The sequence below is a fragment of the Anabrus simplex genome, chromosome 3 (genome assembly GCF_040414725.1).
Source record: "Anabrus simplex isolate iqAnaSimp1 chromosome 3, ASM4041472v1, whole genome shotgun sequence".
NCBI lineage: Eukaryota > Metazoa > Arthropoda > Insecta > Orthoptera > Tettigoniidae > Anabrus > Anabrus simplex.
The window spans coordinates 244,579,472-244,723,650 of NC_090267.1; the positions used below are offsets into that span (position 1 = coordinate 244,579,472).

Here is a 144,179-nt window from a genome sequence, read left to right on the forward strand (position 1 = left end):
GCAGATGTGGTACGGTACAATATTGGGTGCCATGTAGGAAAAGAATAGGTAAGTGTACATCATATATTGTTCTGTGATCACCTTCAAACGCATTTTTAAAGTATAGATCAGTCTCATAATTTCACCACCTAACGTTATTTAAGCCAGCCTGGAGTCTTGAACCCATTCCGGGGATTTATCAGCCTATTGCGTCTCAGCCTGACTGTGCAAAGCTATCAACTGCAACTTGGCGAATGCCAGTTTCCTTGACGAAAGGAATATTATGGAATCAATTCTTCGCGATCGGCTTTCGTTCTTAGGTACTTTTGTTAGAAAAAGGAAATCCACACCTTGCTATACGGTACTTTAAATTATAGTTACACTAACAGAAGAACTTGGTCTCTGCACTGACAAACGTTATAGCAGAGCTAGCCAGAGTTGTTCAGTTCACTTAAATTGAATGTGAAATTCTGACAGCTGTATTATTTTAGGAATTAGGAAGGTGGTAAAAAATCCAGACAAGTTTAATTCCCATAACCACAATTATATTTGCAACCTCAATATACCTTTCACGTTACATTGTTTTCAGATACCAGTTCTCTGCGTTATCCAATCTCTGAAGTAAGCCACGTTTGTGAACACAGTCGGTCTAAGGGTCCTTTTGCAAGATCCACCAAACGAGGTAACGCCAACCACCACATCATCAAGGAACAAAGGACCACCGGAATCTCCCTGAAAGGAAAATATTAACAGTACAGTATACTACTCCAATATCTTCATTGCACGGAGTCTAAATCACATACTCTACCCTTATTCTCATTCTAGTGCGTGGTGTTGTTTGGATTGATTTGAGAATCGTGATAATGCCAACAAGAAAAAAATGCGGCATAGGATGGACAACTGCTCGAAATGCCAAGCGAATTTAATTAAAACTCAACACCAGCATGTTTATAAACTGTGGTTTGTTGAGAGTATTGTTGTTGTTGTATGCTTCTTGCAGGTACTCACCTGTCACTATACGCACACTCTCTGTTACACAATGGGTCGTAGTAGTTTCTTAGTCTCTACAACTGAGGTATACTAACGAACTCAGCATTATGCAGAAGATGTTGATTCTCTACGCCACATCCTCCCAGATATTCCTCTGTCTTGCGGAACACATTTGAATTATCCCTTGGCACTGCATCCAAGTGCTATCCAAGTGCTATATTTCTCAGAGCCCAATGAGTCTACTCTACATTAGCAAGTTCATGAAGGACAACAACAAACTGAAATATAGATGATCAAGAAGCCTGAAAATAATGGGGTATGGCCTTGGGAGGGGGGGGGGGGGCGGGGTGCAGGTCTTTCAATTTGACGCCGTATAGGCGATCAGCACGTCTGTGAGGATGGGGCCCTACCTATGATGAATTCTAATGTTGAAGACGGCACACACATCCTCAGCCCTGAGCCATTGGAATTAGCCAATTAAGGTTAAAATCCCCGACCCGGCAAGGAATCGAACCTGGGACCTTCTGGACCGAACGCCAGCCACGCTAATCATTTAGCCATAGAGCCGGCTATCAAGAAGCCTAAGAAATGAGGATTCCATTTTGTCATCTACCCACCTTACTTCTCTTTATACACTGTGCATAAATTTTGAAGAGTTGCAGAGACAACAGGATAGAAAATAGGCATCCAAAACTGATGCGCCTATACACATGGAAGCCCTTATAGTTCATCGTGAACTCTGATCGTAATAGGTAGAAACTACTACAGACGTTTCTGTAACGCGCTGTCGGAATCTTTTTTATTCTCTTGTAGTTTGAAGTGCATATTCTTTAAGAGCCTGTATTACATTCGTAATTTGTTCTTGTTTCCTGTAAAATGTTCGTGTGGGTCACGCTACGGATGTCTTAAGTGTAGAAGAACTTTGCTTGTGACAAAGCAGTTGTTCTTCCAGTCCTTTGCGAATCTCTTTTCTCAGTGGATGATAGGGAAGCATACATCGAACGTACCCCATGCTTGTTGTAAGTAGCAACTAAAAGGGGTGACTGGCTACTTACTCTGAGCGTTAGAGTGTGAATTGGGAAAAGGGAGGTTCTAGTTCAGACTGATATTGCTTCACGTTCATTCCTCAATTTTACCTTTACCCTCTCACTTTATTTATCAAGCCTCAGCCTCCTAGGACCCAAATGGCGTTGAGTTTACGACGCCAAGGAAGTTTTTCTCTTTCAAACCGTGGTTTTCACATTTCATTTTCCGCTGCCTTCACACTTTAAGTGACCGGTCTTCCTATTATTTGTATTTGATTAGGGTATGTGGTGATTAGTGTCTGGTTGTACTTTCCCTTAAAATATTTATTACCATCCTCAAATAAGACCGTACTGTTGTTGGTGGTTCAAGGAATTGGATACCACTCTGTTCTTTATACCACAAAAAACATTTAAGATCACCACTATAATCACAGCCAAGAAACAAACATTACATGGCCCTGATTCTCCACTGTGTATTTGGACAGCAGAACTCAGTCTCCTGTAGGCCTACTACGACTCTCACTGCTCAACGAGCACTTCATGGTCATGAAAGTCCTACAATGATTGGTTTTCTTAATCTCGTAACAATATTAACTTCTCGTTATTTATTTGTTTGTAAACACTAATTTCAATTGGTCTATGTCTACAATTAGAATGAACTAGTATTGGATATTAAATTTTCATACTAGAAACTACATCAGCTTTCACAAAATGTTAGATCTGGTCCTAATGACACAAGGGTTAAGCTCTCCCTAAGGCATGCAACTTTAAAGAAGTGGTAGTTCAAGAACTAAGTATGCAATGGATAAGCTCTCTGTAGGATTAACAGCTTTTACAACATGTAAGAACTGGTCCTAATGGTACATTGGATAAGCTCTCACTAAGACATGCAGCTTTAATGATATGGAAAGTCTAGAAATAATGTTGCACTGGATAAGCTCTCTGTAGGATTAACAGCTTTTACAAAATGTAAGATCTGCCCCTAATGATTCACTGGATTAGCTCTCCCTAAGACATGCAGTTTTAATTAAATGGAAGTTCTAGACCAAGTTATGCACTGGATAAGCTCCCCCTAAGAACTGCAGCTTTAATGAAATGGAAGTTCTGGATCGCGCATGCAATGGATAAGCTCTCTGTAGGACTGACAGCTTCCACAAAATGAAACCTCTGGCCCTAATGATACAATGGATAAGCTCTGCCGAAGACATGCAGCTTTAATAAAATGGAAGTTCTAGACCTAAGGATACATTGCATAAGCTCTCTCCTAGTAGGACTAACAGCTTTTACAAAATGTAACATCTGGTCCTAATGATACACTGGATAATATCTCCCTAAGAAATGCAGCTTTAATTAAATGGCAGTTGTAGACTTAATTATGCACTGCATAAGCTTTCTGTAGGACTAGCAGATTTTACAAAATGTAAGATCTGGTCCGAATGATACACCGGATAAGTTCTCCCTGAGACATGCAGCTTTAATGAAATGGAAGTTCTAGAACTAATTTTGCACTGGATAACCTCTCTTAGGACAAAGAGCTTTAACAAAATGTAATATATGGTCATAATTATACAATGAATAAGCTCTCCCTAAGACATGCAACTTTAATGAAATGGTAGTTCTAGACCTAATTATGCACTCGATAAACTCTCTGTTGGAATAACAGGTTTTACAAAAAATGTAAGATCTGTTCCTAATGGTACACTGGATAAGCCCTCCCTAAGACATGCACTTTTAATTAAATGGATGTTCTAGACCTAATGGTACACTGGATAACCTCTCTCTAAGACATGCAGATTTCATGAAATGGAAGTTCTGGACCTACATATGCAATGGATAAGCTCTATCTAGGACTAACAGATTTTACAAAATGAAAGGTCTGGTTCTAATGATACACAGGATAATCTCTGCCCAAGACATCAGCTTTAATGAAATGGAAATTCTAGAACTAAGAATACATTCCATAAGCTCTATGTTAGTAGCACTTACAGCATATACAAAATGTAAGATCTGGTCCTAACGATACACTGGATAAGGTCTCTCTAAGACATGCAACTTTAATTAAATGGAAATTGTAGACTTAATGATACACTGCATAAGCTCTGTGTAGGACTAATAGCTTTTACAAAATGAAAGCTCTGGTCTTAATGATGGACTGGATAAGCTCTGCCTAATGCATGCAGCTTTAATGAAATGGAAGTTCTGACCTAAGGATACATTGTATAAGCTCTCTCTTAGTAGGACTTACAGCTTTTAAAAATGTAAGATCTAGTCCTAATTATGCACTGGATAAGCTCCCCCTATGTCATGCAAATTTAATGAAATGGACGTTCTAGACCTACTTATGCAATGGATAAGCTCTCTGTAGGACTAAGAGATTTTACAAAAAAAGGTCTGGTCCTAATGATACAGTGGATAATCTCTGCCCAAGACATGCAACTTTAGAGAAATGGAATTTATAGACCTAATTATCCACTCGATGAGCTCTCTGAAGGACTAACAGCTTTTACAAATTGTAAGGTCTGGTCCTAATGATACGCAGGACAAGCTCACCCTAAGACATTCAGCTTTAATGAAATGGAAGTTCTAGACCTAATTATGCACTGGATTAGCTCTCCATAAGACCTGCAGCCTTAATGAAATGGAAGTTCTAGACCTAAGGATACATAGCAAAAGCTCTCTGTTATTAGGACTGACAGCTTTTACAAGACGTAAGATCTGGCCCAATGATACATTGGATAAGCTCGCCATAAGACAACAGCTTTAATTAAATGGAAGTTCTAGACCTAATTATGCACTGGAAAAGCTCTCTGTATGAGTAACACCTTTCACAAAATGTTAGAACCGGTCCTAATGATACAAGGGTTAAGCTCTCCCTAAGGCATGCAGCTTTAAAGAAACGGTAGTTCTAGACGTAAGTATGCACAGGATAAGCTCTCTGTAGGACTAACAGCTTTTACAACATGTAAGATCTGGTCCCAGTGGTGCATTGGATAAGCTCTCCCTAAGACATTAAATTTTAATTAAATGGAAGTTCTAGACCAAGTTACGCACTGGATGAGTTCCCCCAAGACCTGCAGCTTTAATAAAATGGAAGTTATGGAACTACGCATGCAATGGATAAGCTCCATGTAGGACTGACAGCTTCCTCAAAATGAAATCTCCGGTCCTAATGATACAACGGATAAGCTCGGCCGAGGACATGCAGCTTTAATCAAATGGAAGTTCTAGACCTAAGGATACACTGCATAAACTCTCTCCGAGTAGGACTAACAGCTTTTACACAATGTAAAATCTGGTCCTAATGATACACTGGATAATCTCTCCCTAAGACATGCAGCTTTAATGAAATGGAAGTTGTAGACACTGCATAAGCTCTCTCCGAGTAGGACTAACATCTTTTACAAAATGTAATATCTGGTCCTAATGATACACTGGATGAGATCTCAGTAAGAAATGCAGCTTTAATGAAGTGGAAGTTCTAGACCTACTTATGCAATGGATAAGCTCTGTGTAGGACTAACAGATTTTACAAAATTAAAGGTCTGGTCCTAATGATACACTGGATAAGCTCTCACTAAGGCATGCAGCTTTAATGAAATGGAAGTTCTAGAACTAATTTTGCACTGGATAAGCTCTCTTAGGACTAAGAGCTTTAACAAAATGTAATAACTGGTCTTAATTATACACTGGATAAGCTCTCCCTAAGATATGCAGCTTTAATGAAATGGAAGTTCTAGACCTAATTATGCACTCAATAAGCTCTCTGTATGAAAAAATGTAAAATCTGTTCCTAATGGTACACTGGATAAGCTATCGCTAAGTCATGCACTTTTAATTAAATGGAAGTTCTAGGCGTAATGATACACTGGATAACCTCTCCCTAAGACATGCAGATTTCATGAAATGGTAGTTGTAGACCTACATATGCAATGGATAAGCTCTCTGTAGGACTAACATATTATAAAAATTGAAAGGTCTGGTTCTAATGATACACTGGATAATCTCTGCCTAAGACATCAGCTTTACTGAAATGGAAATTCTAGAACTAAAAATACATTCCATAAGCTCTTTGTTATTATTACTTAGAGCTTTTACAAAATGTAAGATCTGGTCCTAACGATACACTGGATAAGGTCTCTCTAAGACATGCAGCTTTAATTAAATGGAAATTGTAGACCTAATGGTACACTGCATAACGTCTGTGCAGGACTAACAGCTTTTACAAACTGAAAGCTCTGATCTTAATGATACACTGGATACGTTCTGCCTAGGACATGCATCTTTAATGTAATGGAAGTTCTGACCTAGGATACATTCTATAAGCTCTCTCTTAGTAGGACTTACAGCTTTTAAAAATGTAAGACCTGGTCCTAAAGATGCACTGGATAAGCTCTCCCTAAGACATGCAGCTTTAATGAAATGGAAGTTCTAGACCTACTTATGCAATGGATAGGCTCTCTGTAGGACTAACATCCTTTTCATAATGTAAGATCTGGTTCTAATGATACACTGGTTAATGTCTCCCTAAGACATGCATCTTAAATTAAATGGAAGTTCTAGAACTAAAGTCTCTTAGGACTAACAGGTTCAACAAAATGTAAGACCCGGTCCTGATGACACACTGGATAATCTCTCCCTAAGACATGCAGCTTTAATGAAATGGAAGTTCTATACCTTATATGCACTGGATAAGCTCTCTGTAGGACTAACAACTTTTACAAATTCGAAAATCTGGTCCTAATGATACACTGGATAAGCTCTCCAGAAGACATGCAGCTTTAATGAAGTGGAAGTTCTAGACTTAATGACACACGGGATAAACTCTCACTAAGACATGCAGCTTTATTGCAATAGAAGTTCTAGACCTAATTGCTCTGTATAAGCCCTAGGTAGGACTGACCGCTTTTACAAAATGTAGCATCTGGTCTTAATGATGCACTGCATAAGATCCCCCAAAGACATGCAGTTTAAATGTAATGGAAGTTCTAGACCTACTTATGCAATGGACAAGCTCTCTGTAGGACTAAGAGATTTTACAAAATGAAAGGCGTGGTCCTAATGATACAGTGGATAATCTCCGCCTAAAATAAGCAGATTTAATGAAATGAAAGTTGTAGACTTAATTATGCACTGGATAAGCTCTCTGTAGGACTAACAGCTTTTACAAAATGTAAGATTTGGTCCTAATGAAAGACTGGATAAGCTCTCCCTAAGACATGCAGCTTTAATGAAATGGAAATTCTAGACCTACTTATGCAATGGATAGGCTCTCTGTAGGACTAACATCCTTTTCATAATGTAAGGTCTGGTTCTAATGATACACTGGTTAATGTCTCCCTAAGACATGCACCTTAAATTAAATGGAAGTTCTAGAACTAAAGTCTCTTAGGACTAACAGGTTCAACAAAATGTAAGACCCGGTCCTGATGACACACTGGATAATCTCTCCCTAAGACATGCAGCTTTAATGAAATGGAAGTTCTGTACCTTATATGCACTGGATAAGCTCTCTGTAGGACTAACAACTTTTACAAATTCGAAAATCTGGTCCTAATGATACACTGGATAAGCTCTCCAGAAGACATGCAGCTTTAATGAAGTGGAAGTTCTAGACTTAATGACACACGGGATAAACTCTCACTAAGACATGCAGCTTTATTGCAATAGAAGTTCTAGACCTAATTGCTCTGTATAAGCCCTAGGTAGGAATGACCGCTTTTACAAAATGTAGCATCTGGTCTTAATGATGCACTGCATAAGATCCCCCAAAGACATGCAGTTTAAATGTAATGGAAGTTCTAGACCTACTTATACAATGGACAAGCTCTCTGTAGGACTAAGAGATTTTACAAAACGAAAGGCGTGGTCCTAATGATACAGTGGATAATCTCCGCCTAAAATAAGCAGATTTAATGAAATGAAAGTTGTAGACTTAATTATGCACTGGATAAGCTCCCTGTAGGACTAACAGCTTTTACAAAATGTAAGATCTGGTCCTAATGAAACACTGGATAAGCTCTCCCTATGACATGCAGCTTTAATTAAATGGAAGTTGTAGACTTAATTATGCACGGGATAAGCTCTCTGTAGGACTAACAGCTTCTAAAAATGTAAGATCTGGTCCTAATGATACACTGGATAAGATCTCCCTAAGAAATGCAGCTTTAATGAAATGGAATTTCTAGACCTACTTATGCAATGGATAAGCTCTTTGTAGGACTAACAGATTTTACAAAATGAAAGGTCTGGTCCTAATGATACTCTGGATAAGTTCTCCCGAAGACATGCAGCTTTAATGAAATGGAAGTCCTAGAACTAATTTTGCACTGGAAAAGCTCTCTTAGGTCTAAGAGCATTTAAATTGTAATATCTGGTCTTAATTATACACTGGATAAGCTCTCCCTAAGACATGCAGCTTTAATGAAATGGAAATTCTAGACCTAAATATGCACTCGGTAATCTCTCTGTTTGAATAACAGCTTTTACAAAAATGTAAGATCTGTTCCTAATGGTACACTGGATAAGCTATCCCTAAGACATGCACATTTAGTTAAATGGAAGTTCTAGACCTAATGATACACTGGTTAACCTCTCCCTAAGACATGCAGATTTCATGAAATGGAAGTTCTAGACCTACATATGCAATGGAAAAGCTCCCTGTAGGACTAGCAGATTTTACAAAATGAAAGGTCTGGTTCAAATGATAAACAGGATAACCTCTGCCTAAGACATCAGCTTTAATTAAATGGAAATTCTAGAATTAAGAATACATTCCATAAGCTCTATGTTAGTAGGACTTACAGCTTTTACAAAATGTAAGATCTGGTCCTAACAATACACTGGATAAGGTATTTCTAAGACATGCAGATTTAAAGAAATGGAAATTGTAGACCTAATGATACACTCCTTACCTCTGCGTAGGACTAACTGCTTTTACAAAATGAAAGCTCTGGTCTTAATGATGCACTGGATAAGCTCTGCCTAAGACATGCAGCTTTAATCAAATGGAAGTTCTGACCTAAGGATACATTTTATAAGCTCTCTCTTAGTAGGACTTACAGCTTTTACAAAATGTAACATCTGGTCCTAAAGACACACTGGATAAGCTCTCCCTAAGAAATGCAGCTTTAATGAAATGGAAGTTCTAGACCTAATTATGCACTGGATAAGCTCTCTGTAGGACTAAAAGGTTTTACATTATTTAAGACCTGGTCCTAATGATGCACTGGATAATCTCTCCCTAAGGCATGCATCTTTAATTAAATGGAAGTTCTAGACCTAAGGTCTCCTAGGACTAACAGCTTTTACAAAATGTATATATGGTCTTAATGACACACTGGATAATCTCTCCCTAAGACTTGCAGCTTTAATGAAAAGGAAGTCGTAGACCTAATGATACACTGCATGAGCTCTCTGTAGGACTAACAGCTTTAAAAAAATGTAATATCTGGTCTTAATGATACACTGGATAAGCTCTCCCTGAGACTAGCAGCTTTAATGAAATGGAAATTCTAGACCTAATTATGCAATGGATAAGCTCTCTGTAGGACTAATAGCTTTTACAAAATGTAAGAACTGGTCCTAATGATACAATGGATAAGCTCTCCCTAAGACATCAGCTTTAATTAAATGGAAGTTCTAGACCCAATTATGCACTGGAGAAACTCTGCCTAAGACATGCAGCTTTAATGAAATGAAAGTTCTAGACCTAAGGATACATTCCATAAGCTCTCTCTTAGTAGGACTAACAGCTTTTACAAAATATAAGATCTGGCTCTAATGATACACTGGATAAGCTCTTCCTAAAACATGCAGCTTTAATGAAATGGAGGTTCTAGACCTAATTATGCACTGGATAATCTCTCTGTAGGTCTAACAGCTTTTACAAAATGTATGATCTGGTCCTAATGATACACTGGACAAGCTCTCCGTAAGACATGTAGCTTTAATTAAATTTATGTTCTAGGCCTAATTATGCACTGGATAAGCTCTCTGTAGGACTGACCCATTTTACAATATGTAACATCTGGTCCTAATGATACACTGGATGTGATCTCCCTAAAACATGCAGTTTTAATGAATTGGTAATTCTAGACCTATTTATGCAATGGATAAGCTCTCTGTATTACTGACCACTTTTACAAAATGTAACATCTGGTCCTATTGATACACTAGATAAGCCCTCCCTCAGACATGCAGCTGTAATGAAATGGAAGTTCTAGACCTAATTATGCGCTGGATAAGCTCTGTGTAGGACTGACCACTTTTACAAAATGTCACATCTGGTCCTAATGATTCACTGGATGAGCTCTCCCTAAGACATGCAGCTTTAATGAAATAAAAGTTCTAGACCTAATTATGCACTGGATAAGCTCTCTGTAGGACTAACCGCTTTTACAAAATGTAACATCTGGTCCTAATGATACACTGGATGCGCTCTCCTTAAGACATGCAGCTTTAATTAAATGGAATTCTAGACCTAATTTTGCACTGGATAAGCTCTCTGTAGGACTAACAGCTTTTACAAAATATGATATCTGGTCTTAATTATACACTGAATAAACTCTACCTAAGACCTGCAGCTTAATGAAATTAAATTCTAGACCTAATTATGCACTGGATAATCTCTCTGTTAGTAGGAATAATAGCTTTTACAAAATGTAAGGTCTGGTCCTAATGATACACTGGTTAAGCTCTCCCTAAGACATGCAGCTTTAATTAAAAGGAAGTTGTAGACCTAATGATACACTGCATAAGCTCTCTGTAGGACTAACAGCTTTTAAAAAATGTAATATATGATTTAATTATACACTGGATAAGCTTTCCCCAAGTCATGCAGCTTTAATGAAATGGAAGTTGTAGACCTAATGATACACTGCATAAGCTCTCTGTAGGACTAACAGCTTTTACAAAATGTAAGATCTGGTCCTAATGATGCACTGGATAAGCTCTCCCTAAGATATAAAACTTTAAATAAGTGGAACTTCTAAACCTAATTATGCCTTGGATAAACTCTTCAACGTTTACTTTTCCTTTTATTGTGACGTTCATTGATAATTTACGTACTTTTCTTACAGTTTGTTCTTCGTCGCGCCGATACAGCTATGTGTTATGGCGATGAAGTGATCGGAATGCAGTAGGTGGGGCGACAAAGCGATAGTGGCCTAAATTACGGTAGAGCTGCAGCATTTGCCTGGTGCGGAAATGGGAAACCGCTGAAAACCTCCTTCAGAGGTGCCTACAGTTTGGTTCGACCCCACTATCTCCCGAATGCAAGCTGCCAGCTGTACGAGTCAAACCACGCAGCCACTCGCTGCGTAATGAGCTATTTTTTGGTTTTAAAGATTTTGTTGTGTGTTTAATTTAAATATTTTATTTTAGGCTGCTTTTATTCACGTGGAACTTTGTTCTTGTGGCTGCCCAGATTAGGGCTATCGGTGATGTAACTGATACTTTGAAGTAGTAAAAATAATGCATGATAACTTTATGTATTTACACATCGTGCTATAGATATGATATATACACCATTCCAATTGTTATTGGAACTGTCACCAATCAGCCTATAGAACCCCAAAACTATGTATTCAGTACTGACCTCGGTCATTTTTTATGTTTTCTTTCACACCGCTTATGATCCTCATGCCTGTAGAGGCTGAAATTGGATATAAAATGCCTCCATAGTGTCACAGTTTATCTCAGTGACCTCGAAGGGTATGGATTAGAAATTAATATTGGTCGTTTCCGATTATTTTTACATGTCATTCCCTCCCAACGCAACCAGTAAGAGTCCTGGTTATGGACATTTCCCTTTTCACTCATTTTTTCCTCATCTCCATGCCGATGGTTGCTGAACTTGGTCTTAAATATCATCCAGAGTGTCACTATTCATCTCAATGACCCAGAAAACTATTGATTCAGCACTAATATATAGGTCGTTTTCGATTATTTTTACATGTCCCCACTCCTCTCCTAGGAGTGCTAGGTGTGACTTACTTTCACGGCATTCCTCTCCAGATAGTATAAGTCATGTGTGTACCAAGTCGAATTGAAACTGCAGGTTTTCCTTTAGTCGCCGTCATTTGTACTCGTTTAGCTTCGCCGAGACATTTACGTAAAGATATTGCTCCTTAACTGTATGCAACTCGTTAGGTACAGAATGTATCGCGGGTTAGGCTATGCCTCCGCCTGCAATTATTGGAGTGATCATTTTATGATTTGATTTTAGGATTACTCAAAGTGGACTGAATTTAGAGTCCTATCAATGCCTGACGATTCATTGGCAGATAATTCTGGAGGGAATAAAATAAAATTGAGCAAATAATTCCAGTAGAACGGACGGTCGGGCTGGACAAAACTGCTCTTTTAATATGTAGATTGTTACGGGACTCATTGTTATTCCTGCATTTTATTCATTCTCTTAAGTTTTGTTTAATAAACAATTGCGGAAGCCTTTCCAGAAAGACTCTTTGAGAGCTACAGTAGGTGCATCACCATCATGTTCGTCTGATACATTTACCTGTCATATATAATGTACTATTTCGTGTGGCTCTTTATAGCCGAATGCAGCCTTTGTAAGGCAGACCCTCCAATGAGGGTGGGCCGCATCTGCCTAAGATGTGGAGGATAGTGCTATGTGTGGTGTGTGATTTGCAGGGATGTTGGCGACAGCACAAACAGCCAGCCCCTGGGTCAATGGAATTAACCAGTGAAGGTTAAAATCCCCGACCCGGCCGTGAATCGAACCCGGGTCCTTCTGAACGGAAAGCCAGTACGATGACCATTCAGCTAACGAGTCGGACATTTGCCTGTGATGGACGTAATATCATTCGAAATTACAATGATAATGGCATGGACAACATACACGGAGATTTTTCCAGCCGATCGATCAGATACCGGAAACCCGTACGAAACTACTACTTCCATTGTATGGAGTCTTGTGATATCTTCGAAGTTTAGCTAGGCATACACTAGAAATGGTTATAAAGTGATATTTGAATACTTACTCTACAGGTGTGCCTTCCTTGTTGTGGATCTACGGCGCACACGTTTCTTCTGTCAATGGACTTTCTTGGGTCGTAACTCTTCTTACATTGCTTTGTGTTCATGATGACCATGTTAGCCTTCTTTAGATAGTCCGTAGTGGTATACTCCTGGAACAGAGAATTTCTACCATGGCTACAATAATCTTACCAATTGAGATACTCGTGCAGTGAGGTTTGCACAGCTGTGAGCATGCATTCGGGAAATAGTGGGTTCGAATCTTACCGTTGACAGCCCTGAAGATGGTTTCTCATTTTCATACTAGGAAGATGTTGGGGCTGTTTCTTAATTAAGGCCACAAGTGATACCTTACCTTACCCATCCTTCCATCGCTGAAGAGTTTCGATGTATTAGCGCGCCGTTAAACAAGTAGCAATAATAATAATAATAATTTTGTTATTACATATAATATCAGGTCATGACGGTGCTAGAAACAAGATAAGTAAATATTAACGCAGGAAACTAAATATTCCTTGGTATCACTTTAAAGTCACACCAATTCAGACAGGATTCTTGGACACCATGTGTAAGGAAAAGACTCGAACGGGAAAGAAAACGACCGAAGACCAGTCCTATCATTTTCTTAGTTTGAAAAAGGTGAAACAATGGGAAACAATTTTCAAGGCTGCCAAAAATGGTGACAGAACCCTCCAACATTCGAATGAGAGCTAGCAGCTACACGTACCGATCCTAACAGCCAACTCGCTGGGTGGAATTCGTACGAAATTATTAAAAAAATGTTTCAAAAAAAATAAATGCGTCATTATAAGGATCACATTACTTTGGCCTAAAATATAAAATCTCCCATTTTATTGATGTACTCCATCAAATGATTTACACCGAGCTCTATAGCTACAGTCGCTTAAGTGCGGCCAGTATCCAGTATTCGGGAGAGAGTAGGTTCGAACCCCACTGTCGGCAGCCCTGAAGATTGTTTTCCGTGGTTTCCCATTTCCACACCAGGCAAATGCTGGGGCTGTACCGCTGTGCCGCTTCCTTCCCACTCCTAACCCTTCCCTGGCCCATCGTCGCCGTAAGACCTATCTGTGTTGGTGCGACGTAAAGCAACTAGCAAAAAGGAATAGCAAGTGATTTACGAACACCATTAAATAGCTCAAGAGTACAGCGTTCTACCTAGTGAAAAAAAAAAGCGAAACTCACCCCGAGTATTCCCCATCCAGCAGCGGTCACAGGGATTCCTGAAGGAATGGTTTCATCTTGAGATGCCAGTGTAGCTGCCTTAACAGTGACATCGTTCAACGGGAAAGGTTCTTTGACCTGCTCGTTTCGGAATAAACAAAACAACAAACAGAGCTACATTAGAAATTATTTCCAGAGGACAAATACAATTAAGGGATGTTTTATATACGTAGGTAATGACGAGGCAAATCATTATCAACAAAACCACTTATCTAATGATTATTTGTTTCTATGGAAAATAAACTATAACGGACTTGTCCGTCGCTGAGTTCCACATGAAATTTCATGGAGATGTATGCGAATGGCACTTGGATCCGGGAAAATCGCCACTATCGAATCCAAATGTTGTGTCCACCTCCGTTGCGTAACTACAAGCAGTATTATCTGACGTTCTCCGATGTCGGGGTTCGATTTCCAGTACTGCCCGAAATTAAGAATGTCAGGAGTGTTGGTATGTTATTAAATTGGCAAGTGAAGCTCGTCACCACTGAGGGTGTGTCTGGAAACAGCTGCACCATCTCGGGATGAGAACTGGACTCGGCCCACGTGAGATAAAGAGGACGCACACACACCGCGAGAACCGACCAACCGGGAACTAGAATACTACTTACTACATTTGCCTTATGAGCTGCAACAACTCAGTGTAACGCCCTACTTTCCCTTCAAAGAGTCCTTGCAACTGTCTGAAAATTTAATTAAAAGAAGAGGAAAACAGAAAAGAATTTACGAGGAAAATACATAAGCGATATACACTGCCTGACAAAAAAACTTGAAGCACAAATAAGGGGAAGAGGAAACGTTATGAAAATTAACGCGTTGAGAGCGTGTGATGTTATTTCATTGATTACAAAATCGAGCAAAATTTACAAAGAACTTGGCAGCACGAGCGCACTTATCAGTATAACGTTGCACCTCCTCTGGACTGGACGCATGCAGTGATTCGGATGGGGAGGGTGTCATAAAACCTCTGCTGAGACTCGCTGGTGTAAATGGTCCTTGATATCCCGGATATATTCACTGGGACGGAGTTGACATCCGAGCTGGTCCCACATATGGGAAATTGCTTGAAAACGGGAGTACTTCAACATGATGTGGACAGTTCATAGAAACACGTGCCTTGCATGGACGAGCATTATTCTGTTTAAAAAATGGTATCACGACACAGTTGCATAAGAGGTAACACGCGAGAACGCAAAGATGTTCGTGACGTAACGTTGTGTCGTCGGAATTCCCTCAATCACTGCCAGCCGTAACCTGAAAGCATACCCAATGGCTCACCACACCATGACGCCAGAAGTAACACCGCTGTGCCTCTCCAACGCATTCGTAGAATGGGATGTCTCCCGAGGTCGCCGGCATACTCGCAGACGATGGTCATCCGGGGTGTGCAGAACCGCGATCCACCGCAGAACACCTTGCAATACCAAGATTCGCGGTCATGGCACCACTCCAAACGCAGACATCTGTGTTGTGGTGCTAACGGCAGCACACTCGTGGGACCTAGTTCCCTATTGGAGTCCCACAGTGAGGCCCCTTTAAAACTTCGTCAGGTGTTGATAACGCTGTCTCACACGTGTACGCGGTATTTCAATGTCCTCCGCAGTGATCACTCAACATCTGATGCTGTTCATGCCCTTTGTACAGCCTACCGGCCCTAGTAACAACACTAAACACGAACAACACTAATGCACTCTGCGTTCTACCTGTCACAAAGAATTGCAACTCTAAACGTTTACGTATATGCCGATGGTGTGTACAGTACGTGTACAAAGTTACATTGACGCCCGATCACTTCTTCTAGGCGCTTCATTTTAATGTTACTTTTGTCAAGTAGTTGCCAACACATTTTGGCTTTTCGTATGTGAGGAATGGTTACGACAATCATCCAAAGTAAATGATAATTGAGTAAAAGGGTCGGACATCGGAGACGAAGCAGATGAAGTTCATTGGAGTTAAAGTGAACAAGTATACGCCTGTTTAATGGGAAGCTCAGTAAATTTTGGCATGTGTGTGTTTAAAAATTAAGATGTAAACTAGCAAATGTACCCATGCTTCGCTACGGTATTCTGCATTGTATACGAATATTGAAGTAAATACTGTACTTGCAGTAAATAAGATTGTTTTAAAATAGCATGTCTCTTAGCGTTATCCGAGAAACAGCATGGAGAGGTCCCCATACGTGGTTTCCAATGTAAAGTGCTTGTTACGGATTTGTGATGATAACGACAGGCTCACTTGCCTACTGCCATTCACAATCGAGTTGGGAAGTTTACATTTTAATTGCAGGTCCCATTGCCTACTGCGCGGTCACAATCGATCATCAGTGAAAATATATAGTTCAACATACGAAAGTATGTGCTTCTTTACAAATTGCAGACCTTCATTTACAGATTAACTGCTGCTAAACGGTACATCATATCGAGAAAGGATTGTACCATAAGACGCCGGATTTAGCGGCCTAAATTGCTGGTCTTATGATATGTCATCTATTCATGGCTCAGATTGAGTTAGAAACATGGAATAGGGTAAAATTTGTGTAATATTATCTCACATTGCATTGCTTTTCGGATAATTAAGTGACAGCTACATACATAGCATTCTGCTCACATATGGCTACTGAGTGGACCAAGTTTCGTGTAGAGTTTGATGATTCTATCTTTCCTATAAGTGATGAAAGGTATGAATTATGTATGTGAAAAGTCCAAATTTACTTAACATCGAGAAATAGAGAAAAATCAAACGTAAAAGGGATAGAAATACGACAAAAAGTCGTAAGACCAAAGTTGTAGATCACTCCAAATTGAACGGGGATTATGCCATCCGTTATGTGATAATACTTCCCGAAGGTCTGCACCATCATTAAAATTGCCTCCATATTTCGATATTCTTTGGGATAAAAAGGGAAAAATTTAAAGATCTTGGAAGTTTTCCGTCCGTTACAGGATAAAACGTATAATTTTGCCAAATTTCAATATCCTTCTTCGACTGGCAGATTATGCTGCAATCTGGGTTTCGGTGAGGAGTGTAAAAATTAGGACTTTTAAGAAAATAAACCAAAAAATATGCAGATGGTCATTATTACCCGTTCGACGTATAGCTGTACCAAAATTTCGCCAAAATAGTCAATTTACAGGCACACAGTCGTTACGACTTTATTTACATAGATAGATAAGGAACCTGCTCCATGTACAACACCTTTTGGGCTATTTCCGCTGGACTTAACCTGAAAAACGGACGTTTATGATATATACATTTGCATAGCTTAGAATATTTTCTCAAAGTAAAGAGTGTCCAGCATTCGGGATTAGCACCCGCATACATACGTGGTAATTAAGGAAGAAAATAATACAGTTTAGTAAGTTGAAATTAATAGAAAATGGATTATAACTGAGGACATCCGAATGACGACAAATATGTAAATACCAAGTGAATGTATTGGAAAATAAAATGCTCCTCAATAAATTATGCCGGTGTGAGTTATGGATATAAGAAAGCGGTAATAGGAGAGAAATTTTGGCGTAGGGATTCTTAGGTAATCAAATAAGAAGATGAATATATATGTTATTACTTAAGCTATTCGAGGACAGTTATAACCTCCAATGATATTCCGCCAATATCCCGCAGAATGGCCGATTGACGACTCTCTTGCTTTCTACCCAAGGAACAACCACGAATTTAAAGGAATGATGAGGAAAATGGCAATACGTTACTTCCCTGCTGGCAAGCAGTCACAGACGTTGCCATGGTAACCCATATATTCGTTGTCGGTCTGTCGGTCACTCAATGCAGAGCATGGTATCGACAGAAAATAGTAAATTTCTCCGTCATTTGAAGAGTAAGGTAAATTATGAACATAACAAAAGTTGTTTATAATGAAGTGACCTTTCACATACGGTCCACAGAGTTTACAGAAAATCAATAGTATAAGAGAAAATGGAGGAAAACCGTTGTGGTTTCCCTATAAAACGCCCGTCTTTTCAAAGATTTTAAAATGATATGCATATCGAAACCTTCCCCGGGATAAGTATACTCTAAATATGAAGTTTCGACGTGATGGTGGAACAGACAAACAGACAAAGAAACAGGCAGACAAACAGACAAACAGACACTAAAAGTAAAAACCACCGATTCGGTCTTGAGTTGACATAAAACAGATAAATATTTGAAAATTTGGCAGAACAAAAGGAATTACAGACAGCGGACCCCCTGCAACTTTATTTATAAGATGATCCTCAAAATTCATAAACGGCATATTATTAAGAACAAAAGCAGGTCTAACGTCGCATAATTTCGGAGACAAATTGTAAATAAGGAGACAAAACCAAGAATATTAGAAGAATCTTGAAGAAAATTCGTGACGTATTAGTGGTAAACCAGTATTTGATGCCCAATTAAGAGTTTTAGAATTCATTTTTGATGTTAAATAAAATCGTTTTGGACTATTTATAAATTATGATGGAATCTACACTGCACTGAACGTTTCTGCGAATCAAGAATCAAGCATCCCAATTATAATAATTTGGTGGGACGTAAATGAGGGCATGTCGCGGACAGATTACTTTTTAGACGAAAACAAAGGAGGAAACATAATTATTTTACTAGAGAACGTTTTGGAAGATCAAGAATGTTGTTACTCGGCCAATATTAGGGTGTCTATGAGGACAACAAATCAGGCTTGTAAAAAGTGATATATTTCTGAGATTAATTCGTGAAGTGAAATGGATGATGGACGCATGTTCATAGTCATGTGGTTACAGTAGCGTACCAAAGTGGGGGGGAGGCTAGTATATACGTTTTTTGGGTCAAATTTTCTTCATTACTTCGTTAAATACTGCAGTAATATTATTTAGAAATGAAATGAACGTTTCGTTTTAAACTATTTATAGACGATACGAGATAGTTCGTGGGCGCCGAGCACACAGGAAAGGTTTGGTGTACGGGCGAACAGAGCGCCTGAGCCGGAATCAGAGCATTGATGGAGAGGGGATGCGTGGTTGATGACTGTGCCGGCCGGCGCGGGTTGGGGACATCAAGTCACAACAGAATTAGCGATTGCTAGTTTGCTAGTCTTGAAGTGTATTCCTTAACCTTAATCCTTGGTTTACTTTACTCATTTGTGGACTTGAGTTGCGTTCATTCCGAAGTCGTTGTGTATCAATGAATTGTGAATATACAATTTGTTTACACGTTTAGCTGAAAGGTACGAGTAATTCTAGTTCATTCACAACTATAAAACAAATATGTGCAATTAGCACTAGCAAAAAATATCAGGTGAAATTCTCTAAAACAATTTAAAACTGAAAAAATTACAGTGTTTCCGCTGTATTTCGTTTGCTACTGGATGAAGAAATTTTAACCTAGAATCATTATTGATCAACACCAAGAATCATAATTGATAATAGTAAAAGTAACGTGATAGTAACAGGTAATTTGTCTCATTGTATTTCAGTTTCCATCATGAAACTACAGAGGACAAGTGGGGCTCAAAATAGACAACTGAAACAGCAACGTACCAAAGCATTTGAGAGTTCGAAATCGTTTATGACGGCTTTTGTAAAGGGATCACTGAACTCTGAAAACAACGATACTCAGAAGGAATGTGAATTTGACAGTATCAACAGCAACTTAAGCCTTGAGATTAATGAATCAAATATTGCAGTAGTTAATAAATTGGCTAAACACGATGATCTTGATGGTAACTGTCTTAAAGCAGACGATTCAAATCTCTCAATCCAACTCTTGGGATCAAGTGTAATTGGCACTGGACCTTCATCGAGTTCAAATAACGAAAATGAGCCAAAGGAAACTTTGATTCAACATGACGATGACAATTTTAATAAAATGTGGTTAAGTGATATTGGATCGTAGCCTCTGGAGATTTCACAAAACTTTCGTGATAAAGTTGTAATGCAAGGCTCTTATTTGTTACAAGATAAATATTCTAGTTTTCCTTCGGATGAATCAGGTCGTTCTCTACATAAAAACTGATTTGAAAATTTTGAAAAAACGGTGGAAATGTTAACAGATCACGGATGTGCTTTTCTACGCTCAAAAAAGCTGTGTTTCTTTCCGTCAAAGAAACATGAAATCTAGCTTTAACAATGAGACAGGATATGCAGTGTGGAGAAAATTAAATCCGCTCATTCAAGATCATGAAAACAGCTCTGCCAATAGGATTGCCTTTATGGAGTTAAATTGCTTAGAACGAAGATAGAAACAAGGCTCAGTAATTGACAACACTCTTTAGCAACAAATATAAGAACGAAGCAGAATTTGGAGAGACGTTCTGGAACGCATATTTGATACGATACAGACATTGGCTCAACAGCACATAGCCCTAAGAGGCCACAGAGAATCAGTTTTAGAAGAAACTACATATAGTTCGAGGAATTTTCTTGCTCTATTGCAATATTTGGCCTAATTTGATCCTGTTATGAGGGCCCATTTTCAATCAGTGACCAATAACCTCAATATTTATCATATATTTCACCTAGAATACAGTTTGAAAATATAAACCCTTTAGCGCACCACGTTCGTAGCAATACTATTACTTCAAGCAAGCGTGCTAAGTACTTCAGTATTATATTTGATAGCACTCCTGACACGTCACATGACGAACAAATGTCACTAGTATTGAGTCCCTGCTGGCGCGCTCATAAAAAGATAGATTTATAGATATTGAGATATGTGAGGAGAATAATTGTAGAAGATACGTGCTGTGATTGATAGTTATAAGACCCAATGACTTAGAAGGGCCAGGCTAGTGAGGGTCAACGGTAGAAAGTTGAAGCTTTGTTGGACATTGACAATGTAGCTATAAAACTGTAGGGTCAGTGCAAGACTTCTTTAGAAAACGCCAAGACAATGGAAATGCAACGTTTACTCGAGCAGAGGAGACAATGTTTTAGAAATTCAAAGAAAGAGGGAGTTCTTGAAGAGAGTGTTGTGTCAAGAAGGGTTTCTTTAAGAGATTTAAGCCGGGCTGGATAAAGATTGTAAAACTGCACTATGAGGAAAATTAAGCTGTTTGACACACACAACCCATGACTGAATGGAGGCGGTAAATCTTGGAAAATATATGGTACAAGCGGAACTAATGTGGAGAGTTGAACTCGAAGATGGATGGGGATACCATCGCCAGAGTAATCAACCAATAAGATGGGATAAACACAACGAGTGTGGATGTGATTGGAGTACGCATAGAAGCCGGTTAGAGGGGAATTTATGAGTATGACGGCTGAGAGAGTTATTAAAAAGGACAGAACCTAAGTATGGAGGACAGTCATTCATTTGTGTTCGTGTGAGAAGAGACTTTCAGTTCGTATTGGCAGAGAGAATCAGTTCGTATCAGTGGAAACGTCCTGTTAGTACTCTGAGGCATTCTAAATGTAATCACAGAGAAATTCTGATTGTCAATCTCATTTTCTTAAGAGCTGCAATGTTAATTCATGCGTGCGTCGCGTCCGCCGAAGACAGTTACTGACTCAGGCTTAATCGAGTTTTGAACTTATTCTCGAACTTAATTTCAGAAGCAAACGTAGAATTATTTTATGTTGGACGGAGAGTGTCATCTTAAGATCAGTCAAATATGAAAACAATGTTGAAGTATACGCGCAGCTCGTGTAAAGGTAATTCAGAAGGGACACGGTGTAATTGCGAGGTATTAGAAGCAGTAAAAAGGTGTGCAGGATATATCAGTATGATTGACATGAGTGAGGCATATTACGTGTGCGTCCGAGTATCGAAGGCCGCCGTTGCACAGAAACGAAACTGAAGTTAGGGAGTTTCTGACGGGCATCCACGAACGGTGTTCGCTAGTGAAGAAAGAAACATTAGAAAGACAGTAGGAAGTAGTGGTAGAAACACAATCCACCAAGATAAAGTAGATCACTATAGCCATTCTTAATGATTAATAACTCCTTTAGTCAAAGGATAATAATAATAAATAAGGTCCGAGTGACATTACAGACTGTCACGAGGTTACCAGCTATTCGTGACACCAGTACGAGTCCAGTCATATCAGCGAGGGACAACAGCAGTAGCAGTGTCGTATCCAGAACAGGCGACGTCATGATCCAGCCCAGCATCCAAGGAGCCGTTGATCCAATGGGACCCAGCGATGGCATCATGATGGAGTAGGAGCAGTAGGGAATGATACCCTACGCTGGAGGAAAGATGACTGCCGAAGTATGAGTAGAACAAGTTCTTTTAACATGTAAAAACTCACGTAGATGTTTTATTTATTTATTTATTTATTTATTTATTTATTTATTTATTTATTTATTTATTTATTTATTTATTTATTTATTTATTGACTCGTGGCGTGGCTCAGGCTATGAAGCCTGCTCTTATGCCAAACCATCTCATACGTACTACATTGTACAAACTACAGAGTATTAGGATTTCTAGTTACATATAATTAATTATAAAATTAAACTTAAATAATAGTTATAAACAAAAGGTAAATTTCTGAGAGTCGCTATTTAAAAAAACATTAAATACTAATTTCTTAAGTCTATGTACCATTTATAACATGTTTTTTAAAATACACTTCTACTTTGTATGTCTTTAATTACAGCCGTAATGGAATTCCAAGAGCGTTTGGTTGCAGGTATGAATGAGTTGCCGTACCCGGTCGTGCGGTAAATTGGGAAGCTCAGCAGGGGAGAGGTTTCTGACCTTGTAGGTATACTGTTTGGAGATGACAAGTATTTAAGATCCATTCTCAGATAACTTGGTGTGTCTGTACGGAGAATGTTGTGAACAAGCGAAACAGAGTGAAGGTTTCTTCTCTCCGCCAAATATAACCACGACAGCTGTTCAAGACAAGGTGATATATGACAATACTTGGGAATATTTAATACAAAACGGATGCATGTATTATAAGCCCGCTGAAGTTTAGCGTTAAGTGTGGTGTTTAGGTTGTTGTATATTACGTCACCATAATCGAAGATGGGTAGAATTAAGCTTTGAACAAGTAACTTTCTCGTATTTAGAGGAAGGAGATCCCGTAAACGTTGAAGAGAGTGCAAAGGAAAGAATACTCGTTGGCATATTTTCGTCGTGTGTTCCGTCCAGTTTAAGTACTTATGTAAAATGAGGCCAAGGTTTTTTACGGTTTCGTTTATTTGTATTGGTGTTGCGTGGAATAGGATTGGGGGAATTTTAACACTTTTCAGTTTGGTATGATTACTTTTGGATCCAATTATGATTGCTTGCGATTTGAATGGATTGACTTTAAGAGAATCATTTTTAGTCCAGTCTTTTATATTTTCCAGGTCGTCGTTTAGTTTGTTAATGTCTAGTTGGATTTCGTTCGGGTTTGTTTGTATATAAAGTTGAATATCGTCTGCGTAGAAATGGTATTTACACGTTTTTATATGTTCTGGTAGGTCATTTAAGTACAGTGAAAATAGCAGTGGCGCTCGAACACTGCCCTGAACTACGCCAACTTCAGTTTGTTACCAGTGTGATACTTTCGTACCTGCTGAAACGCACTGCTGCCGCCCAATTAAATAATAGTGCAGCCACGTCAGTGCGCTTGAAGAAAATTTTTGTGCTTGTAGCTTAGCTAATATTATTTCCCTGTCCACACAGTCAAATGCTTTACTTAGGTCTAAAAGTACAAGGATAGTCATTTGTCCGTTGTCCATGCCTGCTTGAATGTCATTTGTAACTTTTAGTAATGCTGTTGTTGTGCTGTGGTTAGGTCTAAATCCTGACTGGTGTTTGTCGAGTAAATTGTGTTTGTTAAGGTAATTTGTTATCTGCTTGTGAATGACCTTTTCTAATACTTTACCAAGACGAGGAAGTATGCAAATTGGTCGAACGTCTTCGGGTTTTGTTGGATTATCGATTTTTCTTATCGGTCGTATTATGGCACTTTTCCATATATTGGGAAAGATTCCTGTCATGAGTGAGGTATTTAGTATGTGTGTAATTGTTGGGAGAACAATTTCAGTGAGTCTTTTAATTAATGTCAAATTTATTCCGTCACATCCTGTAGCCTCTGACTTTATTTCATGAATTGCGTCTCTGGCGTCATTAAGAGTTACATGTGAAAAATAAAATTCTTCTTCATCGTGTTTTGTTTTCGTATGTAGTCTGTCGATTGTTTCCCTTTTAGTTCGTTCGTCTGTATGTGAATGTTGTGAGCAAAATATTTGATTTAATTTGTCTAATGGCAAGTCAGTGTTGTTTTCGTCGGTTTTATTTTTTGTCAAACCAATGTTCCGAAGAATTTTCCAAACATTGCCAGAACTGTTATTTTTTAAGATTTCATGTGTGTGGCGTATCTTAGCATTCCTGATGGTCTGAGTTGTTGTGTTACGCAATTTTTTGTACTTTTCGAAATTTCTGCGGTTGGATTTTTTCTATAATATTTGTAAGCTGCATTTCTTTCCTCCATTTTTAACCGTATGTCTTGCGTCAGCCAAGTTGATGGTTTTCGTTTCACTCGTGCAGTCCGTATGGGGGCGTGTTTGTCATACAATCCTAAAAGTAGTTTGTTAAACAAGGTTATTTTGTCGTTAATGTCACGTACGAGCTGCATGTTGTGCCACGGTGTTTTGAGTGCGTCCTCAATGAACGCCTCTTCGTTTAGGCTTTTGAAGTCTCGAGAGGAAATTAATTTAGGCTCATATTTCGGACATTTCAGTGAGTAAGTTGAGTAAATAAAGTCATGTTGGGAAAGTCCGGGAGCTGGCTGTTGTCCGTAAGTCTGCATTCTATCAGTATTGTTTGTAATAATTAAATCCAGTAGTATATGGGAAGAAGCTGTGTGGTGTGTAGGATTTAGGGGAAGGATCGTCATATTGAGTGAGGTAAGCATGCTTTTGAGTTGTCTAGATTCAGCAGAGTCACATTTTATCATGTCAGAATTAAAGTCGCCCATTAAAATAGCATGCTCATTACCTGGATAATAGAAATAGAAATATATTAATTTAAAGTTAATTACAAGTAGGACCAGAGGTCCCTTTGGCTGTAACTAACTGCCACTTTAACTTAAATGTATCACCCAACATACAAAATCTAATAAAATAATACAAAAAAGCGTAAGATACATTTTCCTACTGAGGATATAAGAATAAGATTAAAAACTAAACACCTAGGAGATTACAATAATACTTTTAACATTTCATAAACATACACTATACTAACAAGGAAGAGAAGACGAAAGAGAAACCTAAGAATGTTAAAGCCGAGGGTGAACTGAGAGTAAAACTGAGCATCTAAAATGTATCTAGGGGGTTATAATATTTCGTACTATTTTATTAATTTGGTGAAAAATTCATTTACATGGCATAATAAGTGGAAAGGTAGCGGTATTTAAGAGATTCTTTCTGAGTTCCCACACTACTTTGGTGAATTTCATATAGTTTAAGATCGTTGTATAATTGAGAGGCAGTGACAATGAACGACTTACTGCACTTTACCGTACGATGCTGTGGAACCTGAAGGGTGTTAGCTGTAAACCTATTGTCCCGATCATGCACTTGACTCATCTGAACAAAGGACTTGGTCAAATATGAGGGAGTATTAGATTTTAAAATTCTCAGAATTAAACAAGCAGCTGAGTATGATCGTCCATCCCTGAGTTTCAACCACTCTGCGGCTTTGTAGTAAGATGTTACGTGACAGTCTTTACGAATATTGAAGACGAATCGAACACAGGCATTCTGAATACGCTTGAGTTTGCTATTATATTTCTCTGAGATATCGCTGTAAATTACAGCGCCGTAATCTAAAATAGGAAATACCATAGTTTGGATCAACATCTTTCTCACCGAGAAAGGAAGATACGGCAAGTTTCGTCGAAACTGATGCAATATGCCAGACACTTTCTTGACCAAGTGCTTGGCATGACAGGTCCAGGACAGAGTGTTATCCATTAGAATACCTAAATTCTTAACACATTCCTGATACTTGACTACAGAACCGTTAACAATTACTGGAGGAATGTCCCTGTTGAAAAGATTTGATAAGTTTCTTCGATATCCTAGAAAAATAGCTAAGGTTTTGTTTTCATTTAATAGTAAATTATGTCTTAGTGTATATTGATGTAGCCTTTCTATATTTAGATTTACTTTACTAATACTTTCGACAACATGATTTACAGGAAAATGGTAATAGATCTGTAAATCATCGGCATACATATGATGTCTCGTGTGGCGTAAAACTCCAGGCAGATCGTTTATATACAGCGAAAACAAAACGGGACCCAACACGGACCCCTGAGGGACGCCAAAATGTACACTAGACCACTTAGAAAAATTTTGTTTGTCAAATACTGCGCGCTGAGATCTCCCTTTCAAGAACGATTCAAACCAAGAGAGAGCTGATAGAGATATGCCCATTGTATCTAATTTAGTCAGAAGGAGGTCATGATGAACTCTATCAAATGCCTTGCTTAAATCGAATAGAACCAGAAGTGTTAGTTCCTTTGTGTCCATTGCAAACTTGATATCATCTGTGACTTTGATAAGTGCCGTCGTAGTACTATGGCCTGTTCGAATACCAGACTGAAATGTGTTAAGAATAGAATTAGTATTTAAATACGAAGTGAGTTGTTGGTAAACAATCCTTTCTAATCCTTTACCTAATATTGACAAAATACTGATTGGCCTGAAATCATCAATTTTTTGAGGAGAAGGAACTTTAGGAACAGGTCTGATATTGGCCATTTTCCATACAGCTGGAAAGACTCCTGATTGTAAACAGAAATTATACAGGTGAGCTATAACCGGAGTGATTATATCCAAACAGTTCATTAGGAGGGGATGTGAGATACCATCTGGTCCAACAGCCTTGGTATTCATGCTCTTAAATACTTTGACTACATCCTCTGGGTAAATGTACGAAAAGTGAAAGAGATCATGTTGAGGTACATTTGTGTTCATGTAACTATGAATAATTTTGGATATTCTGTGAGAATTGTTCACTGGTGAAATTTTTAAGAAATAATCATTTTGCAATTCTGCAGATATGAATGAGGAAGTATGTTGCGAATTTTTCTTAGCAATACCTAGTGATTTTATAGTTCCCCAGAGAGCAGACGTAGTTGATCTCTTACTTAACAAAGAATGCATGTGTTTGACTTTAGCATCACGGATCGCGAGTTTGGTTTTATTACGCAAGATGCGAAAGGTTTCAAAGTCTTCAGGTTTCCTGGTTTTGATGTGCTTTCTTCTTGCCTTGTCCCGCGCAGTGATTAATTTCTTAATTGTAGACGTTATCCACGGGTTAGGTGGGTGTTTGGCTCGAATTAGTTTTAATGGAGCATGCTTGTCGTACAACGCGGAAATTAAACTATTAAATTTGATGATTTTATCATCGATATTACGCTGAGAAAATACTTCATACCAGGGAGCAGAAATTACGTCTTTTCAAAAATCTTCAGGATTAAAACTGCGAAAATCCCTTTCATATTTGGGTGTTGATATCGAGAAGACAGCATATAGCATATCGTGTCCAGAAAATCCACCCGCTGGGGTCTACCCAAATTTAAGAAGGGTATCATTTCAATTTGAAGCTATGGTATCGAGATAAGAATGACAATATGCAGTGTGGTATGTGTCATCAAATAGTATTCTAGTCAAATTGCATGATTCAAGTGCATCATCGATTACTACACTTTCCGAGGACGCTGAGCCAAAATGCCCATTCATATCACCTGCAAGTATAACATATTTATAATGAAAAACATAATTATACATCGCCTCTACAAACGACTCCATGGAACCAATTTGGGGAGGTCGGTAGATGCATGAAAATAATACTTTTCCCATAGGTAATTCAAGTTCTAGGAAAATATACTCTGGCTTACGACAATATTCTGGAGGGGAGGTGTGAACTATTTTACATTTGATGTTGCTCTTCACGTACACAGCCACCCCTCCTCCTCTCTTGCCTAATCTGTCGTTTCTATATAAATTAAAGCCTGGAATGTTAATCTCTGAGTCCGGAATGGACTCCTTGAAAAATGTCTCAGTTACAGCAATAACATTAATATTTGAATCAACAAAGCAGTAAAAAAACTCATCGAAATATACCTTATCAACTAATGACTGTGCATTAAAGTGAATTATATTCAAATCAGAGGGATAGATTTCTGATAGATCTTCAATGAATTTGTGAATGTCAGAAGACTTAAGTTTAGAAGACATGCATGAATTTGGATGGTTAAAAAATTCCAGAAAATTAATATTCAGTTATAGGTCCTAATAAAATGACATACCGGTACAGTTTTAGATTACGTGAAGCAAAGCAGAGAAGAGAATACTGAATAGAACATACTAATTTAACTTCAACGAGGAGAGATCTTTTTAAGTCCTCTAGTGCTTCCTCCAGGTCTTCGATATATCTCGTCTTCGGTGCACGATACACAACACCCAGTAAACACTTAACACTGCAAATTTGTAATTCAATAAATAGGAACTCCGGCCCGTTGTGAAATTCACTTGGTGTTTTGAGTAATTCCTTGAATTTCATATCTTTGCGCAGGTATATCCCTACGCCTCCCCCGCCTTTTCCTACTCTATCGTTTCTTATCAGCGTGTAACCCTCCATATGTACTAGTGAAGACGGGATACTTGGTTTCAACCACGACTCGGCCAGGTGTATGTGCAGGCCAGTGCCCTGCGATGTGAACACATTTGAATTCCCGTCCTGGGAGATGTGTGGTATTGGTAATCGCTGTCAGCTGATGTTATATGCCAGCTGGACCGCGAAGGTATTTATATGGATCCCAAGGAGTGTCAGAGTTGCAGAGGCCTATGTGATAATAATATTAGCATCGCACTACTCACGAGTATTGATTATTGATTTCCGTAAACGAGTATCTTAGACCGGGAAACAACTGCAAGAACTTCAAATTGAAGTAGGTTGTTTAGCTTCTGCCATGATTATCAATTTTTACCGGCATGAATGGAGTTCTGCTTAGTGTTGAATGAGAGAGTACGTGAGAGTGTATTCGCTATAACGGAGTGACATTATATTCTTAAGTGTCTGTGTGTGTTGAGTTGTTTTAAGTTGTGTTGTGATTCATTGCTTTGTAAATAATTGTGTGTGGTATATGACATCCACGCGAGGGTTATAATTCATGTTTATTTGATGCTGTGTGTGTAGTTGATAAGCTAACGATTCACTCAGAATGTACAGTATTGTAGACTAGGTTAAATTGTAGTGTTCTCCTAAAATATCTGCGCGAGGTGGATAGGGACTCATCAAGGATAGGCACATCGTGATGAGAAATAAGCAAATCCTTCGGCTAAGTGATCAAATATTTGACGGTTACTTATGTTCGTAGTTTTGAGTGCACATATATGTTGCATTCCAGACATTTGGGAGATGAATTTGAGTGCAATTCTATTCGTTTTATGTCATGAGTTTTGGTCGCAATTATAGTATGTTTTGTCTAATTAACTGCTTTGACTTTCTTTTGAATAAATTAGAATAAATTTACCAAATGTTGCCATTATTTTAGCATAGTTTCAACCTTATTCATGTCTGTCAGTGGAAGTATATGTTCCTCGAAATCTTAGCCTAGTACAATTAGATAGACGTTCGCGAGAGGGCGTGAACCGGTCACCCCAGAGATACTGAGCAAAGGTCGGAGCAAAACCAGATTTTGGTGACATATGGGGACAGTATTAAGATTTGTGTAAGTAAAGCAACGTTCAGTTGAAATCAAGGAATGTGTAACATTACTAAGGATCTTGGAGTCTTTGGCAAATAATTTGAAATCCGCGTCACATAATTAATTACAGTTACAAAGGAACGTAGCTGATGTGCATCGCAGCGCTGTCTGTTGGCGTAACTAGTTCATAAAGCCTCATCCAGTTGGTGGCGCTCCTGGCGGCTGCCAGCCTAAACTGCGACAATGAAGTAAAGAATTCAGACGGACAAGTGATGAATGTTTTTTGTAGTCGACGCTATGTTGAGTCGGCATCAAATGGAATGTGGTGTTCCCCACCAAATGGATGGCAAGAACAGTGAAATATGATCCTGGTTAAGGATCGTTTCTGGATTAAGGGTTGAAGACCCTCATTTTTACCGGCGCCAGCCACCGAATTGTTTTTCTTCAGTTATTTAATGTTGGGCTAATTTTTTCCTACACCAATTTAGGCCTAGTACTGTTTATATTTCATGTGATTCTGCTGTATTTATTCCGGAACCTCTAACTAAATGTTGTAATTCAATTATTATTATTATTATTATCATTATTATTATTATTATTATTATTATGTATGGATAAATTTGGTGTCAATATTATCGACAGTGAACTATATCTGATAGACTATTAAGGTGTTATTCAACTCGAAATCAGTGATATTCGCTAAAATCACAGTTTCACTTCTGTTACCATCATTACTAGTAATATTCAAATGTTGTTCCATTATTTAATCTTGGGTATGGTTTATTCAAGGGCTATTGATGTCCTTGTATATGTGAGGTTAGGCCTAATAATGAATGATATTGTATATCGTCACATTCATTTCTTCTAATGTAATTGAAACCTCAAAATTATTATGGTAACTGACTTTAGCCTTTTTTCGGTACGTTACATTTGGCCTTTGCTGTTGTTCTGGTTGTTGCCAGCTTCTACCATTTAGTTGATGATGATTTGTTTTCTTACACATTCCCTTGTTTTTTTAAACAATGAGTGACTTCATATGTTACCGATTGAAATGAAGTATGCTTACCGGATAACTATTTCGTGTGGTCCTTAAGCTGGTGACTTCGTGGTAGAATCCTAAATGATTATCCATTTAATTCTGTCTCAAACTTAAACTATTTTCACTTGTATTCTTGAACCTTAAAAGTTGGCATATTGTTTCTTTAATTCAGATATTACATTAATGATCTCACCGAACAGAAATAATTTTGCTCTATTTAGGAATAATCTATTTTCTTCTAGAGATAATTTAAGTAAATGGTTTTTTTGATCGTGGTACCTCACTTAAGGTTTAAATTTTGATTATCAGCAAACTTTAATATTCCAAGTTAATAATTTAAGGATACTATTTTTTTAATTATCAGCAAACCTTAGCAGTTAACTTTGTTCTTCAAACTATATATGTGATACTTGTTAATTTCAGATAGATTTATTAAATTATTTTACTGCATGCAGTGTTGCTCATTTCACGAGTCATAGGTAAGACAGCTGAAGCTTTAATACTAATTCCAGGCCTTTTGCTTTGGGATGGGTTGCTCAGCTTCCACACATAATTATTGTCATTTGTAAGTACTATTTGTTCTGTGACAGAATGTTTTATAGAGTTTATTTCAATCAAAGACAAAACTGCCAATGGAATTGCTTAGGTAATAAAAAACGAACTGTGGGAAGAAGGCTTGAATGCAACCGTAGAGGTTAGTCCTACGATAATCAGGCGACAATGCCTGGAATTCACAATGGTTCCAACAACGTTTAAGAGAATTGATCCATCAAGCCGTGTTTGTTCCCTGTGACGACCACTCACTCAGTTTGGCTGATGGTCATGCTGCTCATGTCAACGTTTGTGCAGTGACGTTTTTTGGAACAGTTCAACATGTGTATGCATTTTTCTCTAGTTCGACTCACAGATGTAGTGCCCTGAAGGAACATTTCAGCTTATTGGTCAAGGGCCACTCAGATACAAAATGGAGTTCTAAAGTAGAAGCCGTGAAAGCCTTATAATCTCAGTTAGATGGAGTGCTCATTGCTCTAAGAAAACTGAGAGAGACAGCAACTGAAACCGTCGATACCAGACAGAGTGCAGCGCTGTTAATTAATGAAATACAAAGATTTGACTTTGTAACTGCTATTTTTCTGTGCTGAGGTACTTCCAAATATTGAATATGCAGGAAACTTTGCAAATAGAAGGCATTTCGTTCACTTATGTAATAGCTTGTCTACAAGCTCTCCAAGATAAGCTTAATATTTGGAGATAAACTCTTCCAGTTGACGTTATATCAAAAACTACTAAGAAGTGTGAAGAATGGGGAGAACTCACGGAATGGAGACAAAGAGTGAAGCGGAAAATGCCAGAGGAAACCACTGATGATTTTGGACTTTCCTGGAAAGATGAAGTAAAGCGGAGCACAAAAGAGATCTTAGATAAACATATTTTAAAATAAGTTGTCATTGTAAAGAAGTGTAATATAGTAATAATTAGCAGGGCGGACATATGTTCCTAGCCGTGTGGCTATTGAATGTTTATCTTATGAACGAAACTGGCCAGTGTAGAAAAGTGTAATATTGTAATCTTTAAGGTGTAATCTATTTGTTATAAATAGTGGGTGATATAATACAGGTATAGTCGATAAGTCAAGTATTGACCTGTAATGTAGGGAACGTACGATCAAGAATGTTTCTAACTCCAGATTTTAAGCTCCAGGTGACGGACTTCAGGGACAATGGAGGTAAGTTATTGAAAAGGTAAGTACTGAACAATATCATGCAAAAGTAAAAAGGGTGTAGTGTGGAAGTTATAATGGCTAGAGGTGAATAGCCCGATTTCAACCATGTAAAGGGCAGAATTGGCGAACGTTCAGTACACATTATTTTTCTTATTATTATGTAGTTGTTATTTTGTGCGATGATTCCGCTTGTTTTGAGATTTATTTAGTTTTAATATAGATTATTAATTAATTATAATGACAAAATATCAAAGCCACTTCTCACTAAGAGTAAATATGCAGTTATTTTATTATTACAATGATTGTTATTATTATTATCATCATTATTATTATTAATCATATACAGTCGTATCAATACATTCTTTCTTTAAAACATAACCGATTTTCGGACAATAAGATACATCATCAATGTTAGAATTTAAATTTAACTTCACATGAGTGTGTCGTCAAAATCAGTTAAAATGAGTTTAAAACGTAGCCCTATTGGCATTAACTGTAAAGTAAGAGAAGGAAAAAACAAGTGTAAAAGTACGTAGATAAGACATAAAAACTTAAAACTATTCAGGTCCAGAACGACATTAAATGTCATGGGGCGAAAGCGAGCAGTATCGGGCTAAAATACAGGCAAGCTAAGGGGAAGATTTGAACACACACGCCCCAGAATGCGATGCTAGATGGGGCGTGTAAAAAATTTCAACATTAGCACTAGACGATAGTGCGAATCCTGCAAGGGACGAGCAAGTGGAGAGATGGACTATCGTTTATTTTGATAGCTGGATCATTCAACCTGAAGACCTGGTTGACGTTCCAATTAAAGTAAATTCTAAGTCTATCGAGGAACTGCCCGTAAATTATGTCAGAATAAACGATCTTCGTATTCGTACTCTGGTAGACACAGACGTGACTATATGTTCGGCTTCCCAGAAAATTCTCAGACAACTACAGTCTAGACTTCAAATTCCGGTCATACCCATATCAAAATTGAAAGTCAGAGGAGTAATCCCCGATAGGACTACGGTACGTAAAGAACAAATCTTGTGGGACGTTGAGATAGGAAAGTCAATAATGTCATATCGATGCGTGATTTTACCCTAGATGGAATAAAATATAATTCTAGGCCCAGATTTTTTCATTGACAAGGGAACCAATAGTATTATAATTTGGACAAGCGATATTCATGCAGAGATGACATTAAACCAGTTGGAAAATGATACTGGAGGAGAAAGAATTTGGATTGCTACAGCAGAGCATGGAGAAAACGAGTCGATCGATTTTCCGCACGATTGTATCAAAAATTACACTGAACTCCGTCAAAATGTTGAGACAATTATCGCAAATCTCGAAGACCACAATGCGGAAGAGAAATTCAGAAATCTGTTACCGGAAATGATAGCTAAAGCCCAGATAAAACGACAAAAACCGTAACAAACTCACGAGCATTTAGAGAAGCATAAATCTGTTTTCGGATCGAAACCAGGCAAGATTCCCAACTATACAGTCGATACAGGATTATAGTAAACAGCTGAGAACCGTTTAAGCAAAAAATTACCCGATACCGGGAAAGCTACTACCGAAGGTAACACGAGTAATTGAAGAAATGGAGAAAGTCATATTATCACCAAGTCCGCAATACATTTTCTTAATCCGATATTAGTGTATCGAAACGAAATTATTGTATTCGAGTATGCTTGCATACGTTGGCAATTAACAAACGTTTGGTATTCGAATGAAGGAATGAAGGAAATACTTAAATAATTTGCAGGAATGAAATTTTTCGGTACGGTACATTTAAACCCGTCGTTTCATCACGTTATATTACATCGTGGATCAAGTAATTTGGAGAATGAAATTTTTCGGTACGGTACATATAAACCCGTCGTTTCATTACATAGTTTTACATCGTGGGTCAAGTATGCTCACTGGATTTGTGTTCGACAATCAGATTTATATTTTCTAAGAATTCCCTTTCGGTCTTATGAACTAAAGCGCAGCATTTATTCGAGCCCCGGAAAGAAACCTCTGCCAAAACATAAAGGGTTTTACTATAAGCTCCGTAGACGATGTTATAATAAGTTCGAGTCGCTATAAGACCTATCTGTGTCGGTGCGACTTAAAGCAAATAGCAGTACAGTAATAAGTTCGTGACCTTTAAAAGAGCACCTCAGAAAGATTGATTGTCCCTCCTGTCTTCCGAATTGATCTGATTTGGCTAGGACAACACAAGACTGGACACGGTGGTGTTGATAAGGTGACAGCTGCACTACAGGAAACATTTACATGGCCAAGGATGGGAAGAACGGTGTAGTAGGTACTCAAAATGTGTAAAACTTGCCAGCGCAACAAACCAAAAAATAAACCTATGTAATTTTAAGGTGAATATGAAAAAAATCACATTTTGGACAGAGGAGTACGCTAATTTTAGGTCACGTGATTGATGGAAGTGCGATTAGGCCTAAACCAGTCAAAACTGCTGCTATTCTAAATTTTCCCACGCCCAGCAGGGTGAAGAATATCAGCTAATTTGTAGGTTTATGTTAAATTTTAGCGAATCACTGTCCCGCATACACAGGAAGTTAAAGGATAACAACAGGTGGCGTTGGATGTCTAGCCACGAGAAAGCCTTTCACCAAACAAAACAGCTGTTAGCTAATTCACTCAAGCTGAGATATCCTTCTTTCGACAGGAGATTCGTCATCCAGACGGATGCATCTTACGTGGGCACAAGTACTTTTCTGTACCAAGAGACACTTAATGTGAAAACAAGATCACTTATCTAGCTTTCATGAACAGGAAATTACGACCTCACTAGATCAAACACACAACAGCGCATTTCGAGATGTTGTCTATTGTTGCGACAATGAGTCAGTGGAGAAAGTAAATTTATGGTTTTCCAACCACCATCAAGACAGACAACAAGGAACTGACATTTATTCTCAACAATGTAGGAAGCGATCGAGTTTGCTGGTGGGCACTTTTCGTGCAGAAATTTGATTTGACCATGGTACATTGCCCAGGAAAATTGAATGTGGCAGCTGATACTCTCAGTAGGAACCATAAACCGGAAGAAGTAACTATTAACATGGCCGTGTTAGATGATGAAGATCAGAACATGATTGGAAAAATACAATATATCAGCCAAGAACAGGCCCACTATCCCCAACTCTTTTAGATTGAGTATTTTAAGAGGAAGGTCAAACTCGGCACTCCACGTTTCAATGTTATGCAGAAGAAGGCAAGGTAGTTTCATTATTTTATCAACCTACTCCACAAGTTCGTAGACGACGAACACACTAGATTCCGGGTTATCATCCCACCTGTCTTCCGAATTTATCTGACTTGGCTAGGACATCATACGACTGGACATGCTGGCATTCACTGATAAAGTGATAGCCGTATTACAGGAAACGATTACAGGGCCAAGGATGAGGAGAATGGTACAACAGGTACTTAAAATATGCGATGATTTTCAGTGCATCAATCCAAATACCTTTTTGTTGAAACAAGCACCTAAATCTCTCCCACCCAGCAACAAAGCGAACTCTTCACTATATACTTCTTTGGTGAATTACCTGTCACCCGTAGAGGTTTAACATTCGTTCTGGTATGCATGGGTGTATTTTCTAACTTTGTAACTTTGTGTCTAGTCCAGAAAGCTAACACTGGTTCCATCGTGATCCAGATAAAGAATAAAATTATCCCTAGGATGGGCAGGCCTGAGAGTATATGAAACGACTACGGTTTTCAACTCACATCTGCGATATTCAAACGCGAGATGCAGAAGCTTGAAATTAAGCATGTTTTGAGTAGGGTACGCCACACAGAAACGAACCCTAGTGAACGCATTATGCGTGAGTTAGCGAAGTTCTGCCGCGTATTCATACCACGAGAACACTGGAAGTGTCAAGGCGTCGTCCTTATCATCACGTATTGCATCATTTCCAAAAGCCATGAATCGACAGGACAGATATCCTCGGTGGTATACTGCAAGGAGTATCCGAGAAGTCCATGGCATGGAGTGATAAGGTAAATCCGGGCAGATGCCGCCCAGGTAGAGATGCCGCATACACTGTAGCTAAAGGTTCCCATCGTTACAGCTAGATGGCAATATGTGTGGTTTTTCAGTTTCTAAGGAAGAACTACTGTCTGCGAGTGTGACGAAATTTGCTCTATATTACGCCAATTATAGCCGATCCTGACAAAGTTTTTGCGTGTGTTAATTTATGTATTAAGTTGGCTTCAAATGCTTAAATCAGACGTTTTTAGTACAGTAGACGTCAGAAACATAACTGAAGTTGAGAGTAAGCTAATTTTGGGCCATGATAGCCTTGAGGTATGAAAACAGGAGGGTGCGGCGTCTCTCCCTGATAGTTGGCCTTCGAGCTGAGCAGCGGTCGCTGTGCAGGCCAGAGCCATTTCAAGGGTGTTAAGTGCCGTGGTGTTTTATATAACACAGTGAAGAATCCATTGCACATGCACATTTATAGTAAATCGAAATTAAAATATGATTTTAATGTTGTAAATTATCAGATAAATTTTTTCCATTGAATGATTATATTATGTGGATATAATTGTCTTGTAGTACGTTCTAGTGTTCGGTTATATTAAAGTTGAAGAAATTGCCTTAAATTTGATTTTGTCATTAATTATTTTACTCGCGGCATCTCTCCCGAGCAAAGTCGGCATCTATACCGGAATCCAGGGAGAGACGCCGCAGATGCAACAATTCCTTTGTTCACTCCTTTCTCCCATTTACTTTCAATTGCCAATATTTTGTTCATCCCTGATCAAGTGTAGATGTTTTCAAATTATGCTCGATGAATTTGCAACAATTTTTAAATTAAACATACCGAGATATGACAAAAGACATAAAAAGTGCGGCAACTCCCCCGGAATTACCCTATCTTGTCCAATTGATCTCAGACCTTCTCCGACGAAAGTGTTCTCTACGTGATAAGCTCTCATGTATCAGCTTGTTTACATGCTGTTGTACAGAGGGCCTGGAAACGATTCATAGAAATTTTAGGAGATCAGGCCAGGGTAGGAAGCGAAAATCTGAGAGAGAACCGGTACCAGTATCTGGTCAATTGTGCAATTCTACGGCGTACTGGTACGGCTCGCGAGCAGTAAAGTAATATGTAGGTAGCAACTGCCAGTGACCAAACCGTTCGCAACCGACTGAGAGACGGGCTCATGTTCACGAAGGAAAAGTAAACGTCTGCGATAAGCGCCTCGTCACGGGAGAGTTCGACTGAGATTTGCGCATGCATGGGGAAACAGGCAGCTCCGACACTGGCGCAATGTGATATTCACTTATGAATCGCGCTTTCACCTAACGTGGTGTGATGGACGTCTGCTGGTGTATACGTCGCCGTGGAGATAGGTATAGAGAGTCAGCAGTCCAGGAAGTGTGCTGCAACGAGAGATTGCAAGGGCGCATGTAGCAGCCGCTACCAAGGCTGCCCTTGTAGAATTTCAGATTCAACCCATGGAATAACCCGTTATGAGTCCCGACGTCAGTCCCACCGAGCATTCATGGGACAAGCTAGATCAAGTCCGACAGCATCCAAGAGTCCTTCAGACGCTTCAAGGACTTACAGACGCTCTGGTCGAAGAATGGGAGAACATCCTCCAGGAGAAGGTTTATCGACTGCTCAGAAGTATGCCTCGTAGATATGCGACAATCGTGCAGGCTAACAGAAGCCATAGACGGACCTTGCAGTGATCAGACATAGACTTATGGCTTCCAGGTACATAGCGGGTATTGTGACCGATCATTTTATATCCATTCCAGCGGTTATGGTTTCCCCGTTTTTGTTGCAACGAGACATTGCAAGGGCGCAAGCAGAAGCCCCTACCAAGGCTTTTGGAACTCCAGGTTTAAACCATGAAATAACCCGTTATGAGTCCCGACGTCAGTCCCACCGAGCACTTATGGGACAAGATAGATCAAGTCCGATAGCGTCGAAGAGTCCCTCAGACACTTGAAGAACTTACAGATGCTCTGGTCGAAGAATCCAGGCGAAAGTGCATCGAGTGACCAGAAGTATGCCTCATAGATGTGCGACAATCGTGGAGGCAAATTGAGGCCACAGAGGGTCTCTGTATTACTTTATGTGGCAGTAATAGATGGCTATTACACAGGTTTATGACAGTGTTCAATTTCAGAGTGCCGCATCCTATTGTACAATACGATATAAACAAGCTGAGCATTCTACATTTTTAACCATTTTAGTTGCCTGTTAACTGGACTTACAGACTGGCAGCAGCATAGCCCTTTAAATAATTCATGTTAAAGCTACATCCTGTACACAAGAATAGAAATATTCTTGAGAGAATAAAACGAACAAAGGCTGTGCCCGTCGTCTACACGGCCACATGCGCTTACGTGTGACAACGTCCATGGGCTATGTGAGAAATTATGTTGATGGCGACGTGGAGTGATGTGTGTATAGACTGCAGGATCCCAGTGTCCTAATACTATTAAAAATGCCAAGGAATCACTCTAAATTATGTGGCAAAGTTCTCATTGGAACACAGTGGCTCGTAAAACATTGTAGATCGGTTATAGTATGCACACTAACGACTCAGTGGAATTATTGAACAAGACGTACAATTAATCTGGAATAAAGATATAAATTCTGGTTGGAGGTAATTTAATTGAAATTAAAGATGAAGTGAGCCTTCCAAGACTTGCATCGGAATTCAATTACTGCCCTTCACTTTCGCATCTGAGGATTGAACGCCAATATTTAATATACATTTTCATCTTTAACCTGAAAAGCTTGATAATTTTCTTGGAAAGCCAATAAGCAGTAAGTGTACCGGGTGCTATGTGTTATATAAAAATGCTGAATAGGTTTTCCTTAAGCATCAGTAACTTCTGTATAACCAAATTAATATAAAGCAGTAAGAACATATTTTAGAAATTACTGCTGCTTACTTAATTGGTGTACGTTTAATGCATTAAAATAGATTCATTCAAAGCCTAATAATTACTGATACTGAAAAGTATGGTAATATGCAACAACACCAGTTTGCAGAATAAGAAGATGGTGGCCGAGTCCTACGGTATTGCACGCATTACTTGATGCACATTACCAACACTCCTCTTCACACAGAGAAGCTAAGAACGAACCAAGTTTATTGTAATAGCTATCTTACACATTCTGCTCTATCGCTTATATAGTAACTATGCCCTCCTAGCAATGATATAACACTGAACTGTAGAAATATTCAAGATACAAAATTACTAGGTTTTGTTAAAATTACTGTATTTACCTCCACTAACGCAATATCATTCTCGATATTGATTAAGATGTCACCTTCTTGCTCATGGATGAATTCTTCATGAATTATAATACGTGATGCATGATGATCGAATCCAAAATTGGAATATTCACTGCCGACATTCAACGTTACATTTGATGGAAGGGCTCTGAAAATACAAAGAATAAATATACTACAAATGTTCATTATCTCAAGGTGTAAATGTAAGTATTCCGTAATCTTCAATATAAGAAAAGCAAAGCCATTTCTGTACAAGACATGAAGGTCTTTGGAGGAGTGGAAGGTAACCCGGGGACTAAGTGCGATACAGTGGTTAGATCTACGTTTGGCTTCTTTTCCCTCCAGGAAATAACTTGGTACCCATTGATGCTGTAGACTGAGTAAATATCAGGACCATGTGCCAATCCAGAAGTTGATATCTCGTTTCTATTTCTTCGACTTCCTTACGAGGTACTGAACCCACGTCCATCTGAGTGAACCGACTTGGCCTATACGGCCTCAGATAGACAATCTCCTCGACTGCAACAAGCCATACAGTAAACTAGTGAAAATATAGAAAGCCCATGGAGCAGTATAAATAGTTTTAGTCACAGCATTCGTATAGGGACAGAAATGCTGAACGAATGGAAAGATAATGCCCTCGTTGCTCTCGTTAAGAGAAAGGAAAACATTCCTGATTGTGGGAAGTACAGAGGGGTTAAACCAATATAGGTGCGGGAGCGAGCGGTTGAACAGATATTGAGACAAGGAGTGGAAATTAGTGAAGAAATTACACAAATGGCATTAACATACATGGAGGTTATTAGGGATTTGTCTACGATATTTGTTGACAATTAGAATGCGCATGATGCAATAACAAAAGTCTGGAAATGTCTACGACGAAAATATGTGCCAAATAACACGATAACTATAAAACAGGGGAACGGATGCTGGAACGACTCCACATTTTGACGTAGAGTATGTGTTTCGTTTCGTTCTGTACTTCGGCCCGAACGTCAAACGGGAATGTATAGTAAGTTAGGCTTCATAACTTTGAAAACATGGCAAATTGATTTTGTTACACCACAATACATCGCCTCAAACAGCAAAACCAGTGAAAAACACCTTGAAATCGGTTGGATGCGACATCCATCCACACCCGCCGTACTAGCCCGACCTGGCGCCACGTGACTATGACCTCTTCGCATCAATGGGGCACGCGCTCGCAGAGCAGCACTTCAGCTATTTCGAGGAAGTTGGAAATGACTCGACGAATAGTTTACCGCAGGAGATAAGCAGTTCTTTGGCATGGTATTCATAAGTTACCTGAAAGATGAGCGAAATGTGTAGAAAAATAATTTCCCTTGCAAATTACGTGTTTTCTTTACCACAATAACCGGCGAAAACTTACGCATACACCTGGTAACTATATGCCACTCAGAGCGAGTAGCGGGACTGGGCAGAACTTTGAGAAGCTGTGCAACACTGGAGACCTGACAAGCGAGCCGGCGACAGGTCCGGCACGATTTTGAAGTACCGGTACTCCAAGTGGACTTTCACTGACAAATCAAGCATGCTATTGGTCACAGTATAGGCGACTCTAGACAGTCATAAATCTGCTTACTGCTACTGCGTAACGTTTGAGTCGCCAGTCCTTAAGGAGGAAATTAAGAGAATTATACTCAGTAATAATAATTTAATTTTTGGCAATTGTCAATTTAAAATAGTGTTCAGTAAATACTGTTGTTTAATGTAATTTGATCTACTTCATTGTCGTGGTGATAATAACGAACTAACTGACAATTTTGGTGATGGCTGTTGTGAAAGCTGGAAACTGGGTTGTCATGCTTTATTGGTCAGGAAGATAAGGAAGTAAACTATCGAAACGAGGGGAAGAGCGGGAAGGTAGGTTCACTAGAAGAATGAAGGAAAATGAATCATAAAAGGGAGCGTTGGAAGCCCAGCCATGATATCACTGAGCGGGAAGAGAACAAAGTAGGATGACCTACAACGTAGTATGTCCCTAAAACTAGGCGAAATTAAAACTACACTGTCTCTTCGGTTGCCACTCACACTCGCTAGATGACATTACTGCTACAATTGTACAAGTACTACCCGCCAATGACGGTACGTAAGGTAGTCATATATTACCTGGAGATTTTTAGGATTATCCCTTGATATTTTAAGTTGAAATATGAAATAACTTACCCTTCTACGCAATGGCCGGCTGTGAGAACCCATCTCTCACTTATAATCGTAGCTCCACATTGACTACCTGACCGAATAATACCGTCTCTCTTCTTCTCAATGAACATAAAAGCCTGAAAAAAAGAAGAAGATGATGATGTTAATAGCTACATTCTTTTAAGAGGAACATAGGTGTACAAGCACCATTTGAACCTAGTTACTTTATTGTAAGCCGACCGATATTTATTTCCTTTATTTGTTCATAAAATTGCCCCTCGGTTTAGAAATGGTATCGTTAACACGGCCGGTAAAGTTGAAGACACCCTTGATCGAGGAAATGGAAAAAAGTTCCGAAATCTAATTCCAGAAGCTGCCATAAGTAAGTTTCTGCCATCACACTGATTCAGATTCGGTTTCACATCGTTGGAAAAGAAATCCTCTATACTTTAATTGCTTTTATATGCAATTCGTGTTTGGTAGTCCTTAGTTTTCAAGATAAAGGAAATAACAAACTTTTCTCTCTCTCTCCCCAGACATTGAAAAAGCTAAAAATAAATGATACAAGTGTAAACAATGAGGAGAAAATCCGTGTCGTGCGGTGATAAAATAAGAAATCACAACAATGAATTCACAACCGCGTGTAACACTAATGCAGCGATTTGGACAATAAAACAAGACTTTTCCAATAAGTATGTGTAGCTGGCCGTAAAAATAAGAAACTTGACTTCAAAACTGGTAAAGAAGTTGGTGATTTCTGCACTGAAAGCAAGTCACGATGGATGAACATCCCAAAGCGTTGGGTTTCAGTGTCTATTGTGCAACGCCAACAGTCAAGCTGAAAATAAATCTCAGAAAAATTTTTACCGCAAGAAATTGTTTAAACAAAGAGTGTTTGGTTAATCAGGATACAGTTAAAATATTAAAAACTGCAAAACTGCATGCATCAAGGATTTCGAAAAATCAAGAAGTACCTCTCAATTTGTTTCGAACAGTATATAAAGTAGGTAGATGAAAAATCAAACCTTCCACGATTTTGGAACGTAAATGGCGTTATAATGGGTCGCGTTGTTCGTTCAAGTAACGCATGTATAATTATTACTTCTCATTTCGAAACAAAGATGAGAAGGAAGGTAGCAAACATGATAATACGCGAGGGTGGTAAATTCGCCCTCCTTATAGATGAAAGTACCACAGTCAATCAGCTATAATCACTGATAGTGTACCTGAGAACAACTCTTCCACAATACTGAACACCTGATCTTATCGTTCCATCGTTGGTCGTCTGCCTCGGCTGCTCCTGTAGAACAATGTCTTATTCACGGATCTTGGGGTCGTTACGATTTTCTTCTTTCACTTCATTGACCAATCGATAGAGTTGAGAGGAGAGCATAACTACTTCAAACGAAGAGCAAAAATGTGCTTACTAAAATATTTATTGAGTGTAATCACGATAATTTGTTTAATAAATAGGATAGAAAAGTCAGTTAAATTTGTCACAACATGTTTCAACGCAGTCACAATGTATAACGTGAGTGGTAAACTTGTCTTAAAATTGTTTGTATAATTGTTTTCCAAAGAATAAAAACGCAATGTAAGATTCGCGGACAGCAAAAACCAGAAAAGGAATAGAAAACCTGAAATTCGGGCAACATTGATCCAAAAGATAGCAGAGAGTTAATCCACACAATCCGTGGAAAATCTGACCCTCAACAAGTAGAATTCCAGATTTACATTTAATTAAGGTTATCCACTAGTAGACTATCCTATCGGATATCGGAACATTACTAGAATGGATCCTTAATCGAACTAAATCGACTACCAGTTGCTTTGGATAGGTTGCGAAAAATTACTCGTAAGCTTGGCGTTCACTACACGTTAAGAGCAGTTGTCACAATCAAAAATAAACTTCCATAATGCATTGTCATCCCGTGACACCCTTACCATACAGAGAAATCTCGATGCTGAAACATGCATCAACCCAAAGAGATGTTCAGAAGGAACCATCAACACTTGATCCGATGGGATCTTGTGTTACGTCGTTGTAAGGGAACATATCTGCGAAATACAGCGAAACAGTAAATCATTATGCGTTTAGAAGAACCACCGAACACTGAAGTTTAAGAAAAGTGATGAATCAATTGAAAATGTTCTTACTAAACCTTACCAAACTGTTACGTCGTTAAATTCGTTAAAATATACAAGTCCACAATATAAAACAGACAACAGAAAATCTTTCCAATTTTCTACAACTACGACTACAATTAAGAATATGTCTACTTACACCTGCCCCATTAAACCAAACTACAAGTGATCGGTAGACCGTCTCACATAAATAATGTGAATAACGAAAAATGAAAATAAAATATACTAACAGCTGACGAATCGAAACCGCATTCGTAATGCAAATCCTACAAAATTCACTAAGAGTCAACACACGGCACTATCATAAAATACCGGACACCCGAAAAATAGATCTTAAAGAAAGGAAAAGAAAGAAATAGAAACGAAAGTTCATCGAACTAGAACACACGCGCCTAAGCAGTAGGGATAAGTCTCCATTAGCCAGGTATCCACGTGGGACAACCCTTACATTCATGCCGCTACTGATGCAACGCTATTTTGGGAGCACCTTCCGGCTAGTAAGAATTACACCGAAACATGGCCTAAATAGTACCTGCTAATATGTTCCACATTCATGTCCACTACGGCAAACACTGACAGCGTTCAAGTCGATTCGCAAAAATGCCCAACCTATGACTTGGCTATGTACGTACGGCGTCCTAATCCTGTCGTCGAGTCAACGTTACAGTGCCTGCTCATCCTTAACGATAATTATAATGCACGCGACATCTTAAATCTATCGTTGAACCAACGTTACGGTATCTAGAGATCACTCCTATTGCCAGGAGAAATCGAAACTTTAACACAATGTTCGGATATTTAAATCTGATCCCCCTTGAAACTCTACCACATGAAGTAAAATTCAATGAAAAAATAAACTCGAATCTGGAAATATTACTGTGCCTATTTACTGCGATAAATCGTGAAATCGAAATTAAACAACATGTTCGAATAGTTTAATCTATTCCTCATTTAAATTTAAACACATGCGCTGAAATTCACTAAATATAAATAAACTCAAATCTCAACGTAAATAAATAAACGAATACTGGATTAAAGCCACTATGTTTATTTAATTATGCCGAGATTTCAGCCAAATTGCATTGGCCTTCATCAGGGTAAGTTAAACTATGATTCCGACAGTGAGCAAAGAAATTCAAAGAGACGTTGAAGTCATGGCCGTAATATCAACGGCCTACCCCACTAATAGGACTCAAGGATCGTCGGGCTGTAATTGACCGCCCTCTGTCGACGGTTTCGTGAGCGCGTTCCGCTGTTCCATGGTGGTGTTATGCATGTATTTCTGCAGTACAGGTCTCCATGTATTTGATACCTTCCCTGTTGATGTTATTTGGGCGCAGCTCTATTTCTATGGCTCATCTTACCAGTCGAGCATATAAGTCTTTTACAGGCGCGATGACCTTCGCCTAGTCAAAGAGGATTTCATGGTCTGTACTGTAGAAATGTTCTGCTATGGCAGATTGGCTAATGGCATTCTCCGTAGAGGATGAAAGACCGACATTCTTTACCGATCTAATGTGTTCTTTCACGTTGGTGCTGACAAGCCTTTTCGTCATGCCAATATATGAGCAACCACAACCACATGGAACTTCATACACGAACAGTGTTTCAAGATGTGGTTTTTCTTTGAATGGTCGAAACAGGGATTTGAGCTTCCGGTCTGTGGTGAAAACTGGAATTATATTGCGCTTCCTAAGAATGCGCCCTATTCTGCCAGTTATACCTGCCACGTAAGGAAGGAGTACTTTCTTCTTTTTACTGTAGTCCTAATTGGTACTATCCCTGTTTGGCTCCTTGATCTTCACAGCTCGTGCTATGTCTCCTAAAGCATAGCCGTTTTACTTCATGGATGTTGTCAGTTCCATTAATATATTTGAGCGGTTATCTGCCTCTGAAACGTTATTCACCCTAGTAAATAACGTTCGAAGGAGAGCTGTTTCTTGGCACGGGTGGTGATGTGAAAAGTTATGACTTTCAGAATGTGTAGGTTTCCTGTACATTGCATGGCCTAGTGTACCATAATTCTTCTTGTATACTAGCACATCAAGAAAAGGTAATTTACCTTCATTTTCTACTTCCACCGTGAAATTGAACTTACTGTTAATGGAATGTAGGTGTTCCAAATGCATTTAAATGTTTCCCTCCCATGTGGCCAGACCGAAAATGTGTCATCCACGTAACGATAGAAGCATTTAGGTTTCAATGGCCCTGTAGTTAATGCAGCAGACTCAAAGTGTTCCATAAATATATTAGCAGCCAGAGGTGACCAGAGGTGCACCCATTGCTGCTCATTCTGACTGTTCGTAATAATCCTCTTTGTAGTAGAAGTAAGAAGATTTTAAACAAACTGCTGCCAGATTTGTCAAGTTCTCAGACAGGTGTTATCTGATGTAAGCAAACGTTTCTTCTACTGGTATATTAGTAAAAAGTGACGTAACATCAAAGCTTACCAGGATGTCCCATTCGTCCACTAGTAGCTCATGTAACTTCTGCAAGAAGTGTTTCGAATCTTTAACGTGATGTTCTGTCTTTCTTGTTTCTGGCTGTAACAGTGATGAAATATAGCGGGCTAACTCATGGGTCGCAGAACCAATGGCACTCACGATTGCTCTTAGTGGCACGTCACTCCTGTGTAAGTTTTGGAGGCCAAAAATGACTGGAGGTACCGGTTCTGAATTTAGTAATGTCTTCTGCAAGTGTTCTGAATGTGTTGAGCTCTTCACTAGTCGGGTGACTTGTGTATTAATTTTCTTAGTGGGATTTCTTACTTCTTATACGTTTCTTCTTCTAGTAGGTTGTTCATTTTTGTTTCGTAATCAGCTGTATTCATGATGACTGAAACTTACCCTCGTCGGCCGAAATGTCAATTATACTATCATCTTTACGAAATTCATTAGCTTCTTTAAGTTCACCCTTGGTTAGGTTTTGACGTGGTGGCTTCAATGTTCTCGGCACGTAAGATACATTTTGACGGATTTATTTCGTCTTGTTTAAAGGTAAATCTCTGACCAGCATATATAGTAGATTAAAGTCAAGTCTTCCATGATTTTGAAACTTAAATTGCGTTAATATGGTTCGCATTGTTCGTTCAAGTAACGCATGTATGAATATTACTTCTCATATCGCAACAAAGATGAGAAACAAGGTAGTAATTATGATAGTAAGCGAGATGAAAGTACCACAGTCAATCAGCTGTCATCATTGATATTGTACTTGAAAACAACTCTTCCACAATTCCAGGAAAGTATAATGGTGTAATTGCCGCAAAGAGCAACTGTTTCTCAGTGTTTAATGTGACGTTATGAAAATTACAGGCTAGAGCTTTCCATAGCTGTTGTGAGTAAAGATTTCCTCTCACATGTAAACCACATCAAGACTTTCATTTACAAGCTCTGTATAGTTTACCACCAATCACACAAAATTTCCAGAGAATTAAAAGCTCATGAAGAAGAGCTTGAGAACATTGTCCTATAATTGGAAGGATTTGAGATATAAGATGGATTATATGGGCTTAGATTCGAATAAATGCGTCATATGAGAAGTTCTGTAATCGCTGCCGAATTCTAAAGTCTGGGCGAAGATATATACTGTTAGTAAAATTATTTGTTCAGCGTCAGAGTTGTCTCAGCTGTGTGGGAAAATGTTGAAGTTTTTTGCTGTACTTCAAAGGTGCCAAAGTTGATACCAAATGAGACAAAGCACTGCAACGCTTCAGGCGTTAGCGGAATTTGGTGGAGTTGCAAGCACTTGACATCACAATGTATTCTGCCCTTAAAAACATATTCAAGCAAATTAAGGTTTTCTCTCAAAGAAGGACTAATCATGGACCATACTACACTGTAGCCTTGCGTGCAGTAACACAGTTCATGATTAAAAGCGTGACTCTTGGAAAAGGAATAAAGGAAAACTTACTGCTCCTGTGAAATTCTATGAGTCCCTAGGTAAGCGTGTGGAGAACTACATTTTAACTGCAGAAGACAGTGAAATACCAAAACGGGCTAGAATTTTCGAAACTACAACTTGACTAGGTAATCCAGATCTAACTTACGGGAAACTGAAATACGGATCTTATGAAAACGTTTTAAGCTACTTGAAAGACAGATACTAAGAGAATGCAGAGAATACAATATCTTACGGAGAAGATTTCCCGTTGTCTCTACTGGCCTTTTGCAACATCCCAGTTTATAATGTGAACGAGGATTCTCACAAATGTACTTAAACATGACTCCAACAAGAGCTCATTACATCCGTGCATATTTGTATATGTTCATGTTTATCAGTTGGTTGGCCTTCTATTAAGAAAGTTTACATATATAAATTGGTAATTCTTGGTTCTTGCTAAGACGAAATCAGGCGACTGACACCTTATCTCTGATTCCACTTCTTTACTCACATCATTTATATATATAAGAAAATATTCAGGTACAAAAATACAGCCTTGAGGAATTCCCAACTTAATTATTACAGGGTCAGATAACGATTCGCCTACTCAAATTCTCTGAGATCTATTTTCTAGAAATATACCAACCCATTCAGTCACACTTTTGTCTAGTCCAATTGCACCCCTTTTTTCCAGTAGTCTTTCATGATCCACCTCATCAAATGCTTTAGACAGGTGAATCGCGATATAGTCCATTTGACCTCCTGAATCCAAGATATCAGCTATTTCTTGCTGGAATCCTGCACGTTAAGCTTTAGTGGAATAACATTTCCTAAACCCAAACTGCCTTCTATCAAACCAGTTATTAATTTCGCAAACATGCCTAATATAATCAGAGAGAATGCTTTCCCAAACCTTACATGCAACGCATGTCAAACTTACTGGCCTGTAATTTTCAGCTCTTCGTCTATCACCCCTTCCTCTATACACGGGTGCTATTATACCAAGTCTCCATTCATTTTGTATAGCTCCTTTCTGCAAACATTAATAAAATAATTACTTCAGACATGGTACTATACCCCAACCCATTGTCTTTAATATATCCCCAGAAATATTATCAATTCCTACCGCTTTTCTAATTTTCAACTCTTGTATCTTCTTGTAAATGCCATTGTTATCATATTTAGATTGCAATAATTCTTAAGCATTAGTCACCTCTTCTATCCGGAAACTATTCTTTAACCAACAATCTTTACACGTTGCTGACTGTGGACATTCGCCACCTTACTTCGTCTCATAAATTAAAATCTGCCTACCGAAAGTTTTTCCTGTGAACATAAAACTGCGTTGTGTGAGTCATTGTGTGTATGTTGTGTGAATGGGTTTTCTACATGTATTATATTATTATTATTATTATTATTATTATTATTATTATTATTATTATTATTATTGTCACATTAATTGCTGTACTGATATGTAGGCGTAACTTAGTCTTTGAATTATCTGTCCGTAGTATTGTTCTTTTTAGAATTTCTGTCTCACTTTGATGTTTACACTTTTAAATTTTATTATTTTTAGTGGTTAAGTGTAAGAGAGGGCCGTGAGCCGTAACTTCGCCACAAAAGTAAGTCAGAAATAAATAAATAAATAAATAAATAAATAAATAAATAAATAAATAAATAAATAAATAAATAAATAAATAAATAAATAAATAAATAAATAAATAAATAAATAAATAAATAAATAAATAAATAAGATCCTCACATACTCACTCCCCTTGTTCATTAATCATTCCTGGAATGCCTTTCTTGAAACCTGTTTCTGCCTTAAAGTATCTATAATTACCCTTGCATTTTTCACTAAAATTTGTATGACCGCCAATTATGCTTGCCAGCTGACTTCCTTGTTAGGTTCAATTTGCTATTAAGTTCCTTCAATTCCTCTTTACTTCCACAGCCATTTCCAACTCTATTTCTTTCTAATCTGCACCTCCTTGGTAGTCTCTTTATTTCTCTATTATAATAAGATGGATCTTCACCTTTACTTACCACCTTTAAAGGTACAAACCTGTTTTCATGTTCCTCAACAATTGCTTTAGAACCATCCCAGAATCTGCTTACATTCTTATTTACCGTTTTATACCGATCATATTTATATTTTAAAAACTCTCTCATGCCTACTGTATCAAATATGTGGTACTGCCCTATAATCCTACTTTTATGACCTTCCTTTCTACCACAATTATATTTAACTACTAGCAGAAGTACCCGTTCTTCGTACGGGTTATCAGTAACTGGCTTTAGTTACTCATACTATCGGTGTGACTGACTTCCTTAGATATTTATATCACTGGTGTATTTATTTAAGTACGTAGAAATTATTTGTCATGTTTGGAATTATAGTGTAAGTATCTTCTTCTTCACCTTTTCTTCATGGGGGCCTCTAAATATTAGTTCTTATTTAGCGTCAACCTCTAAGATCTTTTGTGACCTTGATTTTCTTTCATTCCCACTTAGATATACATGCTTCCTTCACAAAGCTGCAGCTTTAGAGTAAGTATACTTCCGCTAGATAGTACCACAAATATAAATATTATTGAATGTATTTGTTTGATCCGACATTTCGTAACTACTACAAATGATCAAGGAAATACGGGACGCATAAAAACTACTATAATTATCGAGAATTATAATTCTCAGCGCTTGCTACTCATGTCGCACATCATATAACGAATCTGATTATAAATGTTGAGAAATTTATTCAAATCATGGGCGCACTATCTTAACAATTGTGTACGGTATATAGGCCTTGGTTATTTTCATGGTTTTCATGGTTACAAGTGGACCAAAATATCGGAACTAAAAACATCAGTGATACTCCATGATTTGATAGAAAATAGTTTAAACTGCAGGTAACAAACTCCGCAAAATGCTGAAACCTAAGCTAGTACGTAAAAACGGAGGCCCGTTGGCAACCGCTGGTCGCCGTACTACGGAGATCACCGGGGCTATTATTTTTATACTTCACTCTCTTTCCATCCCCTCCCAAAGGAGTGCTATGAGCGTCTTACCCAACAGTTTATTTTTTCCAGATAGTAAGTCATATGTGTATCAATTTTAGCTGGCAGCTATGACCAAACGTACATGCATAATCTAGCTGCTTTTGAATCTTGGAGTTGACGTTGCCATGGTTACGCCGTTCGTTTCTTTATCCGATTCCTAGAGCAGGAGTAGTGTGGTTCCAACACCTCCACAACGGTTGGTTTTAGGGCCTTAAAACATTATTTACGGGCCCGTAGGTTTTACCGAGTTTTGTACTTTTCGTCAAGGGGCTTAAAATGAGCTTTGTCTCGTCCTTGAACGAAAAATTCGATTTCACCTATATTAGCCGATTATTTTAAGAATTTTATATCTTCCCCACCCCGTCGCCCCCCTCGAATTGTTTTGAAAATGAAGTACAGCCCATGTTACTCATTGGCAATATAGCTTTCTATAGGTGAAGTAATTTTTAAAATCGGTTCAGTATTTTTTCAGTCTATCCGTTACAAACAAATATACAAACTATTCCTATTTATAATATTAGTATAGAAGTATAAATTACATCCCTACACATACGGTTGACGTCAGGAAGGGCATCCAGCCGTAAAACAATGACAAATCCACATGTGCTACGCAGTTCGCACCCATAACCCCACAGGTGTGCGTAAAGCGATAGAAGAAGAAGATACTCATTTTAAAAATTCACCCGCTTTTTTATCTTTTCACCCCCTTAAGTGGCTTTTCCAAGAAAGTGTGTTTATTTTTAAAGGAGATTCCATGTACCAATTTTAAAGTCTGTAAATCATTTTTTGAGATATATGTATCCACATATAAATATATAATTCAACTCCTTCCTCACTTCTATTCATCCACTCCCCCTTAAGTGGATTTTCTGAAAACGAATATTTGTGTTCTTTTATTTTTAAAGGGGATTCCAAATATCAATTTTCATTTCTGTAACATGTTAGGTTTTTGTGATTTATTGTAGACTAGCAAATGTACCCGTGCTTCGCTACGGTATTCTGCATTGTATACGAATATTGAAGTAAATACTGTACATGCAGTAAATAAGATTGTTTTAAAATAGCATGTCTCTTAGCATGGAGAGGTCCCCATACGTTGTTTCCAATGTAAAGTGCTTGTTACGGATTTGTGATGATAACGACAGGCTCACTTGCCTACTGCCATTCACAATCGAGTTGGGAAGTTTACATTATAATTGCAGGCCCAATTGCCTACTGCGCGGTCACAATCGATTTGGGGAGTTTCCGTTACAATGGCAGCCCCCATTTCCTACTTCCAGACATATTACAAATTGAGGAGTTTTTATTATAATGGCAGGAAACTTCCCTACAACCAGTCAAAATTGAGTTTTGCAGTTATCATTAAAATGACAGGCCCCTTTTCCAACTGCCAGCCAGCTTACTGCCAGTCACACCAAGTTGGTGAGTTTCCATCAAAATAGCAGGCCAGTACGCCTAATGCCAGTCACGTTTTAGATGGGTACATCTGTTTATAACTGCGGGAACGCTTGCCTACAGCCAAACACAGTTGGGTAAGGGGAGTTTTGAACAAAACTGCATGCTCCCTTGCCTTCTGCAAGTCAAATCGAGAAGTGAATTATTCATTACAATTTTAGGCCTGCCTTATTAATGCCAGTTACACAGCAATTGGAGAAGGACCCCATTCCTACTGCCAGTCAAAGTCGGTGTGGGGAGTGCTGATTACATTAGCAGACACACCCTTTCTCGATCGCTACAAAATCGACATCATTGAATATATATAGTTCGACAAACGAAAGTACACTGACTGATAGAGTAAATGCAACACCAACAAGGAGTGGTCAGAACTTTATGCCAATTGCAGGGTAGACTGACGTCACTGAGGTATGCTCATGATGTGAAATGCGCCGCTGTGCTGCGCACGTAGCGAACGATAAATGGGACACGGCGTTGGCGAATGGCCCACTTCGTACCGTGATTTCTCAGCCGACAGTCATTGTAGAACGTGTTGTCGTGTGCCACAGGACACGTGTATAGCTAAGAATGCCAGGCCGCCGTCAACGGAGGCATTTCCAGCAGACAGACGGCTTTACGAGGGGTATGGTGATCGGGCTGAGAAGGGCAGGTTTGTCGCTTCGTCAAATCGCAGCCGATACCCATAGGGATGTGTCCACGGTGCAGCGCCTGTGGCGAAGATGGTTGGCGCAGGGACATGTGGCACGTGCGAGGGGTCCAGGCGCAGCCCGAGTGACGTCAGCACGCGAGGATGGGCGCATCCGCCGCCAAGCGGTGGCAGCCCCGCACGCCACGTTAACCGCCATTCTTCAGCATGTGCAAGACACCCTGGCTGTTCCAATATCGACCAGAACAATTTCCATTTCCCGTCGATTGGTTGAAGGAGGCCTGCACTCCCGGCGTCCGCTCAGAAGACTACCATTGACTCCACAGCATAGACGTGCACGCCTGGCATGGTGCCGGGCTAGAACGACTTGGATGAGGGAATGGCGGAACGTCGTGTTCTCCGATGAGTCACGCTTCTGTTCTGTCAGTGATAGTCACCGCAGACGAGTGTGGCGTCGGCGTGGAGAAAGGTCAAATCCGGCAGTAACTGTGGAGCGCCCTGCCGCTAGACAACGCGGCATCATGGTTTGGGGCGCTATTGCGTATGATTCCACGTCACCTCTAGTGCGTATTCAAGGCACGTTAAATGCCCACCGCTACGTGCAGCATGTGCTGCGGCCGGTGGCACTCCCGTACCTTCAGGGGCTGCCCAATGCTCTGTTTCAGCAGGATAATTCCCGCCCACACACTGCTCGCATCTCCCAACAGGCTCTACGAGGTGTACAGATGCTTCCGTGGGCAGCGTACTCTCCGGATCTCTCACCAATCGAACACGTGTGGGATCTCATTGGACGCCGTTTGCAAACTCTGCCCCAGCCTCGTACGGACGACCAACTGTGGCAAATGGTTGACAGAGAATGGAGAACCATCCCTCAGGACACCATCCGCACTCTTATTGACTCTGTACCTCGACGTGTTTCTGCGTGCATCGCCGCTCGCGGTGGTCCTACATCCTACTGAGTCGATGCCGTGCGCATTGTGTAACCTGCATATCGGTTTGAAATAAACATCAATTATTCGTCCGTGCCGTCTCTGTTTTTTCTCCAACTTTCATCCCTTTCGAAACACTCCTTCTTGGTGTTGCATTTGCTCTGTCAGTCAGTGTATGTGCTTGTTTACAATATTGCAGTCCTTTATTTACAGATTAAATGCTGCTAAACGGTACATCATATCTAGAAAGGATAGTACCATAAGACGCCGGATTTAGCGGCCTAAATTGCTGGTCTTATGATATCTCATCTATTCAAGGGTCAGATTGAGTTAGAAACGTGGAATAGGGTAAAATTTGTGTAAGATTATCTCACATTGCATTGCCTTTCGGATAATTAAGTGACAACTACATACATAGCATTTGGCTCATACTGTATATGGCTACTGGGTGGACCAATTTTCGTATAGAGTTTGATGATTCTATCTTTCCTATAAGTGATAGAAGGTATGAATTATGTACGTGAAAAGTCCAAATTTACTTAACATCGAGAATTAGAGAAAAATCGAACGTAAAAGGGATAGAAATACGACAAAATGTCGTAAGACCAAGGTTCTAGATCACTCCAAACTGAACGGGGATTGTGCCATTCCTTTTGCGATAATAATTCCCAAAGGTCTGCACCATCATTAAAATTGCCGGCTAAAACGTATACTTTTGCCAAATTTCAATATCCTTCTTCGACTGGCAGATTATGCCGCAATCTGGGTTTTCGGTGAGGAGTGTAAAAATTAGGACTTATCAAAAAATACACAGATGGACATTATTACACATTAAACGTGTAGCTGTACGGAAATTTCGCCAAAATAGTCAATGTACAGGCACACAGTCGTTACGATTGTATTTACATAGATAGATAAGGAACCTGCTCCACGTACAACACCTTTTGGGCTATATCCGCTGGACTTAACTTGAAAAACGGACCGTTTATGATATCTCCCTTATTAATCCTCCTGTCGAATAAATGCACATGAAAAAAAGTTTTAGAGATGGAATTCTAACACGTTTATTCGATTTCCAGTCAGGTTGGTCTTGTGCTGTATATATTGTGTAAGAGTAAAATCACCATTTCGGTTACCTATAAACCGCCAGTCCATTCCGGGAACATGAAATGTTATTGACGATTAACACCTACCGTTGGACAGGTGGATGTTAATATAAAGTTTGACTCAAATATCTTCAGTAGTTTTCAACTTGTAAAAAATACGCTTTACACGCACCCGCTCTTGAGTTAAGTCCGGTGAGACTTGTACCGGAAAACGGTCCGTTAATGCTCCCTTATTAATCCTCGTATTGAAATTATGCACATGAGGAAAAAGGCTTAGAAATTAATTTCCATTAAGGCAGGTAAATTTACATTAAGTTTGGTTGTGTATATTTTGGGGGAATGCAAAATCACGCTTTCGGTTTCGTATAATCCCCCATTTAATTCAGGGATTTAGAAACAATATTTGCCCTAAAACCTACCAAAGGACAGGTGGATTCTGAACATCAAGTTTGGTTGAAATATATCCAGTAGTTTTCAAGTTATAGACAAACAAAAATACAAACAGACAGGCACCAAAGCTGAATATATGCAGAAGGTCATTATTACACCTGAAACGGATAACTGTAGGGAAGTTTCGCCAAAACTGTCAATGTATAGAGACAGTCTAGATGTGCAGACCTTTATTTTGATAGTTACTGCTTTGAAACTGTACGACGTATCTACAAACGGACTTCACCATCAGACGCCCCTTTCAGTGCTCCACATGGTTGGTCCTATGACATCTTCTCATATCTCCTATATTTATGGGTTAGATTGAGTTAGAGTCATTGAATGGGGTGAAATTTTGTACAGTTTTCACTTACTACTTTATATTTTTGATACTCATGTGACAGCTAGAATCATAAAATTTGGCTGTAACATGGCCAATGATCATGCAAATGTGCGTGCCGAATGTCATGATTCTACCTTTGCTATAAGTGTGCCAAATGAAAACATATACGTGTAAAAGTACAAAATCAACTTGAAATCGAGAAATACAGCTGTATTTAACGTATTAGGGATAGAAATACGACGAAAAGTCATAGGACAAAAGTTCTAGATCTCTCCAAAACGAAACGCAATTTGCTTTCTGACTTGTGATACGACTTACTGATTAGCCACCAATTACCCTGAAACGAAGGTCTGCACCGTCGTTAAACTTGCATCCATATTTCGGAATTTTCCTGGGCCAAAAGTTATACATTTGCATATTACAAAATCATCATAATTATATCTATAAACAAAATAGTAAGGTCTTTCAGCCATTCGACTTTTATGATTATTTACTGTATTTTTCGCAAATCTCAGCCTACCTCCATAGGCCGGTTGTTTGAGTTAAACAAGATGGTGTTCGTAGTGATTATTGTTCTAAGAAGAAGTTAGTATAGCGACGGTTTCTTTAATCAGGTCCCAACTACCGTTTATATTTAAAAGTATCGAATATCTTACTTTAGCACATAAGGATCTAAATAATAATATTATGCTCTTTTAATAAATTCGTTTCGACCCTTAGGATCTCGAGTGATTTCATTCTTTCTATTCTCCCATTTCTCTCCGATTCCCAATTTGGATCTTCATCTTAATATCAGTCCATCTTGTGACTCTTAGCGAACTTTCTGTAAACTGATCTATGCTGCACAGTCGTTAGTAGATATTTACCTATCATGCCAATAGCCTTCAAATCGTCCCTAACTTCCTTCATCCTGTTATTTCCCGTTATGCATATCGCATTCCATATCTTCTTTGTTAGCCTGTAGCCATCCATCGACATCTAATGTCCCATGAAACTCAACCTTTTCTTCCGTAATACAATTGAAATTGGTTCTACTTTCTCATATATATCCTGCCTTAATATATGCACCTATATTTCACCCTCCGTTCTGGTATTCCATATATATCTCTCAGGATCTTTATTCCCTCCTTTGCCAATCGAATACAAGCTCTTTTGCCCGATGTACAATGCAGCGTTCCGGATGGCCATCGTATAGTGCCGCAGTTTGGCGTTTCTCGGTAGGTTCTTGTTCCCATAAGACGGCTTGGCCGTGAATCGTAGTTTCTGTAGGAGTTGTGCTTTATCTCCCGCACTCCTATTATTCTGTAGTTTGCTTGTTATATTCTCACCTAGGTACCTAAAACTGTCGACTCTCTCTACTACTTGATATCCAACCTTCCAGCTGTCCTTTGCTTCTTGTACAGTATCGTTAGGCCAACCTTCCCGCAGTCTCGGCTAGGTTTGCTAGCGCCATCTACGCATATTCTTCCTTCTCGTATAGCAATGCCATAGCGAGTGGAAGGCAATGCCATATCATCTGCGAAGGACAAGCAGTCCACTGTGGCGTTGTGTTCGATCTTGTATCCAATCTGTATGCCTTCGATACCAATTCTTTGGCTCATCTGTCCCCATTGTTTTACCACTTCATCCAGATCCAAGCTGAACAGTATTGGTGAAAGTCCATCACCTTGTCGGACAGCTGTTTTAATTTCTAAGCTGCCAGGCAGTGTATTCCGGAATGCAACTCGGGCAGTTGTGAATTCTAGAGTGTCCCTTGCATGTATTGTTGTACTCAGTCCCCTGGCATACAGATTATCCAGTATTCTATTAATGTCTATGCTTTAAATAGTAAGTTAGCCCAAAACAATTGAACTTTCATAATTTCATTTCAATCTGCCGAAGCATTTTCATTCTTCCGATTCAGTAATAAAAGAGTTGGGAACAGTTGCAGCGTGCGTGTCTTTCTCTGCTATGACCAGACTTTGTGATGTGTACTTAGCTCGAAATCAAGGTTCAACCTTCAATGCAGTCTTGTTACCTTAGGCAAAGAGTCAGATCAAAGAATTCCATGTGACATTCGTATTGGCAATCAACAAATTCCACTCTAATTGTATAACACTACTCCAGTCTGTACGTCTTCTAAGTTAATTTCTATCAATATCTAGCCTCCCTCAATAATATTGTTCTTACAGGGTATATTTCCCTCGTAGATATGCGCTATGGGTGGAGGTGATAGAATATATTCGCGGTATTCACTGCAACGTAAAGGATTCGTAAACTGAGCCATTTGGCGGCCACGGATTCCCTAGTGGAGTCTGGCATTGCTTCCAATTACTTGGGCCAGTTTCCTCAATTCCATCTTTGCTACACGAACGTCTTGGTCAAACCTTGTTCTCTTATGAAATATTAGATATTCACGCCATTTTTTTGACCGATGCGTCCATTCTTCGAAGTGCTGGATCTATTCCAATCTCCCTATTGTTGTAATGTTAGGAGAGGGTGGTGCCGTGTTGTACTTCCCCTTGAAACAATGACCACCACCTTCCTTATGAGATATACATGAAAGTGATATCGGCATTGTTCTGTAAGAGGACAACTGTCACAGTGTCTCTTCGATTGGATACAATCTATTTGATAATCAAAACTTCAAGTATGAAACCAAGTTTTAAACTGCACATCCTTACTGTCACCCTCTGCAACTATTATCCAGTGGTATGGTCTATCTTTACACTTAATTATTCTCTCCACTCAAGGTCTCGAAGAAAACAAAACTGAAATATGTCCTCATTCTTTTTCTGTTACTATAGAGCGGCTTTCTATCTCATCATTCTACTCATAATATTGATATTTATACATGTTCATGAACTACCCTATTCATTGTTACGAATTTGTCATGTGAAATAATAGAATTCAACTCAGAATATCCAGATGATGTAATGTTAATACATCAATAAACAATTTCCATCTGCACAAGAACGCTCATTATACATACAAGCAAGAGTAGTTTTTGTCATACCATGGATGGGAATTCGAAGATCCAAGCATCCTCTCCTTCAAAAATGCGATTATCCGTGTCATCAGTGGGTATAACTGTAAAATGACGTTAAAATATGTAGTTATACATTTTAATATCCAAATATGCAATTCTTAAGTAATTAAATTCAAAAACAGAGTTTGATTTATACTGCAAATACTTAACTATAAAATATTGAAGTGGCACTGGTGGTTACAAAACAGAAAACACATGTCATAGGATGTTTTGTTTCTCCTGTGCTTTTGAGTTATTCCCTACTGGCAAAGAGGATGGAAGAACATAATTTGTTTGATTTTAATCTCCCAAAGGAAAGTTTCCGCAAGAACGGCACGCAGCGTGAGGGAGGAAATTTCGCACTGTGAACGATTGCCTCCTGCCTATGTAACATACTACACAGAGCTTACATTAACTTAAACACTGATAAGTGGCATTCGAGTTGCACACGCAGCGCTGGACAAAACCTGTTAAATTGTCTCGTTGTTAGACCCGTCTATCGACGGTCGTGATATGTGTGTCAATCGTACAGGTGACGGCACGCACTAATAAAAATTGTGGCGCAAAATAATGACACTTTCACTATCAAGCAGTTGAATGTCAAATTGAGGCATATTTGACAAACTGACAGAGCGTTTAACATGCTCTGGTGTAGTTTAACTCCATCCTCCACGAGGGTGTATTGCAGCCTCAAGCAATGGTGCAGATTACTGACGACAGACAGCATTAGGAACAGGTTTCTTATTTCGGCATGTGAAATGTGAAAGATGTTCACAGCGAACAATAACGATGACTGTGCTATCGTCCACTCACGTACGAAGTACAGTGGCGGAAAATGAAGTTCGAGTTGTGTATATTTATCTAGGTAACTATACTGAACACTGAATATACTGGAAATTATTTATATGTTCAGTTATATATTGTACAAAGTCGTTGAGAAAATGCCGTATTAACTAAGAATAGAAATGCAGATTTAAAGGGTGCTTTAATAAACTACCATTTTACACTCTGCACCTAATAGGAGGTTTTATTTCTCCTGTTTCTTTTGAGTTACTGACTTGTCAAATTCCCCACTGGCAAAGATGATGGAAGAACACAATTTGATTGATTTTAATCTCCTGGAGAAAAGTTTTCACTTTGGATATTCCATTTCGAAGTATGCCATACCTCATTTTCAACGAAGCGGCCGTGGCCCTAATTAAGGTACAGCCCCGGCATTTCCCTGGCGTGAAAATGGGAAAACACGAAAAACCACCTTCAGGGCTGCCGACAGTGGGATTCGAACCCACTATCTCCCGGATGCGAGGTCACAGCTGCGCGACCCTAACCGCACGGCCAACTCGCCCGGTTTTTGAAGTATTGTACCTCTTCCGTTTTCCTCTCTGATTAATTTTAAAAGGGGACGGTTCCTCTTAAAACCATCATTAACACCATCACTTTTTCCATTGTTCTTTGATGAGGAATTAAATCACATTACTTTGATGTTGTAGGACACTTCTTCTGAGAGCACGCCATGAGATTTGTTTACCTCTATTTAACTGTCTTTTGTCCTTTAGATGTGTACATGTTGTTTGCACGTAACAAATATGTACTTAGTGGGTGAAATTGTATATATCCACATCATTTATGGTCACTGGCATCAATAGAATGTAAAGTTTGAAAAGTTGCCCAACAGCAGATATCTTGTCGAAGAATATTCTTAGTAGTATACCAATGTTGGGACGAGACGTGAACGTTTCTGAGTAATATTTTAGTTGTCGGAAGATAAGAGAGTTCTGAAATTGTGAGCTTGAGAATGTAGTTCTTCGTCATGAATAGGGAAGTCCGTCAGATGGTATAGGAATTGCATTAAGGGAAGTAGCAACTCCCATACCCTATTGACATTCTGAAAAAACGCATCCTTAATGGATTTGAGCAAATGCGAAACACCGCAGCAGGGTACCCCAAGCATGGAACGTAGGCTCGGGAGATGCACCGACACTGAAGAAGGATAATTTGAGCAATATACACAATAAGGTTTTAAATAAATTTGACTACTACATTATTTGTTAGCAAGCAAATAAGGAGAGGATTACTAAATTACAGAAAGCATATAGGATCACTTGGAACACATATAACGAAAAATCATTATCTTGGAAAACAAAACTAATACATCATCATACAGTAATAAGACCTGATGCATTACTCGCATCGGAAACCTTAATCAATGGCGGTAGATAACTCATAAAAAATATAGAAAAGCAAGAAAGAAATATTTTCGGCCCAGTCTGCACAGAGGGAGTATGGATGAAAAGGAAATCTCATGAAATGTATTGCCATACTGAAAAAATATCAGATACTTTCAGGTAAAGGAGGTTAACATTTTATGGCCACATTCTCAGAATAAACAATGATAGACTGGCCTAAAGAATTCTAAATCTGGCCCTCACACTGTAGCTATCTATTTCCCCAGATCGAATGCTGGTTGGATCTTCAAATAGCGTCATAAAAATTTTCTTTTTTTAAAGGAAGAACAAATGACAGCGCCATATTGAGAGACTTTGCTCTGGGCTGTGCCGATAGGCAGATGAAAAATTATTACGTCCATCAACAAATAGCAACTGGTGGTATAAAACTGCATTGTCATGATACTGAGTACATTCAGTTCTATGTTTATATGATTATTAAAATGATTGGTTGTTATACATTATATCCTCAAAATACTTCGCGCCAGTTTCCATCCAATCTGTATAGAAAATAAACATGAAACGAGGTCAAAATGTTTCCAACCTCGCGAGACCTATTCTAAATTACTGGACAGTATATTTCTTGTTCCACGTTTTCTTCGGAAGAATTTGTAACTGCGAAGCGAAATGAAACATTGATTTTACCCGTCATCATTCATCGTGTCTACTTTCGTCAGGAGAGGGGTTGAGAATTTAATAAGTACGTGGGCAAATTAGACTCAGATTATTTAGTGGGGCGAAATTTTGTAAACTTAAAGGAATATCTACTTAGACTCATCTGCGTTCCGTGATGTACGATAGCTGATTATTTTGTAGATATTCACTTTTCCTCTCCTAATGAAGATATATTATTCTTCGAGGTCTTGAGTGAAATTATTTTGTGATATTACAATGTGAAGTTAATTTAAAACTTATGTGCATTATTTATACAATCAAATCAAAATACAAATCAGATTCCGACATAAAGAGTCTCTCCAAGGAATAAGAACTGAAATTGGGCAACATCATGGAAGAAATTCGTTGTAAAACATATACATTTTTTATTGGGAATTTAGTTTTTTTCTAAGGGCTTTACGTCGCACCGACACAGATAGATCTTATGGCGACGATGGGATAGGAAAGGCCTAGGAGTTGGAAGGAAGCGGCCGTGGCCTTAATTAAGGTACAGCCCCAGCATTTGCCTGGTGTGAAAATGGGAAACCACGGAAAACCATCTTCAGGGCTGCCGATATTGGGATTCGAACCTACTATCTCCCGGATGCAAGCTCACAGCCGCGCGCCTCTACGCGCACGGCCGACTCGCCCGGTATTGGGAACTTAAAAGTTGAACAGTTTTAATACAGGATTTCACTATCACAAATAGAATACATAGCTTTATTTTGAAAAGGTGTTAATGGTGTGAACATTTTCATAAATGGGTAACCAGCGGAACAGCGGCGGAAATAAGTGCTTTGAGTGAGTGGTCTATATGTGCACGTGGTTCCAGTCGTGGATCTGCATACTGCGTACTTGTACTCAGGGTGTAGTGGCTTAGAGTATTACTGTCGGCACCATTTAAGATGATTTTCTGCATTATTTTGTTCATATTTTTCACGAGTCAAATGTCGGGACTCTATGTTATGTTACTTATGGCCACGGTATGGTATTCCTAGTCCTAGTTCTTTGCCATGTCGTCGATCTCTCTATGTGTTTATGCGAAAGTTAAATATGTAAAAAGTCATAGAAAACTAATCTTAAAAGTGAAAACAACGGAACATATCCTGTAACCAAGCGAGCAATGTGCCTACACGTTACTGGTCGTCCAGCTGTATGCTGGAGGAGGAAGCGTCTTCTAATAAAGCACAAAATATGTCAACATGAGTTATATCGAATCAGAAATTTTTGGGATAGAATGAAGGGAAACTGAAATTAAAAATTCTTATCGAGTGAACGGAGTGCGACAAGAAGCAACTTCAGGGGGCAAAAGTAAATATATTCAGATCACTTTCTGGGCACCAAGTGAAAGGATTGAATATATGTACAGTAGAAGCTTGTAGCAACACACAAACAGTAAGCCCATGAGGACGAAATATCATTGTCCACTACCAAAAGCGAAGAAGCATATTTGTGGTTCAGCTGACCATTCTTACTGCAAACTACTCTGAAGTAACTTAGGTGAAGGAAATTCTAAAATTCGTTCCGTATGATGGTAATTCTTGTTAGCGGTGTACAAACATTACGCCTTTAATAGACAAGTGAACTTACCTGCGTTTTCCACCGCCGCCAGTAGGACCACGAACAAGAATGGAGTCATGGAGATCATCCTGTTGACAGTTGTGACCTTATGATGTACAGTACAGATTTTCTCATCCTTTATAAAGCATACATTTTGTGTTATTGCTTCAACTCGTGGGTCACGACTTGTTCATTCTATGTTTTGTAGCGGAGTTAATAATTACTCTCCAACCGTTATCACACATTTTATTGCGCATTAAAGAAAATTTAGTTATAACAGAAGTAACTTGCAAATGTTTATGACAACTTCCGGCACGCTTCTTTTTATGAATGTTTAAATTGTTATCTATCCAGTGGCCTTGCTTCACATGTTGCAATCATGACTTTCCAGATTTTGGCTTCTCTACACTAAATTAAACAATATCTATATAAATAAAATTGTAGGGGGTCCGCTGTCTGTAATTTCTTTTGTTTCGCCAATTTTTCAGATATTTATCCGTTTTAGGTCAACTCAAGACCGAATAGGTGGTTTTTACGTTTCGTGTCTGTTTGTTTGTCTGTTTGTCGGTTTGTCTGTTTGTCTGTTTGTTTGTCTGTTCCACCATCACGTCGAAACGGCTGGATAGATCTCAACCAAACTTCATATTTAGAGTATACTCCTCCCGGGGAAGGTTTTGATATGCATATCATTTTAAAATCTTTGAACACTCGGGGGGTTTATAGGAAAACCAGAATGGTTTTTCCACTATCACGTCGAAACGGCTGGATAGATCTCAACCAAACTTCATATTTAGAGTATACTCATTTCGGGGAAGGTTTCGATATGCATATTATTTTAAAATCTTTGAACAGACGGGGGTTTATAGGAAAACCTGAATGGTTTTTCCACCATCACGTCGAAACGGCTGGATAGATCTCAACCAAACTTCATATTTAGAGTATACTCATCCCGGGGAAGGTTTTGATATGCATATCATTTTAAAATCTTTGAATACTCGGGGGGTTTATAGGAAAACCGGAATGGTTTTTCCACTATCACGTCGAAACGGCTGGATAGATCACATCCAAACTTCATATTTAAAGGATACTCTTCCCGGGGAAGGTTTCGATATGCATATCATTTTAAGATCTTTGAACAGACGGGGGGTTTATAGGAAAACCTGAATGGTTTTTCCACCATCACGTCGAAACGGCTGGATAGATCTCAACCAACCAAACTTCATATTTAGAGTATACTCATTTCGGGGAAGGTTTCGATATGCATATTATTTTAAAATCTTTGAATAGACCGGGGGTTTATAGGAAAACCAGAATGGTTTTTCCACCATCACTTCGAAACGGCTAGATAGATCTCAACCAAACTTCATATTTGGAGTATACTCATCCCGGGGAAGGTTTCGATATGCATAACATTTTAAAATCTTTGAATAGACGGGGGTTTATAGGAAAACCATTTATCTTATACTATTGATTTTCTGTAAACTTCGTTTACCGCACGTGAAACGTCTCTTCATTATAAACAACTTTCGTTATGTTCATAATTTACCTTACTCTTCACATGACGGAGAAATTTACAATTTTCCGCTGGTATCATGCTCTGCATTGAGTGACCGACAAACTGACAACGAACCTACAGGTTACCATGGCAACGTCTCTTACTGCATGCCAGCAAGGAAGTAACGTATTGCCATTTTCCACATCATGCTTTTAAATTCGTGGTTGTTCCTTGGGTAGACGGCAAGAGAGGCGTCAATCGACCTATCTGCGGGATATTGGCGGAATATCGTTGGATGTTATAACCGCTCTCGAATAGATTAAGTAATAACACCATTAGTCATCTTCTTCTTATTTGTTTACTTAAGAATCACTGGACCTAAATTGCTCCTCTGTTACCGCTTCATTATATCCATAACTCACACTACCATAATTTATTGAGGGGCATTTGATTTTCCAATACATTCACTTGGCATTTACATATTTGTCGTTATCCGGTTGTCTTGAGTTATAATCCATTTTCTATTACTTTCAACTTTCTTAACTGTATTATTTTCTTCCTTAATTACGCCGTATGTACGCGAGTGCTACAAACTACTGGATGTATTTCCACCAAGACTCATATTTAGAATACACCTGTCCTTGATAGGTTTTAGGGCAAATATTGTTTCTAAATCCCTGAACTGACTGGGGGTTCATACGAAACCGAAACCGTGATTTTGCACTTCCACAAAATATACACTACCAAACTTAATGGAAATCTACCTACCTTGGTATAAATTTATTTCTAAACCTTTTTTCTCATGTGCATCATTTCGTTACGAGGATTAATAAGGGAGATATCATTAACGGACCGTTTTTCTGTACAAGACCCATCGGACTTGACTCACGAGCGGGTGCGTGTAAAGCTTATTCCTTACAACTTGAAAACTACTGAAGACATTCGAACCAAAATTTATATTTAGCATCCACCTGTCCAAAGGTAGGTTTTAAACGTAAATAACATTTCATGTTCCGGAATGGACGGGCGGTTTATAGGGAACACAAATAGTGATTTTACTCTTCCACAATATATACAGAACAAGACCAACCTGACCGGAAATCGACCAAACGTGATGGAATTCCACTTCTAAACCTTTTTTTTTCATGTGCATTTTTTCGTCAGGAGGATTAATAAGGGAGATATCATGAATGATCACTTTTGCAGGTTAAGTCCAGCGGACATTGCCCAAAAGGTGTTTTACATGGAGCAGATTCCTTATCTATATAAATCAAATCGTAACGACTGTGTGCCTCTACACTGACTATTTTGGCGAAATTTTCGTACAGCATTCCGTTTAAGGGGTAATAATGATCATCTCCATAATTTTTGGTTTAGTTTCCTGAAAGTCCTAATTTTTATCCGCCTCGCCCAAAATCCAGATTGCGGCATAATCTGCCAGAAGAAAAAGAAGATAATTGAAATTTGACAAAATTATACCTTTTCGCCTGTAACGAACGGAATACATCCCAGATCATTACATTTTTCACTTTTTATCCCCGAAGAATATCGAAATATGCAGGCAGTTTTAATGATGGTGCAGACCTTCGGAAATTCCTATCACATAACGGATTGCACAATCTCCGTTCAATTTGGAATGATCTACAACCTTGGTCTTTTGACTTTTGCCGTATCTGTATCCCATTTACGTTTGATTTTTCTCTATTAATCGATGTTAAGTCAATTTGGAATTTTCACATGCATAATTCATACTTTCAGTTACATATATGAAATACAGAATCATCATACTCTTCACGAAAATGGCATATGTGAGCCAAATGCTATGTATGTAGCTGTCACATAATTATCCGAAAGGTAATGTAATGTGAGATAATCTTACCAAACCTTTACCCTGTTCCACGTTTCTAACTCAATCTGCCCCAAGAATAGGTGACATATCATATGACCAGCCATTTAGGCCACTAAATCCGGCGTGTCTTATGGTATAATCCTTTGTCGATATGACGTACGTTTAGTAGCAGTTAATCTGTAAATGAAGGTCTTCAATAATGTAAACACGCATATACTTTCGTATGTCGATCTATATATATTCACTGATGTCGATTTTTAGCTATCGAGAAAGGGTGGGTCTGATAATGTAATCAGTACTCCCCACACCGACTTTGACTGGCAGTAGGAAAGGGTTCCTTCTCCAACTCCTGTGTAAGGAAGGCCTACAATTGTAATGAATAGTTCCCTTCTCGATTTGACTTGCAGAAGGCAAGTGAGCATGCAGTTTTGTTTATAACTCCCCTACCCGATTGTGTTTGGCAGTAGGCAAGGGTGCCCGCCATTATAAAGGAATGTCCTCATCTAAAATGTGACTTTCATTAGGCATAGTGGCCCGCTATTTTGATGGAAACTCACCAACTTGGAGTGACTGGCAGTAAGGTAGCTGGAAGTAGGAAAATGGAACTGGCATTATAATGATAACTGCACAACTCAACTTCGAGTAATAGTAGGGTAATTGCCTGCCATTATAATAAAAACTCCTCAACTGTAATCTGTCTGGAAGTAGGAAAGGGGGCTGCCATTTTAACGATACTCCCCAAATCGATTCTGTCCGCGTAGTAGGCAATGAGGCCTGCAATTATAATGTAAACTTCCCAACTCGATTGTGAATGGCAGTAGACAAGTGAGCCTGCCGTTATATCTATCTATATAAATAAAATTGTTTCTGTTTGTCTGTCTGTTTGTTTGTCTGTTCCACCATCACGTCGAAACGGCTGGATAGATCTCAACCAAACTTCATATTTAGAGTATACTCCTCCCGGGGAAGGTTTCGATATGCATATCATTTTAAAATCTTTCAATACACGGGGGGTTTATAGGAAAACCAGAATGGTTTTTCCACCATCACGTCGAAACGGCTGGATAGATCTCAACCAAACTTCATATTTAGAGTATACTCCTCCCAGGGAAGGTCTCGATATGCATATCATTTTAAAATATTTGAATACACGGGGGGTTTATAGGAAAACCAGAATGGTTTTTCCACTATCACGTCGAAACGGCTGGATAGATCTCAACCAAATTTCATATTTAGAGTATACTCATCCCGGGGAAGGTTTCGATATGCATATCATTTTAAAATCTTTGAATACACGGGGGGGTTTATAGGAAAACCAGAATGGTTTTTCCACCATCACGTCGAAACGGCTGGATATATCTCAACCAAACTTCATATTTAGAGTATACTCATCCCGTGGAAGGTTTCGATATGCATATCATTGTAAAATCTTTGAATAGACGGGGGTTTATAGGAAAACCTGAATGGTTTTTCCACCATCACGTCGAAACGGCTCGATAGATCTCAACTAAACTTCATATTTAGAGTATACTCATCCCGGGGAAGGTTTCGATATGCATATCATTTTAAAATATTTGAATATACGGGGGGTTTGCAGGAAAACCATTCTGGTTTTCCTCCATTCTCTCTTATACTATTGATTTTCTGTAAACTTCGTTTACCGTACGTGAAACGTCTCTTCATTATAAACAACTTTCGTTATGTTCATAATTTACCTTACTCTTTACATGACGGAGGAATTTACAATTTTCTGCTGGTACCATGCTCTGCATTGAGTGACCGACAGACCGACAACGAACCTACAGGTTACCATGGCAACGTCTCTGACTGCATGCCAGCAGGGAAGTAACGTATTGCCATTTTCCTCATCATGCTTTTAAATTCGTGGTTGTTCCTTGGGTAGAAGGCAAGAGAGGCGTCAATCGGCCTATCTGCGGGATATTGGCGGAATATCGTTGGTTGTTATAACCGCCTTCGAATAGATTAAGTAATAACACCATTAGTCATCTTCTTATTATTTGTTTACCTAGGAATCAATGGACCTAAATTTCTCCTCTGTTACCGCTTTATTATATCCATAACTCACACTACCATAATTTATTGAGGGGCATTTGATTTTCCAATACATTAACTTGGCATTTACATATTTGTCGTTATCCGGCTGTCCTCAGTTATAATCCATTTTCTATTACTTTCAACTTTCTTAACTGTATTATTTTATTCCTTAATTACGCCGTATGTACGCGAGTGCTACAAACTACTGGATGTATTTCCACCAAGACTCATATTTAGAATACACCTGTCCTTGATAGGTTTTAGGGCAAATGTTTCCAAATCCCTGAACTGACTGGGGGTTTATACGAAACCGAAACAGTGATTTTGCACTTCCTCAAAATATACACAACCAACGTTAATTTAAATTTACCTGCCTTGGTAGAAATTAATTCCTAAACCTTTTTTCTCATGTGCATCATTTCGATACGAGGATTAATAAGGGAGATATCATTAACGGACCGTTTTTTTTGTACAAGTCCCATCGGACTTAACTCACGAGCGGGTGCGTGTAAAGCGTATTCCTTACAACTTGAAAACTACTGAAGACATTCGAACCAAAATTCATATTTATCATCCACCTGTCCAAAGGTAGGCTTTAAACGTAAATAACATTTCATATTCCGGAATGGACTGGCGGTTTATAGGGAACCCAAATGGTGATTTTACTCTTCCACAATATATACAAAACAAGACCAACCTGACTGGAAATCGACCAAACGTGATGGAATTCCACCTCTAAACCTTTTTTCCATGTGCATTTTTTCGCCAGGAGGATTAATAAGGGAGATATCATGAATGGTCAGTTTTCAGGTTAAGTCCAGCGGACATAGCCAAAAAGGTGTTCTACATGGAGCAGATTCCTTATCTATATAAATCAAATCGTAACGACTGTGTGCCTCTACTCTGACTATTTTGGCGAAATTTTTCGTACAGCTTTCCGTTTAAGGGGTAATAATGACCATCTGCATAATTTTTGGTTTAGTTTCCTGAAAGTCCTAATTTTTACCCGCCTCGCCCAAAATCCAGATTGCGGCATAATCTGCCAGAAGAAAAAGAAGATAATTGAAATTTGACAAAATTATACGTTTTAGCCTGTAACGAACGGAAAACATCCAAGATCATTAAATTTTTCACTTTTTATCCCCGAAGAATATCGAAATATGCAGGCAATTTTAATGATGGTGCAGACCTTCGGAAATTCCTATCACATAACAGATTGCACAATCTCCGTTCAATTTGGAATGATCTACAACCTTGGTCTTATGACTTTTTGCCGTATCTGTATCCCTTTTACGTTTGATTTCCCTCTATTAATGGATGTTAAGTCAATTTGGAATTTTCACATGCATAATTCATACCTTCGATTACTTATATGAAATACAGAATCATCAAACTCTTCACGAAAATTGGCCCACCCAGTAGCCATATATGAGCCAAATGCTATGTATGTAGCTGTCACATAATTATCCGAAAAGTAATGTAATGTGAGATAATCTTACAAGAACGTTACCCTGTTCCACGTTTCTAACTCAATCTGACCCAAGAATAGATGACATATCATAGGACCAGCCATTTAGGCCACTAAATCCGGCGTGTCTTATGGTACAATCCTTTGTCGATATGACGTACGTTTAGTAGCAGTTAATCTGTAAATGAAGGTCTTCAATATTGTAAACACGCATATACTTTCGTATGTCGATTTGTAGCGATCGAGAAAGGGTGGGTCTGCTATTGTAATCAGTACTCCCCACACCGACTTTGACTGGCAGTATGAAAGGGTTCCTTCTCCAACTCCTGTGTAACTGTCATTAGTAAGGAAGGTCTACAATTGTAATGAATAGTTCACTTCTCGATTTGACTTGCAGAAGGCAAGTGAGCGTGCAGTTTTGTTTAAAACTCCCCTACCCGATTGTGTTTGGCAGTAGGCAAGGGTGCCCGCCATTATAAAGAAATGTCCTCATCTAAAATGTGACTGGCATTAGGCATAGTGGCCTGCTATTTTGATGGAAACTCACCAACTTGGTGTGACTGGCAGTAAGCTGGCTGGAAGTAGGAAAATGGGCCTGGCATTATAATGATAACTGCACAACTCAATTTCGAGTGATAGTAGGGTAATTGCCTGCCATTATAATAAAAACTGTAATCTGTCTGGAAGTAGGAAAGGGGGGCTGCCATTTTAACGAAAACTCCCCAAATCGATTCTGTCCGCATAGTAGGCAATGGGGCCTGCAATTATAATGTAAACTTCCCAACTCGATTGTGAATGGCAGTAGGCAAGTGAGCCTGCCGTTATATCACAAATCCATAACAAACACTTTACATTGGAAACAACGTACGGGGACCTCCCCATGCTCTTTCTCGGATAACGCTAAGAGACATGCAATTTTAAAACAATCTTATTTACTGCATGCATACTATTTACTTCGATATTCGAATACAATGTAGAATACCGTAGCGAAGCACGGGTACATTCGCTAGTTATTCATAAAATTATATACTTCTTCACTTATTAAAATGGTACAGAAAAGAAGTTAAGAGATCGCTGAATGTGGATATTGAAACCAATTCCTCCAACAGTTTCACGACGTGTTCGTCATGACATAGAGAGCTCATTTTGAATTTGTCAAATATTTCTCATTTGTTTCCTTCTGTCTACATCATTAACTACGAGTGCGGATAACCGCAGACTATGGAGCAACTAGAGGATGGCCTGCCGTGCCCTGTATCTTGTAAAATAGAAGATCTTCCCCTTGTGACATCAAATGGTATTGAGGTGGCACATCATTGGTCTACCGTGGTGTGACTTAGTTTCTGATGCTCATATGATTATTATTATTTTCACATCGTTATGTCCAACTGAGGAGCACGCTTGAACTTATTTAGCTGATCACTTTGCTTTTTTCTCTTCCCACAATCTCTTCATCCTCTCACTGAAATTCTTCTTACGTTCTTCTCTCCAGGTTTTATTAGTTGTACCATTTGGCTCCGTGAAACAATGATTATTAATTAGTGTTCTGAAAGCAGATCGATTCTTCAGAGTTTCCTGGTTGATGTTGATTTTCCGGAGATCTGATTCTATTTCATTTAACCAGTTGTTGTTGACCTTGAATGTGAGGGCAAGATTTAGAATTGTTTTGGTCAGTCTATCATTGTTCATTCTGAGAATGTGACCATAGAATTTCAACCTCTTTTTCCTGATAGTATCTGAGATTTTTCAGTATGGCAACACATTTCATGAGATCATCTTTTCATTCATACTCCATCTCTACTGACTGGGTCGAAAATTATCCGTAAAATAATTCTTTCTTGCTTTTCTATATCATTTATGAGTGACCTACCGCCAATGATTAAGGTTCCCGATGCGTATAATGTATTATTACGTCCTAGTTTTGTTTTCCGAGATAATGATTTTTTGTTTTATGTGTTCCAAGTGATTCTATATGCTTTCCGTAATTTAGTAATTATCTCCTTATTTGCTTCTCGATTTAATCCAGAAAATTGAATGATTTATCCAACATATTTTAATTTATTTACTTGGGAAATTTGTCCAAATTTTGTCATCATAGCTTGTCCATCTAAAACCCGAGAGGCTCCTTCCATGTACTGGTATTGTCATATGATATTTGAAGTCCTGTATTGGCTGCAATTTCATGTAGGTTTGAAAGGGACTGGATTCTTTCTTGCCTATTACTAGAAAAAATTGCCAAATCGTCTGCAAACGCTAGACACAGCACAGGAATTGTTACTCACTTGTCTACCAAGAGTTATTCCTTTAAATTCTTTTTCCCAGATTCTGATTAATTTTTCACGAACATTATTGAACAAGAGAGGTGACAGTCAATCTCCCTGCCGAATCCCTGTGTTGACATCAAAAGGCTCAGATATTTTTCCTGAGAATTTAACTTTGGAATGTTAATGTTTGTTCGATCAATTCTCTTGTTCTTCTGTGTACTTGATATTCTTGGAGTACTTTGAAAAGTGTCTCTCGGTCTGTGGAGTCGTATGCTTTTCTAAAGCCTACGAAGGTGATCACTGTTTGTCTAGTTTTGTGCACTGTCAAGATAGTTTTGAGACTGAATATTTGTTCTGTGCAGGATATGCCTTTTCTGAAACCTGCCTGGTATTCTCCAATGAGTGGATCTGTTTGTCTTTAAAGTCTTCTCGTTAGAACTTTGGAGAACATTTTATAGGTAACTGATACCAAGGAAATACCTCTATAATTGTTGATGTCAGCTTTATCACCTTTTTTGTGAAGTGGGTGAATTAGTGCACATTTCCGGTTCTCATGTACCTTTTCTGAGACCCAGGTATCGCTGAGAATAGCGTGATGTTTCAAGGCAAGGTTTTCGAGACCAATTTTCCACATTTCGGCATTATATCTTCCTCACCTGGAGCTTAGGGGCTGCCTGGCCGAGGTGGTAAAGGCGTTCTCAGTTCGCCCGGAAGGACGTGGGTTCGAATCCCCGTCAGGATGTCGTAACATTTAAGAAATGAGATTTCCACTTCCGGAGGTGCATATGGCCCTGAGGTTCACTCAGCCTACACCAAAATGAGTACCAGGTTAATTCCTGTGGGAAGGCGGCCGGACGTAGAGATAACCACTCTACCCCATCACGTGCCGAGGTTAACAATGGTGGAAGCCTTTAACTTCCACTCCTCCAAGCGCCTTCATGGCCTGTACGGAGGTGACTTTGCTATGCACCTGGAGTTTTTTTTTCAGTTCACTGAGAGTTGGTTCGACTTCTTCTAATGTAGGTGCTTCTAAATCTGTATTTGGTGTGGGTTTTTCAAAGGTGAGTTGTTCTCTTGAAGATTCACAGTTTAAAAGATGCTGAAAATGGCTTGCTAACAGTTTGCAATTTTCCTGGTTAATTCGTTCTAGAGTTCCATCCGGACGTTTGAAACAAAGGCTAGGTGCCTGTAAATTTGATATTTCTCCTCTGAAAGTTCTGTAAAATGTTCCTGTGTTATTTTTTGTGAATTTTAGTTCAATTTTTGCCAGTCTTCTGTGATTATATGTGCGTTTCTCACATGTGATGACTTTGAGGCTTGTTTCTGGGTCATAATGAATTCCTGCCAGGTTTTTCCAGTTTTCTTGGGAATTCCAATCTCTCCAGGCTCTCGTTCTAATTTCGATGGCCGTTTTTTGGATTTCCTGGAAGCTTCTACAAATGCTTCTGGGCCGATGACCTTCCATGTTAGGCCCCTTAAAACAACAAGCATCATCATCATCAGCAAGCACAAATGCTTCTTTGAGTTCTAACCAACCGGGCGAGTTGGCCGTGCGCGTAGAGGCGCGTGGCTGTGAGCTTGCATCCGGGAGATAATAGGTTCGTATCCCACTATCGGCAGCCCTGAAGATGGTTTTCCGTGGTTTCCCATTTTCACACCAGGCAAATGCTGGGGCTGTACCTTAATTAAGGCCACGGCCGCTTCCTTCCAACTCCTAGGCCTTTCCTATCCCATCGTCGCCACAAGACCTATCTGTATCGGTGCGACGTAAAGCCCATAGCAAAAAAATGAGTTCTAACCAGTTGAATGGATTCTAGTCGGAAATATTTGCAATAAAAGGGCCCGAGTTTTCTTTAAGATGTGCCGGGTCGATTCGCAGTTTCCTGTTTGTTCTGATTTTGGGTCTCTTAGGTTAAAATTTGACTATAACTAGAGACTTTAACATTCATAATTTTCCTTTGATTTTTCTGAAAAATCGCTACATTATCTAGTGTGTTTGTTAGTTGTTTTAGCTTCCCAGTTTTAAAGAAGAGTATTGATGTTTAAGGTGCCAATGAAATGTTTGCGCTTTGGGCGAAGAGATTTGGGAAGCTCCGATCCATTCCCGTATGACATATTCGTCCCTCAGAATCCGATGACCGAGAAAGACTAGTATGAATATTAGAGCCTGGAGTAGTGGTGTCCTGAACTGATGTTTTCATCATGCTAGTAACTTGAAGTAAATGGGGAGATTGACCTCCGTCAACCTCTAGACTTGTTGAGCCTTAGAGGTTGCCTCATGATGCTTTTCCTGGTTGTACCTGTTTTTGGTCCGCGAGAGGTATTTTATTTCCCTCAGACCCTCCGGACAAGTCCGGCGAGGCCCCCGATCCGCCAAATGGGACGCACCCGATAGAGAAACAGGAAAACCCCCATTATTATTGTTATTATTATTATTATTATTATTTGAAATGCCACTAACTACTTGTGCAGTTTTTCAGAGCCGCCGAGGCGCCATCATTTTGTCCTGCGGTTACATTTTTCCTGCTAGTAAAACTACGGGCACGTGGTTGGCAAATTTGAGCACTTTAATATAACAACGGGCTGAGTTAGAATCGAACCCGCCAGCTTGAGCTCAAAAATCCAGCCGTCTACCATCTGAGCCACTCATGCCGGCTTTAGTTACACAATGGCCATTCGACCGTAAATGAGACGGGAAGCAAAGAAAGCCAAATCTCTACTCAATGTCATGTAAAATTACACCTGTTGCCGGTAGTCTCATGATGTAATTTGTTTTAAAAAACTGCTTACGAGGAACACGCAACATATATCGTAATCAAAGTTTAATGAGGAGCTATAGTTTAATATGGCTGCATAATATGTTGTCACATTGTGCCAATTGATGTTTGCAGTTCTGTTCAGATAATGTTAGTGCTGGAAACCAGTATGTAGAACTGTTCCCAACCAATATTTATATGTGACCGTCTTTGCCCTAATTGTTTCTTGAGCCTCCTCATCCTACCACCAAATCTGTTTGTTAATAAATGGTTGGCAAGGTATTTTGGTTCCCAAGATCCCTGCAACACACGACTGTGTATGATATAACTTCACATTGTGTAGCCACAGGCGTCCTATTGCAGGTTTCAGCTCAGCTTCGTGTTTGTGAAGTTGCAACCACAAAATATGTTGTGATATCGCTTCGAATAGAGACTCCGTGGCTCAGACATCAGCGCGTCGGCCTCTCATCGCTGGATACCGTGGTTCAAATCCCGGTCATCCCATGTAAGATTTGTGCTGGACAAAGCGGAGGCGGGACAGGTTTTTCTCCGGGTACTCCTGTTTTCCCTGTCATCTTTCATTCCAGCAACACTCTCCATTATCATTTCGTAGCATTTATCAGTCGTTAATAAATCACCTTGGGAGTGGCGACCCCATTGTACTAATAGCCTATATATGTTTCATTCATTACATCCCTGACCGGGTCAAAGACTGGAAAACAGGTTGTAGGATTTTCATCGCTTCGAATACTGGCCGTATGTTAGGCTGCATCCTAAGTTGAGATTAAGTGAGCGGTGCTATGTTTCGAGCTTGAGATCACATCTGCATTTAAGCCTATGTGATGTATCAATGCACTGTGCCCTCCACTGCTATAAGTTATGGGGTGAGGTAAATATTAGCTAACACCAAATCAGATGCCTCTGCGAAATCTAAACGCGAAGACACTCTTCACTTCGCGTATCATGTCCGAGGCCTCCATGGCTTCTGAGAAAGTCATTCAGCAGATTCCCTACGTGACGGTTATGGTCAACACCTACTAAAAGCTTCTCATCTTCACAATTGGTATGCAGACGAGCTGTAAGGCTAACCCAGAAAGTAGTTATTTTCGTCATCACTGCACCATGCTTTTGGCCAATAGTAGGAAACGATTGGCAGAGTATGATCTTCGATGTCAAATGTAATTGATGAACTCGATAAGATATTCGAGCGCCTTCGGTAAAATTATCACGAATCTGTTTACTAACAGCAATAGCTACACCATTGAGATAGGTCCTGGTCCCATTAGAGAACAGTTTGAATCCGTCTCCGATGTCATATGAAATGAAATGTCGCATGGCTTTCAGTGCCGGGATATCCCAGGAAGGGTTCGGCTCGCAAGGTGCAGGTCTTTCTATTTGACTCCCGTAGGCGACCTGCGCGTCGTGATGAGGATGAAATGATGATGAAGACAACACGTACACCCAGCCCCCGTGCCATTGGAATTAACCAATTAAGGTTAAAATCCCCGACCCGGCCGGTAATCGAACCCGGGACCCTCTGAACCGAAGGCCAGTACGCTGACCGTTCAGTCAACGAGTCGGTCCGATGTCATATGGTTTAACACCAGTCCATTATGTATCCAGTATGCATGAGCAATTTTATATCTTGTCGTAACTACTGAGAGCGCTCGGCCTCAACCAGCCAGCATACCGATGTTGATGATGGCAAACCGAATGTGTTGTTGTGGATTGTGAATTATGAGCAAATAGCAAATACCCTCACTGGTCATTTCTCACTTCATTCAGGTGAGAGTGATGATTGTCGCTTATGCGGGATGCCCCAAACTTTATCAAGAATGCTTGCTGTGTTACATGCACGGGAAGTGACAAAACAGGATTTTCACAATGCCTAGCTTCAAAACAACCCTTTCTATTTTGATGCTTGAGAATGACACTGGAAACCCAGGAGTTATTGTCGTTATCGGAGAGAATATAATAATAAACACGAACATTTAAAATATCACACACACACATATAACGGCTAAATCAGCTGCGCCTATTTTTCTTAACTTACGCACCCTGTTATTAATTGAATGCCTCTTACTGTTGGTCGTATTTTACGCAACATCTTACAGGTTTCTTAAATTAAGTTTATTATTGTCCCTTCAACTTAGAAAGTCATATCGCGACATTCATAATTATACATACAGGGTTATTACATTGATTACATAGAGTTACAATTGTAAAAATAACAACAGTACATATTGATCAGATAGTGATTATATGTCGTTGAATAAATTTGTTTGTCTAAAAAACTTAATGATGTTTTTACACTGAGTATTTTTGTTGAAGATATCACATACTCTATTATTCTGGTTTAAATTGTTGATCGTATAGATGACATTCTAGTAAAATGTGGTCAACAGTCTTTCTTTTTTGACAGGTGTCACGTATTGGTGGAGGTTTCTTAGAGAAGATATGAGCATGAGTCAGTTTGCTATGGCCTATACGTATTCTAGTAATGAGCACTTGTTCTCGACGCTGAAGAAATGAATCATCAAATTTATCTGTAGATCCACGCCTGATATCATGGAGTCTTGTGGGTTGTTCCCTTGTCCACTGAGTTAACCACTGTTTTCGGATCTTTGTAGTAAGAAAAGGAGCAACGTCGGTGTAGGGGATTAGAAATTTTGGATCATGTACAAGAAGACGAGTTGCTTCTTTAGCTGATATGTCAACTTGTTCATTGCCTTTTATTCCCTTATGTGAGGGAATCCATATTATGGTAACTTGCTGTCCTTTATTTTTCACGGTATTGTATGTTTGCAGTACGTCTTGGGCTAATGTATTTGAAGATGATGCATTTTGAATGAGTTTTACTGTTGATAAAGAATCACTAAGGATTAGAAAAGGTTCTTTTTTGGGGGAACTCTTTATGGATTCCATAGCTTTTAGGATAGCATACAGTTCACATGTGAATATGGAGCATGTAGCTGGTAGTGCATACTTCATTGTATGATCGGGGTGGACAACAGCACAGCCACTACCATATTCGGTTTTTGAGCAATCAATGTATATAGGAGTGTGTCTGGGCAGACTTTCACACTTTTCAAATAGCATTTGTTTAAATACAGTACTATCTGTTGTTTCTTTATTGAATTCCCTTAAATCTAATATTATTGGTGGTGGTTCAGCTTTCCATGGAGGGAATGTGATGTTTTTTCTTAGTTCTTGAAGCAATCGGGGGGAACTGAATAATTAATTTCCTGTAAGTATTGCGTAAATCTAATGTGGAAGGGTATATGTCTCTTTTGTTGCGGGGAATAGCGTTGAGGCTGATAGTGTAGGAGAACGTACTTGTGTACTCTGGAGTGAGGAGTTGATAGTCAGTTGTTTTTTGCGAGTCCGAAGCTGGGGTTCATTAGCTTCTATTAATAAACTTGAGATCGGGCTAGTTTTGAATGTTCCCAGGACAAACCTGAGAGACGTGTTTTTGAATCGGGTCAAGCATTTTTCGATGAGGATGCTGTAGCTGAATTATATATAATAGAACCATAATCCAGTTTGGTGCGAATTATAGATTTGTAAGTGCACATTAATACATGAAGATCTGCTCCCCAGTTGTTAGCTGCCAATGATCTGAGTACATTAATTCGATGTAGGCAATCTTTTTTTACAGTTTTTAGATGGGAGTTCCATGTTAATTTTCTGTCAAAGGTCATTCCTAGTATTTTTTATTTCATTTACTATCTCAATTTTATTTCCCTTGAGGAACAATTCTGGGCAGTTACTATCACTCTTTTGTTTGGATACCGGGCGAGTTGGCCGTGCGCGTAGAGACGCGCGGCTGTGAGCTTGCATCCGGGAGATAGTAGGTTCGAATCCCACTATCGGCAGCCCTGAAGATGGTTTTCCGTAGTTTCCCATTTTCACACCAGGCAAATGCTGGGGCTGTACCTTAATTAAGGCCACGGCCGCTTCCTTCCAACTCCTAGGCCTTTCCTATCCCATCGTCGCCTATCTGTGTCGGTGCGACGTAAAGCCCCTAGCAAAAAGAAAATGTTTGGAAAATAAGATGCATTTGGTTTTGGTTGAAGAAAAGGTAAAGCCTGTGTGTTTTCCCCATTTGGCAATATCTTCAAGATAATTTTGTATAATTGTTTGGGTGGTTGACAGGTTGCGCCCTCTACAAAAAATTGTCATGTCATCAGCAAAGAGGAAAGTTTTTACAGGAGGGTTAACGCATGACGTGATGTCATTTATAGCTACTAAGAATAGTGTTACACTCAGAACTGAGCCTTGTGGGACACCATTTTATAAACTGACTTCTTGGGACGGGACACCATTAGCTCGAACTTGAATGCGTCGGTCTTGCAGGAAGTTATAGATAAAACTGATCATGTTTCCCTTAATATTATGTTGCAGTAGTGTTTTAATAACGTGAGTTTTACACACCATATCATATGCTTTATGAATATCTAGGCAGACAGCAAGGAGATGTTGTCCATAATGAAAGGCATCCAGGATTTCTGACTCTAATACTACTAAGGTGTCAGCTGTTGAGTGAAACTGTCGGAAGCCACACTGTTCTGCAGTGAAGAAATTATGTTGTTCTAGAACCCATTTTAGTCTTATTTATTATTTTTCCATTAATTTTCACATAGTGCAGGTTAGAGCTATTAGTCGAAAGTTATCGGGTAACATGTGGTCGCAGCCAGGCTTCGGTATTGGAATTACTATAGCTTTCCTCCAAGCTACAGGAAAGACTTTCTGTGACCAAATGAAATTAAATATTTCAGTTAGGAATGCTAGGCCTTCAGGAGGAAGTTCTTTCAAGAAGTCATGTATAATATCGTCAGGACCTGGGCTTGTACTTCGACAGCTACTAAGTTCAGATAATACTTCAGTAATACTGATATTATCGTTGTAGCACTGGTAAGTACTTAGGTGGATGTGTGACTGTAAATCAGGACAATCTTCACGAGAGGATAAAAATTCTTGTTCATAGCTGGAATCACTTGAAATTTTTGCAAAGTTCTCTGCTAATGCATTTGCAATATCGTGATGTGTAGTTGTAACTGATCCAGTCGTTTTATTGAGGGCTATGGTACGTGAGGGTTTTTTAAGCCCTCTTATGTTTCGTAGGTGTTCCCAAATTGTGTTTTGTGGGGTCTGATGAGAAACAGATGACACATACTTCAGCCAAGATGCTCGTTTACTCTCTTTTATGACTTTTCGGGCTGCAGCACGACTTTCTTGGATCAGTAATTTGTTTTGTAAAGTCGAATGGCGTTTATACTTGTAGAATGTATGGTTTTTCTTTTTAATTGCAACTTTACAGGAATCATTCCACCAAGGAACTGATTTTCTGTAAGTTGTATTGGTGGTCCTTGGAACAGAATTTTTTGCACCTTTAAGTACGATATTAGTGAATTCTCTTACAATATAGTCAATGTTGTAATTTTTGAAATGGGTAGGTGGTGGTAATCTGTATAACTCTGCCTTAATATTTTCTTTATATTCTTGTCAATTAGCATGTTTAGTATTCCATTTATTTGGGCATACACTTGGGTGGGGCTTGTTGTTTCCATTTATTATGATAGGAAAGTGATCACTTCCGAAAAGGGTTTTGCTAGCTGTTGATGTATATATCGTTGCTGCATCTGGAGTGCTCAGACACAGATCTGTAGTACTAAAAGTTCCGTGCTGGATATCATAATGAGTAGGACCATTCTAGTCTATTAGGATCAAATTTTCAGAATCTAGCAACGATTCAATTATTCTTCCTCTTGTGTTAGTGTAAAGACAGTTCCATAGGGTGTTATGTAAGTTGAAATCTCCTAAGAGGAGGAATGGTTTAGGAAGTTGATTTATCAGATCTACTAATTCATTTAAATCCATGTTCTGGCTGCTGGGCAAATAAATATTACAGATGCATAGGGAAAATGTTAGAAAGACGGTAACTGCTACTGCTTCCAAATTGGTTTTCAGTGGTATTTCTTTTTGAGGTACATTGTCACGAATGTAAGTAGCAACCCCTCCACTTGCGTGAATGGGATTGTTGCGGTTTTTGTGATATGCTGTGAAACGTCTCATATTAGCTACGTAGTTATCTCGAAAATTAGTTTCATGTAAGCAAAGTATTTCGGGTTGGTGTTCATTAATAAGTTGTTGTAGATATTCGTATTGAGGGTAAAATCCGTTCATATTCCACTGCAGTATCCAGGAATTCATGATGGCTTTTTAAAGATGTATTTACTAGATTTGATCTTTATCAGTTATTGGGATTGTCTGATCTGGGTAAGGCCTATTGCTTTCTCCGTTTATGGCAGTAAGTAGTTTCTTAACAAGCCTGGTACTCTGGTGTTTTTTTTGTCCTGATAGTAGGGGTACAGTTTATGCAGGGTCTCTATAAGATCATCAACATGGGAAGTGTAAGATAATGCAATAGGTAAGATATTTGTTGCTGATGTTCCTTTAGTATTTTCAAATAAACTTTTGAGTTGTATGAAATTAAGAATGAAATTTGAGGGATTAGCTTCTATTACTTCCTTAACAGGAAGTAGTAGTTCTTCAAGACTGAGCGGATTTAATACCATTAGTTTCTTCTTAGGCTGTTTAATGCCTTTGGTTTTATGTGAACCTAGAACAGGAAATTCATCATCCGTTTTATCATCTCCCGAGATAGAAGAATTATCTAAGAAGGAATTATAATCAGCCTTGGAAGTGTTATTTGAAGAGTCACTTGAAAGGAAGGGTCGTTTTATTCCTTGAGGTTTAGTTATGAGTGATTCTTTATTTACTTCATATATTGGGACTGAAGTGTTCAAGTTCAAGGAGACGCCCTGTTGAGGGAGGTTTCTAGAGGAAGATGATGTGTCATTAGAATGTTCAATAATTTGCTAAGGGTCAGTGGTTGGATGAGGGTTCATAGTTGCATTTTCTGGGTTAGAGGTGTTCTCCTTGGAGGAAATGAATGTTGATCAGGTGGCTGGTTGTTTTCTTCTAGAGTCTCAGGTAGTGAGGGATATACTCGGGCCAGGTGGCCTTCTTCTTTACAAATAAAACAGGTGGGAACGTCTGACGAATTGTAGATCCAATAAATGGTTCCTTCAAAACATATCTGTAGTGCATTCGGTAGTTTATAGAAATCGTCGGGTTTAACATATAGTTGTCAGCGGAAGCTAAGAATGTGTGTGAATCCCGGAATATTATTTCCAGCCTTTAGGATGGATATAGATGACATTGGTTACCCAGTTGTTGTAAATGTTCTTCAATGACTGTGTTTGGTAAAATAGGACATACATTGGATATCACTCCCTTGTTTGCGACAATTAACGGTATGAGAGTGAGATCAATATTATTGATTCTAATTACAGGGTAACTGAGTGACAATTCCTGAACAATTTTTGTGTTCGATAGGAATATGCAAATTCTTGAGTTTGAAATACGAGATATATAACGTATGTTAGCTGGATCTGTTAATTTTCGTACAGCAAGGACGTAGTCTCTTATTGGGATTCCGTCGTGAGCATCAATAATAATATCCTGTTCTTTTTTTTTGGTGTTAACTGCATTACAGAAGCATAACTCTTCTGAGACTGTTTAGGAACATTATGGATAGAACTGTCGGGAAGGTTATGTATGGTCTGACTTCCTTGGTAAGAAGCCATTTCTTTGAGGGAGGAAGGCTTTGAAGCCTCACTGAATTACGATGTTCAACTGCTGGTTATTGATTTCCTAACGGCTTTGTACGCATAGAACAGAAAACAATCAATTTCTGCGTAATTAAATAAAATTATGTCGAGTCCAGTCCTCGAAGTTTACACTGAGTCGTAATACTCACATTTAGTCCAGTATTTGCATTGAGAAAGAACTTGAAGTATGTTTATTTAGGTAAAAACTGGCACACATCAATAACAGTTTTGTACACATTCACTGCCACCTCTATCTCCTATGCTTACAGTGTTATGCACATGGAGCTTGATATAGGCTTCTCCATACAAGAGACGGTAAGTGAGGTCCATCTTGTAAACAATGTACCCTTTTGTTTAAAGGGGAGTTCACTTCTCCAATCACACTTTATCAAATGTTACTGTACTCTACAAACTATATTAGCCCCCTGTAGCTTTTGTTGGAGAAATGTGTATCTGATTGGTTCAAGCGCCATATTGCTTTGAGAGAAAGAAGCTGTCGCGGATTACACAATACGTTACAGGTTAAGACAATTCACCATCTATTGTGTGCAGTCTCGGTACATGAAAATTCATACGAGGAAATAATCTCTAGGTGTCACTGAAGAGGCGTACTAGGGAAATGAGGACTGTTGATTTACTGACTGTGCCGGAAGTTGCTATTACATATCAGTCTACCAAGCCCACTGAAATGCGTGCACCAACCGACCCTATGAGCGACATTTTCACACCTTTCATAGCAGGGACTGGCTGCATAAGGAATGGCATTACTAGCATCACTTATGCCTCAGCCACGTTCATATTGTCAAAGCCAAGGATAAGACTGAGAAAGGTCAATGATAACAAATTTATTCTAGCCTATACCAGAAGACATAGTACACTGTAAACACTACATCTTGCCAAAAATTGCATAATTCAGCAAGTTTCACTGCTTGATTTTGCACAGTGTTGTAGTGTTGTGTGACTTTCTATGTTCACTGAATTTCTGAAAATAGGATTTATAATTTAACAGGCGCCCAGTGACAATAGCTAGCCTCTAAATGGCGAGAGTGAGGTTCATCACAAGTGAGGACATAGATATTTACTATCCAAGATTAAAGTACAACATCAATGTAAATACATCTACCAGATAGATATACATTATGCCTTCAAATAAATAACCTAACTGATGTTATTCGCGGTAGGCATGATTGGATTTTTGTTGAGTTTATCAGATAATTTAAACTCAAACAACCACAAGCCAAAGATCCACCTTAACTCCGTATTTTCAAGAAATGTTTCCAAAGCACCTCTTAAAATTTAATAGTAAAAATTGTAATTCATTATGTATATTGTATAAATATATGTGGTTGTAGGCTTAACTCTTTATTGTATCCGGTCTAAATTCATAAATTGCAATAAACAGAAATAGCTTATTTCTTACAACGTAAATTGACAATAACGTGGATTTCTGCCCTCTTTCTTTCATTATCTTCTGCATCCATTTCAAACTCGGTTATCCCCGCAGTGACTGAGACTGACTGGGAGAACATCGCCCAAACTTCACGGCCTGTGACGTAGCCACAACGTCACTGTGATTGAATAGCAGACACTCATCGCCTGCCAGCACGCCCATTTACAGTGCTGGGCGCCCGCGAGACGAAATGCCCAGCGTGAGCACCTCTGGTACAGACCAAACGTGATAGCTTACGCCTTAACTCACAATCAAATTTTCGAAGTGAGAATTTCGGTCTCGTAGTGAAAACAGAGTTATAATATACCGAGTAGCCCTCTTCCAGAAGCTAAGAGGAGTTATGTAGGCCAGAAAGTTGGAATCTGAGAGCACGGAGGATTCAAAACTTCCTTCACAAATGACGTTTTTTCAAGTTCCACTTTGTACTCCAGTGGGCTTACTTTATGAAAATAGGACAATTCTGAAGTCTCTGATATCGTTATAATGAAGTTACAACAAATAAAGTACTGTAGAAGTAATAAATATTAGCACATAAACACCGACTAAGGACAAGCTCATTGTGTACATTGTTTTCCTGATTATGATGAATTCGTTCAGAGAAGTAAAAATGAAATGTCGTAGGGCTTTTAGTGCCGGGATATCCCAGGACGGGTTCGGCTCGCCAGGTGCAGGTCTTTCTATTTGACGTTCTTAGGCGACCTGCGCGTCGTGATGAGGATGAAATGATGATGAAGACAACACATACACCCACCCCCGTGCCATTGGAATTAACCAATTGAGGTTAAAATCCCCCACCCGGCCGGGAATCGAACCCGGGACCCTCTGAACCGAAGGCCAGTACGCTGACCGTTCAGCCAACGAGTCGGACGTTCAGACAGTACATACTCCATTCGCTGGGAATGGTTTGCAACTATCAGGGCTTAAGAGAAACATATTTACTCGATACACTGTAGTGCTTGCGGCAAGTCAAACCTATCGGCAGAAACGAGTAAGAGTTCATCTAGAGGGAAACACGATGTATTCACCGTAGCGGTGGTTGGGAGTTAGAAGTGGGGGCACAAAAATATTTTGACAACAAAAAGTACTCGTGTCCGAGTAGGTGTAGCGGGAGGTGCGGGGAGTGTACATAACTTGAACAAATTAACTACAAAAGTGTAGATGTTTTATGCTCTCTGAGCGAATTTCGATTGGGAATTAAAGGTCAATAATGTACCAACTCAAGTGGGAAATAATTGTTTTTGAAATATTAATTCAATACTATATGCTGTCCGCCTCTGTGGTGTAGTGGTTAGCGTGATTAGCTGCCACCCCCGGAGGCCCGGGTTCCATTCCCGGCTCTGCCACGAAATGTGAAAAGTGGCACGAGGGCTGGAACGGGGTCCACTCAGCCTCGGGAGGTCAACTGAGTAGAGGTGGGTTCTATTCCCACCTCAGCCATCCTGGAAGTGGTTTTCTGTGGTTTCCCACTTCTCCTCCAGGCGAATAACGGGATGGTACCTAACTTAAGGCCGCGGCCGCTTCCTTCCCTCTTCCTTGCCTATCCCGTCCAATATTCCCCATCCCTCCACAAGGCCCCTGTTCAGCATAGCAGGTGAGGCCGCCTGGGCGAGGTACTGGTCATTCTCCCCAGTTGTATCCCCCGACCAAGAGTCTGAAGCTCCAGGACACTGTCCTTGACGCGGTAGAGGTGAGATCCCTCGCTGAGTCCGAGGGAAAAACCGAACGTGGAGGGTAAACTGATGATGATGATGATGATGATGATGATGATGATGATGATGATGATGATGATGATGATGATGATGATGACTATATGCTACAAATTTTACTAAACGGACAGTAATTACACATGTAATACAAATAAATAAACTTACGACGTAATTATACAATTAAAAAGTCATTTGGTATTGGCAGGCTGAGTGGCTCAGACGGTTGAGGTGGTTGCCTTCTGACCCCAACTTGGCAGATTCGATCCTGGCTCAGTCCGGTGGTATTTGAAGGTGCTCAATTACGTCAGCCACGTGTCGGTGGATTTATTGACAACTAAAAGAACACCGTGCGAGTTGGCAGTGCGGTTAGGAAACCACAGCTGTGAGCTTTCATCCGGGAGGCAGTGGCTTCGAATCCCACAGTCGGCAGCTCTCAAGATGGTTTCCCGTTGTTTCCCGTTTTCACACCAAGTAAAGGCTGGGGCTGTACCTTAATTAAGGCCACGGCCGCTTCCTTCGCACTCCTAGCCCTTTCCTAGCCCATCGTCGCCGTAAGACCTATCTGTGTCGGTTCGACGTAAAGCCACTAGCAATAAAACTTAAAATAACTTCTGCGGGATTAAATTCCGGCACCTTGGAGTCTCCGTAAACCTTGAAAGTAGTTATTGAGACGTAGAAACAAAGAACGTTGTTATTATCATTTAGTATTTAACTAGACACAATCAAAGTAACATACACTAGACAGAACAGCACAGGCACATTGGCTGAGTGAGAATGCCAGACGGATGAATGCACGCGGCAAACAAGTTAATCATACCTCAGTGTCCATACCCTTGGCAAGAATATTCCCCTGCTACGACATTTCGTGCGTATTTTCGCTAAGTGTTTTTCTTAACAATGAAAGAAATTTAAGGAATTAAATAAAAGAATTAGCTGAAAAGACAACAGGATTTGCACAAATTGCTTTTTTACACAAATAGTTTTTTAATAATTAGTTTCAAGCGGCTAAAGTGGAATTTTAACTTTTTTCCATAAAGTGGGTAAGGAGCGATTGCCACACACCGCCCCCTCACACACACACACACACACACACACACACACACACACACACACACACACACACACACACACACACACGCACGCACACACCACTCACTGCTCCTAATCACTTCAACTGTGTATACGGCTCAAAAGTGCGTGGAAGCAAAAATCATGTTGTGATGCGTCGAAGCGCGACGCTTATATCAAGAACGATTTCCTGGACGAAGACTGTCAACTGTGGTTGCCTCTCGAAAGGTTGAAACACCACTGACAAAGGGAGGGAGGGGAGAGGTTCGTGAGTGGGATCACTACTTCAGGAGGTAGATCTGCGTTGAAAGTTAACAGATGCGTGTCCAAAAGAAAGTGTCTGTCTGTCTGTCTGTCTGTCTGTCTGTCTGTCTGTCTGTCTGTCTGTCTGTCTGTCTGTCTGTCTGTCTGTCTGTCTGTCTGTCTGTCTGTCTGTCTGTCTGTCCGTCCGTCCGGTTATATCGGAAAAGGAGCCTAACCACATTTCTTGAAACTCCGTATTTAATTTGAGGAATACCCGACGAGTGCCCTATACTTTGCACTGATTTACTTCGAAATTTACGTTTCGCAAACCAAATGAGCATCCCGTTACCTCTGTCTCCAGCGCGCTACTGCCACCGAGAACAGCTGGTGCAATACGACCGTTGTAAACAGCCCTCGTTTACAGTACTCAGAAAAGCTAATGAATCGGATTGAAAACAAATTCACAAAAAAAAAACCACTTACTAACAACATCATCATCATCAGTTTTCCACTCCAGTTGCCCGGGTGTGGTTTACGAGTACTCTCCACTTCTGTCTGTCCATGTACCACTCTTCTCTCAAGACGACATCCCAGCTGACTCCTCTTGTTCCTATGTCCTCTTTCACTTGGTCCAGCCATCTCTTCCTAGGTCTTCCTACCGGTCGTTTTCCGGCCACGACAGTGTGTAGCCATTGTTTCGCTATCCTTCCATCGTCCAATCGTTTGACATGGCCAAACCATTTCAAACGGGCCCTTGTCACTTTTTCATTCAGGGATGGGTACACACCAGCTTCCTCCCTTATTCTTTCATTCCTTACCCTGTCCCGTTTTGTCTTCTGTACCATAGTACGTAGGAACTTCATTTCTGCGGCTTGTAGTTTGCTATCCACTTGTTGGGTTGTTGTGCAGGTTTCTAGGCCATATGTTAGTATGGGGGTGAAGTATGATTGGAATAGAATCTGCTTTGATCTTAAGGGAACTTGTTCGTTCCAGAGGAGGTTCCGAACTTGATGGTAAAACTGAGTTAATCTCATGCTGTATTCTGTTATCACTTGAAATGATGCACCCAAGATATTTATATTGGTCTACTGTTTCCAGCTGTGTACATTCCAGCATTATTTTTCCTTTCTTCTTCTGCCTGTTGACAGACATAGTAACAGTTTTTGATTTATTTATTGTTAATCCGTGTGCTTTTAAATGTTCATTCCAGGTGTTCAGCCTCTCTTGGACTTCCTTCTCTCTATTTCCCCAGATTACCACATCATGTGTAAATACAAATGCATTGATGTCCATATTGTTCTAATGCTTAATTTCTTTCATGACTTCATCCATGACAGTGATAAAAAGTAAGGGTGAAAGGGTACTGCCTTGTTGCACTCCTTTAGTTGTTTGGAACCAATCAGAATTACCGTTTCCTATCTGAACGCAACTGCACCAGTCTTCGTAAAGCATTTAAAATTTCTGGATAAGACCTTTGGATACATTTTTCTTTCTTAAGCATTCGCATATAGTCTTCCTTGGAACACTATCAAATGCTTTTTCGAGATCCAAAAACACTAGTGTTAAGACTTTGCCCTTCTCCCAATGCTTTTCTAACAGTATTCTAAGTGCAAATATGAGATCGGTAGTTGATCGGTGTTCTCTGAATCCATATTGTTCTTCCTGTAGTTGTGATTCTATTATTTTCCTTAGCCTTTTTTCAAGTATTTTGTCAAATATTTTTAAACCATGAGACAATAAAGTGATCCCTCTATAATTGCTACATTTCTTCCGGCTTCCTTTTTTGAAGAGAGGTATTATTATTCCCCTTTTCCAATCATCTGGGACTTTCCTACCCTTCCATATTGCATTAATTACTCTATGAAGCCACTGTATTCCTATTGCACCAGTTGCTTTGATCATATCTGCACTGACTTCATCAAATCCTGTTGATCTTTCTTTGGGCATACTATTAAGGGCAGTCTCTACTTCCTTTCATGTTGGCGGGCCCTCTTGGTCAGGCTCATCATTGCAGCTCAAACTGACCTGCATGGTTACATCATTGGAGTCTTTCCCAGTACAGTTGTATAAATTATCAAAATAGGATTTCATGATCTTCCTTATTTCTGTCTCTTCCCTGACTACGTTACCATCTGGTTCCTCTATTGCTGTTATGTATTCATTGTCTCTTCTTATATTTTGTATTTCTGACACTAAAAAGAGATACATTTTTAAGAACAAAAGAGAATGAGGATATAACACATCACTAATGTCTGGCACAGTAAGGAGGTTAAGGCCTACAAAGTGAACACTTCACTGATCTCAGAGTCAATTTCTTGCCATTTGTCTAGATTGAGGCATTCCAAACATGCACGAACTAGGTATGCTAACGATAAATAAAAATAAATAAATAAAACTAAAGCTTTTTTTATACACGGAATTATCAACCTTGTATTTTACCAATTTATGCTTGCTGAACTATAAACTACGCTATACAGTACTATACTAGAAAGACTAATATGAAAACACTAATTACTGAAAAATATGCAAAAGTTCGCGAACCATACCGAATACCAAACACACTGAGCGACATAGGTTAACCACGTGGTGAATGTAAATATTAGAGTTGGCAACTAGGTTTCGAGATCGCACACTAGTAGTATAATAGGCGGATTCTGCCGTCACCTCCTCCTCCCGCGGGAAATTTGAATTCTGGCGGGAAATTTGAATTTTGGCGGGAAATTTGAATTTTGGCGCGAGAGTTGAATTTGTAAACAAAGCCACGTGCTTTTTGACAGCTGTCATGGACAACAACGCATCGCTAACCTCACTGCTGCCATCTTGACGGGCCTAAATCTCAGCGGTACCAACTTAAACTAACTAGCGCGAGATTTGAATCGGTAAAAAAATCTACGTGTTTTTTTGACAGCCACGTGCTTTTTGACAGACAACATCGTCATAACGTGTAATTACATGATCTAGACGGATACCCTTCCTGACGGCAAAAGTTGCCAGGATTTGAATCGCGGTATCCATCATTGTGTCTGACTTGCGTGTATGCAAGCTCACGCGTACTTTTTTGCTGAGATATCATGCTACTTCCGTTCGCTAGCTATAACGGAAACTCGCAGTACTGCGTCTATTTCGTCTTACAACTTGGAGGAGACAACATGTGTACATATAATTTATGATTTTTTCACCCCCCTATTTTTTTACATGTAAGTATGTAGTATCTCGCAACATTCTTATCCGCGCGCGCGTGTGTGTGTAAGTGTGTGTTTCGAGAAAAAAAGAGTAACGTATCGTAATGTATTTGCAGTGTGACCGAGCGAGTTGGCTACGCAGTGTGCTTTCTTGATTTTCGCATGACATATATCAGTGTATTTGCAGTTACTAAGCGTCTTAGCAGTGCGGTGAACGAGTTAGCTAGGCGGTATAGATTTTTTATTTTCGTACTAAGCAAATCATTTGAAGTGTTGCCGAGTTAGCTATGCGATATGTGCACAGTGTGTTTTTTGATTTTCATACTAGGCAAATCATTAAAGTTGTATCGTTTACTAAGCGAGATAGCTACGCGATATGTGCACAGTGTGTTTTTGATTTTTACACTAGGTAAATCATTGAAATTGTACTTTTGCTCTGAACACATCAAACAATGTTCTAATCACATGTTGTATCGAGTACAGTGTTCGATTCTAGTCTTGCTATGTTTCAATCTAATGTTCTCAGAACAAAAGTATCCCCTAACATGTTGTATCGGATCACATGTTATGGTTAACGACATCGAGTGTAGTGTTCGATTCTAGTCTTGTTATGTTTCAATCTAATTTTCTTAGAACAAAGGTATCCCCTGACATGCTGTATCGAGTACAGTGTTCGGTTATACTTGTTTAGTGATCTGAACACATCAATCAATGTTCTGATCACATGTTGTATCGAGTGCAGTGTTCGATTCTAGTCTTGTTATGTTTCTTGTTATCTTGTTATGTGTCTTGTTATCCCCTGACGTGTTGTATTGAGTACAGTGTTCAATTTTAGTTGTTTAGTGATCTGAACACATCAGACAACGTTCTAATCACATGTTGAAGTTAACAACATCGAGAACAGTGTTCGATTCTAGTTGCTTAGTGATCTGAACCCATCAATCAATGTTCTGATCACATGTTAAGGTTGTCGACATCGAGTGAAGTGTTCGATTCTAGTCTTGTTATGTGTCAATTTGATCTTCTTAGAACAAAGTTATCCCCTGACGTGTTGTATTGAGTACAGTGTTCAATTCTAGTCTTGTTATGTTTGAATCTGATCTTCTTAGAACAAAGGTATCTCCTAACATGTAGTATTAAGTACAATGTTCGATTCTACTTATGTAGTGTTCTGAACACACCAAACAATGATTTAATCACATGTTGAAGTTAACGACGTCGAGTACAGTGTTCGATTCAAGTCTTGTTATGTTTCAATCCGATCTTCTTAGAACAAAGGTATCTCCTGACATGTTGTATCGAGTACAGTGTTCGGTTCTACTTGTTTAGTGATCTGAACACATCAATTAATGTTCTGATCACATGTTGTATCGAGTACAGTGTTCGATTCAAGTCTTGTTATGTTTCAATCCGATCTTCTTAGAACAAAGGTATCTCCTGACATGTTGTATCGAGTACAGTGTTCGGTTCTACTTGTTTAGTGATCTGAACACATCAATTAATGTTCTGATCACATGTTGTATCGAGTACAGTGTTCGATTCAAGTCTTGTTATGTTTCAATCCGATCTTCTTAGGACAAAGGTATCCCCTGGCATGTTGTATCGAGTACCGTGTTCGATTCTAGCCTCGATCACTTGTTTGGTGATCTGAACGCATCAATCAATGTTCTAGTCACATGTTGAGGTTAACGGCATCGATTCTAGTCTTGTTATGTTTCAATCTGATTTTCTTAGAACAAAGGTATCCCCTGGCATGTTCTAAACACATGTTGTATCGAGTACCGTGTTCGATTCTAGTCTTGATCACTTGTTTAGTGATCTGAACACATCAATCAATGTTCTAACCACAGGTTGAAGATAGCAACATCGATTTTTGTCTTGTTATGTTTCTTTTGTAATCCGCAAGCCTAAACATGTATAATAATGTTATCGCTGCACACTCTTGCCTTCGCGATGCGTGATCGATGCCTTGACAGAGGAGGAGGAGGAGGCGGAGGTGGTAGGGGAGGAGGAGGAGGAAGAGCAGGAGGTAGAGGAGGTGTCATATAGTCTCCTTCAAGATAGTAGATGAGAGGTTAGGTTAGCGAATGCACTAATGTTTAATGATGATAGCTAACGGAATTTTAAATTATCCGTCACCACAATTCTAAGGGATAGCAGCACGGTGCTCTGTTGATTAAAGATTTCATCTACATAGAATTTCAAATTGCTGCCACCACATGTTAAATGTATGTAGCTAGAGATAGCAGCACGATGCTCTGTTGAATAAAGATGGCGGATGATAGCTAACGGAAGACGTTTTTTTCAAATTATCCGCCACCACATGTTAAATGTATGTAGCTAAAGATAGCAGTACGATGCTTTGTTGATTAAAGATGGCAGATGACAGTAGACGGAATTACCCGCAAGATACCAGCACGGTTCTCTCATGATTAAAAATGGCGGATGTCAGCTGTCAAAAAAGCATTTAGATTTTAAATTTCCCACCACCGCCACCACGATAAGGTTTAGTACCGTAAAGATAGCAGCAGTGAGGTAAGCGATGCAAGATGGCAGATAACAGCTGACGGGATTTTTCAAATTATCCACTACCACATGTTAAATGTATGTACCTAAAGAGTGCGGCACGATGCTCTGTTGATTAAAGATGACAACTTGTCAAAGAGAATTTTTTAAATTGTCCGCCGCCGCATTTCAAAGGTATGTAGCTAAAGAGGGCAGCACGGTGCTCAAAGATAGCTGCTGTCAAATGGCATGTTTCAAATTGTCCGCCTCAAAGGTAAGTAGCTAAAGAGGGCAGCACTAAGGTTAGCGATGCAAGATGGTGGATGACAGCTGTTGCGTAGAAACTGCCCGCAAGGTAGCAGCACGGTGCTCTGTAGATTAAAGATGGCAGCTTGTCAAATAGAATTTTTTCTAAATTGCCCGCCTCAACGGTAATTAACTAAAAAGGGCAGCACGATGCTCTGTTGATTAAGGATGGCGGATAACAGCTGTCAAAAAAAGCGAGTAGATTTTTTCCAAACAAGAGCACGTGGATTTTACCGTCACCACATTTCAAAGGTAAGTAGCTAAAGAGTGCAGCACAGTGCTCCCTTGATTAAAGATGGCGGATGACAGCTGTCAAATCAAAGCACGTATATTTGTTTTCAAGCAAGAGCACGTGGAATTTGCCACCACCACATAGAGGGCAGCACGGTGCTATCTAGATTATAGATGGCGGACGACAGCTTGGCGGATGACAGCTGTCAGAAATGCACATAGGTTTGTAAAGCACGTGAAATTTGCCGCCACCACATTTCAAAGGTATCTAGCTAAAAAGGGCAGCACAGTGCTCAAAGATGGCTGCTGTCAAAAAGCATTTTTCAAAGTATCCGCCACCACATTTGAAAGGTAAGTAGCTAAAGAGGGCAGCACTGTGCTCTATGGATTAAAGATGGCGGATGGCAGCAGTCAAAAAAGCACGTGGCTGTCAAAAAACACGTGGATTTGTTTACAAATTCAAAACTCGCGCTTGTGAGGTTAAGTTGGTACCACTGAGGTTTAGGCCCGTCAAGATGGCAGTACTGAGGTTAGCGATGCGTTGTTGTCTGTCAAAAAGCACGTGGCTGTCAAAAAACACGTGGATTTGTTTACCGATTCAAATCTCGCGCTAGTTAGGTTAAGTTGTACCACTGAGGTTTATTCCCGTCAAGATGGCAGCAGTGAGGTTAGCGATGCGTCGTTGTCGATAACAGCTGTCAAAAAGCACGTGGCTTTGTTTACAAATTCAAATCTCGCGTAAAAATTCATATTTCCCGCCAAAATTCTAATTTCCTCCAGAATTCAAATTTCGCGTAGGAGGAAGAGGAGGCGGCAGAATCCGCCTATTATACTACTCACACTGTCGATATAAGTGGATATGAATGGCAGCTTAGGATTGGTTGGATCTCTATGTTTTAGCGCGTAACTACCAGACAGAGCTAAAATCAGCCAAAACGTCAATTTAGAAGCAAAGCAGTACGGAGTATACGTCATGAATTATCAGTGGCGTAGCAATATTAATGGCACCAAGACAGAAAGTGTCAAATTTCTCCGTAAATATTACCTTTATGGAAAATTGATCATTGTAAAATATGCAATTATATCTTAAGAATAATTATTATAACTGAGACTTTTGCGGTAGTTGCATTTTTAATAACTTTCAAATCTCACCAGAATATTATTTCTAAAGAGTGTACATAACAGAAGTAATAGAATAGTTTTTTATTCAACAGCCATTTAAAATATGTTATACCGTACCAGGGACCATCTCGGATGGAATTTCGAAACTAGTGAGGTAAATTTATCACCTTAATGACTGTTGATTGCAATGTTTTATTTCATACTTTGCCTGATATACCTATAAGAACTTCTGCGCGATTAAATTCCGGCACCTCGTAGTCTCCTAAAACAGTGAAAGTAATTATTGAGACGTAAAAGCAAATAACGTTGTTATTATCATTTAGTATTTGACTACACACAATCAAATAAACATACCCTAGACAGAAATGCACAGACACATTCGCTGAGTGAGAATGCCAGACTGATGAATCCACGCGGCAAACAGGTGAATCATACCTCAGTGTCCATAAACTTGGCAGAAATATTCCCCTGCTACCCTTCGTCGCAGCCCATACTACATATTGCTGCGCGGTTCTCCTCTACTCGCTGTGGCGCTTTACAATTGGATTAGCCGCGACGAACGTTTTGTACGTATTTCCGCTAAGGATGTTTCTTAACTTTCTTCATTATAGTTTTATTATACATAATTTTGAAACTTCGCCATCCTAACCATACAGTGACTTATGTTTTTTTGTGTGAGTGTTTGCTGTGAAAGATACGAGCTGTGATTTTCATGTGATAATAAAACCTTAGAATTAATGTTATTTGAACCCCCGAACAGTCCACTAAGCTACCAGAGTCGTACATAACGTCATCCGTTCCTGGATTAACGAAGGTAATGCTAAATGTGTTATACCGTGATACACGCGGTATTTATGTCTGAAGTGGATTAACCTAGACAATAGTCAAGAGGGTCATTTCGGCAGATAACGTAAGCTGGGAACGCAGATACGAACCTTTTTTGAGTAGGTGGGTGCATAACCACAGTGCTGCAATCAGTTCAACAGGATTAAGTCTGGTGTTCCCTGATTCGTAGTCTCTCTGAATAACTGTGTTGAGATTAGTGTCTCCTAACCATTACAATGTTGGAGAACGTTAAAACTTTAATTACTGAAAGAGGACTTCCAAATGCAGGTCTAACTCGTATACAAATTTTTCTCAGTAATTTTACTTCAGATACGGATGTGAAACTAGAATGTCTTAACATTTCCATAAAGAGGACTTGCCAAATCTCCATGGCTAAATGGTTAGCATGCTGGCCTGTGGTTACCGGGGTCCAGGTTTCGATTCCCGGCAGGGTGTGGAATTTTAACCATGTTTGGTTAATTTCCCTGGCACCGGGGCTGGGCGTATGTGTTGTCTTCATCATGATTTCATCCTCATCACGACGCGCAGGTCGCCTACGGTTGCAAATCAAAAGACCTGCACCTGCCGAGCAGAACCCGTCCTGGGATCTCCCGGCACTAAAAGCCATACGCCATTGCATTACCTGCCAAATAATAAACAGAGAGGGAAGTTCAGGAAAACAAACCTCGCCAGGAAATTCGAACCGATCACAGAAGGAAGCTGTTGGTAAGCGAGCCGCAATTTAACAAATCAGAGACTCTTTCTAATAAAAGTAGCTATTGAAGCGTAAAGTGCCTTTTATCCGCACTCTTTTGAATTTGCAAATTAGTCATTTTCACCACAGTAAGGGATAATGTACATATTTCAATCTTTTGTGCCTGGCACACGTTTACCGTACGAGCTAAAACAAAGGAGATTCAAATATCACATTTAATTCTCAAGTATATCAACAGCGAGCATCGCTGACGTGCAAGTATTATTCAATAATCATAGTAACGAATTAGCTGGTGATGGTGCTGCTTGTGTGATTGTTGTATAAACTGAAAAATATAATGATTTGATATCTGATTGATCTGGAAGAAAATTAAGATTATCAAAATGAGAAGAAATTATGGAATATTTTCAATATTACTGAGCCGGAAGAAAACAAAATGTGAAGGCCTGCAATGACCTAAGTACTTGAAACTTATCAGCAACAACAACAACAACAACAACAACAAAAATAGCAACAACGTTACACTGGCCGACTATTGTTGTTAGTTAAGGTGTGCTTTGTCTCTTCTTTTACTACGTATCTCCGACATATGACAGAGTTGCAACTATACGACGATCGACACGACAGCCCTTGATAAACCAATCAGAACATTAAACATGTAATTTGCACAGCAGTTTTTTCTTAGTCTTGTGTCGCATGATATGCCTTTGCTGGCGATATGTAGGGCTAGTGTTCACAGTGCACTATGTCTTCTGATATGGGCTGGCATAAATTTCTTACTTTCACTGACCTGTCTCAGTCTCATTCTCGATATTGATAATATGAAAGTGACCGAGGTATGAGCGATGCTAGTATTGCAGTCAGTCCCTGTTACGAATGGTACGAAAATATCGCTCATAGGGTCGGCTGGTGCATGCATTTCAGCGGATGTGGCAGACTCATATGTACTATTAACTTCCGGCTCGGTGAGGGAAGCAACGGGAAACAACCTCACTCCTCATCTCCCTAGTATACCTCTTTAGTGACACTTAGGCTATCTATGACAGCTGTTGGTGGAGCTGTTGAGGATCAAATCAGCCTTCGGGTTGAATACCTAACATAGAACATACAGTTACTTGATTCAAATCTCAAAACATATTTCAAGTTCTCTAAGAGGATACTTCTGAAAATATGGAGGCAATAGCTTACCTTATCACTAATTGTATGCATTTCGTAACAAGAATGAACCACAATGTGCACAATTTAACATTTACGCTATAGTAACTAGAATTTCTCCTTCATGCCTTACTAATATTAAGTCATAATAAACTGTAGCATTACGGAAAAGAAATTCACCAGAGTTCCCATGATACTCTACAGTACAGAATAGTCTATGTGAAAGAAGCCAGCGGCTGAGAACTGGACCTTGGTCTGCTTCAACTGCTGTGAGAAATTCCAGAGTTGTATCACCACAGTGCTGTCTGGAGGCTGCAGCATTAATAACTTATGAACGAGTTCAAGAGTGCGTTTCGTTTGTTGAGAAGTCTGATTACATACCATAACAATACTGGATAGCTTGAAGAAACGTAGAGTATTTAAGGATAGATAATGTATCGCATTTCCGATATCGACTGCGAATTCATTCCTAAAGAACGCTAAAATTGGAAAGATGCCACTGACTATAGAGCTCAGAAAAATGGTTTTGATATGAAGCAGCAGTGGAAAACCTCCACTAACATTAATATCATTGCCTGTAGCACATACAACCATGTAGTACTGTCTCAGAGAATGAATTGTCTCACGAGATTAATGAATTTGAGAGCATCCAATAGCAGTCACTTTACCAGTTTCTGCATTTATACTACGTCCACCCGTGCTGTCATATTCGTCTATTACATAAATATATTTGAAGTTATTATTTCCCTCATCTATGTCAAACGTAAAAGGAATTCATTTAACGTTGGTAAGTGACCATTTAACCAATAAACAGGGATAGTGTATTGCAAAATCGAAATGCATTTCCTGAACTCTATTGCATTAAATATAATTCCATGAGGCGGTTTACCATTAATAGTGAGTGAATAAATAACATCATAAACGTTGATCGCCAGAGAGATGATGATCCCCAGAACAAGTGTTATAACAATCTTCAGTTGATTTATCCTGAGGGGCGACTCCTTAGGCGTCAGTTCAGCTAGTTTCACAAAGCTGGAGAGTGTACGAAGTCCCATCTCTTGGACAGAAATGGTTGTTATTCTCAGAAGTGTTACGTGTAGAGGTATGGCGGAAGACGAAATTTCTAGGAAGTGTAGTGTTGTATCGTAGAAGTTCCGGTAGGGATACTCATACTCCAGGTACTTTGACACAGAATAAGTCAAGCCAACACACAAACTCAAAACCACAATCAGTGTCATGGCTCTTCCCAGTTCACAGGATTTCCAAGTTATACTTCCGTTTCGTGCTGTACCCTCAAAAGGGAACTGCCCCATAAGTTTGAGTACGAAGAAAAATGGTTTGATTGCAGTGATAATATCCATTCTTCAGGTCAGTGAGTAAATTCTTAACTTTGAATGTTCGTCTCTGAAGAGATCAAGCTATTTTATTAAAGTTAAAGTCCCATGACAGAAATATCTCATGTTTGCTGTCCGGCACTAATGTGTGAGCAAACAAGTTATATGGCTAAAGCTTCGCGTACATTTTTCGTATCTGAAGCCATGTGGCCTCATTAACACCTTAAGTGCCACATATGCATTAAAAAATATATCCATCCAGGCCATTCTTTTTTTCTTACTATAGAGTATAAAATATTGCATCTCATTACAGAAATGTACCTTTTAGTAATCTTGGGCCAAAATTGTAGTCGTAACATTGTGTTGAAATTGTGGTGACACTTGGTCTCACGCGGCCACTGACACTACCTTCCGGCTGTATAGGCCGCGTGAGACCAATGTGTCACCACGTACTCTAGCACAGTTTTCACCTTCCTGACATGCTGGTATACATCTGTCTCATTAGCTCTTGAACTACTAAAGAATAAAACTCGTATCTTTGGAACATTTAAATCTAATCGGACGTAAAATCCAACCTATGTTGCTAAAAGAAATTTAGCAAGAGGAGAGACAAGAGCCCGTGAAAGTAACATTGGTGTGGTTGTTCAGAAATGGCATGATAAAAGAGATGTGTTAATCTTGACAACTAAACACACTGGTGAGATGGTCACTATTCAGAGGAGGGATGGTGAAGTGCAAAAACCACGGAGTGTTATAGAGTATAACACATGCAAACTGTACATTGATTTATCAGATCATAAAAAGAGCTATAGTAATTCCCTGAGACGGGAAGTAAAATGATACAGAAAAATAGCTATATAGATATTGATCAGCACACGTACAGTAAATGCCAACTATATTTCCAATCAACTTGGGAATGAGAGTATATCTGGTACCCAGTTCAAGAAGGACATTTTTGAACAGTTAACAGGTACCGGTATCAAAGATCTTCACACTCCCCCACAAGTACCAAAGAAGCAGGTATTGCCCCACCGACTGGAGGATGTAAGCCGGCAGGGAAGACGGAGATGCAGTAACTGTTACGAAGAGATCCATCGGGAATCAAGAAGGCAATATGCCATGAGAAAGACTGTACAGTCTAAGTTCAAATGACCAGCCTGTGAAAATTTCTTCTGTTTGGACTGTTTCTTCAAAGTGCACTAATTTGTAGTGTGATTGTGAAACAAGTTTGAATTATATTTCTTCAGAAAGTCTCATTTGTTATACTTTAAATTCATATGCAAAAAAGTGTACCAATTTGCGGTGTGATTGCGAATGAGACAAAGTTACAAATATTTTTTCTAGAAAGTTAATGTAATTTTTATGTCCTATGTTCGTCTACAAACCCTGATATGAGACAATGAACAATGAGTACACTGTACAGTACAAGCTTTTGTTATTTGTACACATGACACGATCTGAAAACAAAAAATAATGCCGTCATAATTTATTTATTTTGGTTGATATGTTATAGTGACGTACAGGCTACGTCGTGTCACATAAGACTCACAAATGAACAGGCCAAGAATAGATTCATGACGTACTGGCCACCTACTTTCATTTAACATATGCTTACATGTCAAGTGTGATGAAAGTATGGCACCACGAGGTCGGAGACTTGGAGAGTGCGCGTGAGTCCACAGCGGACTCACGCGGCCCGAATGGCATTAAGCTCTGTGAGTCAACGTTGGTCTCACGTGGCACTCAAGGTGTTAATCATCTTCCTGCGTGACAAGATCATCACCTGTATTCTTCTGAATGTGTCAGACCCACAATCGAGAAGTTGAGACCATGCCCCTTACCATAGCGCCATGGGTTTGATTCGCGGACAGGTTAATAATTCTTACCTTGATCTGAGGTACTGACCTGTGGTGGAACCCGCTAACTTGAGCCGGATGGCCGGAGATTTACCGCCTGAGGAACTCAGCCCCGCAGAGGACTAAACTATTTCCAGGGCAATAAGTTCATATTCCTCAGCCCTGCTACGGAAGGTATTTCCCTCAACTGCACAAACAACATCGACGCCTTGCTCAGTGGAGATCTTCCCTCAGTGCCTCCCTCCCTCCCTCCCTCCCTCCCTCCCTCCAACCCCACCACCCTCCCGTCATTACCTGCCTTCCTAGGTCTCGCAGAATTTGCTCACCACTTCCACGTATCCATCTTCAGCTGTTTTACGGTTTGCATGTTATTGCATGAGCGAATTATTCGTAAGGCATGTCCGCCTTCCACATACCAACAACTCCTGTTCACATCCAAAAAGTCCGATTCGTTGGCTGAATGGTTACCATACTGGTCTTCGGTTCAGAGGGCCCCGGGTTCGACTCCCGGCCGGGTCGGGGATTTTAAAATTCATTGGTTAATTCCAGTGGTCCGGGGGGCTGCGTGTTTGTGCTGTCCCCAACATCCCTGCAACTGACACACCACACATAACACTATCCTCCACCACACTAACACGCAGTTATCTACACATGGCAGATGCCGCCCACTCTCATCGGAGGGTGTGCCTTACAAGGGCTGCACTCGTCTAGAAAAAGCCACACGAAATCGTTAGTATTATTTGCAAATACACTGGAGCCATGCTTGTTACGTAATAACTTGTCCACCGCTGAACGAGGAGGGGCATGCTTTGTACTATTTACATCGATCTACCATCGCTGACGAGGCCTGTACCGACACTGACATTTTCCATCTGAATATGCACAACGTTCTATGATAGAAGAATATTGAAATTCCATTCAAACGGTCATGCAGGAAATCTGCGGAATGATTTCCTCAGAAGCCATGGAGGTCACGGGTATGATACTCGAAGTGAAGTTTGTCTTCGCATTTATATTTTTTAGAGGAATTTGACTTGGTGTTAGCTGTATGCAAATAACTTATAGCAGTGGAGGGCGCAGTGCATAGACATATTACGCAGATGTAATCTCAAGCTCGTGACTGATACAGAAGTTATCCCATTAGATAACATCAAAGCATATCACCGCTCACTTAATCTCGACTGAGGATACAGCCTAATATACGGCCAGTGTTCGAAGCGATATCACAACATAATTTGTGGTTGCAACTACATCAACACAAAGAGCTCAGCTGAAACCTGCAATAGGACATCTGTGTCGACACGCTGTGGTAAACTCCGCAGATATATGTTATATACAGACGTATGCTGCAAGGATGTTGGAAACCAAAATATCTGGTCAACCATATATTAACAGATTTGTGAAAACATTAAACCAAACCAAGGTAAATAATTAATTACACTAACTTCTAATCAAAAAGAGTGTATTTACTTTATTTTCGAACTTCATTCTGTTTTGACGTTTTTGGATGTAGGTAAGGTATATCTTCTTTCAGCGAATGATGAATAAATAGGTTCAATATTGTGCCCTACAGGACTCTAAAGTTCCGGCCAGGCGAAAGCCGGTCTCGAACCCAGAGTACAGTAGTGAAAGAACTCTCACAAACGTCAGCTGGTGCACATAGTCTTACCTGAACACATATCCGGACTCGGCCAGCCAATAGCACACTTCTCAGGGATAACATGGGATAAATGGGCAACATAAAGATAAAACACGAAGATATGTGAGTAATCAGGTAAGAGTCAGCTAAATTAAAATAAAAAATCTAACAGAAAACATCGCTGCATTCAAAGTTTAACAAACAGGGATTTATTACATAAAATTAAATTATATACAAATGAAAGAGCTTTCAGAATGCTTGGGTCAAGATAATGCTGAGCCGATGACAACCAGTTCACTGCCTTCACGAAAACAGCTGTGCTGTAACAAGCATGTTACAATAGTATAAGTAACGAATTCTAGAAAAACGAATATCTACTGAAATACACACCAAACAGTAATTCCCATAAAATTTACAATGCCTCGTACCGTCGAACCCTGGTGCAAACAAATATAACCACGAAATGTACAGTGTCCTGACTCGGTCACGAACCCTCGTCCCATGAAGAGTAAGGCGAATAATATTCATAAACAAATAATATAAAAGAACACAACCAACATATCCAAGGATGTCAATATCAAACGGGTCAGTGTAAAATGAATGTAGAGCAAATAGAACATTATAAAGCTCTCCCTGCTTTCAAAACATCAAGGTCGACCCCCCCCTTAACAAACTCGACAAGCTGCAGACAGGCATATGACCAAGTTTCAAGACTGTGACGTCAGGCACTACGACCCTACCCTGCTACCACTTCGCCAGCGACAGCCCACATAATTCACGAGCTCAGCTGGCTCGCCTTTCAAAACACCATACGTAACCTGGCTGCTAAAAGTACTCTTTTAAATACACCTGGGCTATCTGCCCTCATCTCAATATCACCAGCAATTTAATAAATCTTATTTCTGCCTCCCATGGGCTCAACCTTGATAATACAAAGACTCAAATCATTACGCGATAATCACATGGTCATAATACGGCATCTCTAATGCATCCAATATACTCTCAAACTGTGCTGGGCTTCTCATCTCAATACATACAGTCAGCTACATGCATAATGCTCACATAAACATGCGGACTCGCTCGCCCTGTCAGTGAAGCTGGGTGAATTACGGGTTCCATCCTGGTCTCAACTATACGTATCTACGTCTGCAGAAACAAACGCTTAAATGCGCTACAATAAAAAGTGCCTGCCAGTTAGACTAACCTACTATGACCAAGGGAGTTCGACCTGACCCATAAAGATAACACGTACGCTAATATAATACTATCAAAGGAAAAATAAACACACCAACAAGGAATCTACAAACAATCATCTACCCTAATGTACGGGGTTCGAGCTTGAGGCCTAGCTCTTAATTACAAAGAATTTTCCTACCATAACTAATCTGTTGACTGACGGCCCCCATATTCCTATCTAAATTTAAATGACCTGCTTGAAACAGAATTGGAAAGCTCTGACCTTATGTTATCGATGACATGACGGAGCGGCCCTCCCTGTGGACCACTGAATTTACCACATCATGATAGACTGCGGCGCTTGCATCAGATACTGTTGACCACTTGAAGACATTCTTTCTTGTTTGGCTCCTTCGTACAGCTCCCTAGGTTGGAAGATGTCCCCTTCGACGTCGCGCTGATCAGGTGCTCCCAACGTTCCTGGATCGATGCCCGTTGTCGTAATGGCTTCAGCTCCGGTTGTGGCTCCCTCGCAATGATGATGTCAAAACTCGTTCTGACTTGATGCTGGGGTAATTCCTCGTAGGTACAGCAGTACTAGTAGTATGTGCAGCTCGAAGACAAAGCGTTGTTCTCAGTACCAACACGCAGTATGACGACTCGTCCAAGTAGCCTTCCGGTCACAGAATGAGACTGATATGCCAGGCGGCCTTATTTTTATAATCCAGTCTAGCGTCATCACGCCGCTTGATCGCGTGCAGGATCCGCGCGCCCGCGCCTCGCAGTTCTCCCGCGCAACTCCTGCCAAGTACTCTATTTAATGAGTGCATTTATGAATGCAGCCCTAATGCATATCAAAATTAAGCAGAAATTATGCAGGTTGCATTTCTTGTCTCAAATCCAATGCAACTCTTCCGTAACCAAAGATATTAATTTAATTCTTTCTTCCCTCCTAATATAAGTTTTGCCGGGATCCTGGGAGCGTCCCCAATCTTCATCAAGAGGCTTGGCTTGGGACATAACTCCCTTTAATGAGGTTCTGGAGATTTCTCATAATGACGCTCTAGCTCACTTCACACAAGAACGCTTCTTCTGGACTCCTTTATGAAATATACTGTAAGACAATGGCTTCGTGGGTGGCCTTGTGTAATCCCCATATCCAATACCAAAATCAATACAATTGAGCCATGAACAGTATGGTTCAATATGAACTTTATCTGCCTGTGATACTGAACGTTGGTAGCAACCACGGATATATCAATGGAATTTTCACGTCTACTGGCCCGACTAAGGAGGTTCTAGCTGCGCTACCACTGGGAAATGCACAAGGCATTCATTGCTATCATAGACTGTGCTGTATTGAATCCAACGTTTAGATTTAACCCCGTCCATTTGGTTATTTGACATCGTCAAAAATGGTTTTTGAGCAGAGGGGAAGAGTAGGGGAGGCTTTCAATAACGGGCCAGAAAACACCAGGGAGTATTTCCTTATATAAATTAGTACAATTTTCCTTCATTTCTCATTGAATTATTTTGAATAATACTGGCTAATCATGGCTTACTTCTGGGAAAATGAGTCTCTCTCATTTCTCAAGGCATGAAATTAGAATATTATCTTGTTTTATCACGTCTGCAGCCACCATGTCTCGAGGAAGAAATCCTTGAAAATGCTAGGTCACTTTTATTTATTTATTTATCTATTTATCCCTTAGCAGTACATATCACAAATAATTATAAAATTAGAGTATATTACATTATTTACAATTTTACTTTTAAGTTGTTAATAAAGTCTATCACAGTTGGACCTGCTTCTATAAAGTCACAGCAATTGCCTTTATAAGAATGTGCTGGACACATATGCACAATTTGCGGATAGTCTGCCTGGAAGCACCACAACAAATTAAGGGCCACGGCCGCTTCCTTCCCACTCCTAGCCTTTTCCTATCCCATCGTCACCGTAAGACATCTGTGTCCGTGCGACTTAAAGCAACGTGTAAAAAAAATGTTTCTGATAACATGGGTCCGGAAATGCCTAATTACAGAGTTATCCTACGTTTAATAACCTTAGTGGAAAACGTCACCTTTGAGCTGTTACACTGAATACGTCTGTAGCGCCAGCTGGAACAATCCGTTCACGTAACTGAACTCCTCCTGCTTCCACTTGCTTGTGGTAGTCTCCTTCCTCCCATCTTTCCTATAGATCGCTTTTAACGGAGCTCGATAGCTGCAGTTGCTTAAGTGCGGCCAGTATCCAGTAATCGGGAGATAGTGGGTTCGAGCCCCACTGTCGGCAGCCCTGAAGATGGTTTTCCGTGGTTTCCCATTTTCACACCAGGTAAATGCCGGGGCTGTACCTTAATTAAGGCCACGGCCGCTTCCTTCCAATTCCTAGGCCTTTCCTATCCCATCGTCGCCATAAGACATATCTGTGTCGGTGCGACTTAAAGCAAACAGCAAACAATAGATCGCTTTTGGTCAACTCTTGTTCTCTTCCGACTCTAACAGTGTCAGGTTTGCGAGACCTAGAGTGTTTTCTTCTTTTGACGCTGTTCGTGCCTCTTCCCTTTTTACCGTTAACTTCATTTTTACAAGTGTCGGGCTTCTTCCATTCTGATTCGCATTAGTATTAAGAAAGGTTGGTTGCTCAGTTGTAGTTCCTCCTAAATCAATAATCATCACCACCTCTCCTCGTCTTCGTGTCGAACACGAACAAAAACCCATAGTGTAATTCGTACCATCTAACAGGCTGCCCACGGAGAGTTGTTTCATCATCACCAGCAGGCGGATACACGACAAACATTTCGTGTTCCCAAAGGTTGAAGTCTGACTAAATAGTCAGGAGAGCGAAGCAAATATCTGTTAACACTCAGATTGTACATTTCCCGACTCATGTCGCCATAATCCTATTTTCTTCTCTCCATAACATACCATATACGGTACAGGGTGAGTAAGGATGTTGCACCATGTTTCATTTTCCATAGCCTCAGTACAGACAATTACTTTTTATATCACGCAACACAATTCAACACCTCAAATACCGATAGTCTTCGGCGTTGTGTTTTCATAATAATATTTATTTATTTAGTGTATGATGGTATAGTTGACAATCGACTCTATGTACAAGTTCTTGACACATACCAAAAAAAAAGTATTATACAATTGACTCTACGCCGAGTGGTTAGTGTGATTAGCTGCCACCCCCGGAGGCTCGGGGTCGATTCCCGGCCTTGCCACGAAATTTAAGAAGTGGTACGAGGGCTGGAACGGGGTCCACTCAGCCTTTGGGAGGTCAACTGAGTAGAGGGTGATTCGATTCCCACTTCAGCCATCCTGGAAGTGGTTTTCCGTGGTTTCCCAGTTCTCCTCTAGGCAAACGCCGGGATGGTACCCAACTTAAGGCCACAGCCGCTTCCTTCCCTCTTCCTTGTCCATCCCTTCCAATCTTCCCATCCCCCACCAAGGCCCCTGTTCAGCATAGCAGGTGAGGCCGCCTGGGCGAGGTACTGGTCATCCTCCCCAGCTGTATCCTCCAACCCAGAGTCTGAAGCTCCAGGACACTGCCCTTGAGGCGGTAGAGGTGGGACCGCTCGTTGAGCCCGAGGGAATAACTGACCCTGGAGGGGTAAACAGATAACGAACGAACGAACGAACGGACTCTACACCGGGTGAGGCAGCCCCGCCGGACGTTTTATGCTGTTAGCCACCCACCTAACGTCACTGGTGTCGTTATGATCTATTCTGCTTTGCCGTAGGTCTATACCAAGCAACAATCACCTTTAATCACTCACTGCAAAGACATGTACCGTATGCGACAGGCATTTACGCAATGCATCAAACTGTTATACGGCTATGTAAAAAGTACCTACCTATTTTGAGCTCCCAGTAGGGTATGAAATGAACGCTGAAAGCGATGGCATACTACTAGACAACGAGTGAAGTATAAATGGTAGTCCATCTAGTAGGCTTTCTGGAAATGTACTCGCAGGAGTCGCAGTGGTGTCATGGGTTAAGTGCGGTGCTGTTAATACAGCTGCTCTTGGTAGGTGGGTTCAAATCCTACTTCAGCCCGTAATTTTATTCGCATTTTATACTTAGAGAATCAATAATAATGTTATTTGCTTTACGTCCCACTAACTACTTTTTAAGGTCTTCGGAGACGCCGAGGTGCCGGAATTTAGTCCCGCACGTGTTCTTTAACGTGCCAGTAAATCTACTGACACGGGGCTGTCGTATTTGAGCACCTTCAAATACCACCGGACTGAGCCAGGATCGAACCTGCCAAGTTGGGGTCAGAAAGCCAGCGCGTTAACCATCTGAGCCACTCAGCCCGGCACTTCGAGAATCATCCGCAGAGCAAATGGGTCCGAATGCCCTCACGTCGTGGGTTATTTTATTTATTTACTTGTTTATTTCTTTTCGCAGTAATCTAGGCCATTAGGGCTGCCTTTGTGGATGTTTTATAAGCAGGGATGGATGAGGATAGAAGGGTTGGGGGTTTGAATCCGCTTGACAGACAACAGCCCGTTAGCGCAGTAAGTGTTCGAATAGATGACCTTCTGCAGTAATGCACATTACAGCACGCCGTTGAACTGCCATTCGGGCTCTTTGTAGCATTGTAGTTGATACAGATTCACAAGCTTCCGTAATAATATTTCGAAGGCTTTCAGGATCTTCCGGCTGCTGAGCGTACACTACATCCTTCAAATAGCCCCATAGGAAGAAGTCCAGTGGCATCAAATCGGGCGATCTACCAGGCCTGGTTACAGGTCCCCTTCCTATCCATCGACCGGGATGTGTAATATTCAGGTAATTGCAAACATCTGCTGACATGTGAGGGCGAGCTCCGTCGTGTTGAACCCACATGGTTACACGCTCACCCAGGGGCACATCCTTTATTGGCATTGGTAGCTGTTCTTGAAGAAACTGCAGGTACCGTGCTCCTGTCAAATTAATCTCCAAGAAATATGGTCCAATTAAGTGATCACCGAGTATAGCACAGCAGTCATTTACTCCCCATCGTGCCTGAAATGCTACCTGCCTCACCCAGTGGGGATTTTCAAAACTCCAGTAGTGCATATTGTGACGATTCACAGAGCCATTTTTAAATGAAATCGTGCCTTGACCGAAAATAAAATGTACCGAGCTCGATAGCTGCAGTCGCTTAAGTGCGCCCAGTATCCAGTAACCGGGAGATAGTGGGTTCGAGCCCCACTGTCGGCAGCCCTGAAGATGGTTTTCCGTGGTTTCTCACTTTCACACCAGGCAAATGCCGGGGCTGTACCTTTATTAAGGTCACGGCCGCTTCCTATCCCATTGTCGCCATAAGACCTATCTGTGTCGGTGCGAAGTAAAGCAAATAGAAAAAAAAAACATGTGAGATACAAACGCTGGATCATTTGCCACATGTGTCAGTATCCACGTACAGAAACTAGTAGGAGTTTCGAAACCTCGTCCGTAGAGTTCTTGATCTAGTTGTAGGTGATGCGGACGAATAAACTGGAATGCAATATCCTTACAACAGATGACCAAATGAAGTTGGCCTGTTGTGCTACTGCCCGGATACTCGTGTGAGGATTCTCCCAGAAAACGTCCAAAACCATCTCAGCAGTTTCATCGGACGTAACTGTTGTCTCTCTCTCTAACAGGACCTGTTCAGGAAAGTGACGAAGTTGTACGCGAACGTCGCTTCACCTTCCTAAACGTATTTGCGTTTGGTTGTTGTCTGTGTGGAAATCTTTCCTGGTACAGGCACTGGACTTCCTGTGCGTTCTGTCTTGCTTCACCGAAGATGACGAGCATGTCAACATACTCATCTGTTGAATACATAGCGAAGAAATAACCAGGGCTGCTAGGCTACACCAAGTGTCAGGCTACTACACATTCAGCATGCGTGCTATTTGCCGAATGTGGACGAATGGCCTCTTATTTGATCCTCAAAGTTTAAAATATGAGTAAAGTTTTTATCGCTCGTGAGATTCGAAGCCGCCTACTAACGCAACATGAGTCAGTACGTCTGTGGTTAGTCCACTACACCACGACGAGTATTGCCTCCAATTTATCAGAAAGCTTATTTGCTGTAAAACTACGTACCGCTTCACAAACACACACACGTATTCTATCAGTATACCATCGGTTAGTATACAGCAAAGGAAAATCGACCATCACCCCACTGACCTTCGTTGGGATATCGAAAAGCAAAAACGTCAGGCGCAGCAGACTCACCCAGTTTACACCTTCATACTAAGTTCACATTATAAAGGTTAATGTGGAGGGCTTTCAGTCTCTTATAGACGAATGTCCAGATATTCCAGACAAGAGAGTGCCTCAGGGGTCAAACGATGTATGTCCTCGATGGAACCAGCAAAAGCTCGCAGAGGGCAGTCCTTCAGAATGTGCACGATGGTTGGCACTTCAGCACCAGTGTCACATGGTGGAGAGTCTTTCCAGCCCCACTGATGCAGAACAGGTATCCTATTAAGTGTGGTCCAGGTGGAGCGAGGAAAGTTGAAGCCAGGCAACTTGAAGTTGGGTCCCTGTTGTTGAAAATGCAGTGGGGTTGTGATTGAGACTATTCATGTTTCCATGTTTCATCAGGTTTATGGCGGTAGTAATGTTCGCCAATTCTCTTACCTAAACCTTTTGGACTAATATGTGAACTTCGAAATATGCATCTCCTGGCTTCTTGCCACTTCAATTTGAAGTGGTCTATCTTGCCACATTTGCATCGACTTGTGTGTACTGAGGTATCGTGTCTGGACGGTGCGGCTTTCTAACAATTAGCGCTTGAATTTCTGGTGGCTGTGCACTGCTTTTGTCTCAGCCAATCAACGCGCGGCTTGTATGCCGACTGGGGAACGCTCCCTAGTTGGCGTGGTGACGCGTTTAACTCCAAGTCGATAGGTTATGGATGATAGATGTGGCGTGTGGCTTTCCAGCGCAATGGCTTGGATCAGAGACACAGAATCTGGTTAAATCTCATCCTTGTTCGGGCAATGTGGCCCGTTACGATCTTGGTGTTTTCCTCCTTTTATTTTCTTAACTACGTGTGAATTATCTGCATTCTAATCTGTTTTTCTTCGTGTGGAAGGTAACATCCTGTGGGCTGTGAAGCTTCGTTGGTAACGGATCAAAGCTGTAAGTGTGTAACATTCTTCATTTCCGTTGGAAATTTTACCTAAAATTGGATTAAGCTTCAAGAATGTGTTTTGGAAGAAGAAAAATAACTTATTTATGTCGCGCGTGTCAGAATTGAATTTTAGATATATCGAATATCTACTATATAGATAATAATAATAATAATAATAATAATAATAATAATAATAATAATAATAATAATAATAATAATAATAATAATAATAGTATCTGTGTTGGTATAAATGACTGTTCGTCTACGGCCTTACGAAGACTCGGTTAACTAGGTTTCACCTTGCTTGCAGGAGAATGTAGTGTGTCGAAGATAAACCCTCGGGGAAAGCCGAGACCTTTCATGAATAATCAAGCCAAACCCTCTTATTTTATTGGTCAATCTTGAAGGTACACTCAAAGTCGAAGAAGAAATACATGATTGGTGGGAAATGAATTACAGAAATTCGGGATTGGCTAAATTCAAAACTGGTGGAGAGAAAAGATAAATATTGCAACCCACAAACGAATGAAAGAAATTTAGTAAAAAGCTTTGAGTACATTTCTTCAAAAAAGTTCCTTCACTTCGCACCAGGGTGCATGATCATAGTTTTTTAGCCGAGATATCTATGAGAGAATGTTCACACTTCTTGCTAAACGGGAAACAAAACAAGTAGAAATGTAAACAGTTCAGAAAACTTCACCAGAACCAAAAATTTAGTGGCGCCATCTTCAGAGAAAATTTATAAGTTAGTCCAGTTTTAAATTCAGAGTTTCTCCTATAGAGGAGGTTTTATTGGCGCAAGATTTAAACGTGTGGCGTAGAGATGTACCTCTTGGCACAGACCTCCCCGCTCCCCCCCCACCAAATATCCTTCCAAGGGGAGATACCGAATATTTTTTTAAAACAAATAATCATTATTCGACGAAAATTTCTAATTCCTTGCAAATAGATTTGTGGAAGAACATGGAAGAGACATTAACAGTTGAAGAAAAATTTCCAAAGTCTTTTAACGTTGATTTGTAGGAGAATTTTGAAGAACGGTAATAAAAAAATTTCAAAGTCTTTTTTAAGTAGATTGGTAGAAATTAGTTAGATTCCAGTTTTAGAATGTCTATGTTGCCGTAAAATGCAAAATACATGTTGATAATTTTGACGGCAAGACCAGCCGCCGCTGCCGATGTCCAGTCGAGGTCGCCCGGACCATTCAAGTACCCTCAGATACACCTCTCCCGCTATTATGATAGGGGTAGTTGTCGTGAAGGACGCCGCAGATCAGAAGTGTATGTACAGTCCCCAGATGAATTGGCGGCAGGAGTGCCGCACTTCAGCCTTTGTCGGGAGATGGACACCGGTGCGCCGTACACAGGTTGTCATCACGGGAGTGGAGTGGGCCCTTACCCCACCTCACTGGAGTTACGGCCCCGAACGGCTGCGGGGACACTGAAACAGTATGATTTCGGCGACAGAGAAGAGTGTTGTTGGTGACTAGTGATTTAGGGTACGATCTTTTTTGGTGATGCTGAGGACTGGGCGACGTGGGAGGCTTTACATGCCACGGTGTGGATCTGAAGAAGCTGGGGACTTGGCAATGGCCACACAGGGACTGACAGCAGGAAAACCAGAGGGAAAAATCGTACATCAAATACCTACTTCTATAACAATTAAAATAAATTGGGGCAGAAGGCGTCTCAAAAATATAGCCTTCGACGTTCCTGCTAAATGTTGATAGCTAAGTTAACGATGATGTTACACAGGTTTCACTTGAGACAGATGAATCCTAAAGATCCTCTCGGTGGCTGGATCGCTCACCAATAACGTAGCTGGAGTTAGGAAATCTAAAATGATGCACGGCCCATGAAATCTGGGGGCAAGTTTGCCCACGGGAACAAAGTTTTTAACCATGACTTGATCTCCTACCTTTAGATTGATGGGCCTCCGTCCACGATCATATCTTTCCCTAACCATTTCATGAGAAGCTTTAAGATTGGCTTAGCCTTCTTCCATAGATCTCTGATATAATCGGGATCTATTGTCTCAGGTAGAATATCACTAAGAGACCAAGGGTTAGAGAGCGGCGGGTTAGGCACAAACTTAAACATTGAAGAAGCTGGAGTGAACTTATGAGATTCATGAACCACCGATTTCAAAGCGAAGGCTAACCAATGCAGGGATGTGTCCCACCTGGAGTGATCATCGTGATGATAGGCAATGATCGCCGATCTCAGATTACGATTGACCAGCTCAGCCAGTGATGTTTGAGGATAATACGCTGATGTTGTTACATATGAGATGGATAGATCAAGACAGAATTTACGGAAGAGATTGGAGGTAAAGGCTTTAGCATTATCCGAAACTATATTATAACACGGACCAAAAGAAGCAAAGATGATCGACTGAGCGGTAGCCAGCTTAGTCGGAAATAACCAGGAGAATCTTGTGAAACCATCTACACACACAAGGATGAATATGTTGGCATTCCCCTTCAATTGGGGGAAGGGTCCTACGCAGTCGATATAGAGGCGTTCCATGGGGCGCGACGTTTGATGAGAAGACAATAGCCCTTGCTTAGGGGACATGGTGGGTTTACTAAGCCAACAAGATTTACAGGCTTTTACCATTTGTAACGTGCTACTGCCATAACCTCTCCATCGACGTTCTACGAGTTTCTGCAAACTTCGTTGCATGTACATCTCCACATACTCTACAATTTTATGTTTCTACAGGACTATATGCTATTATTATTATCTGCTCTGATTATCAATACTTCTTCCTATCATCGGAATTACCTTACTTTTTGCTCACCTGTCATTACCCTCCGACATTTTCTTGACACACTGACTGCTGTCTTTCTGTCTGCCTCGCACCTACTATGTCATCTGTCACGTCACATGATCTTTCTCGATGAACTGGTCTTCGCCTCCGGGCGTGTATATATTGGACTGCTTGGCCCATCTTGGGCAGACTGGCATCATCTTCTGTAAATAGTGTGTGTGTGTGTGTGTGTGTGTGTGTGTGTGTGTGTGTGTGTGTGTGTGTGTGTGTGTGGAGGGGCTACGGACCTCGCACGGCTTGCCGTGTGCTGCGCCATTTTCTTCCCTACCAGCCGATGGAGTTATTCTGAAAGGACTTAGGTGAGCTAAACATATCATTTACTAAACTTGTTTTGGAAACTTTAAACTCTGCTATTTTGCCTTTGTAAGCAATGTCTGGGATTTTTGCTCGGACTATATCTTCTTGGTTAACAAGGTGTATATTGTGATAAAAAAATTCACCAATTTTATTGACAAGAAAAAGAGTTGTTCTTTCAAAGGTTTAGAAACTCTACTTAAGAAATATATCATCTGAGATGATTATCTGTATAACTCTGAAAAAACTGTTAAAGCACGGACCTTGCATGGCAGTTCCTTTTTAATCTCTTTTATATATATATATATTGGTCAAATTAATTTTGTAGGGTTTAGTTTAATTATCCCTTTGCCACTATTCCTAAAATGTCCATGGTGTATTTGAGGTACTATTTTCTCCAAAAGTGTTAGTGTGTACTGTATTCTCGTTAAAGCTGCTGTTTCCAATGCACTTGGTCATCAAAATTTTTTTTGAAAGGTGGTGTTCTTTATTGATGTTTGGTACCTACCACGGTAAACCTCTCCTACTATCCCCCCCCCAGTACTGCTTCCGCTCACTCTGCTCTTTTCTTGTTTGATGTGATCGACTCCTCGGTGCAGTGTTGCCTATGCACAGACATCTTTTGGTAGTTTTTCTTACAACCGGGATGGAAAGATTAGTTTTGGAGAAAGCTCTCAAGATATCTTATATTGCACAATACGTCACACATTTCACGAATTTCGCCGTCCATTCCTTTCCAAATGAACATCTCTCGGATCATTTCCCGGGTTTTGAAGATGCCTAAATGTCCCCCTAAAGGGGTCTCATGGTAGTACTTGAAGATCATGGGTACGAGAACAGCTGGAACCACAATTTTCATATTTTATCATGCCTCGACAGGCAGCATAAAACCCCATTCATCAATACATAAGGGACGATGTGTTCCCCAAAAGAAAGGGTTTCCATAATAGGAGCCAGCACAGGATCTTCACGTTGATATTTTTCAATGTCCCTAAACAACACGGGGGCAACACTTAGGATGGCATTTACACCAAGAGGTGTGGACTCGGGAAGAGAAGAACTGTCTTCCTGTTCAGAGGTCTCCACATCATTAAAAAACATACGGATTAGTCCGTCCGCCACAACATTTTCAAATCCTCTTATATGCCTAACATCAAACTGGAAGGCAGAAATCCTGATGGCTCATCGGGCTATGCGACCAATGCGACGCGGCCTAGCTAAGACAAAGCTTAAGGCTTGGTTATCAGTTTCCAAGTCGAGCTTGACATGTTTCAGATAGAGGCGGAACTTCTCTAGTGCGAATAAAACTCCCTCAAGTTCATAGATGAATACTTGGCTTCTTGAGCCTACAGTGTCCTAGATGCTTAGGCGATGGGTCGCCTTCCAAGTTCAGTGTCTTGAAGAAGCACTGCAGCCACCGCCGACGACGACGCGTCGGTTTGGACGATGAATTTCTACGAGAAATCAGGCATAGCGAGGACAGGTGCATTACAAAGAGCTAGTTTCAGGTCTTCGAAAGCGGCTTGTTGAGAAGGCCCCCACTCGAACTTGACGCCTTTCCTACGAAGTAAGTTCAAGTGCGCCGCTCTGTTAGCAAAGTTAGGGATAAATTTCCTGAAGAAATCCACCATGCCTATGAATCTGGCAATACCTTTCATGTCCTTAGGGGTTTTTAAATCACGGATGGCCTGTGTTCTAGAATGGTCAATAGCAACACCATCGGGCGACACAATATGCCCTAGGAATGACATGGAAGTGTTAGCAAAAGCACCTTAGACAACTTCACAGTTAACCCTGCCTTACGAAGGCGATTAAGGACCTCTTTCACATGATCTAGATGTTCTTCAAAGGGCTTAGAAAATACGACGACATCATCAAGATAATTGTATAAGTATTCAAAATTGATGTCAGAGAAGATCCTGTCTAGAAGTCTGGCAAGCACAGCTGCTCCCGTGGGGAGCACACAAGGCATGCGGTTGTACTCATACAAGTTACAATCCGTGGAAAAAGCAGTCAGTTGTTTGGATTCTTCAGCTAGAGGGATATGGTTATACGCCTGATTAAGGTCTAAGATGGTAAAGAACTTAGCTTTTCGAAACCATGAAAAACAAGAGTGAAGGTCGGGAAGGGGCACAGATTGTAACACCACCTTCCGATTTAAAGCCCTAAAATCAATCACAGGCCTGAAGCCACCTTGAGGTTTCGGAACTAGGAAATTAGGCTATGAATACGCCGACTTAGAGGGACGAATTATACTATATTTCAGCATCTGATCTACGATATCCTTGAGAGCCTTCATTTTAGGTGGAGATAACCTATAGGGTGGAAACCTAACGGGTATCGAATCCGTAACCTCCATCTTGTATTCGATAAGGTCAGTAACACCTAGAGTATCGGAGAAAACATCTGGAAACGACTGACACAACTTACGAATACTATCAGCCTGCTCCTCAGGTAGATGTCTAAGGTCTAACAACATCCTCATCCTGGGTAGGTGAAACAGATGAACATTACACAGAACTACATTTAAGCAAAGGTATTTTACAATTACAAGCAAATCTGAAAGTGCACAACTTGCTCTGAATGTCGAGCACTAGACCGGTGTGAGACATGAAGTCCGCTCCTAATATAATGGGGCAAGACAAGTGCTTAGCCACAAACAGTTTTACTTTCCAAGTGAATTTCGAAATGCGAATTTTGGCATAGAGGAAACCTAAAATTTCTAATGGAGAAAGGTTGGCCGAAATGCATTGAACCGAATACGAACAATAGTCAGAATATTTACAGACAGACTTAAATTTGGAATACCATTCAGCCGAAATAATGGAACACACACTCCCAGAATCTAATAGAGCCGTAGCCGGTTCATTATTCACCTCAATTTTCAGGAAAGGTTCCGGTGCGGGGGCCTGCGCCGCAATCTTAACACACATTCTTTAGGGCATTCGAATGTGGTGTTGGAAGAATTTCTACCGTGTTCCGAGCCTGAGATTTCTGGTGGTTTAATTGGGGCTGAGCCTTGAAAAGATGAATTTGCCGACTCAGCCGAAGCCACTAGTCACTTTTGATTATTTACGTTGGTGGCCGTTGCACCAGGGCAATTCTTGGCAACGTGATTAAATGAGCCATACTTGAAACAACCTTGGGATCACCCTGCTCCGTTCTTTGTCCCACTGGATTTAATCAAAGGACACTTGTTCCGGAGATGATTTGAAAGTTTGGCGAGGTGGAGGCCGAAAATTACCCGAGGACGGAGGGGGCACCTTAGCGACACGTAATTTGTCGGCATACCTAACTCCTTCGGCTGAGACCGCCATAGCTTCTAACTCTGCAAAGGCTTGCGGACGCGACGCAAAACACAAGTATGACCTGTAGGGTGGTAAAATCCCTTCCACAATCGCCTGCACAATTTGATCTTCTGGGAAATGAAGAGCAAACACCCTAGTGTAGAACTTAATGTCTTGGATGAAATCGGCGAGATTTTCATCCAGACGCTGTACTCGGTAATAGTACTTTTGTATTAGAGAAGACCTTGCCCTAGCCGGATGAAATTTGCTAGCAAATGGGCGTGGAAATCTTCTATAGATGACTGTTCAGCAATTGCTCTTACTATTTTGTCTGAGAGGACAACAATGAAATAAGGGTAAATAATCTGAAGAATTTGACACGGGGAAAGCGAAAACACAAGAGCGTGATCCTGAAACTCAAATAAAAATCGTAAAAATGAAATGACATCGCTAGTAGAATTGACCGAAAATTTAGAAATTCCCCTAAGCAACTTAGCCAAAGGATGAGACAAACTACTAAAGCCAGGTGACATAACAGGTAACGGCCTAGGGGGTGAAGAGGCTTCAGAGACAGCGTTATTTAAAAAGAAAGATGGAATGGAGGTACGACAATCAGACTCATTCCCAGACGGGGCAGATGTTTGTTAGGTAGCTACCGATTTTCTATCTTATTCACCCTTGGAAGAATCCTCCTCATTAGCTATGTTTACCACAGTGAGCTGGTCGGTTTTTGGAGTCGCTTGCCCAGTTAGCAATTGACTAACATTACTGGACATTTTAGAAAGGTGTTCAACAAGAGCACTTGCCTCCTTCCCCTGAACGACATTTAATTCAAGGGACAATAGATCACTCACCCTAATATAAAAATGGTACAGTCTAGCCTGTACTCTTTTGATTTGGAGAAGGATCACTTACTTCAAAGAAACAGGGGCTAATCCCGACCTATGGAGGTGACTCGTAGGAAGAGAAAATCTGTTACCAAAACGTAGTCACCTCAAACCAAAATGAACGGGAGCTCGAGAGGATAAAGCACTCCCTATCCCCGATTTACAATTAAAGATATTTACTTAAGCCGGCAGAAATTTACATTACAGAAAGGTAGGTTACATATTAAAGTTTCGGACCTTCCCCGCAGGTTAAACTGCTGAGCTAGCGAGAAATAAGGTGTTACATGGCCATTACCTTACCGAAGAACTGATGCCTGAAGAAAGAAGCACGCCTCCTCCTCCTGCTACACGTCCATACACTAGGTTAGATATTAATCAAGTGGCCACGAGACGTGAAAATCAGCAGTTTATAAACCCTCGGGGAATATTCGAGACCTTTCATGAATAATCAAGCCACACCCTCTTACTTTATTGGTCAATCTTGAAGGTACACTCAAAGTCGAAGAAGAAATACATGATTGGTGGGAAATGAATGACAGAAATTCGGGATTGGTTAAATTCAAAACTGGCGGAAAGAAATATAAGTATTGCCAACCCACAAACGAATGAACGAAATTTAGTAAAAAAAACTTATGAGTACAACATTTCTTCCTTCACTTCGCACCTGGGTGCATGATCATAGTTTTTTAGCCGAGACATCTATGAGAGAATGTTCACACTTCTTGCTAAATGGGAAACAAAACAAGTAGAAATGTACACAGTTCAGAAAAAGATCACCAGAACAAAATTTTTTAGTGGCGCCATCTTCAGAGAAAAGTTATAAGTTAGTCCAGTTTTAAGTTCAGAGTTTCTCCTGTAGACGAGGTTTTATTGGCGCAAGATTTAAACGTGCGGCGTAGCGATGTACCTCCTTGTACAGTCATGATTTCGACCCCTTCTAAATTTATCCTCCCTGATCTTGTGATGAATGGATGCATTCTGAGCTGGAAAATTATCAAAATACGAAGAGGAAACTTCTTGATCTTAATCACTATTTCTTGTCAGGTGCAACAATAACTTATTACAAATTTTGACATATTGTCTTATGAACAGAATCATTTTGATGTATTCCAGCATCAACATGTGGTTCAGAATATCGATCACATTGGTCATAATGTCTCGATTTTCTTCATTATTACTGAACTGTCTATAGGCTATGTCATACAGATGAAACAGCAAGGCGAAAGACAGCAGGATGCCAAGTATCACGCATATTTTCCTCTTGCCTCCTCTCAGGAAATATCCGTTATCTAATTCTGCAAGACTGGATAATAATCTTAACCACTTATTCTGTACGTGTGGGATTGTGAGCAGTACTAGTGATAACGAACAAGGAATAATAGAAGATGTCATGTTCAAGAAGTATGTTATTGTTTGACTGGAGGAGCAGAACCGATACATGTATTGTCCCCTTCTCCGGGGTCGCTCAGTCGGCAAAACGAGAGTCCCAAAAGGGTGGACCGTTCGCCAATATTTCGGGTATTTCTTCATTCAAAAATTGACGTTTTTTTTTTCACCCCTTGACTCATTCCGGGCTGGCAGACGGTCTCCTCCTCTCCTTTCCGTCTTTTTTTTCTTCCTGAAATGCGAGGGATTCTGCGCCTGTTACGTCGGGATCTGTATTTTGATTCAAAATAGCTCTTCTCCATATTTCACCTCCGTCTGTTTTCTCCTTGAGTTCCCGGACATGTTCTTTGTTTTCATCAACTGTCCCCCTTGGTTGATAAAACCGATAACAATTTCTTCTTTTCTCGGCGGCATATTTTATTCCTCGGGAAGTTCGGCCAAAATATCGATCTCTTCCTCTTGATCCCATCGAATACGGTCGAAATCCATGGAAGCCCCTCTGTAATCTCTGCTCATCCCTTGTTTCACTCCGTTCGGACCTTTCTTTAGTTTGTACCTCTTTATTTTTCTGTGGAACCACCGTCCTTTCTTTCTCAACATAAGTCGAATTGATTTCCTGACTCAAGGCTCGAGTATTACGGGTATGATCCCTAGACGTCATATCTAGCTGTCTTAATACTCTTTCCAGCTCTATAGCTGTTCGGATGTTCGATGCTATTAATATTCTTTGTACGTCCGGCGGTAGCTGTCGAATGATGACTCGGCATAATTCTTCCTCTGGAAGTGGGTCGTCCAATTCTCGAATTTTCCGGATCTGATTTGCGGCAAACTCGGAAAATTTCGTAGGCAGCGTCGAAGCATATCGACGAGCATACCATTCCGTCCTTAAATTGTGCTGAATATCTGTGTTCCAAAATTTATCGAAAAATGCGACTTTAAATCCTTCGAAATCATCGAAACTGTACCGGAATGCCATAAACCACGTGTGAGCTGACGAATCTAGGTATTTTTCCGTCACTCGTAATTGTCGTTCAGGAGGAATGTCATTATCTTTAAAATATTCTTGTAGGTCCTTAATAAAAGTTTTAGGTGTAGGTCCGTTTTGATTGTTGAACTTTCGGGGTTGATTGTCCTGTAGACGTATAATATTCACAATCTGCGGCCTGTTCCCTTTATCGTCCATTTGATTTAAAGATGCGGTATTATTCTTAGCTCGACCGGAAGTTTTTATCTCCTGTGCTGCATTAGGAGTCGAACAAATGAATCCTGCTTTAAACTGTTGCTCCATTTGTGATTGCCTTTCAATTACGGACGCAGTCACAACTCGTGTGCTGTCACTATGCAATCGCAACGTTTGTAGTTCCGTTGTCATATTTGATATTTCGTCTGACATCCCCTTTATTTTATCCTCCATTTGTCCTACTAACCCACGGGACGCAAGAAGTTCGTGTTCCACCTTGGATACAACTTCTCCGATAGCTTTCTTATTGTCATTTACAGCTGTTTTCAGACCTTCTACTTCACCAGTAATGACTTCTTTGCTCATCTGAATTTCCTGTCTGACCCCCTTGTCGACCTGAATTATACTATCACATACTTCCTTAAATCGTTTAGTCCACCTCAATTGCACATCGGTCGTATTTTCCTTATGCGATTGTATTTGGTTGCTAAGCTCAGAAATTTTCCTTTCCACCTCAGTCTTCTGTGTGATCATATTATCCATAATTGATTTCTTGAGCGTGCCTAACCTCTCAGTAAACTCCTGCGCTACGCTAGCTATCGAGTTTGTAACCGTTCGTTCAATCTCTTGTTTCAACTTCGCCTGACTATCTTTAAAATCACGCGACATCACTTTAATTTCTTGGGTTAACCTAGTCTGGTTGTCTTTGAACTCACGTGACATCTGTGCTTGACTCTCCTTAAACTCAGTTCTAATAGAATCAACACTAGCCTTAGTTTCCGCTCTCATTTCGGATTGATTACGTTCAAGTCTTTCAATACTAGCCTTATTCTCAGCTCCCAATTTCTCAGCGCTGGCTCTCATCTCCGCTATCATCCGAGCTAAAGTATCCAAATCCATTACAATTCATAAGCATTGTGCTCGCCAACAACGATGAACCTGTACATCTTTGCCCCATTTGCCTAAATTTCACCGGAAATTGCCAAAGAATTTGTAAAATACAAAGTATGAACTCAACAAGCATGCTCTCCGTACTGTAACAAATAGACCTATACCGAAGCAATGTCCAGCTGTATTATGTCATTACCAACCTTGGTATCTCTATCCATTTAATTGTCACCATTTAACTGAATGAAAATTACCATCTCCTTGCTTTTGCGCCACCATAGTGTTCGCCGAAACAACAAGATCGTAAATATAACAACAACAACAAAAATATGCCCTGGAAATAACTCACCAAAACGATCAATGCCTAAGCAATGAGGGTTTTGGTTGGCCCTGAAAGTTGGGCGCCAATGAAATATGTCCCCTTCTCCGGGGTCGCTCAGTCGGCAAAACGAGAGTCCCAAAAGGGTGGACCGTTCGCAGGGCCGATTTTGCTATTAAGGGACAATTTCATAGAGTTTATATTTTCAGGACCCTTGGTGACTGGATAGGTGACACAATATAAATGAAAATCAGGGCAAATAACAACAACGTTTATTAAAACATAACGGAAACTCAGTCTGGACAAATGCATGAAAGAAAAAAAAATTTTTTAAATACAATGTGACTTTGCAACAAAAGAAATATCTCAATCTTTAATGGCTTGTGAATAAATGAACACGACTATAAGTCCTCGCATGCTTCTGGAGTTAGATTCCATTGCTTCTTCAATGAAACTCCACCCAGTATTTTACTCTGCAACATCGAATGAACCACAAAATTAGCAAAGCTGTCATTTCCCGTTATAACTCATGTTTAGTCATTTACAGGTAAAATAATTTCATACATTTTAAAGAAAAATTACTATTAGCTCAGCATTTACTTGTTCGAGGAAATCTCTTGAAAATTCATTCACTCTACCTGTGAAAATCCTCTAACTCATCTTGTCATCATAAAATTCCTTTACAATTTCATTTTAGTGTTGGGAAATATTTTTACAATTTCTTTGGCATAACTCCCTCTCTTTCGTAGACTACGCTTGACTGTATTCTTTCCTTACTCTATTTAACTTTTCTAAATTACCTAGCATTTCATGGATGGATAGAGCATCATGAGATCCTACACGGAATCAACAACAACAACAACAATGCTTCACAGTCACCAAAAAAAAAATATACAAGATAAGTTTCCTTGGAATGATATAAGTAAATGACATCAAACAACCCAATTCTACCAACTGGTTAAGTAAATTTTTATCACACAATGAATCTGTAATATTTATTATTATTATTATCATCCAGTCATTTATCTCGTCTTTCCCTTGAGTTTTATTGAAGATCCTTACAATCATCTGACCAGAATAAAAACTCGCTCATGACTGTAGTTATGATGATACAGAAAGCCAAATTTCTCTCTCGAAGAATAACTATCACCATCATCAGTGATAAGAGCTCACGAGCCTCGAAAACATCTAATAACGATTAAGTCATGTATTATTCATTTCAGTTGTTGAGCCAGAAATAGACCTATTATTAGTCACTAAATTCGTACATCCTCATAAATCATTATCGCCATAATCATTCATTACAATCACTGTGACTCATAATACCTTTTAGGCCCGACATGCACCCTAATAGTCCCATGTCGTCCATTAATGGCGAACTCCATTATCACAATGACCATACAAGTTTAATCTCAACAACTTTTACATTATCCGACCTTTACTATTATTAGCATTATTATTATTATTATCCTATAATGGCTCCTAGATCGTTCTCTCGAAGAATATTTCTCACATTCGTCGTTCACTTTCCCTTCTACCATCAATCACTACACATGACTAACAGGGTTTTAAAACTACGATTTAATTATAGTGTACTCCTACATCTAATCATATCTTCATTTACTATTTTTATGAGTTTAATTTATTCTTATTATTATTATTATTATTATCATGATTGTTAGTAGGCCTTTCGAAGATCATAATCACTCACTCTTGTCGACTCAAGAACAACTGGGATTATTCATCATCACGTCCAAAATAAAACTATCATTATTCCAAGGAAATGCAAAGATAGAACAATATTGAAATCACAAATCAACGAAGTAAGGAACGCTCTCCCATCACCATTAAATACAAATTACTAAGGAAACTACTTTACTCTACGCAAGAATACAATCTAGTCATCTACTAAAAGAGAAGAAATTTTACAAGGGTACTCATATTTCCGGTGAGAATCCTTGGCGTCGGGATGCTGCTCCAGGCGACGACATCTCTTGCCTCATCTATGGTGGTTTACGGATGTACAAAGTCATCGCGTTGGCGTGCACTCTGGAATTTAGTTCCACATGACTGTAGCTCTATTCAGCGTCTTCCTTTTATTCCAGCAAAGTCCCAGAAAATCTCTCGATTTCCCTCTTGATCGCCGCATGTCGACAACTTGGTTTCCTCGGAGATAGCTGAGACTAAAATATTCTATTAGCACAGGGATCCACACTAGCTATAACTCACTAAGTTATTTTCAACACTTAACTTGGCGCAACGATGTACTTCAGGTCCATTATTACTATAAGCTTTGTCTTCTGAACACATTCATTAAGTTACGATGCGCCTTAGGCTGACAAATAATAGGGCTGAATATTATGATGATTAAATAAAGGTTAGATTTCCTCTCGTCTATCCACTTGAGATCGTGACTTCCTTTCATAATGTCCAATGGAACATTCCTAAAGCTTCTATGGCAAGAATCGGCTTTAATGAGCACGCTGACTGTCTGTGGTTTAACATTTTCCACCCGGGAGAATGCATGACTGTAATAAGCTCGCTGGATACTGCGTTGAGCTAACAATGAATTACACTGGCATTCAAGTAATGTAATGATCGTGCCCTACAAGGATTACACTAGTATTCACGTCGTCTGAAAATATTCTTCTTTCCCGTAGAGAATACACGGTTCGACTTCTCGTAAGAAAACCACTGTCCGACGTGCTCTTGGAAAACTGTTCTGGCCGTCGTCTCGTGAAATTTCTCCTGAACTGTTCTGTCGTTCATACACAAGAACTTTCTTCGACTTTTCCAGAACAATCCTAACATTTCCAGCACTTTCCTCAATTTCTATTGGCTGGTAATCGACCTGCGCCATAGCTCGTCCTTGACCGCTACGAGTGGATTTTATGAGAACATTTCTCCTCCCCTCTGTCGTCTGCTGGTGTCATGACGTAACTGCGCTCTGGTCACCCTCGATCAGCTGTTGACCTAGTTTCGGCCGGCTCGCTCTCGCACAACTATGTCACAGCTGGTACACGCGCACTCGTAAGCAATGCTCCGTAATAAATATTCCCAGCTTTCCCAAATTAACTGAGGTACCATTTAGACGGGTACAGTATTGTATGTACCACGACACGGAGTGGATGAATCCCACACCCAAGGAGAACAGCTCAACTACTGTCATTATTTTCCCCGTCTTCGAATGTCTCCAAATTATTTCTCCATCCTGCACCATGCGTTCGAACGGGAACAGTCCAAGCATTCTGTACGAAACGTAGACTGGCTTCAAGACCCTGAATTCATCCATTATTTTCTGCTGACTAAATTCTCCCAGCTGTAAATTCACAGTGAAATTATATTTACAGGCTGGGGACGTTTAAAATTTTATCGACTTGCGTTAATGGAAGAGCAAATAGCAAAATCGGAGCATTAAATAAGCATTTTATTCATTAATTAAAGATGTTCGACGTTGAATTCGTGCAAATAATGGGACTTATTAAACATCCAACATTTCTATAGGACTCACTTTATTATTTGATGGCACAATAATTTCGCAGTGTTATGAGGAGTGGTATTAGAAGTAGTACTTTGGATAAAACTACGCAAATTTTTGAGGAGAAAAATAGTTTACCTAGTGGGGAATAGAAGGAGGACTATTGCTATTAGTATTGAAATGCAGGAGCCCATGAATAATAAATCACTAAAACTAGATTAATCAAAGGAATGTTTAGATATGAAAATACCAAGTTCCGTATAGAATGCTGAAAACATCGTATGGAAATTAAAATTATAAATGAAATACCATGTAAGCTGGGTAGAACATCATCTTTATTTACCACTGCTTTTTGTATTCTTGGTTTAAAAGGATTCGAGAGTAAGTCTTAATCAGCCGTTGGTGAGTGATTTTAACCAGTTTAATTCGTTCTTAATCAGAAAGTTATTCGCAGTTACCTCAGCTTCTTTTTAATATATTAATTCTAAGAACATTAGTATTAGATTATTTCGAGGGATTCTTTCTTCGTGTAGTCCAACTTCATAAAAACATCAACAAAAATCCGTAAACATTAGTATTAGATTATTTCGAGGGATTCTTTCTTCGTGTAGTCCAACTTCATAAAAACATCAACAAAAATCCGTAAACTTTGCGCTTTACAGGAGTGTACCTCCGGTACTCAAACACACGTGAATATAATGAGGAAATAACCCTTAATCTTTATTATATTAAGTACGTAGGGGAATAGAGGACAATTGATTATATGAATACCTGGGATGTTCATAGATAGTAGCATGAACTAATATCCTGAGAACTATAACATTTTAGGTATATATTTACCGTTGCTCCTCAATAATTTTCGGATAAGTGAACAGCTTATACAAATCTTCTATGTGCCTTTGACATTATTATTATTATTATTATTATTATTATTATTATTATTATTATTATTATTATTATTATTATTATTATTATTAAGATGTTTACGACCACAATAAGCAACTGTTACACCTTTTAGAAGCGTTCTTTGCAGCCCAGTGTCGTTGCATTCTCTCTCTGGTAGCTTGTCTCCTTTCTGCTGTCACGCCAGTGTTCTGCTGTGCTTCACGAAAACCCTTGGAGTTTTGATCTGCTGTCGGTACTTGGATCCGTAGGGGATAGAGAATCAAATTTTTGTTCAAATTGTCAAAGAATGTATTAACAATATTATTATTCCCTGAAGACTCCACTTTAAAGACGATATATTGAACATTGCTCTATCACATTTCTAACTATGTTAAATTTGTATATTTATCAGAAGTGGCGTGGCATTATTTTGTTCGCCATCTCTCATGGATGGCTATCTTTCAAAAATTTCGCTTTCCAATGTGACATGTATGCAGTATGAGATACTGGTAGCAGTGACAGAGATTTTGTAAGTTTCCCTGTTGGCCAGCATGCATTCGGTGTTCGCTTGTCTCCACTTATTATTCTTTGAACTTACTGTTTGTATACATGCATCAAATGTAAGTTGTGTTTTGAGAAGTATCACTCTTCAGTTTTTAGTTAAAATGCCAAGGGCTAATGGAAGATTATTAAGAAAGCGCGTGAATTGGTAAAAACAGCTGAAACAAAGGGTATCAGTAATTAGTGAGGTTGTGTCTACACCTTCTACTTCAGTAGTTGCGAGAAGAAAATTTCCTAACTTCAATGACAGACTTACTTCCAGTGAGAATTTCGCTCTTTCTACAGCCGGCAGTGGTTCTCGTAGAAATTTGAATGGTATTGAACAGAAGTATAATTGATTGGATAAAAGGAAGCATTTGAAATTGTTGATATTGATATATTGTCTGAAGTACTTCATAACAATATCTGCTGTAAAGAATGCTCTGGTTTCCACCAGGTTGGCTGCTCAGTTTAATATAATCTGTAGTGACTGTGAATACAGTAAGAGTTTTTAACTTCTATTTCAATGAATGTAAATGATTTTGATCTTTATAGTGTAAATATTAGACTTGTGTATGGGTTACGAGCGATCGGTAAATCAGCAGCTGACATGTTATGTTGTGTGTTAAACCTTCCCGGACATCCATCCAAGTTTGAAGAATATAATTATGCTTTAGGGTCTGCAGCTGTTATAGTTCAGAAAAACTATGCAGGAAGCCGTACAAGAAGCAGTCCAGGAAAATAACGGTAACCGTGACCTCACAGTAGCTCTTGATGGAACCTGGAGAATAGAGGTCACACCTCTTAAGAATGGTGTTGTCACAGCTACCAGTGTAGATACAAGGAAGGTAGATGACGTTGTTGTGATGTCCAAATATTAATCGATGTGTTGGTAGGCTGAAACACCAACATGATGATAAGTGTATCGCCAATTATCAGGGTAATTCTGGAGGCATGGAAGTTGCTGGAGTCAAGAAAATATTCCATCGTTCTGCGCAATGGTACAATGTCCGTTACATGCAATATCTAGGCGACGGTGATTCCAAGGCTTTCAAAGAACTCTCAGAAATCCAGCCTTATGCAAATGTAGGCATATCCAAACTTGAGTGTAGTTTTTTGCTAGTTGCTTTACGTCGCACCGACACAGATAGATCTTATGGCGACGATGGGATAGGAAATGCCTAGGAGTTAGTTGGAATGAAGCGGCCGTGGCCTTAATTAAGGTACAGCCCCAGCATTTGCCTGGTGTGAAAATGGGAAACCACGGTAAACCATCTTCAGGGCTGGGATTCGAACCCACTATCACCCGGGTGCAAGCTCACAGCCGCGTGCCCTTTGACCTCACGACCAACTCGCCCGGTACTTGAGTGTGTGGGAGATGTTCAAAACAGAATGGGGACTAGACTTAGACGAATGACGGCAGTTTATGAGGGAGAGAAACTAGGCGATGGAAGGACATTAGATGGAAAAGGTAGGCTAACTGATGCAGTAATCGACCACATTCAGAATTGTTATGGGTTTGCCATCAGACAAAATACAGGCAAATTGGAAGCTGTGTACAATGCTGTATGGGCACTGTATTATCACGCTGCCTCCACAAATGATGTTCCTCAACATGGATTATGTCCTGAAGGTGAAAACAGCTGGTATAAATATAATAATGAAAAAATAACTGGGAAGACCTACAATCATTATCATAGTCTACCAGCAGCAATAATGAATAAAATCAAACCTATCTTCACTGACTTGTCTGAGAAGACTCTTGAAAAAATGCCTTCACGGAAGAAATCAGAACCCCAACGAGTGTATCAATAGCTTAATACGGAACTGTCTACCCAAAACAGTCTTTGTGGGTATTAACACCCTTCATTGTGGTGTCTATGATGCGGTGGCTTCTTTTAACCGAGGGAATATAACCAAATGCCAAGTTCTAGAGATGTTGGGACTGTGTTCTGGTAACCGGACAGTGCAAGCCATGTTGTGTATAGATCATGTTAGGCTAAAAAGTGCAGATAATGTTGATAACTACGTAGCTAAAAAAGCAAGGCAGACCATTAGGAGTGCCAAAAGAAGACAGCAGGATGCCTTCAGATGTGGTAAAGATGCTGCAAACTATGGAGAAGTAATGTTTTAACTTAAAATTCAATATCACGAAAATTTACATTTCTTGAATTCAGGGAACATTTTCTCATCTTCTGATGAACTTAAATCCAAGAAACTTTCAGGATATGTTCACTCAAATGTTTTACATACATGGAAACATTTTATGTAGATCTGTAGATTTTCAAAAATGTATTGGTCATAATATATTGAAAAATGTTGATAAAAATTCGTAGATAAAAAATATATTTTCCCAATATTCCTGTTTGAAACATATTATCGTTTCAGTATACATAGAATAGCTGTTCCATACAGAGTAAAAATTTGGGTTATATCTCTAAATTGGTTCCCTAGAAAATGTTTGTATAAATTAACATTTTGAAAATGGGCGATTCCAGATCCCCTTAATAATGTCTTCACGATTTAGCCCATTTTCTTCAGATCGTTTATGATCTCCCTGAACTGGTTATCATGTGTGTTAGGTTTACTATTGAGTATGATAAAAAATTATTAGTCAACAGCTTTGCGCTTTATAACAGTGTATCTCCAGTACTCAATTGTCATCCATTACATAAGTAAATCGTCGACCATAGAACTTGAGTCGTCGCTTCATTCTTTCCTTTGCTAGTGGCATTACGTCGCACTAACACGGACAGGTCTATGACGACGGTGGGATAGGAAAGGGCTAGGAGCTGGAATGAAGTGGCCGTGGCCTTAATTACGGTACAGCAAGCATTTGCCTCGTGTGAGAATGGGAGACCACGGAAAACCTTCTTCAGGGCTGCCGAGAGTATTATTTGAACCCACTATCTCCTGGATGCAAGCTCACAGCTGCACGCCCCTAACCGCACGGCGAACTCTTCCGGTAGTCGCTTCTTTTGCACTGAAGAAAATGGAAATTACAACACCCAGAAGGAGTGGTGCTACATTGCTGCAAATGAACATGAAGGACGAGTGTTCGGTTGTGATTCGATGATTACACTTTCAGGTCCCTCTGACCGCAAGTTCGGACAACAATCAGTACAGGATGTGTCCCCCACGAGCTGCAATACATTGAAGAATTCGTCGAGGCATGGAGTCAATAAGGCCCTGGAGCGCTTCCTGAGTAATTGTGGCCCATGGTCTCTGTACTTCACAGGTCAGTTGTTCCAGAGTTGTGGGCGGTTGAGGACGGTTGGCCAGTTGTCGACCAATCATATCCCACACATGCTCAATAGGACTGAGGTCCGTGGACCTGGCGGGCCATTCTAAGGTAGTGATGTCGTGGAGAGCTTCTCTGGAGATGCGTGCAATGTGAAACCGGGAGTTGTCCTTCTGAAACATCCCATTAGCAATGTTCACCATCAGAGGGACAACCACAGGATTGAGTACCCTATCAACGTACTGTCGAGCAGTCATAGTGCCCTCAACAAGCACTAATTGTGATTTCACATTAAAGCCAATAGCTCCCCAGTCCATAATGCTTGCTGTTGGCGCTGTGTGCCTCTCAACAATAAGATCTGGGCGGCCCCTCTCCCCGGTACGTCGGCGCACACGGTTCCGGTGACCACTGCGAGCAAGACAGAAGCGCGATTCATCACTAGAGACGACCCTATGCCATTCGCCGACCCACATAGATCTTTCTCGACACCAGGCCAGCCTTACACGTCGCTGTTGTGGGGTCAATGGAACACCTTCTGCAGGAACACGGGCACGTAAGCCAGCTGCACGCAGGCGATTACCAACTATTTGTTGTGTAACGTGGGGTGCCCCAGCTGCTCGAATTTGCGCTGCTGTTGCATGGGGTTCCGTCCGGGCCATCCGAATGATGCGGCGATCCTCTCTCACAGTTGTCTGTCGCGCTTGGCCTGTGCCAGGTCTACGAGTGTGGGTACCGTCATTTGACCACTGCTGCCATACACGTTGTATTGTAGATGCCTGTCGGCCAACACGTGCAGTGACAGTCCTTAGCGATAATCCAGCCTCACACAACCCAAGTATCCAAGCCCTCTCAAACGGTGACAGTTGTTGATAGCGTGCTCTTCTCTGTCGTCGAGGCATGTCTGACGGGGAACACTTCACTGCACAGACTGCAAGTCAACTACGCTGCACCAGAGTCCGTATACTGTAGTTGATTCCTTCGCGACCAATCACGTGGGGAGACCTGTAGCCACAATCCAATGGGTCTGGAACTTAGATCATTTACATACCTACATGGCATCGTTCCGTATCTTGAAAATCAACATAAACAACCAATGCCTTCATGGTGTTGGAATTTCCATTTTCTGAAGTGTATGTATGTATGTATGTATGTGAAGTAACAGTATGTATGTTTTTAGACTTTTAATTAAGGCCATTAGAGACCACTGTAAGCAAATGTTAGAAGTTTTCGGTAGCCTTCTTTGCAGCCCAGTATCGTTGCATTATCTCTCTGGCAGCCTGTCTCCCTTCCACTGTTCACTCTCTGTTCAGCTGTTCTCTGTCTTCTTCACGAAAGTCCTTGACATTATTGATCTGCTGTCGATTCTTCGTTCTGTGAGCAATGTATTCACGATTTGGTCCAAATTCATTTTGGGTGCATCCTGACGTCCCTAAACAACTCATCGCATGTGTTAGCTCTACTCTCGAGTAAAGTAAAATTTTTCTTAGTCAACAAGTTACCATCCATTCTAAATAAGTGTCCATAGAACTTGAGTCGTCGCTACTTGGTGGATTCCATCAGTCGATCAGTTTTATGATATACAACCTAGGTGTTATGATATACAAGCTACTGTGTGTCAGAAAAATTCGAGGGCTGAGGTCGTAAAAAATAGAAAAGTTGCACTTACGAGGTAATGATCTTAGCTCCTGTCGAAGTAGTCTCCTTGGCTATCTACACACAATTGCCTGCGTTTCTGGAGATCTTGGAAGCAATCAGGGAGGTTATCAACTGCGATGCTGGTATGCTCTTGTGTTACAGCTCATTGGATGTCTGTGATATCTTGATGAAGCTTTCCTTTCAGTCGCAATTTCACTCGCGGAAACAAGAAAAACTCACAAGCCAAGAGATCGGACGAATATAGTGAATGTGGGATGACAGTGACGGAATGTCTGACCAGATACTCGGTAACAGATAAAGCAGTGTGATGTCCTGCATTTTCGTGCAGAAAGGACCAGTAGTGTGATTGCCATAAATTAGGGCGCCGACGTCCAATTGATTATCGCAAACGTTTCAAGACTTAGATATAAAGAGTTTGGTTCACTGTTTCACCTGTTCGAACGTATTCGTGGTGAACTAGCCCTTTACTGTTGAAGAATGCGATCAACATTGTATTTGTTCTCGAAGGTTGACGTTTGGCTCTTTTCGAGACTGGTGATCCAGGACTCCTCCATTCTGCACTTTGACACTTCGTATGATAGGTCAGACTGGTAACACCAACTTTCATGCTCAGCAATAATCTTTGTTGGAAATCGGGATCACGTCTGGCCCTATCCAGTAGTTCAGCAGAAATTCTTCGCCTTTCCTCTTTCTGGTCGTTTGTTACGGAGTGCGGGACGAGTTTTACATTCAGTTTCCGTTTCCCTAAATCGTCGCGTAAAATCTTATGAAACACATCACGTTTCAAATTAAGCTCTTCTGATATTGCACGCACAGTTACACGACACATTTTCATCGGATGTGCTGTAGACGGGCGGCCTCTTCTGGGATCACCTTGCACTGAATCTCTGCCTTCCCGAAACCTATTATGACACTCGAACACACGACTTCATGACAGGGCATCGCCTCCATATTCTTGTATAATCATTGTCCCGATTTTAACGGTATACTTAATGTTCGCGATTTGCTCACAATCAGTGTCCATTGTGTCACTGTCACTAAACCAAACAGTGTGTTGCTAAGCACAGCCCTTCCACCTAGTGCGTGTGCGTGGAAACGTTAGCAAGGCCATCTCAGAACGTACATATACCACGTAACATAAAACCAATATTTTTGTTCCTTTGTCGCATTCCACCCTCAGAAATACAACAGACAAAGCAATTTTTTTGAAAAAGGGTCCTCTCGCCTTGGCAAGGTTTATTCTCCAGCCACGATCTCTGGGCCCAATATCTTTCGAAGGATCTTCCTCTCAAACTTCTCTGCTTCTCTCAGGCCAGCCTTTCCAGTAACTCGGAGGCATTCTCTTCCAGAAGGAAATTCGGCTTTAATCACCATGTTGTAAATAGTTTATCTTGCACTGAAATTACCTTTTTTCCTTGTAGAGGTCGTGAGTTCTGCGAAACGCTGCGGCCATTCCATCTCGCCTGTTGTTGTTAGCTTCTTTTTTATCAGATCCCATCTACACATCGGAATATCTCGGTGAAAACCGAGATATTCCGCATTTAAGCTGTTAAGTCTTTCAACCTTACCATACCTAGTCTTTAGTTGTTGGGGAGCTGTGGGGATGTTAATGAAGTACTTTGTTTTTTAAAGGACATTCTATGTCCAGCTTTTCTGCGTGTTGTTTCAAAAGAACTGAACTGTAAGGACTGGACGTTACACTTCGTGAGACAGTAGGGTGGGGAACCTCAACCCGGACACGGCGCGTCTGAATGGCTGATATGGGAAGTTCCTATAGATATTGTACCAGGAAAAGATGTTTATCTTGGAGGCGCTTGACACTAAATTGATTAGCATGGACTATATCTTAGGGTGTGGCTTAAAACATTGGAGTTGGTATAGAGAGGGGTATAGTTCATCGAACTTAGAGATTTTTTGATAATCTGAGTTTATTGATCATTGAAAACAAGTTAATATCACCTTCATACAGTAGAATTGAAGCGTCGTGGCTGGTTGGTAACTCCGGGTTCTGGGATGGTGCTGGATACGGCCTGCGCAGGAACCACGCCCGCCTGGATGTGAAGTTCTGGAATTTCTTGCAGTTCTAGAATTTCTCGAAGTTCTGGACGCACACGTTCCGGGGTTCGATTTTAAGAAGTGATTCACGTGCAAGTCCTTGTACGGCACTCCATTTATTTGTGGCACTGTTAAATAGATATGACCTTTTAATGATTGCATCTACTCGTACAATGAAATACGACAAGTGTTACTAAATCCTTGATTCAGATACTTCGTTGAATCGAAAATATCCCTAAACAGTCACTTGAAAAACAGGATGATTGCATTAAATATTTGACCTTGTACTGGTGGAATTAATGTGTAAAATGTTAAGTTCGTGACGTGAGCTTACTAACACAGGAATGGTAAACTAGAATTTTCTATAGAATTGCCGTTTATAGTAACCACAGTTCTTAATGCACAGTTTATGAAGGTTCGGAACACATTGGCACATTTGCAATAAGCTTAATAAATGAAATAGCACTCGGAAAATGCCTTATTCCGTCGATAAGCAAAGTAAATAATCATTTAAAAATGGTACTTGGAAAAAGTCTAATTCCATAAATTGTGGGTTCACTTATAACGCTGGAAAGTTCTATGTTCCCTCGGAACATGGCATGTGTATTCTAAGTTGTCACATTCTATTACGTTGACACGAGCCTGAGCACAAGTTCTGATGCAGTACTCGGAAAGTATTTCATATTTTCACAATCGAACGCAATGTTAAATATACCTTAAGTTCCACAGTTTGTCATAATACATAAGTTCAATGTGGTACTTGGAAGAAAAATCATATCATTCACACGAAAATTTACGTTGACACAGCTTGTCATAGAACACAAGTCCAACTTACACACTCGGAGAATTTATATGTTCCTGAAATTGATTCACGAAAGCACAAGTTCGAAATATAAGTTCAAACGAGGTACTTGCAGAAGTCACGACACTCGCGAGAATTCTAAGTTCTTCAGTAGTCACCGGATAACAAAGTCCCAACGCGACACTTGAAGAAAATAACAAAGTCCCAACGCGACACTCGAAGAAAATGACATTTTTCCAATGTGGCACTTGAAGAAAATAACAAAGTTCCAACACGATACTTTAAGAAAATAACAAAGTCCCAACGCGGCACTTTAAGAAATTAACAAAGTTCCAACACTCGCATTTGAAAGATTTTTCCAACTATAGGTTCGATTTGCACTCACAGCGCTCCTCCCGTCACCCGTGCTGCAGAGACGGTGGAGTGACAGATACTGAATTTGTAGTCCGGGTCGTTCTCCTTTTATACCCGATTGTGTGGAAGTATCTAGAACATGGATATTATCTACCCTTATAACTCTTAAAGTATACGGTGGATTTCCCTGAAATAATGACAGGTTGCGTCCATTATAATGGTCTTTACGATGACAATGTCAAAATAGCAATATTTTAAAGCAAACTAGACTTTTGCAGGTAGGCTGGAACACCTGACGACACCTGAGGCGGTTACGTCACTCGCTGCGTACGTCATTGAGTTCGGCGGGCTGCATATCTTCCGCCTCGCACGAAGTTCAATAAACATACTTCGAACTTTGCTTCCGTAGCAGCGTTCCCGGTAGAATATATATTGCCTAGCCAAATAAGCAGCCGCGGATCAACTGAGGTCACGAGAAAAGTGGCCAACGACCTCGGTGGCGGAAGAGGAAGAACTCCCAACGGCAGAAGAATATCTCTGAGAATCGACTCTCCCTCGTTGTTTCGTGATCTGACATGAAATTTTATGGAACGATGAAATTTACTGCGTATATAGCTGATATTTATTTGCAACATGGTGTTGAATTCTTGCGTAAGTATAATATTTCTGAAGGATTATTTACAGATGAAACAGGGCATCAAATATCCATATCTGGATTTGTGAAAAACTCTTTTGTATGCAACCTTTCCACGCATTCCAATTCAGTAGACTTCATTTCACTGAGCTTTTTAATTAGGATTTCTTCATCACTGTTACAATTGAAAAGTGCTCAACGGCAAATGCTTAGTTCCAACATATACTATTACCAACTTCTTTGCCTTGTATCCCAATGAATTTTATGGTAACTCGACGTGGTTAAGGAAATTACTCTCTGTGTAAGTCAAAATCAAGAATGAAAGAAATTAAAGCATTTGATGGATAAAATTATTATAAAAATTAATGTCCAGCAAAGAACAGTTTTTATCCTGTTCTTAACCGTACTGAACCTTCTTACATCAAGATTAACCATTCATGTACACGACTATGCCTATAGCTAGCCGACAACATCTTTGTAAAATTCGATGACTTGTTCTTCAGAATTGATTTCTGCACGTAGGCCATTATGACACTGTTGTAAATTAATAAATAAATGTATATACTTATCTGAGTTAATGTCTTACTCACCGTAATCGTAGCATGGCATTTCAACGATAATATTCTAAGAATATCCAAGACAATGTATAATTGCTAAGAGTATAATTTCTATAGAGATACAATAGGCAAAGAGGTTAGATATTTATACAACAACTTAGCATAAATGACATCATTCATTCCTCCTTACGGTTAAGATAATTTAGAATCAGTTGTAGTTATATAGTCCTCAAGGTAAGCAGGTCTACGGCGAGACCATTCACCAGGGCAATAGGCAGATAGTGTAGGGGATGGGGACTTTTGATGAGTTGTGGCAAGGCAGGAGTTTCATCAGAACTAGGTGATGAACTCCCATCTCTGTATCGACCGGGTCTTCAAGCAGCTGATCGGTTGGAGAAAGGGGTCTAGTGGAAACGGTCGTTTTTCTTCCATCCAGCAATTTGACGTGAGCATACTCAGAATTTCCCACCAGTACTGTTACTTCATCTACGAGAGGTCCATATTTAGATTGGTGGGTGTTTCTCCTTAATAGAACTGGTCCGGGTTTCTTCAGCCAAGCAGCTGTAGAAGAACCATTACTTGATCTTCGCACATGCTTGAAAATTCGTGCATGCGGGCTGCTTTTGTTGAAGTACATAAAAGGATCGTATTGCATTGGGAGCATCAGGTAACACCATTTGCCATTAATTAGGATTAATCTCGTGACATTCCATTGCTAACTGAACTGTCTTCCATACGGTACCAACATACCTTTCTGCTTGGCCGTTCTCTTGGGGGTTATATGGAGTTGTTCGACTTCAAGCAATACAAGACTACTTCAAAAATTATTTTAATTCTTCGGCCATGCAGGATTTTCCACGGTCTCAGTCAATATATACAGGGGAGTCAAACATGACGCGAAGTTCTCTTGGTTTTGATGTGACCGTAGGTGAAGACAGACCAAAGCAAGGGAAGGCAAATGGAAAACCGGAAAATTCATCATTAATAAAAAGAAGATATTTGTTTGTAGAACTTGAAGGCAGAGGTCTTTTGAAGTCTACATTGAGACGCTCAAATGATTAATTCGCCGTTATAAGCTGTCCTTGGTGTTTAGAAAGCGTGCTTCGACCTCATTGCAAACATGGCATGATGAAATAACTCTTCTGAATTCCGCCAGAGAGTACAGTAGATTTTTCTTTTCAGCCATTGGTAAAATTGAGCTTCTCTAAGATGACATGAGGGTTGATAGAGATGTCATTCATGGGAGAACATCGGCGAGGAAAAGTATCCGCCGCATTATTTTTCATACCAGATCTATAGGCGATTTTGTAGTTGTAGCATGATAATTCCAACTGCCATTTTAAATGCTCACATTCTTCACCTTGCCAGAAATTCAGGTGTCAAACATGACGGAAACGGATATCTACTCAGTAACTGTACTGAAAATGACGGCCCATTAAATAGTGCCTCCATTTGTGAAGGCTTTTGACGATAGCGTAAGGTTCCTTCTCTACAATAAGGATTTGATAGTATTGACTGGGGAGATCGATAGTACTAAATACAACGTAATTAGCAATTTTGTTGATTATATTAGCTGTTCTTGGTAACGGATAAGCATCAAGATGAGTGTAACGATTTATGGTTTATGAGTAATCCACGACCGACCGTTCTTTTAAATGATTTTCGTTAGACACGGCCAGGACTTTGTCTCGCCAGGGTGAACATCTCACTTCAATGACTCCGTATCTTAATCCGCGAGCGATCGCTAGCCGAATTGTAACACGAGTGGTCACACGTGGGACTTTCTCTCACATGAAACTTCATTTAAAATAAATATATCATCTATAATTTTGCGGGGCGTAAAAGTGAACCGAATTACGAAAATGAGATGTAAAGACTGCTTTATACAGTTTAGATAAAAAAAATATATTACAGAAGCAAATTACTCCTTAATAGAAATTAGTAATTAGTTCAGTCTAATGTAAGCACGTAATATTCTCAACAGTGTCGGGCTGAATGGCTCAGACAGCTAAGGCGCTGGCTCTCTGGGTCCTAGTTGCAGGTTCGATCCTGGCTCAGTCCGGTGGTATTCGAAGGTGCTCAGATACGTCAGCCATAGCTTCACTGGCATACAAAAGAACTCTTGTGGGACAAAATTTCAGCATTCGGCATCTGCGAAAACCATAAAAAGTAGTTATTTGAGTGTAAAACCAATAACATGGTTATTCATATAGAACTTCCTGACAGTCGCAATACGAAAGCAAAAAAAAAAAAAAAAAAAACAAGTACAATGTGTCTTCTCTCTAACATTTGAGTTAGCTGGAGTTTGTAACAGCGTTTATTTCCCAGCATTCTTCCTCGACTCAGTTTTTGAAGACTCGTTTATCAGTAATTGCAAATGCAGAACGTTACGCGCATGACTTAAGTCAAATACTAACGCCTACAACAGGAGAAAGGTACCCTCTCGACTCCAACGCCACTGGTCGCGCGATGAGGGAACCTCTCATTCAGGGCGCACCAACTCGTACGAATCTTTGTTCCGAATAGAGGAGGGAATGCTTACCCTTCAAATGTGAATCACCTTACTAACGACAGTTATAATCTCGGGCAGAAGAGTGAACAGTCACCTCCCTTGCATCGCTGAGAAGTAAACTCACAATAAAAAATAATGTGAGAGGAAATCTCATATAGCGACTACTCGCGGGTTAACAATAATTTATCTTTCTCGATTTTAATGAACTTGGCATCTGACTCGGCCTGACCTCTATATTTAATAGAAATTGGTTTCAAGTTTGGAGTTATATTCTGAAATAGAGAAACGGACTCCGTAAGCGCTCGAGTTAAAATGAAAATAACAAGTGCGTTATGGTTACCTCCAAATTGAATGCCAAACCTGGAATGTTGTTTTAGGAATTCATGATCGGTAGTATCATCTGAACAGAGGTGAGAGAGGATATTTAGAATGGCATTTTCATATGTGTGTTCTTGGAGTGTAAGATTTACACGGCATATTCCACTGCAGATAATTAGGCTGCAAGATGCCATATAAACTCACATAGCCTACTTGTGCTCCATTTAGCATGGAGTTCTTTTACGTACAAGATTTTCATAGATAAAACTTGATGTGTTCCATTTTTTAATTAATTCCGAAATAATCTTTCCATTCATAGAAACAGATACAATTGTTTTAGGCAAGCCAATGGATACGATTGCTATATATGCGAGAACAGGTCTAATAGATGAAGTAATTCCTGTTCATTTCTTTTCATAACGCTGCCGGCATACATTCAGGTAGTGACCTTTTCCGCCGCATACTCTGCATACAACCCCGAGCAGGACAGACAGTTCTAGGGTATTTTTCAAGACCACAACATTAGCAACGTACTGTAATAGCAGCCGCTACGTCCTATCTGCTGCTGTTGTACGGGTCTGGTAAAAAGACGATTGTCGCGGAGCTAAATAGTTCTATAGCCCGTGCTCGACCGAAAGCATCATTTAGCAAGAGGTTTAGACGTTCGAGGAGTCTTTAGCGTATAAAGGACTCGTTGAAACCACAGATAAAAGCGTCTGGGATGGATTCGTTTCTGCTTTCCTCAGCAGTTGCTGCTTTAAAGTTACATTCTTTGCTTAGTTGCTTAAGTACTTCGGTATATTTCTTAATTGACTCATCCAGTCGCTTTTCGCATGTTGCAAGTTCAAGGTGAGCAAACATTTCATTCCTCGGCCTCACAAAGAAGTCCTTTATAATGGTAATGACATCATTGATTGCTCCACATTCGTTGATATGGTGGTCATAAATTGGAGCAGAAACATGGTGAATTACGAGTCTAAATTTTTCTTGATCGTTAGCTATGACATTTTGGAAATATCGGTACCAGTGATTCATTCCTGCGATGCAGTGGGCGACTTCGGGTCAATATTTAATTTGTCCGAGCATAGCAGAAGATCCGTGCTGTATCTAGTTTTTTATCGCAAGATCATGTTTAATAAAGTGTTCTAAATTAATAGAGAAATGTATATATTTTCCGAAATTAACGTATTCAATGTAATCAAATCATACCATTTCAACAATATTATTCTAATCTGTCAGATGATACCTGAATTTAACAGAGGTGGTACTCCCACATGGTGCGTCCCAGGTAGCGGATAGGTGGTTACTAACCTCGATGTGCTGATAGAGGCACAAGAAATGGAGTGAGAATTATTGGCATAAATATGTCCTATGGCTAGGGGCATCTGAAAATTTGCGTTACGGAAGTTAGTGTGGGTGTCCGACAACGTTACCTAGCAAACATGCAGGTTGTGTCTCATGGCTGATGGTCATTTAAAATTAGCAGCCGCTGATGGATGGCCATTGCCGAGACACATATTTATGGTCATTTGATTTTCGTAACTGTAAAATTGGTTTCTATTTCTTTTTTAGAAAAATCTGTCAGATCATACCTGAATTTAACAGACTTAATGACTGAATTATGTGCATCAGAGTGAATATTTGTGAGCATGAGACTACAATGAATTGTCCCTCCCTACTCAAGAAGTCTTCAATATTTTCTTTTGATAGTATAAAACAAACTCGATAGCTCTACAACCCTGATGGTCCTTGGCCTACCTAGCACCCGCTGCTCAGCCCGAAGGCCTGCAACTTACGAGGTAACACATGGTCTGTATGACGAATTCTGTCGATCATTACTCTTTGTTTTCTAGACTGGCGTCGCATCTGACAGTCATATAGCTGCTCATTGTAATCACGTAGGCTAAGTGGGGCCCGAACGAACTTAAGGTGCAGCTAAAAATCCTTGACCTAGCAGGGAATCGAACCCGAGTCCTCCGAGTGAGAGGTAGACACTATACACCTTGACCCCATGTAGCCGGATTTAAAAATTATGGTATAATAATAATAATAATAATAATAATAATAATAATAATAATAATAATAATAATAATAATAATAATAATAATAATAATAATAATAATAATGTTGTAAAAGTTTTCCTCAAATCGTTGGACAGCTCTAACGTATATTTTGGAATAAACTCTGGAGGGCAAAACCCAAAACTAATTTGTGAGAATGTTTGAATATTGAAGATGGTAAACCTATCGTAATGATTATATTATGCGTTTCCTAAGTTGTCAATATATCTCCGACGCCTCCTCTAATTCTAGCAGCCTATTACAAGCTATAAAGTTAAATTATTCACACCTACCATGGACCTGTTTTGTAACTTGTGGCCACCCAAACTATTCTAGAATTGTACAGGTCTCTAGATGTTTCTCCCGTTCTCCCTTTATAAGAGGAGCGATTCTTGGGCGCCGAGTCTATCTTTCTCGTGCGGTTGTGTGTACATCGTGAAGGAGGCTTGAGTAAGGCTCCCTCGAGAGCTAAGGAGGTGGCAGGTTACGGCGTGAAAGAGGTTCAGATTAATAAGGTAGAATAAATTTAAATAAGTGACTGTTCCGGCGCGTGAAGTGCGGGAAGTCTTAAGCGGGTTTGTTTCATTCAGCATGTAATAGTTAGGCCTTTCTTTTTCTAGTAATGTAGTACTGTCTACACATCCTTCGGACTTAAATTGTATTCCCTACTGGGAAGTTAATCAAATGTACCGGAGCACGAGTTGTTACACTCGGAATCCTCCCCTTCTATTCGAATTGGGCGACTAAAATGTCTTACCTTCTACATTTAAATTCGTTCTCGGCCTTAAATATTTTTCTTTCTAGCAACCGGTAGCGTGAGATTAGCCCATATTTATTTGTGCCTTACGCCCGCTTAGGTTTTTCCTTGAATTTATCGTAGTGCTTGTTTTCCGCCTCCATTCAACTTTTGGATTCCGGCCTTTAGTACACGTTTCCTCTCTTTTCATTTTTCGTGCCTCTGCACACACTTGTCTGTTGCAGGTAACCTTGACATTAAATAAGCTGTGTCACTATGACATTTTCCCAGGTAAACTCATATTGCTGAACATGGGCACAATTGGTGGTATGTGTAACCGGGAGGTGGCATTTCAATTAAAAGTGTACCATTGCCTTTGAATTGTGGTTAACTTAATTGCAATACGAATTTGTACTCCATTTGTTGTACCGGTGAAGAGCTAATATGCTCACCTAGTATGTTCGAGAAAAATGAGAGTACCTTCCCTGATTACTGTACGTGCTTCCTTGTCATTCATTAAGAGCTGACGAGCTCCGGTTGTATTAATGCTATCATTTTGTTGACCACCTATGTTCTTTATTCCTTCTTATCATTCGTTTTAAATAATAAAATTCAATCAGAAAGGAAAGAAGTAAAACATTCGTTTAATTTTAATAGGGTTTCTTGTGCTCCAATTTGCGCACTGTCCAGCCATTTACCTCACACGGTTGCTTACCTCTGCTGACCACGCATTTCTTCGGAATAATAATAATTGTTCCGAGGTATCTGTGGAACAGCAGAGGTAAAAGAAGGTGCGGGGGTGAACAGGTCTCAGGCTACGAAATTAAAGTTAATTTAAAATTTAACAAGGTTATATTTTCTTTGCAAAATCAAGAAATAACAAGCATGGCAGGTACAGAGTAGCAAGGCAACAAAAGTACAATTACAGTATTTACCGGATTTGGGCTTCGAGCCCCGAACTCACAATTCTTGGGCAATTAGCCCAACTTTACTCCAAAATAAGTTTTAACACAGGGGCAGAAAACCCCATTCATGCCCAGGAGCACTTGCTCCAAATTACACAGAAAAGCCTCCTCGAGGCATACAACACTCAATTTTCAAGAAAGAGCCACTCGCTCTTAAACTTTAAGCCTATCAAAGGCCACACCAAACTCCACCTTCAAGTTGTCCTCTAAGGACCTAAACACAGGGGTAAAATACCCAACCTACTGAGGCCTATAAAGTGAGAAAAGGTTAATTACATGGCCTCTAAAATACCAATTTGAGAGGAGGCGATCTGCACTCCTAATACATTTTGTTTAAAACCTAATCTGGCTCTAGGCTGCTAATGCAAGGGCTAATCCCATACTAAAGAGGTGACTTTAGAAAGAAACAATTTACATTACGTTAAGGAAGAATCGGTTGTGAAAAATAAGTTCACCTCAAAACAATATGAGTGGGAGCTCGAGAGGGTTAAGCACTCTCTATCCCAATATGTAGCTTTAAAAGAGAATAGATGCTAAGAGTCTTTACATTTTAGGGAAAAGTTACATGGTGGAAACGCTTCGGACCCGCCCCGAGAGTTAAACTGCTGAGCTAACAAGAAAAGAAGTTATTAAACGGCCATTACCTTGTTGTTGAACTGCTGCCCGAAGAAAGAGGCGCTTCCCGCCCCCTGCTACGTACTTTACACTTTGAAAGTTGGTACTGAAGTGGCGCAGAGACCCGAAAATCAGCAGTTTATATACTCTCGTGGAAAGTTCGAGGCGTTTCGGAAATGAGAACACCCGCCCACAAAAACTTTATTGGCTAGGGTTAAGCAAGATATTCAAGTTGGAGAAGATACACCGGATTGGTCAGAAATTAATTAAAGAAATTCGGGATTGGCTAAAATCAAAACCAGGGGAAAGAAAGGGTTATACAGCCAACTTAAACAATAACAGAAAGAAATTTAACAAGGAACAAACTTTTGAAATAAAAATTTCTCCAAAAAAACAGTTCTTTCACTTCGCACTAGGGTGCACCATTGTAGTTCTTCAGTAGTGTCCTCTAGAAGAGAAAGTTCACACTTCTTACTACAGGTAAAACAAAAATACATCGAAAACGACCCAGTTCAGGAACTAGTGACATCTTCTGAGAAACTTGAAAATTAACACCTTAGATAAAGTTCAGACTTCCTCCGGTAGGGGAGTTTCAACTGGCGCAAAGTTTGAATTAGCGGCGTGGAGGTGTACCGCCCGGTACAATAATAATAATAATAATAATAATAATAATAATAATAATAATAATAATAATAATAATAATAATAATAATAATAATAATAATTCCTTCAGCTTCATCCGCAGTTTTTCCATATGTTGGTGAAGTCGTGAGCACCATTGCGTCACACATTTGAACTTGGCCCAGTTATACAGGCAGATGCCCTTCCTAACACCATCAGATGTAATCTATATATATCAAATAAGAGTTTTTTTCTGTACTTGCTCAAAATTTAAAAAGGATGGTATTTCTGTATCGGCCGTATCTATAGTAACAAGGAAACGCACTTTTTAATTTTCCGTAATTTCTGTCTAT

General features: G+C 39.9%; 1 protein-coding gene across 1 annotated transcript; it reads right to left on the minus strand.

Annotated features, from left to right (window-relative positions):
• Positions 1-502: 502 nt before the first annotated feature.
• Positions 503-63,694, minus strand: LOC137498902 (trypsin-1-like). The gene is made up of 7 exons (XM_068226648.1): positions 63,554-63,694; positions 59,073-59,146; positions 42,108-42,220; positions 39,912-40,068; positions 14,196-14,312; positions 12,998-13,144; positions 503-711 (listed from the first exon to the last, which is right to left on the minus strand). Exons 1-7 carry the CDS (start codon positions 63,609-63,611, stop codon positions 565-567), a joined length of 813 nt encoding a protein of 270 aa, XP_068082749.1. The 5' UTR covers positions 63,612-63,694; the 3' UTR covers positions 503-564.
• Between the last annotated feature and the right edge of the window lie 80,485 nt (positions 63,695-144,179).

Excerpts from the sequence above, each read along its gene's own strand:
- LOC137498902 (XM_068226648.1), bottom strand. The coding sequence starts at position 63,611 with ATGATCTCCATGACTCCATTCTTGTTCGTGGTCCTACTGGCGGCGGTG. Across the intron at positions 40,069-42,107 it reads GCCGGCCATTGCGTAGAAGG|AGCCCTTCCATCAAATGTAA; the intron begins GTAAGTTATTTC and ends TTGTATTTTCAG. Across the intron at positions 712-12,997 it reads AAGGAAGGCACACCTGTAGA|GGAGATTCCGGTGGTCCTTT; the intron begins GTAAGTATTCAA and ends TTTTCCTTTCAG.